This window comes from Gopherus flavomarginatus, chromosome 2 (genome assembly GCF_025201925.1).
Source record: "Gopherus flavomarginatus isolate rGopFla2 chromosome 2, rGopFla2.mat.asm, whole genome shotgun sequence".
Taxonomy (NCBI): Eukaryota; Metazoa; Chordata; order Testudines; family Testudinidae; genus Gopherus; species Gopherus flavomarginatus.
Window position 1 is genome coordinate 166,026,194 of NC_066618.1, and position 121,609 is coordinate 166,147,802.

At 51.9% G+C, this 121,609-nt stretch overlaps 3 protein-coding genes across 12 annotated transcripts; 1 reads left to right on the top strand and 2 right to left on the bottom strand.

The window, feature by feature from the left end:
* Positions 1 to 5,883: 5,883 nt before the first annotated feature.
* Positions 5,884 to 23,164, top strand: ASH2L (ASH2 like, histone lysine methyltransferase complex subunit). 2 transcript variants are annotated; one of them, XM_050940009.1, is made up of 17 exons: positions 5,884 to 7,215; positions 7,836 to 7,905; positions 10,216 to 10,361; positions 12,091 to 12,179; positions 12,640 to 12,734; positions 12,973 to 13,068; positions 13,293 to 13,388; positions 14,555 to 14,630; positions 15,711 to 15,728; positions 17,274 to 17,367; positions 17,893 to 18,110; positions 18,300 to 18,467; positions 19,080 to 19,273; positions 19,917 to 20,009; positions 20,521 to 20,619; positions 21,131 to 21,190; positions 22,503 to 23,164. In XM_050940009.1, the coding sequence occupies exons 1-17, from the start codon at positions 6,998 to 7,000 to the stop codon at positions 22,608 to 22,610; spliced, it is 1,938 nt and encodes a 645-aa protein (XP_050795966.1). In that variant the 5' UTR covers positions 5,884 to 6,997; the 3' UTR covers positions 22,611 to 23,164. The 2 variants fall into 2 exon arrangements, with proteins under 2 accessions (XP_050795966.1, XP_050795965.1); XM_050940008.1 differs by lacking the exon at positions 15,711 to 15,728 and having other exon boundaries at positions 7,024 to 7,215.
* A 927-nt stretch (positions 23,165 to 24,091) lies between these two features.
* On the bottom strand, positions 24,092 to 34,246 carry STAR (steroidogenic acute regulatory protein). Its single transcript, XM_050940258.1, has 8 exons — positions 34,153 to 34,246; positions 30,496 to 30,684; positions 29,044 to 29,157; positions 28,532 to 28,659; positions 28,281 to 28,439; positions 27,323 to 27,507; positions 25,657 to 25,750; positions 24,092 to 25,297 (listed from the first exon to the last, which is right to left on the bottom strand). The coding sequence occupies exons 2-8, from the start codon at positions 30,557 to 30,559 to the stop codon at positions 25,181 to 25,183; spliced, it is 861 nt and encodes a 286-aa protein (XP_050796215.1). The 5' UTR covers positions 30,560 to 30,684; positions 34,153 to 34,246; the 3' UTR covers positions 24,092 to 25,180.
* Positions 34,247 to 43,586: 9,340 nt separating this feature from the next.
* LOC127044810 (G protein-coupled receptor kinase 5-like) lies at positions 43,587 to 119,312 on the bottom strand. 9 transcript variants are annotated; one of them, XR_007772547.1, is made up of 17 exons: positions 94,683 to 94,784; positions 69,449 to 69,544; positions 64,172 to 64,284; positions 54,506 to 54,583; positions 54,002 to 54,102; positions 53,777 to 53,869; positions 53,609 to 53,672; positions 52,793 to 52,933; positions 52,224 to 52,414; positions 51,489 to 51,580; positions 50,649 to 50,738; positions 50,215 to 50,423; positions 49,412 to 49,549; positions 49,023 to 49,160; positions 48,136 to 48,267; positions 46,501 to 47,599; positions 43,587 to 46,433 (listed from the first exon to the last, which is right to left on the bottom strand). XR_007772547.1 is itself a non-coding variant. In XM_050939995.1 (17 exons), the coding sequence occupies exons 1-17, from the start codon at positions 117,809 to 117,811 to the stop codon at positions 45,808 to 45,810; spliced, it is 1,881 nt and encodes a 626-aa protein (XP_050795952.1). In that variant the 5' UTR covers positions 117,812 to 119,311; the 3' UTR covers positions 43,587 to 45,807. The 9 variants fall into 9 exon arrangements, 8 of the variants coding, with proteins under 8 accessions (XP_050795952.1, XP_050795947.1, XP_050795950.1 ...); XM_050939995.1 differs by lacking the exon at positions 94,683 to 94,784 and adding an exon at positions 117,760 to 119,311 and having other exon boundaries at positions 43,587 to 45,852; positions 47,492 to 47,599; XM_050939990.1 differs by having other exon boundaries at positions 43,587 to 45,852; positions 47,492 to 47,599; positions 94,683 to 94,785.
* Between the last annotated feature and the right edge of the window lie 2,297 nt (positions 119,313 to 121,609).

A 121,609-nucleotide genomic window follows, 5' to 3' on the forward strand; every position in this document is an offset into this window, starting at 1 on the left:
AACCCTAAAATCGATATTACTATATCAATTTAGGGTTAGTGTGGACGGAAATTGAAGTTATTGGTCTCATTCTTTTACTGAGCTACCCAGAGTGCACTGCTCCGGAAATCGATGGTAGCCTAGGACCATGGATGCACACCACCAAATTAATGTGCCCTAGTGTGGACGCATAAAATCGATTTTATAAAACCAGTTTTATAAAACCGGTTTTAATAATTTCGATTTTATGTTGTAGTGTAGACGTGGCCTAAGGAGTTGTAGAAAGATGTCTGTCTGCTAGACATTTTAAGCTTGGATGTTTTGTGGCAGTATTGTTTGCATGTTTCCCTTTACTTAAGCAGAGTTGTTATTCAGGGATTCATTTTCCCTAATGCAAATGCAGGGCTGTTATTTCTGGGAACGTTTTGTATTACATTGCTTTCTAGCATTCATCTTTCTCCTTCCAGGCATGTCCCCGTGAGCTAGCCTCTGACATGGGTTCCTACTGCCACCCAGCGGCCAGAGAAGTAAATCTTCTCTTTCCCTTACTGTCTTTTTCCCAGAGAAAGGTCTCTTAGGACTATTTTCCATTTCTCCCCAGCATGAAGTTAACATACAAGATTCCAGCTCTCTCCACTGCTGTTAACTTTTCACCAGCATGCATTATCTGGGATGAAGTGGAGCTATATTTTTCCCCATCTTGTGAAACACACTGTCCATATTCTCACCGTAGTTATTCCCATCTACCAAGATGAACCAGGTAAACTATAGGTCAATTAACATGACGTTGATCTTGGGCAAAATCATGGAAAGGCTGATACAAGACTCAATCAGTAAAGAATTAAAAGGTGGTAGCATAATTAATACGAACCAGCACAGCTGTATGGAAAATAGGTCTGGTCATCTAAACTCAATATCATTTTTATGCAATTACAAGTTTAACTGATAAAGGTAATTGGGTTGACATGGAAAAACTTCTATAAAGCATTTGATTTAGATCTGCCCAGTATGAGCACTATATACAATCAGTATAGCTCAGATTACATAAAGTAAAATCCAGCTAACTGGTTGATTTTATAAAACAATTGTGAGTGAGGAATCATCATCCAAAGGAGGTGTTTGCAGTGCAGCCCCACAGGGATCTGTTCTTAGTGCAATGCTATTCAATACCTTTATCAATGATCTGGAAGGAAATATAAAATCTTTGCTGGTAAAGTTTTCAGATGACACACAAATTGGTAGAGTGGCAACTAATGATGAGGCTAGGTCAGCAGTACAGACTGACTTGGATTACTTTGTATACTGGGCTCATTTGCACAGCAGTGAATTAATACAAGCAAATGCAAAGTCACATATCAAGGAACAAAGAATGTAGGTCTCAATTAAAGAATGGGGTGGAAAAGTACCCTGGAAAGCAGTAACTCTGAAAAGGATTTTGGGGGTCATGGTACCTGATCTCCCAGTGTCATGCTGTTGCTAACAATGCTAATGCAACATAAGATGGGGAATATCAAATAGGAGTAGGGAAGGAGTATTAGCTTTGTATACCGCATTGGCGAGACCATTACTGGAATGTTTGGATTCTTTATCACTTAAAAATCTTTAAGTCAAGACTGGATGTCTTTCTGAAAAATATGCTGTAGTTCAGGGGTAAGCAACCTATGGCATGCGTGCCAAAGGTGGCACGCGAGCTGATTTTCAGTGGCACTCACACTGCCTACGTCCTGGCCACCGGTCTGAGGAGCTCTGCATTTTAACTTAATTTTAAAAAAAGCTTCTTAAACATTTTAAAAACCTTATTTACTTTACATACAACAATAGTTTAGTTATATATTATAGACTTATAGACAGAGACTTTCTAAAAACATTAAAATGTATGACCGGCATGCGAAACCTTAAATTAGAGTGAATAAATGAAGACTCGGCACAGCACTTCTGAAAGGTTGCCGACCCCTGCTGTAGTTTAACCACAAGTTATGGGCTTGATACTGGAATCACTGAAATTCTATGGCCTTTTATTGAGTAGACCTAAAATATATTCATCTATGTATAAAGCTCAGAATAATATAAGAACAGCCATACTGGACCAGAACAAAGGTCCATCTAGCCTAGTGTCCTGTCTTCCAACAGTGGCCAATGCCAGGTGCCCCAGAGGGAATAAACACAACAGGGAATCCTCAAGGGATCCATCCCCTGTCACCCATTCCCAGCTTCTGGCAAATAGAGGCTAGGGACACCATCCCTGCCCATCCTGGCTATAATAGCCATTGATGGACCTATTCTCCATGTTTTATCTAGTTCTTTTTTGAACCCTGTTATGGTCTTGGCCTTCACAACATCCTCTGGCAAGGAGTTCCACAGACTGACTGTGTGTTGTGTGAAGAAATATTTCATTTTGTTTGTTTTAAACCTGCTGCCTATTAAAATAGTAGTTTAACTAGAAGTTAGTATTAAAATAGAAGAAGTTTGGTCTATGTTAATGATAGTATACGGCTCATAGCACTGAATTCAGAGGAGCTGTAAGTTGCACACTAGTAAGTTCATGTGAATATGAATTTAATGTGAGGGTAAACTGTTGTAACTTACCCAGAAAAGGGGCAAAAGGGTAGGGTTATAGCAGGAAAAGCAACAAACAGGAGAGTACAGGGAGCTTTAAGATAAAGTAAAGGGGGAGATTGATATCTCTTAAACTCTCCTGTTAGTCTTGCTAGCAGGAGTTTGTTATAAATCAAGTTACTTCAAACAGATGATCCCTCTTGCCATTTTAGGATGAAAATGCGACTGATTCTTGATACATGATTTTTATTGGTATCTGACCCAGCACCAATTGAAATGGCTCTGGGTGGAGCTGGAAGCATAGCAGAATACCAAATGCACATACTCCTCCTCCCCACACAACTCTGCATATGCTCAGGACATCAAGGATCCGCTCTGTCTCTAGCTCAGGATCAAAAAGTCCAGTTACGGCCCCATAGCCACTTAAGAAAATGAAAAGAACATTTTTGTTTCTTCCTTCTGAAGTGTTCAAAATATCAATGGCCTTTGAAAGCACTTAAAGCCAAGAGAATTTGGACTTAGAACAGACTGATCTTGAAAGCCTGCTTTCATTCTGAGGAAAACAGACTCATTAAACTCAACTGGGGCAAAATGCTACACTCTAATGCAGGCAATGTACCTCGATTCCAAGCACATGTGTAGAACTCAGTCAGATCATAGGAATGGTCCTTTCAGTCTGGCATCTTGTCTCCAATACCACCAGTACCAAATACTTCAAAGGAAGGTGCAAGAAGCCCCATTCTGGACAATGATGGAATAATCCACCCAGATGGAGAGTTTTTGGTGTAAGCAGAGGTGTGAGTGAGAAGAATTGTGCATACTCCTGCAGTGCCGGAGCCAAAAGGACTTGGAGAGACTCAAGCCCACAAGATTGCCACATCTGAAACCAGCAACTTCAACTTCCCAGCCTCTTATGGGACAGAACTGATTCCCTGCGGATGAGGCAGAAGGATTTCCCTGCCTGAGTTCCACTCCTCTGCTGTAAGACTCCAGCTTGGCTATGTGGGATGTCCCCTTCCCAGGCTTGAGAGCCACCACTCCAGCCCGAGCCATAACATTTACACAAGCTCTGCTAGCAGGGGTCCAGGCCTCCCCAGGTGCAGTGTTTGACATACCTTGCATGACCAAGGGAGATGACTGGACTAGCAGTGAGCTCTCCTCAGTGTGGTGATGCAGGAGATGGATGGGAAGGAGATGGGGGAGCTGAGAGAAGATCAGGAAACTGGACAGGGGCCTGAGGAAGGGCGGGCGGGCAGGAGGGGGATGGAGTTGGTCAGTGTCTGGGGGCGCAAGAGATGGAAAGATGCCATTAGTGTAAATTAAGAGAGAGACTTTCAGCACCGACAGGCTGGACAGCAGCTCCCCAGGATGAGAACTCCACCGCAAGAAAGCAGCTCCAGGGCATTGTTACAATCCCTTTTATTTCTTCCCTGGCCAAGGAAGGCATTTGCTTTGTCTTCTGTTATTAGTTAATATTTATGTAGACCGCAGTGACTTCCCAAATTCATGATCATCTAGGCCTCCAACATAACTCCAGCTGTAGTATTTCACCCGGTGATTCCTACTGAGCCCAGCATTTTGTAGGAACTAGTGCACTCTGTTGAGAGAGACAAAGGGAAGGGTCCACCGGCATCCCGGCAAGGACTGCTCGCCACAACTCTGCCTTCACTTTATGACTTCTTACGACTCACATCATTGAAATACGTAGGTGTCATTGGACAACAAGTACAATTAGAGAAGGAGGCCAAGATTTGCAATAATGGATGCCCAAAGTAAAGTTCCGGAGTACATATCTAGGAACCCACAGAAATAACCTGATTATACAGGTCAGCTCCCACTAATTGAGTTTGGTACCTAAGTCTGGATTTAGGAGTCTAACTGGAGTGAACCATTTTTAAAAACCTTTCCCTAAATTTGGTTAAGAGTCCTCTAGATGATCCTTCCCTCCCCTTTTACTAAATGAGCATATTTGCCTCAACCTTTATCCAGATTGTGCCATTTCTATTTGTCAGTTACTATATGTGACAATCTTATCTTAGCTATCAGCGTTCAGATACCAAGATGATAAGTACCTTAATGTTACCATTAAATTGAGAAAGAGACCAAGAAAAGTAATAGAAGAGCTGATCTGAGCCTCTAAATAACAGAAAGTATATGGGATGATAACATGGCATTTGCTTCCGAACAAGCCTATTTCTTCCTGCTTTTTGTCTGTCTGAGCCCCAAACTATTATATAATCAAGGAGAGCAGATGGGTCCTAATACCAGGGAGACCTTGGTTTCTTTGGTAAATTGGACATTTGTCACTGTTTGTATTACAGTAGCACTCCAAGGCCCCTGTCATGATGAGGGGTGTCATTGTACAGAGGAAGATACAAACATAAACGAAAAGGACAGTCCAGGCCCCAAGTACTTTACAACCGGAAAAGGAACAAGAGGCATCAGGACAACATGGCATAGACAAGGCTGACAGAAACAAGAATGCAAGGTTGTATAGACAGTTAGCTCAGCATGACATTTGGAGGCTTAAATGTTTAACTAAGACAAATGCTGACGAGACGATGGTGATGGGTGCAGTGTAAGAACATGAATAGGATGGAATATTAATGAATCACTAATTGGCCACGCACCTAGCCAGGATCACTAGCCAGTGTACCTGGGTATAGAGATGGGTCATTCAAAGGCACTGGAAGTAGGACAGGGTCTGTTCATATTGAGTTGGGGAGGGCATTTGTCCAACTCTTGCCCATTTGGATGTGCAGTTAATGACAAGGTTGATGCTGTTATTTCTTCCTTTAATGTTCCATGTTTTAAACCAATCACATAGCACTTCAAAGGGCCTCATTGAATGGATGGGAACTTCTCCTTTGATGTCTCAGGCTCATTCAATCACAGGGCTCTTCCCTCTCTCTTGGAAAATATTGCAAACTTTTGAGGAAAGATTCATATTCCTTTTGGAGATGCCTGAGAGGCTATTCAAGGCTGGTGATCTGGGTACAAGACCAGGAGCCAAGAACAGCAGAGCTCTTCTCTTGGGCCTGTCAATGAATCATTATGTGACCCTGGGCAAGTCACTTTGCCTCGCCGTGTCTCAGTTTCTCCCCCTGTAAGACAGGGATAGCATTTCACAGGGATACTGTGATGTTAAAGGCCTTTGTCCCTCTCACATTAATGGGAGTATTGACACTGACTTCAGTGAGAGTCCCATTGTCTGTGAGTTAATGTTTGTGCAGTGCTTTGAAGATGAAAGTTACTTTAGAAGTAAAAGCAGCAAAGAGTCCTGTGGCACCTTATAGACTAACAGATGTATTGGAACATGAGCTTTCGTGGGTGAATAGTCTATAAGGTGCCACAGGACGCTTTGCTGCTTTTACAGATCCAGACTACCACGGCTACCCCTCTGATACTTTAGAAGTAGTAATTACACTGCCAGGGTCTGGCAAGTGCATCTGTGAACCATTTCCCTCTATTAGATTATTAGCTGAGAGAAATCTTACCTGTATTAAAGTAGTTTCTATAAGCCAGTGGTTGTCAACCAGGAGTCTGGGGCCCCCTGGGAGGCCATGAGCAGGTTGCAGGGAGGCCGCCAAGCAGGGCTAGCATGAAACTTGTTGAGGCCCAGAGCAGAAAGCTGAAGCCCCACCACATGGGGCTGAAGCCTGAGACCCTGAACCCTGCCACCTGGAGCTGAAGCCGAAGCCTGGGCAAGTTAGCTTTGCGGGGCCCCCTGTGGCGTGGGTCTCTGGGCAATTGTCCTGCTTGCTACCCTCTAACACCAGCCCAAGTTTTTATATGCAGAAAGCCCATTGTTGTGGCACACCTGGGCTGTGGAGCATTATAGCATGTTGTAGGGGCCTCATAAAGAAAAAGGTTGAGAACCCTGATATAGGTCTCAAATCAAGGATCAAAACCCCATTGTGGTAGGTATGGACAGACAGGCATATCCCTTTTTCAGAGTTTGAAAGCTTTAGGTTGAGGAAAGGTGCAACTGTGGCAGCTGGAGGGGAAGCAAACTAAGGGAGGACAAAGTAATAGTGATACTGATGAAATTTAATGGAGACAAAACAAACAGATGCGTTAGTTGGTCCTGCTTTGAGCAGGGGATTGGACTAGATGAGCACCTGAAGTCCCTTGCAACCCTTATATTCTATGAGTTGCAGCAATCTCAGGTCATCAGCTGCCCTTTTGGCAGAACCGCTTCTCTTCAGCGGCTAGATTCCTGGGAGCCGGGTGAGGTCATAGCCTAGCAGTATGACATCAGCATCGAGCTTGCACGATACCGAGGCGCAGTACGTTGAGTCGCTGCACAGCGGGGGGCATGCAGCCCAGCACACTGATGTCATGGCACGGCACATCACAGTGAGGTCACTACACCGCAGTGTGCTGATGTCATGGTGTGAGACGGTGAGCTCACGGCAAGGCCCGCTGATGTCACCGCGCTGCAGGACGCTGTCCCTCCGCGATGGGACCCAGCTCTGGCATCACCCCTTACGGAAGGGAAGGGAAGTCTCGCGAGAGCCCAGGCCAGAGTTTGGTGCGACTGCGCGAGAGGAAGATGGCGGCGGCGGCGGGAGCAACAGCGGCGCCGGCGCCGGAGGAGGGGGAGGTGGCGGCGCCGGAGGCCGCGGCCGGGGACCCCCCGGGACCCTCTGAGCAGGGCGCTGGGGACTCCGAGACCGGGTGAGGCCGGGGGAGTGGATGGGACCCCCCGGTTACCCCGGGCGCTGCCCCTGCAGAGCCCCCCCGGAGCGGGGCCCCCCCGGTACCCCAGGGTGGAGGAGGCGGGGCGCTGCCCCCCCGGAGCGAGACCCCCCCGGTACCCCAGGGTGGAGGAGGCGGGGCGCTGCCCCCCCGGAGCGAGACCCCCCCGGTACCCCAGGGTGGAGGAGGCGGGGCGCTGCCCCCCCCGGAGCGAGACCCCCCCGGTACCCCAGGGTGGAGGAGGCGGGGCGCTGCCCCCCCGGAGCGAGACCCCCCCGGTACCCCAGGGTGGAGGAGGCGGGGCGCTGCCCCCCCCCGGAGCGAGACCCCCCCGGTACCCCAGGGTGGAGGAGGCGGGGCGCTGCCCCCCCCCCGGAGCGAGACCCCCCCCGGTACCCCAGGGTGGAGGAGGCGGGGCGCTGCCCCCCCGGAGCGAGACCCCCCCCGGTACCCCAGGGTGGAGGAGGCGGGGCGCTGCCCCCCCGGAGCGAGACCCCCCCCCCGGTACCCCAGGGTGGAGGAGGCGGGGCGCTGCCTACCTGGAGCAGGGCCCCTGGTTCCCCTGGGGGCTTCTCACCCTCTCTTTCCTGTCCATGCAGGGGGGACACCACCCTGGTCGATGTCACCGCTGGCTTGGAGACCGAGTCCTCTAATGGGAAGGATCCCCTGGTATGTGAGTTCTGCAGGGCCGGGGAGGGGCAATTCCATGAGGTGCTGGCACCAAGTCGCTAGCGGGTTGGAGGAATCCCTGTGGGGCAGGGACCGTTTTTTCATGTGTTTGTGCAGCAGCTGGCACAAGGAGAGTCTGATCCCTGATGGGCGCCTTTAGGCATTGCCACGTTACAAAGGAGGCATAGCAGTGGGTTGCCTGTGGCATGTTGCTTGTGTGCATGTCCTGCAGTCTGGATCTGGCTCACTGCCCCAGGAAGCCTCTGTGTGTAACTTGTCAGACCATGCATGTGGGTCACCTGTGCGCTCATCCCTGAGATGTTTTCATTAACCCCAGAGGGGTTGCCCCATGAATGAACTGAATCATTTTGTACGTAAAGTACAAAATATTTCCATGGGCTGGACGCAGATCTGGCAGGTTGGGGAGTCATTAACTCCTATGCAAAGCAGGAATAAAATTATACAACTGGTGTAAGGTCTGGCCTACCAAAGGAAAATTTGCATGTATTTTTCTGCGTGCTTGCTCAGAATAAGAATAGAGAACTTAGTAGGTGCCTGTGCCTTGTCTATAGATGGGGCCCTACCAAATTCACGGTCCATTTTGGTCAATTTCATACTCATAGAATTTAAAAATCATAAATTTCATTATTTCAGCTATTTAAATCTGAAATTTCATGGTGGTATAATTGTAGGGGTCCTGACCCAAAAAGGAGTTCCGGCAGGCGTGGTTGTCACAGGTTATTGTGGGGGAGTAGGGGGGTTGCGGTTGGTACTGCTAACCTTCCTTCTGTGCTGCTGGTGGTAGCAGTGCTGCCTTCAGAGCTGGGCAGCCAGAGAGCAACGGCTGCTGGCTGGGAGCCAAGTCTGTAGGCACCTGCAGCAGTAAGGATGGCATGGTATGGTATTGCCACTTTACCTCTGCTCTGCTGCTTGCAGAGCTGGGCCTTCAGTCAGCAGCTGCCACTCTCCAGCCACCCTGCTCTGAAAGCAGCAGTGCAGAAGTACAGGTGGCATGGTATCGCCACCCTTACTTCTGAACTGCTGCTGGCAGGGCGCTGCCTTCAGAGCTGGGCACCCAGGCAGCGCAGAAGTAAAGGTGGCAATACCGCAAGCCCCCTAAAATAATCTTGCCACACCCCCACCCCCCCGCCCGCAACTCCCTTTTGGGTCAGGATCCCCAATTTGAGAAATGTTGGTCTTCCCTGTGAAATCTGTATAGTATAGGATAAAATCACACAAAAGACCAGATTTCACAGTCCGTGGCGCATTTTTCATGGCCGTGAATTTGGTAGGGCCCTATCTATAGAGTCCAATGTTGGCAGAGCCAGTGCAAAAAAAATTAAAAATGTGTGCAAACGTTTGTAGTGTAAATTTCCTCAGTGTGTGGCACATTTTTATTTGGTAGCATCTTACAGTCTCTACCCAGATGTAAATAGATACACAAAGCAGTCGGGTGGCAGAGAATATTGCCTAATATATTTTCTCTGGTGGTCAAACCTAAAGCTTGTTTTTTTTAAATCTTCTTTTGGTACTTAACAACAACAAAAGCTTAGTACACCTGGCCTGATTCACTTATTACTTTGGGAGGAAACTGTCATAAAGATGCTTGCAGAAAACTTTTTTTGTCTTTACTAGTGTGTTATTCACTGTTGATTAGCACAGAAGAAGGGGAAATATAATTAAAAATATAAAATACTTCCCCTGAGGCATCAGTAAAATGTTATTAGCTATCAACGGCCTGGCAAAGCATGAAATGTCAGAGGCCTTGAAAGACTAAAGTTACATATTGGCTCGGGTACAGCTGGACTCAGACTAATGATGGAATGAAAATGCTGGAACTGCGAACTATGTAAAGAAATTCAAACTGAAATTTCAAAAAGTTACTTTTTAAAAGCCATTGCTGTATATGAAAAATTAAATGTATTCCTTGAGTCCGGAGAGAGAAATTTTTCTCATTTTGGCTTTTATTCACCTCTAAATCGCCTCTCCCTTAACTTACCATGCTATATTGGTCACCTATGCAAAAGGCAATTCTTGATTCAGCAGCTAAAATTGTCACCTGTTTCCATGGAGATGCTTGTGTGGCTGTCTCTGCTGTCTGACACCATCCAGTAGTTAAACCCATTCACAGCAGAATTGTACCTCAACTATTGGCATTTTGAAGAAATGAGGAGAAATCTTTTGATCCTTTTAACTTTAGCAATCACTACAGGGGACTGTAATGGACAAAATATGACTTGATTGACATGGGATTGTTCTTGGCGCTCTGTTTAATCAAGTCCAGACCTGTTAATGCTGCTGTGATTGCAGGAAGGTGCTGGGGACAGTTCTGAAGTCTTGGACACTCAGACGGGTTCAGTGGATGAAGAGAATGGGCGACAGCTTGGAGAGATAGAGCTGCAGTGCGGGATTTGTACAAAGTGGTTCACAGCGGACACCTTTGGCATTGATACTACGTATGTAATAACTCTCTTCAGTACTCTGCAGATAATCTGTTCTGTTCTTTTCATATATCAGTGCTTATGGCCCCTCAGCACCATAGTATTTTTGTATCTTCCAGAATTTACTCTAAAGTCTATTGAACTTCTCTGTAAAATAGTGGTTTGTTTTTTAAGAACAAATTCCAACCCAGGAACGGTATACTTGCTTGTGAAGTGCTTTTGATTCCAGCTGAGGGAGGTCTCCAAAAAGCACAGTTAATTTAGAGCTAGGGTTGCTCAGGGCTAATTTTTGTATCAGTGCACTCACTAAAAATCAAGGAAATTCCCAGTTAAGGCAAACATAACAACCATATGCACTCTCAGATTTCAAAAAGTTAAAAAGCTTAGTGAAGCAGAGCTAAGGAAAGTAACACATAAAGTAGAACCTCAGAGTTACAAACTGACCAGTCAACCACACGCCTCAATTTGGAACCAGAAGTACGCAATTAGGCAGCAGAGATCAGAAAGAAAAAGCAAATATTGTACAGTATGGTGTTAAATTATTCCTTTTTAAGTAGTTTTTTTTTGTTTTTTGGAGGTTTTTCTTGTTTTTTAAAAGGACATGGCAAGGAAACTGTTTCTGTACTTTTAAATTTAAGATAGTTAAAAGCAGCATTTTTCTTCAGCAGTTAAGTTTAAAAGTTGTATTTAGTCAATGTTCAGTTGTAAACTTTTGAAAGAGCAACCATAACGTTTTGTTAAGAGTTGTGAACATTTCAGATTTATGAACAATCACTATTCTCGAGGTGTTCATAACTCTGGGGTTCTGCTGTATGTCATTACAAGAGATTCCGAACATTTTTTTACATCACAAAGGTGATGGAGTGAAGAATTTTGTTTATTAAAAGATTCAGATCCTAAACTCAGTCAAATCAGTACATTTTGAAAAGATGCTGCCAGGTAGAGGAAGTGGTAAATCTAAGTTTTTTGTTTTGTTTTAAACAAAAATGGAAATATTTAGAATGTAAATTCCCTGGGGGAAAAGACCTTGTCTTCCTATTTTGTTTGTGTAGAGTCTAGCACACTGAGAGTTATGTAAACAATAATAAAACAGTTTTACATAACACAAAGTGTTTATATTTTTCTTTCAGTTCAGTGAAAAATCTTTGTTTGCATTTAGATGTTTCCCTGAAGTATTTGCAGCCTTGGGCTATTGCATGAGACAAATGTGAAACTGACTTAAAAAGGGGTTGGGGGGGAGGGAAGAGAGAGTTAGCTAGTTTTATATTTGCTGACTGAAGAGCAAAAAAGTAAAGACACACTGTAAATGGAAAGTAAGTTCAATTTAATATTTGAGATGTCTAAGGAATCTTCTTCTTAAAGGTAACTTCAATGTGTGTGAAATAAAAATTTAGTTTTAAAATGGACTTGGTTAGTGTCTTATGGGGAAGTTTTTTATAGCTGTAGATGTACCTTGACTAATCCATGGTTCATTGTTAAAGGCCCCTGGGTTGCTTTCAGCTTACCTTGGTGGCCGAATTTCAGGACTGCTTCTTAAAGACAGAAAAATGACAATTAGTCCATATTCACATTTTCCAGAATTTAATAGTTTTCATTGTTGTTGACACTGAGTTACCAGATCTGATGAAGACATCAGTGAATGTGCATGGGGGAATTTTTTAATGAAGAAAGAGAATAATCATTTTCTTTTTCTGATGTAATGGAAAAGCTGTGGATAGTGTCAAATGATTCTGCTGTTTCACAGGTCATGTCTGCCTTTCATGACCAACTACAGTTTCCATTGCAATGTCTGTCATCACAGCGGGAACACATACTTTCTAAGAAAACAAGCAAGTAAGTAAAAACAAACACTAACTGCAAAAGCTTGATTTTCTTTCCCTCTTTGAATCTTTGCTGGGGATGGAATGGTCCTGTGTGACCTTTGTCCTGTAGCTGGTTAAAGTCTGTCTGTGGGTCTGGTGAAGATTTGCGGTGCTGATTGCAACACAGCCTGCTGGAGAGCTGACTTCTCTAGACCTGGAGGATGCCACCATTGCAAATGAATTTCTTAGGTTGGTAGAGTTCTTGCCTTCAGCCAAGGTTCCTCTTTTTATGAGCACATAACTCACTCTAGCATCCTCATTTCCAAAACTCAGGATATTGTAGATGCAAAGCCAACTAATGGAAGTTAATCTAAGCTTAGATCTGCTGTGTTCTTAGTATTTACCAGCCTTATTGTTATATATAAATACACTTGACCTTCATCATCTAGGATGTAACTGTAGTTTTGGTGTATTTTTGTTTTGTTTTTAAGATCTGAAGGAAATGTGCCTTAGTGCTCTGGCCAACTTGACGTGGCAGTCAAGGACACAAGATGAGCACCCAAAAACTATGTTCTCAAAAGACAAGGTACAGATATAATTAGACAGTTCCATCTGAACGTGAGTTATGACTTGACAAAAAGGGAATTGCCTAGATCCACAAGTTCAGACAAAAATTGACAGTATGAGCTGTCAGTTTCACCAGCTCTGATAGGTCCATTGTGTATATGCTCTGGAGCTGAAAGATATGTTGGCTTAATAAAGTAATTTTAACTCTTATCATATAACTGTTTTAAGGCCTCATTTTATTAACGTTTTTTTAATAGGATATTATACCATTTATTGACAAGTACTGGGAGTGTATGACAACTAGACAGAGACCTGGAAAAATGACGTGGCCAAATAACATTGTAAAAACAATGGTAAGTAATGAAAAGTTTAAATTTGCAGAGGATCTTTGTTAACATTTGAGCTGCTTTCTGATAGTCTTATTTGATAATAATTAGAATTGAACTAGAAAAATAGTTCAGACATTAATACTGTCCCTGTGACTTCTTACTTTGTGGTGTGTATTTACTGTAAATTTTACAGTTATTCTTGGGCATGACTTGGTCTTCTGAAGGTGTTTCTAACTCCTATATTTCAGTGTAAAGAAAGGGATGTGTTCTTGGTGAAAGAGCATCCAGACCCAGGTAGTAAAGATCCTGAGGACGATTATCCAAAGTTTGGGCTACTAGATCAGGTACGTGATTAAGGCGCAGGAAAGTTCTCCCTTCTGCTCCATGGTTCTCATGACTCGATGTAACTAATATTAAGAGCATTTGAGCATTAGGACTTCATATTGCATTGCCAAAGATTGTGGTACATGAATGTGCATTGAATGAAAGGTGTGTTTATAAACATAACAATGCATATTTAAGTACACATTTGGAATGTACGCATGTTGCCTGCTGTTTGACAAAGTATTTACAGTAAGAAACTGGAGACCCCCAGGAATTTAATTCCAGAGACCTAGTTAACTTTTCTGATACAAATTCCAATTGTTTGTCCTCTTTAGCACATTCTGTGCAGTTGTGCTGTGCTGCTGTTCCAACTCTGCTGGAGAAACATTCAAGTTGAAAGAATATGGGAATGTTGGGAATTCTACCCACCAGCTGCCTTGCTAAACTCAGTTGCATGATTTGGCAATAATTCTGGAAAGGATGCGTGATAGTCTACTGTTGTTGGGTGCTAATCCTTTATTTTCTGGTATGTGCAAGGGCTTTTAAAAGGTATCTCTATTTTTATGGCCCTTGTTGCACTCTCTGATGGCATCAGAAATACTCATTCTTAATGCTTTTCTGGTAACGTTATGGTGTAATTGAAACAGAGTCCTGCCTTTAGCAATGGAGACTATCCTGTTGTTCTCCTCATCCTTTTTGTTGTGACTCACTCAAAATTTCTGCAGGAATCTTGCCTCCATTTTTAAAAGGCATGTCCCTCAGCCAGCATGGTCTAGCATATAGGAAGGCTTAAAATCTCTACTGACTTATTCCTAGCTGTTTATATGACAAGTATGGTGCATAATCCCAGAGATTGGTAACTTCTGATGCTATATGACTGTTTCTTAGCACAAATAAAAATGGTAAGAGCTTGACCCACAGGGGACTATGGCTGTGTAGTTTGGGTCCTTTTTTTAGAACTGGAAAAAACATCATCCCAGGGTATTAGATGTAAGACTTCTACCCTGAACTTGTTGTTTTATGCTGTGCTGCTAAAGTTTCAATAGCACTTCAATTCTTGGAAATCCTCAAGACCAAAAACTTCTTGCTCAGACTTTGAACTAGACACATGCTCTCAGAACAAGTGGTAAATACTTACCTGCCCATAAATCTGTAATATTGTTAAACTGAAGTTTTTCTTTTTCAGGACCTTGCTACTATTGGTCCAGCGTACGATAACCAGAAGCAGAGCAATGCTGTATCTACTAGTGGAAGCTTAAATGGCAAGTTCTTTAATTTTACTAAAAGAAAATGTGCTGAATATTTGGAAATATTTCACGTTTTCTCGAAGTCCTACAGCTGAGCACATCCTCTGTTATATTAACTTTAATGTTTACAGCTTAATAAAAATTAAACACCGATTAGCCTGTATGTAAATAGTCTCATAACTGTTATTTCCAGAATTTATTGAGCCAAAATTTAAATCTGTCTTGTTTTTCTGTAGTGATATAAATTAGGCTTTACCCTATCACAGATGCATAAGATGATCACACTTTTAGACAGCTGATCATATCGTAGTACACATGTGCTTGCAAGACAGCTGTTTTAAAAACTGATACCTTCACTGAAAACAGAGTTTGCCTTCTGCTTTCCCTGTCCAACCCCAAAATGTTGATTTTTAATTGTGACAGAACATTATCACGCAAACTTCCCTTTCCTCATTCTGAGATTTCAGGAGCACTTGGGAAACTTTATTCAATTATACATTTCCATGTAATGCTCACTTGCAGCTTAGTGCTCTCCCCCTTAGAGGAATGACTGTGCGGATAGAGTAATCTCTTCGGCTCTGCCCATACTATGAGCTAGAGAAGTGATCGCCCACTTGCCAACATGTACTCGTGGCTGCAGCAGCATGGCTCAGCTGTCCACCGGGTTCAGGTGGGTTTGTATTCCACTGCTGCGTCCCATGTTGCCATGGCTACACAACTATTTATACCCATGCTAGCTCTCCTTCAGCTAGCGTGAGAATGTCTGTGCAAGCTGGGAGTCACTTCCCTTGCTCAAAGTGCGCACACAGCGTTCATGTGTGAGGCAAACTTTTTACTGGTACCTAATATAAACTAGCCACAAAAAAGGGCTGGTTGTGCATGGTGGTAAGCCATTTCTCAGTAACCCCACGACCCTGCATTATCTAGTGTGCCTAACCTGAAGTGGTTCTCGTTTTAAATAAATAAATAAATATGTGCACCTGTCCATCATTGCAGATCTCTGAAATGTATATTGTCTCCATTTCATGCACTGGTTATGTTTTCCTTTAGTTATTAAAATTTGACAAATACATGGTGCAACTTCTGTCCTTACAGGTGGAGCCTCTTTGGGAGGTGAATATTTACCTTTCAGCTTCTAAAACTTAAGTATTATTGTGGTTTGGAAAAGCTTTTTTGCTCAATTGTCTTAGAAGCTAAAGTGAATTAAAAATCTAAAGCGTGTCCTGAAAATGATTGCAGTAATATTTAATATGAAACAGTAATTCCAGTTTTTAATGTTTAGCAGTTAGAAGCTTTTAAATTGTCATATTCTGCCTCACATGACTGATACAAAGTGTCCCTTTCACTTTAATTTGTTCTCTTTTGTAGGATTCAATTTCAGTTACATTCTGAACTTTGGTTTAGTATCAAATAACTGGCTTCTGAAGAATTGGTGTATTAAACACAAGCACAAAATTTACACTGTGCTATTGATCAAGTAAAATTCAGACATGATGGGGTAGCTTTAGTTTTGTGATTTATAAACCTACTATGACAAACTACAGTGTTAGTAATCTGCAGTGTAGATACAAACAAGTACAGTTTAGATCAGTTCATGTTTGTGCAGAATATGATATCCCTCCAAGGTCTCAATCCCTTACACTGCAAAAGGTATGCTGATAATTTAAAAGCTTGCTACCTTTTTAGTTACAGTACACTATGCAGTTGTTAAAAGTGTTTCACTGCAGTATAGCAAAATCGTGTATTCTTTCATTTTTAGGTTGGTACTGTAAGTAAGCTATATTTTTCCCCAAGGGCTATGTGATGTATTTTGTCACTTTAGCTAATAGTATATTCAATACAGGTTCGAAGTAATTTGGTTTATCAAATACATTAAAGGAATTGGACACTAATTTGGCATAATTCTGGTGTTAGATGTTCTGTTTTGTCTTACCCTGCAGTTTGATGAACCTAGTGTTGAAGACATTAATATTAACATGAAATGTCTTGCTCTTAATTTTTACATTGCAAAAAATAACAATTTTGGAAACACTGCAGAGAAACACCTTTTATTGCTTTTTATTTTTCCCATTTTGGTGTATTTCATTTTATATATCGAACTTAATGTTAAGTGCTTACTGCTGAAGCAGATATTGTGTGTTAGTGTATCGCAAGCATATTGTAAATCATTGAGGCAACTGACAGTCTGCTTAAAATGGGAAAAAGTTGCCTTTGGGAGTGGGGGTTACTTCTGCAAAAACAAATTAAATCCTTTGTTGTCCTCGTGTGTTTGGAACTTCCATGAAAGTGTGTCAACATTTGCTCTCAAACTAAATATACAAATACCACCAAAGAAAACTATGAGCAAGCAAAGGTTTATAATTCACATAATAAAATTGTTGAGTTTCCTCCTGTTAAGTGAGTTTTGATAAACTTACTTTATTATCCACACATTTCTCTTAAAACTGATTAGAGACTACAGATAAATTTTATCTTTTGCTAGATTAGTTTTCTCTGAATGGTGTCAATGTCAAACTTCTATATAAGTTTGTTTTTTGTTTAGTGAAGCCATTTGATAGTGACACACATGGAGTTTCTGCTCTCACAGATTCCCTGTATCACCAACTGTTGCATATAAAGCACTAGCTGATGTGGATTTGTGGTAATTTCTCTCCAAAGGAGGCATTCCAGCAGGAGGTAGTGGGAAAGGAAGAGGAGCAAAACGCAAACAGCAGGATGGAGGGACCACAGGAACAGCCAAGAAAACCAGAAGGTAAATAGAAAGACACAGGCTAAGTGAAGTAACTTAACAGTGGCAGATGGACAAAGTACAGAAAAATATAGGGAACAGTCTTGTATTGGCCAAGGTTATGAGGCTGGTCTTTCTTAACAACAGAATAAGTGCCTCCCATCTTTGATGCAGTTCTGCACATGCTATTTGGAAATTAAGAGGATGCAGCCTTGTTATAAATGTTAATCTCCCACAATTCAAGCTAACATTTTGATATAATCTGTCCTCACAGTAAGCTGTAGACTATCATATAATATAAACTTCCTATATGTGACTATATGCCCAGCTGTTTTAGAAACTGTCACTTTGAGCACCACTTAAGCTCGTCAGCTGTGGGATGCTGTAGTCATCTACATGTCTTTATAAAAGGCGGGGAAGTATTTGAAGGGTGGCTTTGCTTAAGGAAATGGTTAGAATGTTGTTGGTGTCTCTAGCGGTTTATGGGTGTGTGGTTCCTGGCAATTATGCTGAAGTCAATGCTAACATTTTTCCTTGTGCTTTTTCCAGTGACCCTTTGTTTTCTGCTCAGCGCTTGCCACCTCATGGTTACCCTCTGGAGCACCCCTTTAATAAAGATGGATATCGTTACATTCTGGCTGAGCCTGACCCCCATGCGCCTGACCCAGAGAAACTGGAGCTAGACTGCTGGGCAGGAAAACCTATTCCTGGAGATCTCTACAGAGCATGTCTATATGAACGAGTCCTCCTAGCATTGCATGATCGAGGTAAGCTGGATAGCCAGCTCCCTGTATGAGGGATCTTCTCTATAACCTCACTGTCTCAGTTAGTAAAGCTTCAAAACATAATTGTGCTGGGAAACAGACATGGATGTTAAATTGAGCATCGCAACCTTTGATCTGTTCACTCACCTGCTTGTTAATTACAAATCGCATCTGTCTTTCTAACTTCTGTAGCACCTCAGCTAAAGATCTCTGATGACAGACTGACGGTTATCGGAGAGAAAGGATACTCCATGGTACGAGCCTCGCATGGGGTGCGGAAAGGAGACTGGTACTTTGAGATATCTGTAGATGAGATGCCTCCAGACACAGCTGCCAGACTTGGCTGGTCACAGCCACTAGGTAAAGTAATTGCTGAAGACCCCTTAGGAAAGCAAGGCTGCTTGCTCCCGTTTTCATTCCCTGCATTTTGAGTAGCTCAGACCCCTGAACAATAAGCCTCAGTACTAACTTTAGAGAGGAAATTGATGTTGATTGGTTCTGTAAGTGCTAGAACCCTTAAGTATATTTTTCTGAGAATGTGATTGGAGCAGGACTGCTGCAAACCCTTTGGAGTATTGTGTAATGAGTCATAGTGCCTCAGTGCATAGTTTCCTGCTTGAGTACAGATTAGTCCTGCAGACTCTTGGCCTTACTGGTGCTGGCTGGGCCTCGCTAATCACTTTAGGGTTTATTAACTCTTTTTCTAGTCCAGTTCAGCAGTCCATGCCATAGTTTTAAGAGCTAACAGTAGGTGAGTCATGAATATTTATGAAGTAAATATTTTCAGTATTTAGTGAAAAACTTTGCACTGAAACACACAGAAATATCTAGCTGGATGGAAAAATCCATGTTTCATGTAGGATTAGATGTTAGTGCCTGGTAAACCTAGCTGCTTTTAGAAACAGTACATTCATGCAAGATCCTGAAGAAAAGGATCTCATGCTTCCAGGTCTGACATCTGGTTTTCTACAGGGAACCTGCAGGCTCCCCTAGGCTATGACAAGTTCAGTTATTCCTGGCGCAGCAAGAAGGGAACAAAGTTTCATCAGTCCATAGGCAAACACTATTCAGCTGGCTATGGGCAAGGAGATGTACTGGGGTTTTATATCAGTCTTCCTGAAGATACAGAGACAGCAAAGTCACTGCCTGATACCTATAAAGATAAGGTAAGCTGGATTCCTCTAGGCTGTGCCTAGCTGGTCTGATTGTTTAACTATACCAGACCTTGGCTATGATAAACAGGGCCCAGCACTTGAATGTGTAGTAACACACAGTGGAAACTGGGCTTGTCCAAACCTCAGTCTTGCAGTAGCCCAGGCTCTATGATGAACTGGAGTCCCTCTAACTGAATGAGAGGCAAATAATGATGTGTTAACTCTTACCACTGACTAAGGAAGTAGCATGGTGTGAAGGTCTAGAGGACTAGTCTTATAAGCCCCAATTGCCTTACATAAACAAAAGACCTTACCTGAATTCCAGACACTACAAGCGAGGGTCAGATGAGCAAGAGACGGGGAGAGGAAGAGCTTGACTACCCTCCCAGTTATTCAGTAAGGCACATCCATGTCTTGGTTCCATGAATGTGCCAATCTACAGCAATGCTGCAGATGGGACTAGTTCAGAATTCTGATTCCATACTTAATGGAGCCTCATTTGTCATTGGTGACCAGACATTGATATATCTGGGTCTCCAGTTGTGAGGGGCTTGTGTACTAACCAGTCCTATCACATCTGGTTACCATTAACTATATTACAAAAAGTAATGGTGTGAATGTCTTGCAGCCTGGCTCTGTTGCTTACCTTTTTTAGGCTTTGATCAAGTTCAAAAGTTACTTGTATTTTGAAGAGAAGGACTTTGTGGATAAAGCAGAGAAGAGCCTAAAGCAAACTCCTGGAAGCCAAGTAAGTTGGGTGTTGGGAGCAGGTGGAAACTTGAGACCAGACACTTTAGAAATCCCTAGAGAACGACAGAGCACCACAAATGTATTGAACAGGTTCACTGTACATTCCCTTATAGATTTTCACTTAAGATTCTTGGTGTTCATTTATTTGAATCTTATCACACACTTTTACAAGGATGTCAAGTTGGATGGTCTCTGTTAGGCTTATACAGACTTGAATAAGCAAGTAATGCAGCTTGGCTTACACCTTCTTTGACTTGTAATAAAACACTGCAGCTAGTTACATTTTGTGGAATGCAAGATTTTAAAGACTGACTCATTTTTCAGTTACAAATGCACGAGGCATCTTGCAAAATGAAGCAAAGAGATTGTTGCTATCAGAGCATAAAGCCTGAATCCATAAGCCAACAAATTGGGGGATGGGGGATGAGAGGAGGGTGACTACAAATAATGTAGGGCTAGTCAGTAAAGCATGAGTGCCTCTTGATTCAGTTACTGTTTCTATTTTGCAGATAATCTTCTATAAAAATGGTGTCAGCCAAGGAGTTGCCTTTAAAGAAATTTTTGAAGGTGTTTATTTCCCTGCCATTTCTTTGTATAAGGGCTGCACGGTAGGTACATACTGAGGCAAACGTACAGCTGGTGGTGCTTGGGGGATAGGGTGTGTATTATTTGTGTTGGGAGAGTGCAGAGGTGGCCCCCCAATGCACTGGGCAATGTGCAATCACAAAACAAAGGGTCCCTGCCAGTGTACCATCTAAATGTTCATTGGGCGGGGGGAGTCGAACAGAACTAAGCTTTTTCCAATGATGTGGGCCTAGTGCTTTCAGAGTACTCTTGCAATAGCTCATCTGCCTACTGTGAGCTGCAAACAGATGTATAAAGAGACTCCACTTGAAGCTACTCTTAACTTTAGTTCGGTTGTTATCACTAGTCTCCATAAAGCTGAGGCAAAGCACTTACCTGTGGTGGATGAGATCATACCTTTCCATGTCACCTAAAACCACCTAGCCTGTTAAATGCTGAGTGAGCAATTTCCCTTGCTACCTGGTTTTTAGTATTACTTTGCTTTGTGTTGTGCATGTCCATCTGATGCTAAATAGATCTAACTCCCTGTCACAGGTTTCAGTAAACTTTGGACCGTACTTCAAATACCCTCCAAGAAACATCACTTACCGCCCTGTAAGTACTTGTTCATAACTACATCTGCTTTTTCTTGTGCAGTTAACATGGTATAGGTTTTAAATTCAATTCTTGTATCTCCATTCTATCAACAAAAGGAAGTTCAAGATTGAGTGGACCCCTCAGTTGTTACCTTGTTCTCTTTTGGAGGGTGGCAAGGAGAACCTAATTTGACTGTATGAACAGGCATTAATAGTAACTTTCTGCTGACTTTGTTAGGACAGCTACCTTGCCAAGGTGTGTATTTGAGCAACATTTTATTGAGGGGAAAAATAGACTGGGTTTTAAAAGTCCAAAAGCACCATCTTAGCTTGAGGTACTTGATGGATCCTGCCAACTATTTCTCTGTAGTTTACATGTGCAACCTTAGACTATGTTTTTATCCCATGAAGTGCAGTTCCTAAAACAAGGCCCTCTTCACCTGCAATATATTTACTAGAAGTAAAATTAGGGGAAAAAGTCTAAAATCAAGTGGCAGACTTCATCTTTCCCATTACCCTGTATTGCAGACTCTTGCTTCTGGCTCTACTGAGAGCAAGTTAGAAAAATTCAAAGAGGGATTGGACATTTACTTGGCTAATATGAATTACTTGCTGTTTGAACTGGAGTATATCTTTCAAAACACATGCTTAGGGGTCACATTATCCCACATGTGCCTCCAGTCCCTTATATTGAAGCATCTAGCCTAGGAATTGCCAGACTGGATCAGGCCTGTGTCTTCAAATATTGGAGGGTAAAAAGAAGCATTTTGCCTCTGAAGCATTGCCTTAGACTGCTCTAGAGATTCTGTCAACTCCAGTGTTCCATCTGTGAACATATGACCCCACTCACAAATGGAAGGTAATTGCATCATGTATTCCTTGAACTTTCCTTTGCCCACCAGCTCTCTACTTTGAAAAGAGTGTAGGCTTGCCAAGCGTATTGTGTGGTGGGGGATTTGTGTTTTTTCCACTAAATCTTCTTAATTGTCCTTAACCAACTTCCTTAACAGGTATTAAAATAGAGGAATGAGCTAGATTGGAGTGAGTGAAAGCCCTGTATGTGCATTTTATTACTTAGTGCAAGACTCTGGTAGTTTGAGTATTGCCTTTTCCATAGGGTGTATTCTAGCAGAAAACATTCCTTGAAGGCAGTTTTGCCCATTGCTATATACACGAAGACATATGTGACAGAAGTAAGGGGACTTTATACTGAAGCTAACCCATTTCCCATCAGAGAAGTGATAGAATGCAGCACAGTGCAAAGCTGTGTTCTGCACCCCAAGTAATTAAAGCAGGGCTGCTGTAATCTCTTCTCTTCCCCTTCCCAACAGATGAGCGACATGGGTTGGGGTGCTGTTGTAGAGCACACATTGGCAGATGTCCTGTATCATGTGGAGACAGAAGTTGATGGAAGACGAAGCCCACCGTGGGAGCCCTAGAGGAGATGCTGTATATACTGATTTCTTAAACACTGGACAAACATGGTTTATTTCTAGAGAATTGCAACATCAGTTTCTGAACCGTCACTACTTTGTAAAGGATGAACCAGGCTCAGCTGCTACCTAACTGGCAGGTATTTATAGAGGGTTTGGGTTATTGGGGGTGTACACTATATTTTGAAAACCCAGCCTCTGCCACCTGGTGAGTGACTTGTTACATGTATTGTGCTACTCATTGGTGTCTTCTGGAGTGAGTATTTGATCATATCACAACTTCATTTAATATCCAGATTAGTTACTGCACCAGGAGTAGGCAATAGCCACACAGCCCTGCTTCATCATACATTTCAATTGAGCAGTTGTAGCCAAATACCTTAACACAGGTTAGTAGAAGCAGCTGTGTTGAAGGATTTTTAAAACTGTAAACAGCTTCCATACAAAGGGATCTTGCTGTACCAAAAGTACTATGTAAAACTGAAGTTATGGGGGAGAGATTGCGATTTTTATATTAACTGGCAACCAGTTTAAAATAAAACCTTTCCCCAAGCTTGTTACAGCTTGTGTCTGTTTTATGGGTAAAGACTTGAGAGCTTTGATCTGGCACACCACCTATGCTATGGAGGTTTGTGTTATGCTCTTAGCTTGAACCCCTTTGCTCCAGGCTGCAGGCATTGTAGGAAACAGCGCAGAATCCTTACCTTAAGGCTATGTGTAGGAGTCAGTGTACATGTCCACTTAGTCCCAAGAACTGGGCAGTGAGTTTAAATGCAGGGGCTATTCACTAGAACTGTGCCCACCTGATGTAAGTTAAGGTTTGACTTGCAGAGACCAACAGCTGTAAGCTACTTTTCAGGTCTTATGGCCCTAAAAGGTTTATTTTGTTGTGGGTAGGTGTAGAGAGCACAAGCTGAGTTATGCTTGAAAGCCTGGCCCCTGGAATTTAATCTTACGTTGTACAGCCTCACCAATTTATCTAAATTAGTTAATCTAGTGCCTGTAAAACACTAGACACACACTCCTCCAGAATAAGGTAAGTGTTGATATAAATCGCAGTGGCTTGTCTCAATATATATTCTGCTACAAGTCTCCTCTTCCCACTCTCAGGTTTCTTACAGATAACACTACTAATAGAGAGTAAGGATTTTTATGAAGCTGTTACATTTGCACTCTGTAGTCTAGATAAAGAGAGCCAGTCAAGACTTTTAATCTTTTTCAGCTATATATTTTAAAAGTATCTTACATCACATTGGATTATTTAAACTAAGTCAGTACATTAGGCTACTGCAGAATTACATTGCAAATATTTTAGTGTTCTGCATAGCAACAGTCCTATCAGCAGGGCCCAGGAATTGGTTGGTTCTAGGGAAGTCAAGCATTGCTTTATACTACAAGGTCAGACAAGCATTGTTTAAGATTTCCCTAGTGGATAAGGAACCCCCACCCCCAAAATAAACTTGCTTAGAGCTCCCTGGTCACTGAGAATAAATATTAAATAGTCCATTATGCATGTCTATACAAGAAAAATAAATACCTGCAAACTGACTTTATAAATTCACTTTCTACAGCTGAGTGCAAACCTAATGCTGGCGTATTGGGTTCTTAAGTAGAAGTGTAAGCTTACAAAGCTGCACTGTCCTACTCTGACTTGATTTCTCATAAGACACTTTATACAGTTAGACACTATCCAGCCTATTAAAACCCAAGACAAGTTACAGAGCCCGCTCTGAAAGGGGGTGGGGGGAATAAGTACATGCTTACTGCCTCAGATACTGTGATCCAGTTGTACCCAACAGACCAGGCTACTTAGTTACATCCTTCGCTGACTGAAAAGAGCAACAACCTAACTTAACGTTAGCACATTTAAATGAAACCGAAAGCTAGCTTGGTATAAATTGGCAAATCTCCCTTTGCGCTAACACTTCAATAATAGGATCTGCCCAAGGATGGATTTTTGGATATTGCAAGATGCCTCGAGCTATATATTAAACCTGTAACTCACTTCTGATCTTAAGGCTAAAGAGTGTGTTCCTGTACAGCACATTATTGTAAGTACCTAGGAGGGAGATAGAAGTGGAAGCTGAGGGTTAAGCTGGAGCTCTCGCTGAGTGTCCTACTCTTTGCCTTGAAGTCAAGGCCCCTGTTTGACCAGAAGTAGTTTCGCTGTGAAACTATCAAAAGCTGTTGCAGAGCACACAGCCAGCAACACTGAATCCTACTACATGTAATTACACAGAGCACTAGTCTTTTCAGTCAGTCACTTAAACATACTTTCTGGGGGATTTTGAAGGGGTTGCCTACACCAACAGATCTGATATGTTCAGCTAAGAAGGGAGCCCAGCTGGGTGGTGGTTGGAGGCCTAAGTGCCCATTGTTGAACTCATTGTAGCATTAAAAACCTGAACCCATTCATTTACCCAAAAAAAAAGCTCCAAAGCATCTCTCAGATAACACACTACACAGGATAATCAGCTCCAAGGCAAAATCTAAACATCAGGTAGGCTTCTGGCTGTCCCTGAAGCTGCAAATGCCACTGAAGGTTAATAGTTCTTTAGGGTGCAGCAGCAACTGCTTCAGCAGCTGACAGCAATTGGAGTGGTGGTGGTAGCCAAACGCTTGCGGAGGTGGTTGGCAAAGTCTACCTGGGTCTGGGAGAGTACTTGGTTGATGATTGTCTTAGGCAGCCAGCCCTGAAAAAGAAGAGAGCAGGAGTGTGTTAAAGTGGAGGTACTTCCTGGGCCTAAGGAGTAGGGGGTTGGAGGGAGTCAATCTTGCACTTTAGGTTGCAATGAGATTGGCAAGTGCGTTTGGATAAAACATGAACCACTCCTTTCTGGTTGGAAAGAGCTGGAATTTCCAATGAAGATGAAATGGTTTTCACCTGACCCACAGTGGGAATTACTTGAGTCAGGAGAATTTCATTTCAAGTAGTTAAACTGCTCCTCATAATTTCTTAAGCTTAGACAATGTTCAACTACCCCCTTCCTAAGGAGTCTGCCTGAGAGGACTCATTTATACTGTTTGAATGCAGTTCACCATGTGCACTTACCTTTAGGTCAATGCTGAGTAGCCAAGTTAACTTGGTCTGTGAAGGATTTTCAGCCAGTGGACGGAGAACCATACAGGTAGGACCATTCTCAGCTCTGGAGAAGGGCAGGAAGACATTGCATTAGGAAACCAGGGACAATGATTTACCATCCAAATGTGTGTGTGACAGTCAGTTTTAAAGGCAGGAGGGTGGCAATACCTCACCTCTCAGGCCAACAGGTGCAGCAGACACTATTCTCAGGCTGGAGTTTGGTACAGAGCACCAGAAGATGTTTCTGGGGAAAGGCTGCAGCATGCTCCCAGCAGCCAGAAATTTCCCCTGGCACAGTCACTGCTATCCAGGTACTGTCTTTGTTCCGGTGGGACTTAGCCAGTAGTCCTTCTGCTGATTTAAGTCTCTCTAGCCCTTGATCCCAATTTTTTTTTTAAATTCAGGTTAAATAAAGGATTTTGAAGAATAAATCTGCTTAACGGAGGTGTAAAATCAGTCTTGCAATGAGTGCATGTGCCAAGCCTGGTTGCTAGGCTGAGAGGGAAGGGACTAGTTGTTACTAGTGAATAGCATGGTGGTAGCAAGCAGGGGGTGTGGGGGGCGGGAGGTGCAGTCCATGCTCCTTCATGGAGTTAGTAGAGTGTAGAAATAAGGGTGCATTTACTAGACACCTGATGGGAGAGGAAGGAGGGACAGTACCAGTCAAAAGAGGGGAGGGGAAGTTTAGAGTCCTGCCTATTTTACACATTTGAGTCTTTCTTGGTAATGGGAATGAGATACCAGATCAATTCCCTGCCATGGTGGCACCTCTATTTCTGCTGCTGAAGACTGAAATGCTGTAGGGCTTTGAGCTTAGTAAAGGGACAGCTAGGTGAAATTTAATGGCATGTACTATGCAGGAGGTCAGACTAGATGATCTAAGAGTCTCTTCTGGCTTTAAACTCTACAAAGTGAAGAGCCTCCTGTTCCATGGCATTTAAGACTAGGAGGTCCCAGGAGATGGTCTATGGTACATAGGAGAGCGGGCTAGAGCACCATCCAGATACCAGTACAGTAGAACCCCCTTTAGCTGGCCTAAGTGGGATTAACCAGAGAATGGGAAATGCAGGGCTGGCTAGTGGCCATAGGAGAGATGGCCAGCTTTTCACCCTTGAGTCCTGGTTGTTAGGTGAATGCCACGAGCCAGTTAAGGGAGAAATGGGCTATTAGAGACTACAGGCTTTCAGTTCCTGGGGAGAAACTGAGGTGTGATCACTGCCTGAGCCCCAGCGATGGCAGGGAATTTCTAATGATACAAGGTAACAGCTCAGGCAAATTTGAAGTGTATAAAATAGGCAGGACTCCAAACTTTAACATACTCACCACTGTTACAGCCCTCCTCCCACACCAGGGTGGTAAGAGGAGGCTCTGTGTGTTGGTAGCTCCCAGAGCTGGCAGACATACATGTGCTAGCTCCATTTGAGCTGTTACTTCCAAATAGCAGCAAGGCCTTGGCCTCTTGGGTTAGCCACCCCCCTACAATCCCACTCGACCCCCAGCTCTGGACTCAGGCAGCTGCAACCACACTGCTGTGTGCACCCGAGCTGGGAATGGCACTTCCCTTTCCTGGCTGTCCAACTACCGCTGCTCTAGCTCAAGGGTTGTAAAGCAAGATAACAGCTGGAGGGCTCCCTACCTTATAAATCCCTTCTGTTCTGGCATCGCGCCGTAGCTTGTGGCCATCCCTGCCAGGACACACGTAGAGCCCCGTCTTCTAGAACACCGCACGCTGACAAAGTCCCGTGGTCCCACCACATTGCCAGGCGTGGCCGCAGCAGTCTCATGAGTGATCACAGTGTCTTTCCCAATCTTCTGGAGAATCTGGACAGTGACAGTTATGCAACGTTAAGCAAAGCCAGCATAACATGGCTGGTTACGCAACCATTCCATTTACTAGCCCGTGGGTTGTGGTGTATCTCTCTCAGTTACTGTGTCTGTGACACACTTACCTCTGGGGCTCCCTGTACTAGGAATCTTGCAAGGCATTTAATAAAGTTCTGTACCTTCCTCCCCCCAGCCCCAGACTGCTGTGGCTACCTCGTTGGCTGCGTAGTCCCACGACTCTGAGGGAGGCTGTGTTACAGATAGGGAAATGGATTTCAGTACTCTAGGAGCAGGTTGTGCTGTGTGGGAGAATGTTTAACCTAGTGTGAGATATGGCTGTCAGTCAGGCAGTAGGCCAGCACTGTTACCACTTCAGTGTATAAACCACACCCACCCACTTGCAATAGGATTCCATAACCTCCACCTGGAAACACAGGCTGCAGAGATAAAGAAATGGACTTCTGCCATTTGCTGACACCTTGTGGCGATTGCCAAACAAGCTCCATATCAGCTGCAAAGCAGGGCCAAGATAACAGCCGAAGCTTGGAGCTGGCATTCAAAGGCTGGAACGCCCTTCAGCCTAGCTGTATTTACCCCTTTGGGCACATTAGATGTTTCTCTCTAAAATATATAGTAGAAAAACCCTTTATTTTACTGCTTAATCATAAAGGCCCCTCTTCAGCAAACCATGTGCTTAAGTCCTTGGCTGAATTGAGGCCAAAGCAAGCAGTCCTCCCTCTTTGGAGGATGAATGCAGTTGAGTCTCTCACCTTGATTTCCTTGATGGTTGGATTCCAATCTCCCATCTGCTCCATTCTTTCCACCAGCTCATCATACACAGAGTTCAAGGGCTGGTCCACAACCACCTCTAGCCGGAATACCTTCCCAACGTCTGGGAGCATCTTGCTCAGCACTTTGTCCCCATTTCCCTAAAGAAGTCAAAGCCCTGAAGAGTTAGTATTCCCAGTAGGTTCAGTTAAGAAAGGACAAGTTAGAAACCACCATAAGTCAGAAATCCTACCACTACGGTCTCAGTTTTCCAGCCATCCTGGTCCCCGAGGATGCTGAGCGATTTCTGAAGGGCTTCCTCTCCCTGTTTAATGTAGGACATCTCCACTTCACTGAAGGGCTTCTCCTCCAACCTGGAGCCTGAAAGGGGTTGGAGTAGAGGGTTTTACTGGGGCATTTATGCAGTGCTGTTTGCAGCTCTATCCTCTCAATGAATCACCATTGCATTGCATAGGACAGAATAACTTAGCTGAAGTAAGTAATCTTTCCAGTCCAGCACCAGTGTGGGTGGGCTTAGGAGTGATGCTGGTTTCCTGCTATCTTTCTGTATTTATATTTTGCAGAATAGGCTGTGCATTTCTATATGCATCAACAGGTCTGAGTCTGTATCACAGCTGCAGCCTCTTAAAGGACTTGGGCCCCAGTCCTGCTCCACTGGAGGCAGGTGCAAGACTATCAGGCTTGAATGGTGCAGGATCACCCACTTTGCTTGTCACTGGACATTTGGCAGACTGTGGTACTTACTGAGTAAGGAGCTCCTCCTGCGAACTTGGTTGATCCATTTACTGGGACCAGGGCCAGCAAAGGCGAGTTTATTCAGTTCCTGGCTGATGGCAACAAGCGCCTGCCTTCTCAAGCCTTGAAATGAGAGGGTAAGATTGAAATGAAAAGAGCTATGAACTTCACAGTTTACTTTTCATGCTTCACTATTTGTGACCCTGCCTGAAGATAAAGCTGTTCCTGTTCAATTGCCTCCTATCAGGCCCACGCTGATTTTTCTTTTAATTTTATTTACCTTCCATCATCACCGGCTGTGTCAGTACATCTACAGAAACAGGATTTATCATCATCCACACACGGCTGAAGCAGCGGCATGTGTATACAGCAGCTACCTTTGATTTGCTTTGGATTTCTGAAGAGTGGTGCTCTTTAAAAAAAATTCATTTAGGCCCTTCCTCAATAGAGTAACAATTGTATTTGGAGACCATACGTGGAGCCTAGGATGTGCAAAACACAGGGAATGAGGACTAGCCACATCCCAGGGGCAGCTTAGAATCTAGCAGTTCACAACATCGGAAAATTCACCTTACACTGGGACTTGAAGCTGTTTTAGAAACTCTGCCTATGCTCCTACTTTTCCAGTTATACAGCATGCTGGGATTGGAGAGCTGTGCACGCCACTATGTGCAACACCACACCAAGCAGAAGAGTGGCAGACTTCTTCCAAACCTGCAGAATGACTTTTGCCAAAGAAATGGTCTTTGGCATAAACCTGGTGCGATGTGTAATCTAGACCTCAGCCTGGTCCCTAGTCCAGCGGAAACCAAGTATGTAAGAAGAGTATGTTGGAAGTTTCTCTTGCTCTCTCTCTCTCCACAGTTTGGAAAAGAGGGCAGATTATCCACTCCAATTGCTGGGAATCTAAGTCCTTTTCATGTGAGCTCTTCAAGGCAGGAAGCATGTTTTATTTGTACATAGGTACATTTATGGCATTATAGACAACCTCCCTGGAAACACAGACTGTTTTGCATTCAGAAACAGGCATACTCTTCCCCCTGTCGAGCTAGAAAGAGTCTTCTGACAGCAAAAGGGAGAGACAAATAGATTTTAAGGCCAGCTGAGACCACTGGGGACATGGGACAGGCTTTTAGCTCCAAGGGAAGGGTGACAATTTACACCAGCTAAGGGTCTGAGCTGCGTAACACACAGCAGAGAATTCCCCCAGTGATCCCTGCTGGCAAGCAGGGCATAAAGCAGGGGTGCCTCTGGTTGCCCAGTGCTTGGGGCAAACAGGGGTCGCAGACAGAGTACCCGTACTAGCAATAAACATCACTGCTAAGGAGCAGGAAATGAGGCACTTTGAATCTGACAGTCAAATCCACAGCAATGGGGCCTTCAAGCCAGCCAGTCCCTCCCCTCCCTAGCCCAGCTCCTGAGGCAGCTGCTGCCCCAGTGACAGCTGCACATCCCCCTCACCGGTCATGTTGCGCAGATGCCTGTAGGAGATCCCGGCGCACAGTTTGAAAGTTGCTGGCAGCATTTTTCCTTTTCTGGTCTCAGCTCAGGCTACCAGCGTCAGAGTCTCCGGGGCTGCCTCTGCTGGACTAGTGTTTCTCTGCTGCAGCTCTCCCCACTCGCAGCCTTAAATACTCCAGCTGAAGGATGCTGGTTAGTCAGCAGAGAGATAAGAAAAGACATCACTTACCCAGGCCTGCTGGGGGCCAAGGCCAAACCCTTTTCATGCATCTGTCATGTGGGCAGCGTTACAAGAGGCAAAGCTGATTAAGGGAACAAGCCTATCCTCTCTTGGCTACATTAACCCTCTGCAGCCAACCAGATGCTCTCTCTCCAGAGCAACGTGTGAGCACAGTTAGCCGGACCTAGTCCCAAACCAAAGGCTGCCAGCAGGCCAGTGCTTGGAGTTCTTGTTGAACCATAACACCAATTCCCAGGCGCGTAGCCTAGCGCCACCCGAATGCAGGCATCCAGCACACGCTGAGAGCGGCCATCTCCTATGGAGGGATCAGACAGTGCAGTGATAATTAGACATGGTCACCACGGCTTAGACACTGCCGTTCACCCCAGGCAGGGGTCCTCCCCCCAATGATTGGACAGCCAGGCCCCAGAGAGTGCTGTCCATTGCCCTGGATCAGTGCAGCAGGTTGCAGGGAAGGCACAGGATGGCTCACGGGGTCGGCAAGGGAAGCTGCCTTCACCTAGGACAGGGTTCCCATTTGGAGAGTTGCTCACAGGCACTGGCTGGCTATTGTAGAGGGGCTTGGGAGTGCCAGGCTAGGGTAACTGAATGGAGCACCAGCGCTTTAAGGAACGAATTGCATGGATTTGCAAACAAAGACCGAGTTGTAACAGGCAGGGCTGGTGGACATGTCCTTTAACTTAGAAAACATGATCTTTAAAAAGGAGGGGGTGAGGGGGGTAGAGATGCAGCCTCAGGAAGCCAGTGGAGTCACTAGCCTTGGGCAGAGCATTAGGAAAATAGAGACCCTGTGTGCTGCTCATCCCCGGGCCAGCCGCGTGCACCCCTTACAAGGGGCATATCCCATGATGAGGGCTGTTCTGGCAGGACAGCCGCTGGGGATTCAGTCTGGATGCTGGGCGTGAAAGAATCCAACCCCTGGAGCGTTAGCAGGAGCAGACCTGGCTGAGGAAAGATGCCACTGGGGGGCTGTATAGGCAGCAGTCCCACCTGTGTGAGCGAGGATGGGGGAAAGTAGGTTGGAACTATTCGTAGGGCTACACAGCCATCTCTGAGCATGGGGCCACCCCATTACGTACATCCCTGCACTCTCAGAAGCCCCTCACCCCCCCCCCCCCAGTGCCTTGAGTGGTCTTCTGAACTCAGCCGCCCCCAGAGCCTCCTGGGAGTGAACAGAACCATTGGCTTTAGGGGAGGGGAACCCATTGCTTCCTCCATCCCTTAGGTGTGTCACTGACCAAACCTGGCCCTGGGGTATCAGCATGCCCCCATCTGAAGCTGGTCAGGGTGGAAGACAGGAATCTACACAGCTACCTAATACAGCTTCCTTACACAGCGAGTGTTAGGGACAGCGCTCTTCCCCCTCCCCCTCCCTCACCCCAACCCCAGGAGCCTGGGCCCATGCTGGCTAGCTGCTGGAACCTCCAAGCATGTGCTTCGCCTGGCAGAGCAATGGGCATTCTCCCGGCACATTGGTGGGGTGGGAGGAGAGGGGGACACAGTCTGCCCCTCGAGATGGAGAAGGCTGTCTGGCTCCCAGCTCATCCACTCCCCAGGGCGCAGTGCAGGATTCGAACCCTACAGGACATGTACTAACTGAAGCAGTCTTAATGAACAGCAGCAGCATTTGGCTTTGATGTGCCCTTTCGTCCATAGAGCTCAAAGAGAGGTGGTCAGTACCATCATCCTATTTTACAGAGGAGGAAAGTGAGGCACACAGGGGGACGTGCTCAATAATCCAATTGCTGGGAGATGAATCACTGAGGGTGATTAACCAGGGGAACAGTTTGCCAAGGGACGTGGTGGATTCTCCATTCCTGACCATAGAGATTTGCTCTAGGAATGATTTTGGGGAGGGTCTCCAGCCTGTGTTACACTGGAGGCCTGACTAGTTGATCCCAGCAGTCCCTTCCGGCCTGGAAATCTCTGAATGTACCAGGTTACCTGGCAGGGCAGGGGACAGAGCCCAGGTCTCCCCAGAGGCACTGCTCTGCAGTGCAGTACAGATGCAGTCATTCGAGGCAAGGGGAAGTCCCGCTACACTGAGGTTTTCAAAAAGCCTGTGTTCGCCGGGCCAATATCTCCTTCAGAGGTTGGATTATCTCCCAGCAGAGTGGGCAAACTGACAGCGAAACGATAACACTCAAGGATGGGATGACATTTCCCAGATGAGTTACAGCCAGAGAGACAAAGGCTCAGAAGAGCCAGTGAATCACCAGCTGCTTCCTTTGACGTCAGCGTTCGTACCCTTGTGCGGGGAGCCTGACCTTCCACTTGATGTTGCAAGAATGGAGGAGGCACGAAGGCAGCCCCCTCTGTACCATTAACCCCACAGTCCGGCCTCAAAGCCAACACAGAGGGGCTGGGAAAAGGGGGCAGGGGAGGGGTGTGGCCAGGGCACTGGGCTGGGACTCAGGAAAATAGGGCTCTGTTCCCCAGACCTGCTGGGCAACTCCCCCATTTTCCCTCTGACCCTTTGTCTTGTGAGCTCTTTGAGGCAGGGACTGTCCCCAATTATGACCCCGAGCAGCACCCAACATGGGGTTCCAGCCTCTCCATGCTACCACAATACAAACAACTGCTACTACTGAGAGCAAGAACATGTGCGTCATCTGCCAGCAGCCTCCAGTTCCTCGACCTGACACAGCTCGAGCTGCTGGGCCGTAATAGGTTCCAGCCAGGGCAGCATCCCAGCTCAGAAGCCTGCAGCTGGCCCAGGCGTGAGCGTAGGCCTCGGGCAAGGGTAAAGTCAGGTGCCAGTTCCACACGTGGGAAACGTTTCTCTCTGGCAGATCAATTTAAAAACCAAGCCGCTGCTGTGGGACACTGCTCGGGCCGTGGAATGGGCTCAGGGGAGATGGGCAAGCAGGCAGGTGAATTTCAGACACAGCCATGGGGCTATCATGTCACCGATTCACCCACCCCTCCCAGCAGGGTGTGTGACTAGCTATTTTACCTCCACCCCCGTCCTCACCCTGGCTAGCGCATGCTAAATCGTGCTGTGATTGTGTGCCTGAAGGCCAATGCATAGAAACAAACAAACAGCCTTTTCTGTCATGCTAGATAAGAGATATCGAGCATTTAAGTGAGTAATAAAATCAATTAGCTAGAGCTGCCTGGTAGGATTAGGATAAAGTGTTTTAATACAGACAGATAAACTATCAGTCCTGGCTGCAAATTACACAACAGGCAACAACTGAAGCACAGCCTGGAGCTGGCTTTCCTCACAACACGGGTTGATTACAGGCCCCCGCCATGCTCGGCTCCAATCAAACATCTCTGAGCAAAAAGGTTTGGGGTGAAAAGTGGCTTTTCAAACAATAGGGAGATTTGTGTATGTTTTCCAATCCCCCTCTCCTGCATACAGAGAAAAGGGTCTTTTTCTCTTTCAAAGTATTTGCACAGAAAAGACTCACCATGTTGTGATGCAACCACAGAGCAGAAAGGTTCCAGGTCTGAGCACGACAGAGATCTATACGTACAGTGACCAGATAAAGTCAGCAACAGTCCCTGGAAGGAAAAACCAGTATGTAAGAAGGTCACATTTCACTCAGGAAGATTTTTTTCCCCCCATTCCAAATATCGAAGACTCACCTCAGACGTATTGCTTGTCTGGTTCTTTGTTTTGTTTAGAGCGGGTAGAAACATGCAGGGGGAAAAGTGCAATTTTTTGGTGAAAATTAAGAATTTTTTCAAATTAAAAAAAGTTTCCAGCCAGCTCTTTTAGTGCCAGCTCTTTGCTGGAATTCACAGCTCAGCTGACAACACAGGCACAGGAGCAAAAGCTGGAATGACGGGATGAATCCCTTGATAAATTGCTCTGTTCTGTTCAGTCCCTCTAATACATCTGGCACCTGCCACTGTCAGAAGACAGGACCCTGGGCTAGATGGACCTTTGGTCTGACCCAGTAGGGCCACTCTTATGTTCTCTGCCATTTGCAGGAGTTTGAAAGATTTTCCAACAGAACCAGGATGACAAAGCCCATGCCAGGCATCTATCTGGCATGGTGGTAGGCACCCACCACCGTGCCAGACACCTCCCAAGCAGCCCTGAGTTCAGCCTGGCAGCCCCTGGCAGGCAGGGCAGCATCGCCCCAGTTGACCTAGGAGGAATGGACACACACTCTATTCCCAAGCTGGACTAGAGACGGGCACTCGGCTTAGACCAGCTTTCCCAACGCCTCCCCCTACGGGGATCAAGCCCGTCCCTGGTGGTGGCCACAACAGAGGCTAGTCTAGCCTGAGAGAAGCTGAACCAGACCCGAGTGCAGCTCTGCATGCTGACCAGCACTGGCTGGCAGCACCCCCTCTCCAGAGTTAGCTTGCAGGTGGACAATGCTGCTACTGACCCTGCCTCAGCTCCTCCCAGAGCAGACAGATCATATTCGGTTACTTTAACTCTGGCAAAAGCCATCCAACACCCAGCTCCAGCTGTACTGGGGAAAGCCAGTGTGTGAGAGCATGCCTCCAGACACAGGGCTGCCCACCACTGCCCCTGGAAATAGATGCCAGTAGAGAACACCCCCACCCCCAGAGCACGGTTCTCTTAGCATGGCTGGTCTATGGTTAGTCGGTTGATAACAGGGTTTGTTTTGCAGCCACACATTGGTCCCAGTACTGTACTCTGCCCCACCCCAGCCACTGGCTGTTGTGCACCTGGACAGCTCTATCTGCAAACCCGAAGGACAGTGCCGTAGGCTCTGTATTAGTGGGACAGCCAGCTGGCCGCCCGCATTGCAGCTGGTAGATAAAAAGAGTCTAAATGCGATTGTTCGCGTCACATCTTTCACAAGAACCACGTCCCCAGAACTCCAGAGCTGGATGCAGAGCTGCAGATAAACAGCAGTGGGACAGAAAGTCTAGGCATGGCCAGGAGAACAGCAGTGTTTGCAGGGGACAGTCTCTCCATGTGCCCAGGCACAGGGAGCAGACCACTGTGCCAATGGGTAATGAGGAACCATCCCAGATAGGGGAACCCTGAACCCTTCAAGCTCCATTTTCCCCAGAGGTGGTGGTCGGACTAGGTAGCCCAGAGCCCCTGTGGTTGTGCAGCCTATATTTATCCACACAAAGCAGTCGCTCCTGAAGGCAAGGCCTCGGTCCAAGGACATGGTTTTGTTTTGAAAAGTGTCCAAAACCAAACCCACCCCCAAGAGCTCAGGATAGAGCCACCTCTGCAGTTCCTGGTCCCAGACGCTAGTGTCAGTTGTAAGACCAGAAGGGATGATGGGCTGGCCCCACATGTGACATGCCGGAGAGTGCCTGCAGCAGAGGGATTGCGAGACAGAGGTGCTGTCTGAATGGGACAGGCCGTCTCACTGCACCAACAGCCACCGATTTCAAATCCATGCTCTCGCCTCCCAAAGCGGAGTGCGCCTGGGTCTCGGAGGGGCAGTGTTTGGATTCCCGGAGCCTGAGGCTTCAGCCAGACCTTCCGGGTAGAACAGTTGAGCCCTGGGAAGCTGACCATAGTGACAGGTTCCATTTTACAAAAAGCAGCTCCAGTGTGAACAATCCCACCATGGCACCCCAGAGACCCTTGCTGCAGCGTGACCCGCTCGGCAAGGTCCTTTGTTTCTCCCAAGACTCTCTCAGGACAGGGGCAATTACAGCTGGAGGGGTTAAATGTGCTGGCTGGCTTCTCACACAAAGGCAGACTAGCCCTAGATGCTGGGGCAAAGTGCCACAGCCTGACTGGCAGGCACTGGGAGAAATGCCACCCTAGAGACTAATTCAGAGCCAGGATGGAAAAGGCTGCCTGCAGCACAGCACCGAGCTGCCAGGTTTGTCTGGAGCCAGGATGTCAGGCTCTGAATCGGGAGAGCCTGGGGAAGGACCAGGGGCACCGATGTTAGAGGCCTGCACGTTCCTGGGCAGGGAAAAAGGAGTGACCCAGGACAGGTTATTCACTCAGTATCATAACAATGCCTGGCTCTGACACAGCTTTCTCCTCGCACCCCCTCACATGGATGGGAGAGCTCAGTGACTTGCCCAGGATCACACAGGAAACCTGTGGCAGAGAAGGATCAATAGACCTGGGTTACTCTAGGGGCAGTAATCACTTACCCCTTCTATTAGCCACCGGGACCAAGAGGGGAGAGCGGGTTCTCCTAAAACTGAGCCGAGACCCTACAGGACTGAAGTAATCAGGGGTTTCAATCAGCTCCTGACAGCAGACGCACTGGTAAAGGCAGGATGCGAACTGGCAAAGTGCTGAGGATCCAGCATCGGCCCCATGGAGCAGAGCAGGGGCTCGCATGCTCGGCTCACAGCTGCTGGGGGATGCTTGAAACCCAGCCCGAGCCCACCCTCACACAGAGCCGAGGGTTCTTTGGCTCGTTTGGTTTCCAGAGCAACAGGAACGGAGGCGATTTTCCCTGCTCTCCTCACCATTTGCAGGGAGCCTCTGAGCAGCCGGACCTTGGAGAGAGGGAGACGCAGGAGGCAGGGCTGGCTTGCCAGAAGGTACTTATGGCTGGAAGCACCAGATGCTCAACTGCTGCACCAGAGAGAGAGAGGTAGGTGCTGGTGCCTAGAGCGGTCACACTGCCGTTGGGTCTAGGGGATGCAGCTGGTTTCCTCGGGACTCGCTCGGGGATGGGCAGGCGGACACCCAGTCTGGCTGTTATGCAGGGAAGGGGAGGCTGACATTTTCGTTACCGGGATTGTCTAGCGGAGGCTGGCAGTTTGCTTTTGGCATGGAAAGTCTGAGATGTGCTAGTCGGGCCCCAGGCTCCCAGCATGAAAGGCTCAGAAAGGACTGTCTGGAACAGACTATTTCCCATCTCCCCTCCGGCCATAGCTGTCAGCATGACTTTGCTTGCAGGCTCTGAGCTCTTTGGGGCCAGGCCGGTCTTTACTTCATATCTGCCCCAGGCCAGCATGATGGTGCCCAGCCTGGTGACCTCTACATGCTACTGCACAGAGAGATGAAACTGCAGCAGCAACGTCCCAGAGGTTCCTGGCCTTCTCTCCTGCAGCTGGGAGCAGGAAGCTCAACAAGCTGCTGGGGTTGAGAAAAGGCCCATTTCCTATTAGAGACACTTACAAGTCTCTCATGAACCTTGCTGACATCCCCTTTCCCACACATCCCAGGCTCAGCTGCGCCCCAGGGCAGGGGCATGTGCAGGAGTCAAAACCAACAGCTTTTGGAGGGGCATGCTCTGTGCCCCCACCGGGGCCCACAGAGCTGGTCACTAGCACTCTGGCTGTTTCCAAAGGAAGCCTCTCCACCCCCAAGCATTTTACAATGCAGCTCACCCTCTGTCCTCACCACAGTGATGGACAATAGGGTCCCAGCAGGGCATTGGGATCAAGCTGGAGCACTGCATGCTGGGACCTGTAGTCTCCATAGGGCAGATGCAAGACTTTGCCCTGTTACACGGTACGTAGGCGCTCCAGTCATGGACCTCCTGTGCCAAGCGCTGTACGAACAACAAAGAACCAGTCCCTGCCCCAAAGAGCTCACAGTTTGGGCTGGTCCAAACAGGGTGGATATGGCGACACATAGAAGTTAGGGGGGTTGTTCCAATTGGAAGAACACCCGCCTTTCACTGCACTCTTCAAATAGTTGGTTTTGGACAATTTTGCCTTGGAAACTTTTCAAAATGAAATATCCTATTTTTTCTGTCTAAAATAAACAAAAAAACGTTTCAAAACGTTCCTTTTTGTGGGAGATTTCATTCACGTTGATACTGTTTTGCAAAAACAACTGGTTTACTTGAAACTGCATTTTCAACCAGCCTCATTTAGAATCTTGCCTCTTAGACACAGGCCTCAAAAACGTATTTCAATAGTGTGTTCTGTGCCCTCAGCCATTACTAAACACAGACCATAAACAGCACCCCCTGCTGCCCAGACACTGGCAACACCAGCAAAGATTAGGCCCTTCTCTTAGAGAAGGACGTGCTGTCTAGCTGCCCATGGGGGTCTGCAGCCCATGGGCAGCCCTGATTTAAGGGCTCTATACTTTGGCTCCCAAGTGAGCCCGGTGTCTGCAATCTATATCCCCTCCACACCCACAGCACACAATGCACTTTGGGCTTCTGTGGCTAGTCTCACTGCTCAGCAGCCAGCAATGGCCCCGCAGGGAAAGACGTCTGGCACCCAAACAAAACCCAGGTACCCCACGGCAAAGCTCTGCCGCAGCCCGTACTGCTCCTGGGGCTCAGGTGGCAAGCAGCCATCTCAGGGAAATACAGGGCACTCTTCCCCAGGAACGGGGGGCCCGGCAGGGGGGGAGGTTGAATCCAGCCAGGTGGGGCTGCAAACACAGGCTCTCTTATACAGGGTGGAGGAAGGAATTTGGAAACAATGGATCCCTGATTCCCACGTACACTGAGGCCACCTCACCCCACTCTCACCCTGGCAAGGGGCGGAGACAATCTGCTCCCATGTTAAAGCCCCTTTCCCATGCCAGAGGGGCTGTGGTGAGCCTGCGAACCAGGCCTGGCACCTCTGAGCTTCCCAGGGCAGGGAAGGCAACTCAGGCCTGTAATCCCCACGCCCCATGCTGGGATGGTGGTGGAGGGATCCCAGCCCCGGCTCCCTCCCAAGGCAGATATATCAAGCATCCAGGGCCTTTTGCCATGCGTGCAGCCCTCGAATCCCAAGGTCCTGCCTGCTCCGCACACACCGAGGATCATGGGTCACTTCCCAAGGAGTCAGGGCTCCCCAGGGTCCTTGGCCAAGCTGTCCTCTCCTCAGCCGGCTGTGCAGCATTCGCTCTGGACATCTGGCTGCTACCTCCACACTGGCTGCATGTCAAGAGGGCTCTTGCAGGAGATCCACTGAGAGAACGGGATCCTGGGCAGGGCTGGCTCCTCTCAGCTCAGCCTGGCACGGTGCAACCAGCCCGTGCTCTCAGACTCGGAGGTAGGGCCAGGCTAGTCACGGGGAGCCCAGAGTTGCTGCATTCTCTCTTTGCAGGTGCCTGGAAGTCCCTGCCCATGAGACCATGCTACCAACCAGACAGTGTTGAGAAGATGCCAGAATCCATTCCCCTAGGAAAGGCCTGGGTTACCATGAACCACACAGAGGGGCTGGGGAGCGGTCCCCAGCCCAATGAGAACACGACGTGGTCTCCTTTGGCCCCGGAGCCGTTCCCGTGGGAGTTCCACACCATCATTGTGGTGGCTATCTTCTGCTGTGTGTGCCTGCTGCACTTATCCGCCTTCCTGTACACCATCTGCTTCCAAATCCAGGGCCACTCCAGGCCAGCCCCTCGCCTTGCCAGCCCTGGTGTCTATGAGGAGAATGAGATTGCCACCTTTCAGCCATCCCCTTCTGCCACCGACACGCCAGCCAGGGCCAACCCTTCCTGAAAGCAGCAAGAGGATGAAGCCAACACACCTCTGAGGCCAGCACTGCGGCTGGTGTAAGTCAGGGAAGCTGCTGATTTCAATGGAGCAAAATCCGTTTGCATCCGCGAGGGATCCAGCCTGAGTGGTTTACCGGCTGGAGCACATGGTTTAAGGGCCCAGCCACTGTTTGCACCAGTGTGACACAGAGGGGGTTAAATTGTGACATCTAGCAGCCTACTGTGTCTTTGCTAGGGGACTGCAGCACCAGTCCTGGATGCCGATGGCTGGTGACGCTGAAAGCTGGCAGCCCCAGACAGGCCAGCCCCGAGGGAGCTCTCCCCAGGCCCAGCGAGGTCTCAGCACGGCACAACGGGCCGAGGTCATTCAGCAGCCCAAACAGGGAGACTGTTCCGCCTGCCCCCCGCCCTGTACCTGGTAACTGTTGGGGGCCCCCCTCCATAGGAGGCAGCACAAAAGCTGTGTCACCCCACAGACAGCATGGGGTGGAGTGGGCAGTCTGTGAAATCCCAGGGGAAAGCCATCCTGCAACCTTTGGGGAGCGAGTGCTGTTTAGCCTGTGGGCACAGTGCAGGGCCCAGCCAGTACAGGACCTGGCTCGTGGGGCTGGCATCAGGCCTCTTCCCTGGAGAGCTCCAGTGCACAACATTCCCCTCCATGAACACGGCACATGTGGTGAGGACGATGGGCTTGTGCATGGGGCACTGGGAGAGGACTCCAGAGACCCAGGTTCAGGTCCCAGCTCTGCCACATGCTGCCTGGGTTACTCTCTGGGCCCCTTCAAGCAGCTGTGGATGGGAAGAAGGACCCTCCCTTGGTCTGGCTTGGTTGCTCAGGCTGTGAGCTCTTGTGCAAGGACGGTCCTTGTTACATATAGCACCAAGGGGTCTTGAGTGCCTCCAAAATGTAGCTTGTAGGATGCACACCCGCTCCCTGCAGCAGCCTCCATCCCAGACCCAGCTGCAAGTAAAGGAAGCTTTTTAAGTTGCAGTCACTACAGTGTTTTACCTTGTTCTCCAGGAGCTGGGGATCGAGTCTTCTCTCACACAAGCAGCTCTCTCTTCCCCTGGGCTCCAGGCAGGGGCTTTTAGCCAGAGGGCAAAGGCAGGCAGCCTGCAGGAAAAGCCCTCTTGCAAGTGGGTCTGGGAGCTTCCCCTTCCCACAGGAGCAAACAGAAGAGACCAGTCCTCTCTGCCCCAGGGCCCCATTGGTGGCATCTGTGGGAGGAGGCTGGTGCTAATTGATCGTTAGAGGGAAGGCAGGAACTTGCAGGTGTGAGAGGCTTTAGCAGACAGGGCTTTGGCTTCAGTCTGAAACCTGTGCCAGGCTCCGATACAGGTTGAGCCATGGACTAGCTCTCTGCAGGCCTTCCCCACCCACTCACCAAGGGTGGTCGGGGGCTTGGGCACTGCCATCTGGTTTCCCTCCCCACACAGGCGCTGCCCAGGAGCCATGTGGTAATAGTGCATAGGGCGAGAGCGCCTGGAGGGAACAGACAGCCCCCAAGGGTGGGACAGCAAGGACCGGCCACCAGCCTACGCTGCAGCACAAAGCGGGGAGCTGCCAATGGCCCTGCAATTGGGGAGGGGTGTGGAGATGCTAGAATCCAGCTCCCCTACCCCTCCAGGCAGCTGGGCCCCTTTGTCAGCTCCCCCTCCCCACCACAGAGCCTGCCACTGCCAGGAACAGACCTGCTGCCCCACGCAGCACCCCATCAGCCTGCTCCCATGGCAAGGGTGGAAACACTCCCTGGGGGCACTTCCCTCGACTCCGCAGGCTGCAGGACTGGCCCCAAGGGGATGTAGGCAAGGGGTCTGCACTATGGGACGCTTTCCTTTCCCTGGCTGGGCAAGCAGTAAGAAGAGTAACCCTCTACCTGCGCTTGCCAACAAGGGGGGAATGGCACAGTGCTCGAGGATGTCCCAGCTGGCCTGCCATGGCTGCAATGGGCACTGCTACCAAGGAGGGTGCTTGCCCTGCCGTTGCTGGTGCTGCTCCTGTCCAGTCGAGGGGGACCTGTCTTCAGCGTGGTCAGTTTGGGGGCCTCAAGAGCTGGGGGAAGTAGCACCAGTTCTGCAGAGGGCAACTGGCTATCGAGCTAGCCCACCACAGAGAGCATCGGCAGAGCAAGGGGGTGAAAGGGCCAGAGGAGAACCCAGGCCTGGTGCCTTGTTTCCCGCAGACCCAGTTGGGCTACAGCAGCAACCCCTGTGCATTGCAGACACCTGGGTCCCCTGGCATTGGCCATGTTCACCAGAGCCCATCTCCCTGCCAGGGTCCACCCCTGCTCTCCCAAGGCCTCGGGCCAGACTCTGAGGAGATCCTGGCTTGCGGCGTGCACCCCCCACATTGGGTGCTGAGCTGAAAATCTGACCCTGAGCGCACAGCCCTGCACTGCTTCCCTCTAGGGCCACCCAGTGGCCAAGACAGCTCCCTGCAGCTCAGGGGTCTGTGACAATTCATTGAAAAAACAAAGCGTAAAGCTGAGAGGGTTATTTCAACGAGGATTTTATCTCTAATGGGCTACAGGGGATGCACTCAGGAACCGCAGGAAGGATGAAGAGGCTCAGGGATTATGGGACTGATCTTATTTGGTGGGGAGTGACAGGTTTCTAGGGCACATAGGGCCTGGCAGAAAACCAACAGCTTCTGCTTCTAGAGCGACAGCATGGGCCGGTGCTTAGAGCACAGCAGCGGATTTGGTCACTGTGTCCCCAAGACACCTTAAGGAACATTCCCGCTCTGTGCCTCAGTTTCCCCACATCTATGAGATAGATGATGGCACATACCTCTGTTAAATGCTTTGGGAGCCATTAAGGAGTATTATCACTGAAGAAAAACATCCCTGGGAAGGAGTGCTCCCATTATTCAGAAGATTCTCATGTGTTGGTTAGCTCAGCACTAGGTTGGAAGCCTGCAGTCTCCCTTCCATGGAGTAGCACAGGACAGCCAGCTGGAGAGGTGCAGCTGCTGCAGGTTATGGCCTCAATCCTGCAATTGTACCTGCCTGGGCTGGCCCCAGCCCTCACATGGGGCCCGAAGAGTCCAGCTGCATGGGATCTGGTTGCAGGACCCGGCCCTGTCTTTGCACTCCCTATGGAATGGCTTTGACAACCCTGCGTGGCTGATCAGTGAAATGGAAAGTATCACATGCACACACAGTGCTCATGTTTCTAAGGGAAGGTGTGTATATTGTTACTGGTGGGGGGCAGGAAAACCAAAAATACCTGTATATCCAGAATTTACAAGGGCACACTCCAAAAAACAAAAATGACCGTGCATGTAATTTCAGTGCTTTACAAAATGGAAGAGGAAAAAAAGAAAACCAACCTAAAACATAGTCCTGTAATTAAATTACAAATTAGAAAGTTGTAAAAGCTTACTACAAAAATACAGCGGAGTAAGAGGGCTTCTCCTCGACTGGGGAAAAGTGACATCCACTTCTTCCTCTGAGAGGTTGGGTTTGTTTTGTTTTAAATTCCCCATAAAAATATCCCTGAAACATAGATGTGTACAAGTCACCACATGGCTTGCTTTGCTGCTTTTAGCTTTAAAATGTACATCCAGGCACTCACCATATAAGGATTTACACATGTTTACAAATGTACAAAAACCAAACTGAATACTCCAGAACCAGGAATTTACAGTGTAAAAAACCAGTCCAAAGCCCATGGATGCTGAGAGAAAGGAAAATACAAAAATACACGTGTCTTTTTGCAAGGGGGAAACTCCGTCTTGTTTGGAATCCCCAGAGCATCCCGCTGGAGAAACTGGCATGAGACAGCACCCTATCCTTGCATAGAAACAGACACTGTCCATGTGGCGCACAGTCTCTTTCTGGACAAGCTCAGTGGGTCACAGAGCATCTTTCAGCAAAAGGCAGGTCTCAGTATGCTTAACAAACACACTCATTTTCTCTCTCACACCCCCCGTTTTCAATGGTATCAGAAGACATTTTCCTCTCCGATGAGATGGAGCAGGATACAATCATATTCAAGAAACTTTCTCTGCCCATCCCCCCACATAGAATTGTAAGTTCTTCAAAAACCAAGCAGAGTTTATTTCAGGATCTCTGCTGAGGCTCCAGGGATAAGAGGCGTGGCATCTGAAACAATCTTTCCCGGTTCATTTACACCAAAGCCATCAGTTTGTATTTTTCAGCGGGACAGTCTTGTCATCTAGGCCCAAGAGCTACTTTTTCCTAAATGAAGTGTTTCACAGAATTTAACAATTGGATCAACCTGAAAGTGTCAATGAACACCACCTAGTCTGGTTTTACACCTCCTCCTGCAGTGTTTGCAACTCGCTCTCTGCAACCTTGGGCTGGTTCTGGAGAACTAGGAAGTGAAACCCACTGACACCAACCTGCCTAATTTCTCCTTTCAGGCTGAGCAAAATGCATGAAGGGAACAAGAACACAACTTTTTGCAACCACTTTCTGTTTCAGTTACTGTTGGTAACATGAGTGCAGCGGGATCAGTGTTTTTTTAAATTTGGGTTGAGGCTGTCAAGCAGTCTAGAGGATTTAGACACATCTTCCATTGATGCATCTAAATTTCCTGCAACATTGCACTGTTTTCCCCCTGACCTGTTTGCGCTTCTAGCCAAGCAGGTTGCCAAGACCAGGGCAAAGCAAGGTCCATGCCAATCCAGCCAAGCCAATGGCTGGGACACAGGCACTTCCAGAGACCAAATCCAGACCCCAACTGCTCAGCTCCAGCAGTGCTCCCGGGGGGTAGCCTCCCCCATGCGCCATCACCCAACATTTCACCAGCACTGTCTTTTCCTTACTTTACAACCCAGCATGACCCCCAGACAGCCCTGTCTGCACTGGCAAGGATGGGACCCACCAGTCACCAGTGCCGCAGCCCACTGGCGAGAGCTGTCATGCAGGCCAGGCTCAAAGCTGGGTGAGAGACGGTCCCCAGCCCAGCCTGCACTGCAGCTGCCACCAGCAGGAACTCAGCTCCCAGTTCCACCAGCGCAAACCAAACTGGGGAGGTGAAGATTCTTCCCACACAACCACCAAGCAATCAGGAGTCCAGCCAGGCCTGGAACCCCATCACCCCACTGTGCTCCCAGAGATTCCCACTCCCCAGAGGAGACATGCTCACGCTGGAAGTAATTTGAATGCAGGACCTGCTGAGGTCATCACAGGCATGGCTCATGCTCCAGCTGAGAGAGGGGAGGGGCATAAGGCTGTAATACCCTTTCTTACCACAGGGGGCGGGTGTCAGTCAGACAGAAATGGCTAATCTTTGGACCACCACTCACAAGGTTTGCTCTGGTCAGGCCTAGAAGACCATGGCAGGGGCCAGCTTTACCTGCTGCTCTAGGCATGAAGAGAAGGAGAGCTCGAGTGGGACTGCACAGCACAGCCTGCCTTTAACCTTGGTTCCCCCCATCAGAGAGCCCCTTCCTTGGGACATGAGTCCCCTGCAGCAGATTGTCCCCATGAAGCGTCTTGTTTGGATTCCGATGAGCCGAGTGGCCGGGAAGAACGCGCAGCTTCCTCGAGAGCCAGCGGCTGGGGCTGGAAGAGCCGGCTACGTGCCCCACCGGACCCCATGGCCCACTCCGCCATCGAGCTCCCCGAGGAGCGGTGAGGCTGGAGAACAGAAGGGGGTTTGTGCATTGGACTTGGAATCGGGCGAAACCACAAAGTGCAGCGAGTCTGCCACTCTCGGCCTGGCAGATCTGATATGGCTCAGGAGTCTTATTGCCACCCCCGGCTCCTGGGACAACACAGCCTCAAGGGCCAGTCTCGAGAGAGGAGTCCCTTTGGCAACTACTGACCTGGGGGGGGTGAGAGGAAGGAATTGTTTCACATAAAGAGGAATTGAAAGGTGTTTCCCCTGCCGCAACTCATGACGTCGCTAGCATCAGGCAGAGCTAGGAGCTTCCTTCCCGACCCAGCCCTAGGGGGTCAGGACACCAGCCACTGGGCCAAGAGAGAGGGTCTTTACTCTGCCCTCACTGGGGAGCAAAGAGGCACCCAGGGCTGTATAAGACATCGGAGTCACGCCGAAGTCTGAGCGAATGCAGTGTGTGCACTCAGCAGCTCAGCTTGGGGGTGGTTCCTTGGAAATCTCTTCCCTCCCCTGCTCAGAGACCGAGTTTGGTCATTGCTCCCTTCACCAATTCTCTCCAACAAGGGGGAGTGGGTGCAACTGACTGATGGCCTTCATGACCCCAAATTAAAGGACCCCTGGGTCCTACCCCACTCAGACAGAGTCTCCTTGCTCCCCTGGCCTGGGCTCCCCCAACCCTGCTCGTGCCCTTCAATCCTGACCCACAGCCCCTCTGCTATCCCAGCCCTGGGACCCCCCAGGTCAGAGCTTCACTGGCACCCCTCAATCCTGACCCACAAGCCCCCGCTATCCCAGCCCTGGGACTCCCCCAGCCCAGAGCTCCACTGGTGCCTCTCAATCCCAACCCATACACCCCATCCCAGCCCTGGGACCCCCCAGCCCAGAGCTCTACTGGTGCCCCTCAATCCTGACTCGCATCCCCACCAGAGGTGAGCAGCAAGGTGGAGAGTTCAGTCACATGATCTCCACCTTCAGTTCAGACAATTTTGCCCTTCTTTACAAACCATAACTCCAGATTCCTCTGCGCTGGCAGGACATGGCTGGCTGAGCCCCTCTATTGGTGCTCTTGGTGGGGGCGGGGCGGTGCTAGAAAAGGAAAGATCCTGCCTGGACTGAAAGGGGCCAAGCAGCTACAAAACACACTGCACACTTGTCCCCTGGTCTCTGCAGGCAGCTGGCTATGGCTGGCCCCTGTTCAGCCTGAGCAGCTAGGGGCTCCCACCTGGGCTGTGAGCCCCACTTCTCCTCTCTCCCAAACCCTGCAGACAGGGGAGACACACAAGCAGGGAGCACCCTTCTCCTGACAGATGCAGGGTGGGCACAATGCCGACAGTACCTCCCAGGGCAGGGTTCGCAGCAGGAACCGCGGGGGCAGAGTGGGAGGCCACCCCACTGAGCACGGCAAGGAAGCTATTGGTGCCAATGAACGCCAATTCCACCCTCTCTCGCGCGTGCAGAGCGATCCAGGCTCCCTTGTGCAGTCTGTGTTTGGCATGTGGCTGTGCCAGCGCGATGCGCCTCTGGGAGCAGGACTGAGCCAGCTCTGGAGGCGGTACCCAGAGGCAAGCGGATGGAATGAGGTGCAGCGAGAGTATCTGGCACGCAGTCCTGCGGGGGGGTGGGGCTGCATCTTCCCACCCAGCCTCCATGAGTGACTCAGCCCAGCAGGACAGGGTGATGGAACAGCCCCTTCACCCCAGCTCTGGCTCCAACAGCCTCAGCTTCACATCCACGGTAACCCTGAGAAGGCAAGGATGGCAGCTCCACGAGCGAGCTCCGGGCCTGCCTGTGCTGGCTCTAACGGAGCAGGGTCTCCATGGTAGAAGGGAGGATCAGGAAGGCACCTGTGCCATGGCCCGGCCTTGGCAGACGGAGTTGGCCGTGGGAGGATGTGAGTTCACGCCCGCAGTGAGGTTGGAGTGTGTGTTGGTGCTGATGGTGTAGTCAGCTGGCTGTGGGGGAGACAGATGGGGACAGCACATTAGACAGGGGCTCAGTCACTCCCGCCTGCAAGCCGCAGGCTCCCCAACTATAGACCTGGCCAGGAAGGCAAGGGACAGAGGAAGGGCTACTGGAGAGACACCTGGCAGCGAGACCCACCCAAGGAGCAAGGTCTCAGGGCTGGCCACGCGCCTGAGCCCTTCATACTAACAGCACAGAAACCAGGCAGAGCCGGTGTGGGCCAAAGGCATCCACACAGCCAATACAGGGTGTTACTGGGCCAGTCTCAGCCATGAGATGCCTTCTTCCAGAGCCTGGCCAGCTCACCCCAGGCTGGTCTGAGGGGGTGTTCGCTTCCCCTGGGCCGGAGCGGGTCAGAGCGAGCCAGCCTTGGCTGTAAGCGCTGGCTGAAGGCAGGCGTGGAACTGGGCGGTCTCTAGCACCTGCTGAAGAGCATGTGGGGCGGGGGGAAACTCCAGCATGGCCAGGGTCCCAAACCAGGGCAAATATCTCAGGGAATGTGGGCAGGACAGACAACAGGCCTTACGTGCCGCCGGAAGAGCCGCTGAAGCAGGCTGCGCTTGGGCGGCTCGGGGAGCTGCTTCCAGTCCAGATCTGGGGAGCGCATCCCATTTGGTCCAAACACATTCAGGTCTTTAAAGCACTCGGTCTCTATCATCTGGGGAGAGGTGCACAGGGGAAAGCTCAGCAGGAGGCACCCGGGGCCACAGGGAGCCAAAGATGGGACTGTCTCCCAGGCAATCAGAGGCAGGCTCCTGGGGAGGACATTCTCCCTGCGTCTCTGAGAGCAGGGGGCTGGCCAGGCCGGATGCATAGGGGTGCCAGCACACTGGCGCTACCATCCCTGGGAGCCAGCAAAAGAAGGGACAGCCCCATGCCCTGGGGCTAGGGCAGGATCGGGCTCTTCTTTGTATTCCTCAGTTTAAGCCATGGGGCTTCTGCCCCTCCTTCTGGGGCAACTCCCTCCTGCTGAGTCACCCTGGGCTCCATTCCCACGCACCCTCCTCAGGGATTGCAGCTGCAGGGCAGAGGCCTGCATCCCAGCTGCCCCAGGCTCTGCCCCAGCATAGTTTCTGGTGGGATGGGGCAGAGGTCCTCCCAGACCCTGCCACGGGGCCCAGCTGCCCAAGAGGGAAGCCCACCACCTGTCCTGCCTGAGAGGAGTTTGCACACCCTGGCATGCCCCACAGCCCTGGCACGGAGGCAGAGGGCTCAGTCATCAGGGCACCAATCTTCCTCTGGGAAAAGGAGACAGGCCAGAGCCCCCCGACCAGTGACATGGACTCAGCCTCCCTCCTTGCCAGCTGCTGTGTCAGAGAGAGGCGTGGGGGGCACTATCTGTGGGCACACACAATGAGTTGAGGGAGGAGTTCAGCCATTATGGCTGCAGAGTCCCCTTCCCCCTCCCCTTACCTCATTCTGCCAGGGGATGGAGACGCTGCCCGTGGCGAATTTGGCATAGAAATCACTGTCCGTTTGGTCCAGGTTGACGCCCTTGACGGTGGAGAACTGCTCGATGTCCAGCACGTCCTTGCAGTACACGGCACGAGGCTGCAGGGCCCACGGAGAGGCTCAGCGGGGGGCAGGGGATTGATCGTCCCCAGCATGCTCCAAGGCCCACTCCCCTGGTACTAGTGGCCCCTGGGCTGGGGAGGCAGCCCCCTCACACCCAATATGCACCCACTGGAGCATCAGCCCCTCGCCACTGACTCAGCACTGACTCGTGGTCCTCCCCGCTAGTGCTTGGCCTGTGCCATGTTGCCCGCCCTTCCGCCCCCACCCTGCCTCTCCCGGGCTCTTACATCTGGCACAAACGATGGCTTTATGACCCCGGCCTCCAGGCGCTTGAAGTTGATGGTCCTGAAGAACGGATGCTGCTTCACCTGGGCGGCCCCATCCTCCTCGCAGCCCAGTCGCTGCTTCGGGTCCTTGGTCAGGAGCTGGGGACACAGGGACCAAGGCCCAGTGGTCACATGGGGGGTGGTGACACGGACTGAATGCAGCGCAGAGGGCTAGAAAGAGCGGGCAGGCTCTGCCCCCACAGCTGGGTGCACAGGAGAGCACTGGGGATGGCACCCGGCCTGGCAGAGAGCTGGGGAGGACAGTGGCAGCCCCAGACCCCAATGAGCCCAGAGCCCCATTGTGCCAGGCACTGTCCTCCGTGAGATGGTCCCTGCCTGGTGAGCTCACTTTGCACTGACAAGAGACTCATCACCCTTCATTCACAGAGGGGCTGGGGCTGTGGCCACATGTTGAACGCAGCAGCAACGTCCTCCCACAGCTGTAGCCAACCCACCTCCCGGTCGAGGGAAGAATTCGACCTAGAGCTGTTTATCCTGGGGGGTGAGTCAGCAGAGCCGTGGGATTTCCTCTCAGTGCTTCCCCTGTTCCCCAGAGCTGGAAGCTGGGTAGTGTCTGCAGCCGGCTCTAGACTGTGGGCCTGTGGGGTCGGGGAGGAATCACATACCCACAAACCTGGCCCTGCCAGCAGGGCCCCCAGTGGAGCAGGCCTGGGCACCCCTGCTGCAGGGCGCCGGCCCCCGCTGCGGACAGACAGGCCTTACGGGATGAGCACAGGGCACGGTGGCTCCAGCTGCCAACTCACCATCTTGCAGATGGCCTTGGTGTCCTCGGTGAACTTGTCAGAATACAGCTCCTGCTCCTCCTGCACCCGCTTCTCCACCTCCTCCCGCTTCACCCTCTCCTTGCGGGCACGGAACGGCGACTGCCCCTCGATCATCTCGTAGATCAGGCAGCCCAGCCCCCACCAGTCTGGGCTGAAGGTGTAGCGCTCGTTGTTAATCACCTCTGGAGCTGGCAGGGTGAGAGCAGGGGCAGCCCTCAAACAAACCCCATTCGGCATCACTCACCAGCTCCCAGCCAGGCCCTGAGGCCAGGCTGCCCACAGGTGGGAGAAGGGCCCTGCCACAGAGCACAGCCATCCTGCCTAGCGGCTTTCCCCTTGAAACCAGCACCTGGCCCAGTGCTCTGGGTTCCAGTCACCCCCACAATCCCGTCAATGGCAGCCCCAACACCTACCCATGTAGCCGACAGTCCCGACACGGCCACGGATCATCTCGCCCTCTGGAATTTTAATGGCCAACCCGAGGTCCGAGATCCGGATATGTCCTGCCACGGGAGGGAAATCAGAAGGCTCAGCAGTGGGACTGCCCACCACTGCCACTCCATCTGGTGTTCCCAGCTCCATGGGCCTGCTGCGACCCTTTAGCAGGCAGCCCTTCGGGGACTGAGGCATCAGCTGCGTGGGCTATTCTAAGGAGATGGGTTTAGGGAAAATCATCCCAGAGGGGAACAAAGGGAGCCACTGACCTCAGGTGCAAGGCAAAGGGGGCAGATCGTCCCCTCCCATGCTAGACCATGGCACCACGTCCGCCCCCAGCAACAATGAAATGCAGCCACCTCTGGGGTGAGAGCAGCAGCCCAGGGCTGGGTGGGGAATTCCAGCTCAGCAGCCCCTAGTATGGCGCAGACAGATCCTCCACTTTTAGTCTCACCTGGGAGGCACTGTCCCCCACCCATGTGGTCCCAGACACTGTTCTCAGTGGGGCATTTCAGGCCTGATGCCTAGAGTCTGAAGCCGTCCCCACCACGGCAGGAGTCTGCCCCCTTCACCTTGACATGAATGTGGATTCCTGGGCTGCTCTGTCTTGGGCGCCCTCTCCAGCTGGTCTCTGCTGAGCCCAGCTCATGGGGTGAGTCATACCAGCTGGGGCAGAAGGAAGCCCGGCCCCTGCCCTGGGAGGTGGCTCAGGGCTGGGGCCAGTCTGGGTGGAATATGCAGTGCAAGCTGACGCAGTAAAGAGAGTCAGAGCCAAGCAGCAGCCAGGAAGGGCCAGCTGGGCTCCTGCGCCCACCAACCTGGGAAGGGGCCATGTAGACACTGGCAGCTCCCCCCGGGTGTTCCCCACTCACCGTCATCATCCAGCAGGATGTTCTCCGGCTTCAGATCCCTGGGGAGGAGAGACAGGCCCAGCTCAGAATGAGACAACCGAGGCAGTCCAGGCTCGGGTACGTCTGCACGTGCTCCCTGGTTCTCCCGTGCAGTGCATGCCAGCTGAGGCTTGCTAGTGCAGCGGAGTGCACTAGGGGAGGGCTAGGGGACCCAGTGAGCCACTCGGACACTGCTGGTCAGCGTGGTGTGGGAGCTGGGTCACATGGCCCAGGCCATGAGGATGGGCTAGATCCTAGTCAGTGAAGAGGGAGGGCATGGCCAAGCATCTTGTGCCAGGAGCACAGCCCCGAGGCCTGGGGAAAGCCGTGGTCGGCAGCGTGCAGAGCCTGAAAGGACAGGCACAAAAACAGCACAGGGAAGGGGAGAGGCCCGGGGCCGGCACACAGAACTCCCCGAGTGCCTGGCCGATCAGGAGGGACCCTACAGGGAGCGATCCTGCCAAGCCCCTGGCATGTGGAGAGAGGGAGGAACTCACTTGGGGACCATCTCCTCCCTGGGTGAGCAAGTGCACAGCAGTGGGACAAGGCATGGTCCCGACCCCACAGCCCGGCACTGCCAGTCTGCTGCCTGGAGGCGGGCACCGCCGCTGCGCAGCTCTCACGGCGCAGCTCTCATGGATGGCCTGAGTCAGGCCCACTTACCTGTAGACAATGCCCTCCTGGTGCAGGTGCTGCAGCCCGCAGCAGATCTCGGCGGCGTAGAAGATGACACGTTCATCCTCGAAGCCGGGGTTGCCCATGTTGTAGATGTGGAACTTGAGGTCGCCCCCGTTCATGATGGTCAGCACCAGGCAGAGTGCATCCTTCGTCTCGTAGGCGTAGGCCAGGCTGACCTGCGAGAGCGCCCCGCCCCCGCCAGGCAGCGTCAGAGCCAGCACCCTCGGCACAGCCAGGCCTCAAACAGCTGCCTGTCGCCGTGGCTGCATCAGATTGTACAGACCAGAGGGCACAGGGGAGCAAGCCAGATGGGTCCCCCAGCACCCTCCTTCTGCTTGCATCACTTCAAACCCAGCCACTCCTTTACAAACACCGCCAGTCCCAACCCACATGAGGAATAGTGGGGTGATTCCATCCCGCTAACACCTAGTGGGGTCTCCCCAATGGCCAGCTCCAGGGAGAAGGGCTCCCCAACCGTCCCGGAGCCAGAGGAGGGACCAAGCAGCAGCACCAGGCAGGGCTGGGAACCCAGCACTCAGGAGAGTGACACTCACCACAAACCTGCTGTTGACTTTCTCCAGGATCTGCTTCTCATTCAGGGCCATGGCCTCCCCTTTCCGCTTCTTGATCCGCTTCTTCTCCAGTTTCTTGCAGGCGTACATCTTGCCTGTCGCTCGTACCTGGCAGGCACAGACCTGGAGGCACAGACACAGTGCGGCGTGAGGTTGCTGGGAAGGGTGGTGCCTGGTGCTTGGGAGATGGAACTGGACTAGCTGGAGGAGATCCCTGGACCAAGGCCTGGCATTATCCTTCCAGGCATGACCAAAGCCATGTCTCTGTCCAGAGCTATCAGGAGAACAGTCTCGGGCAATGACCCGGCTTCCTGATCCCGTCTGTGCAAGAGGCAAGGGGGCTTCCCCCAGGGGATCATGGGGTTTCTGGGCCAGCAGCAAACTGACTTATCTGCTCCTCTGTGTCTGGCCTCTCAACTCAGCCAGCCCCCCTGCCACACAAAACCAGCCCAGAGGCCAACCAGCAGGGCCCAGCTGCACGTCCCCATCGGCTAGCCCCAGGCTCCTCCATGGAGGGTGGGGACAGACAATGCCTTTGTGCCCATCCCTCACGACGGTTGTGCTCACATACTGGCCTCTCAGAGCCTGAATCACCTCATTTCTGGCAGACAGACCCCTTCCCGGTGCTCCTGGGGCTAGCAGTGCTTAGAGACCAGGGCCTCACCAGCTGGCAGCTAGCCCGGACTGGTGCTGCCATCAAAGGGGATTATTTTACACAGAGGCTAGAGACGCTATGCCACGCACCAGGGAAAGCGGCCCTTTCCCAGCCCTGAGCGCCCCCCGGCGGCACAGCCCTACCTCTCCAAAGCCCCCCTTGCCCAGGATTCGGTACTGCCGGAAAGTGTCCTTGGTCACCGACTGCCTGAAACGACAAAGCCGCAAGGAGTGTTTAAGGCCCATGAGACCCTAGCTCAGCTGAGTTGAATGCAGCCCGGAGACAGGCTCAGCTGGGCAGCCATCACTCACCTTTCCAAGTACTTCCACTGCAGGAACCGGTCGAAATACATGCTGTCCCGATAGTCGGCGAAGGGCGCGCCGCTCAGGTACTCATGCATAGGGCTGGGGGAGAGAAGAGGGGGACGTTAGCTCTGCTCTCCTGGCTGTCCCACTGGAGGACCCCTCTCCAGCCCCAAGGATCATGGCCACGCAGTATCATGCATAGCATCGCTAAAGGCCAGGCCCAATACTCACTGCAGACAGCTGCTGAAGAGGTCTTTACAGGCACTTTTCTGCAGGTTCTCCATGCACTGGTTCATGAGGGCCTGACTGATTTCCGGCATATAGTCTGAAGACTGAGGCAAAAGGAGAACACGGCAAGTCTGAGTCCTGGCTGACGTCCCCAAGCCCAGCCAGCTCCCCACCTGGGTATTTTCCGCCTACCTGATTGATTCTTGGGCAGGAATCCTGGGAGATCCCAAGCTGCCTTGCCCAGCCCTAGGCAGTCCAGGGCCTTACTAGGCTCCTAGTACCTTGTCTAGCCCAGCAAGAGCAGTGTGAGAGAAAATGCAGCCGAAACCCCGCTCTCCGGCAGGGACACAGACCTGCATCTTCTCCATGCTGCCAGCAAGGGGCACCCTCCCCTCACAGAGCGAGCATGCAGCTCAGTGGACACACTTCCCTCTGGCCGGCCTCTGCGTGTCTCCTTCCCTAGTGCTCATGCTCTGAGGGCATGCGGGGGACCAGGCACAGACTCACCTCGCTTTTAAAGAACCTTCGGATGATCTCGTCGCCCATCTCCTTGCGCCGCTCATCCGGGGAGAGCTCATAATCGATCTGGGCGGAGCAGAAAGGGGCATCAGATTGAGCTGGGCTGGATTCCAGCTCCAGTGGTCATTGCTCTGCAAGGCCTGGTGCATTTCAGCACCACTCCAGCCTTGGCGATGAGAGGCACATCCCTCTGCCGGCCCAAGCGGCCCCTCGGCACCTCTGGGTTCGCCAGACAGGCACAGCCTAGAGCGGTGAAGCCAGACCCAAGTCCCCACGTGCCCATCCCCAGCAATGGGCAAAGCAGGGCTCAGCGTATGGCAGGGCTCTGCCTTTTCACCATGGCACCAACTCCAAGGAGTGAAGGAGCCGTCAAGGCAAACACTGTGTGGTTCCACACCTCTGCCTCCCATTGCCTGGCACTACTGGGGAGCCTCTCGACAAAGGAAATGCCACCGAGTGCCCAGAGGCACCATGCTTCCCCCTCCAGTCCTTACATAAGGACCTAGCCTTGGAGACCAGACTGGATGGCCTGCGACTCCCCCTCAGCACAGACATGCCAGCCCTCGCCTCTCTCCACCCTGTAGGCCACATGCTGCCCTTGATCCCAGGAGAGCCTGCACCAAGCAGGGTCGCTCGGGGGGGGCTAGTGGGGCAATTTGCCCCAGGCCCCGGACCCCGCAGGGCCCCCATGAGAATATGGTATTCTATAGTATTGCAACTTTTTTTTATGGAAGGGGCCCCCAAAATTGCTTTGCCTCAGGCCCCTTGAATCCTCTGGGTGGCCCTGGCACCAAGCAGGGTCTCTGCGGCTGAAGCGGCCAGCAGCATTACAGAACCGGGCTGCAAAGGGATTTCAGCATCAGGCCCGGTGCTGCCCTGCCCCAGCTATCCCAAGGCCGGCAGGCCTGGCCTGTCCTTTCTCGCCCTTTATGCTGGAGCTCTGCTGAGACGCTCTCCCCCATGCCTGGCCAAGAGACCCCTTGCCAGCTCAGGCCTGCCTGCCACAGTCTTGGGATAGGCTTTGTGCAGTGCTCACACTCCCCAGGTACAGACCCTGCCCCTGTGCTGGGCACCACGGAAGCTGAGGCTGCAGCTCACGGGATCAGCAACTATTTGCTTGCCATGGCATCATGGCTGGTGCCCCGGATGGCTCCCAGGCGACCTGGGCACCCCTACAGGGCCTGACTGTATTTACCTGCGTGACGTTATTGTCAGTCAGTGTCGACGCCTGTGGGATTCTGCCCCAGGCAGAGCTGGGCTAACCCTCCCATCCCTTCAGTACAGCTCCTTGGACAGGCAGGAAGCCAGCATGATGGGGTGGGGGGGGTGTATAGCCAAATGTTCCCACCCACCAGCCAAACAAAAGGAACAGCTGTGCGGACAGTGGGAGCCATTTATAACCAAACAACGAGCAACAGCCTGCGAAGGCGGGGGAGCCACTGGCCAGAACAGCCTGGACCCGCACACTGCCTTGGGGAGAGCTAACATGACACATTGCTCGGGGGGCCTCACCCACGCTGCATTGACCCCAGGGCTCTGCTAAGCACTCGCTGCTAGGCCTGCCAGACACAGCTCCAGGCGGAGCAACAGAGGAGAGCTGGCTTTGCTCGTCTTCCCCCTGGGCTAGAACAGCTGCAAAGCAATGGGGCACAGATCCTGCCTGGGCTCAAACACCAGTGCCTGTAAGGCAGTGTGACGAACTGGGAATGTTCTTAATGTTTGCTCTGAATACTGTGTTGGTGCCTCAGTGTCCCCTATGCAGTTCTTAAGTATCTAGGTGGTGGAATAAGGGTGTGTGATTGCTGCAAAGGGGCCAGTGCACCTAAATGCTTGACACTCTGTCTCCGAACAACCGATGGCCTGGGCCCCTTCTCTGCAAAGGTGCCAGCTGAAGGTGTTGGAGACAAAGAGGTCAGGTGACCTCCTGGCTCGGGAAAGGGGCTGAGCAGAGAGGAGGGGCTGGAGGGGGTTGTTAGTCTGGAGCTGGCTGGGGACGAGGAGTGAAGTGCAGATGTGGGGGTCTGGCTCACTGCCCCCCAGAATGGACCCGGCTGAGGAGTCCTGTTCACTGTATCTACAAGCTCTCTTTTAGACCCTGTTCCTGTCATCGAATAAACCTCTGTTTTACTGGCTGGCTGAGAGTCACATCTGACTGTGAAGTGGGGGTGCAGGAGCCTGTGTCTTCCCCAGGACCCCGCTGGGGCGGGCTCACTGTGGGAAGTGCCCGGAGGGGCAGAAGATGCTGAATGCTCCAAGGAGAGACCCAGGAGGTGAAGACGCGCAAGTTTCTTGCCCTGAACAAGTCTGCTCCAAGGGAGAGGAGGCTCACCAAAGATCTGACTGGCTTGGTGGGGAGCAGTTCCAGAGCATCGCCCGGTGATTCCGTGACAGGCAGCAACGGACTCTGCCAACGCCATCCGAGAGACCCCTGTTCTTCCGGTGGCCCACCCTGGTGCTAACACCGACACTAACAGGCCTGCAGGGCCTGAACTGGCAGAGAGCAGGGGACACAGGAGCAGCCAGACTTTTTGGCCAAACCCTCATTAAAAAGCCAACCACACCAGGAAAAACCTATCCTGGGCCAAGCGCCCGGACAACCTCCCCGACGTCTCCTTCCCACTTTGTTCCTGTTGGCACGGGACCCCTGCAAGCCCCTCCTGGCATTCATCCCCGATTTCCACCTCCCTGCCCACTCTTTCCCATTGGGTGTCGGCGGTTTGCCTTCCTCCAAGAGCCACGCTCTGCTGCTATTAAAATCTGACCTGCTGCTTCCTCGGCCAGTGTTTTGGGAACTCAGCCGGGCGCTAGGAGACGCAGGAACGACCCCCAGCGGCAGGGATGAGCAACGGGCAAAGGGTTTGTTCAGAACTCATCTCTCCCATAGGGCAGCAGAGTCAGGTATGAAGCTGGCTAATCACCCGGTCCCCTAATAAAGAGGGGCTGGGAAGAGAGCCAATCAGGGGAATAAACGGAGCAGGTGCTCTCAAAACCATCCCAGGCTTCGGCTGCCTTGAACAGGAAGGACGGAAATAGGCTCTGGAAGGCCGGCATAGCGGGGATGGCTCACGGGTCGCCCTCATTCTCAAGGCTCAAGTGACATCTGTGTTTTCCTTAATAAAAAGGCCACTGGATGACAGCCATGAGAAACAAACAGGCTGGAATGTCCCATGAGGAGCTGCGTAAGCCTCTCCAAGCCAGCCCTGAACAAGAGCGCTGGCTGGGGGCTCTCCTTCCAGGGCAGCTCCTGAAGGACCACTGAGGCCCCGAGAAGCTAGGGAATGGGAGGGGGCCGTAAAGTGACCAGGGACCAAGCTGTTACTAGTCCACTTGCCGAGACAGGGTACAGTGAGAGCAGGTGGCAGGGACAGCTCCCACTGTCCCCATGACCCAGGGTGTTGTCCATAGCCCCACTTTACAGATCGGGAACTGAGGCACTGATCGGTTAAGTGACAGGACCCAAGATCACACAGTGATTGAGTGGCAGAGTCTGAAATAAAACCCTGTGGCTGCACACCTGCGCTAGCCACTGGGCCACATTTCCTCCCAGAGCAGGAAACAGAATCCAGGAGTCTGGACTCCCTGCCCTCTGCTCTAACCTACTAGACCTCAATTCTGCTCCTATAGCTGGGGACAGCATCCAGCCCTCCTCCTCTCCGCTCGAACTCACTAGACCCCACTCCTCTCCCAGAGCTAGGCACAGAAACCAGGAGTCCTGACTCCCAGCCCCCACTGCTTTAATCCACTAGACCCCACCTCCCTAGGGAGGACAACCTGCGAGAGATCAGCGATTCATCCATGGACACAAGGCGAGTTCAGCAACTCTCAGAGCCACATGTGGCCCCAGGCCATTTCCCTCCCACCTTTGACATTTCCTGCCAGCAGCCAGCCTCGTAAAGAGAGCAGCCTGCAACAAACCCCAGCACCAACAAGCCAGCACAACCTGCAAGGGCCCCCGGGCACGCAGCCTCAGAGCCAACGCGCCAAGAAAAACACACTCCATGAAGAGACACCAGCCCAAGGATGTGCACAGAGATGGCTAGAAATCACAGAGCAAGTCCCCAGGGCCCGTGCTGCAAGGTGGATCCCACATGCCCTCAGTAATGCCACAACACAACAAGAGCAGAGCCGTGCACAGGGGCTGTGGGGATCGGTCACAATTGGAGCTGGATGGCAGCACGCTGCAGGGGGGGGCCAGATGAGACCCAAGCACCGCAATTTATCTTTCCTTCAGAATAAAGCGAAGCCTGCGCCTGGGATCGGGGCCTCACAGCACCAGGTAGGCACAGGCCCTGTCCTGCAGCAGTTCCACAGCCGGGGCGGCTCCAGGTACCAGCGCTCCAAGCGCGTGCCTGGGGCGGTAAGCTGCGGGGGGCGCTCTGCCAGTCGCCGCTAGGGCGGCAGGCAGGGTGCCTTCAGCGGCTTATCTGCAGAGGGTCCACTGGTCCCGCTGCTTTGGCGGACCTCCCGCAGGACCAGTGGACCCTCCATGCTTGGGGCGGCAAAATGTCTAGAGCCACCCCTGTCCACAGCACAGCCTCATACACACTGCAGCGTTATACATTGCACACCTTTCCCCCTTTGCAATATGCCAAACTAGATTAGTGGAGCATACTGTAGTGCCCAATCACTGATGCCTTCCAAGGCCAGTGAAACCTCACCCCTCCACCTGTGCTAGCAGCGAGCTGGGAGTGAAAATGCTTTCCTGATCCCCACAGCCCCCTGGGATCTGACAGGCAAGCTGGACTCCTTCCATCCCACTCAACACCACCAGCAACAGAGACTCTGCAGGCCAGGCTAGGTCAGGCCCTCAGCAACTGCCGTGGAACCAATTTGCAAACTGGGGGTGCCTGGTCTTTGACAATGGGGTTGCAGAGGCCCAGCGGGGGCAGAATATGGGCTACAGAGCCTGTATTCCAGCCGGACCATCAGGGCCAAGAGGGGAGTGTGTGGATGGACAGCTAGAAGAGCCGTTTCATGACTAGACTGAATCCATTTCATCAGGGCTCCCAAGCACATTTTAGAGAATAGCCTCACATTAAACTTTCCTCAGCAAGTAACCCAACTGCACTAGCTCAACTGCTGCTACAGGAAAGTCCAGCCCTGCCTTGGGGCCAGGAAGAGGGGCTCAGAAATCCAGCTCAGGCCTGGGCGACACACACAGCTGCTCAGGTTTACCTCACAGAACAATTTCAAGCAAAGCAAGTGAAACCAGTGCCAAACCACGTGTGGACAAAAATGTCAATTTAATCTTGTTTCTAACAATTTAGCCTGAAGTGGTAAATTTCCAGGTACCAGCTAAACTGAAATACCCAGTTTTAAGCTAGTATCAGTGTGTGCACACTGGGACTTGCCCAGGTTTGATTAAAACTGTTTTTTAAACAGACTTGAGTTTACCCCAGTGCGCCGTATGTGTTTTGACAGCCCCCACAACTGTAAATCCACCAGTAGAGCAAGCAAACGACACACACCAGGCATTAAAACCCCCTCAGTGCTGCTCCACATCCCCACCTCCTCCGTGCTGGGTTGGATTTTGGGGTTGCAATTTTTCCGCCCACCCGTCTCCTCCACCCACTAGGCGCAACGCATTGGCAGAGTTACTCTCTTCTACCTGACAGAGACGTTATAAGCCAGGCGGGACTTTACACCACCCCCAACTGTCTTGGGGTAACTTGAAACCCACCAGCAAGGACTCAAAACAAATAATAATTTTTTTTCTTGAACCACTGGAAAGAGAAACCACAAGGCAGGTAGGTGTGAGCAGGAGGCAGCCTAACCAGTGCCTTTCTCACCTGGCTTCTCTGGAGCCATCGCTGCTGGCCCAATCCCACCTTACAGCTTGCCTCTGCCGTGAGGCCTACACCACACTCAACAATGGCTAGGCAACTGCTGTGCTGGGTCTGCTGCCCGTGACACCAAGAGCAACCACCTCCATGTCACCTTGTGCTCCCCCCGTGTCACCTCGTCACCTGGTTAGATGGTACGGGCTATAGGGCAGGAACTGCCTGCGTAAGCGTCGCTCCCCGGCACAACGCCCCCCGCCCCAATCAAAAACACTACTCTAAAGAACTAGTTTCTTTATTGGGACCATCTGCATGGAGATGGTGCTTTGAGCGCGCTCCCCGAGCTCACAACAGAACTCCAAGAATGCAGAGCCACACAGCCCCCCGGTGTGATGCCAGGCTGCATGGCTTGGGAGGTATGCAACAATAGCACAGACCCGGAGCCCCGCCAGGAAGAGAAATCTCATTGCTGTGCAGAGAGGTTAGCCCCTGTTCGCAGGCTTCTTACAGACAAGCAGGTCATTGGGGAGGCTTTCCAGAGCTGTTAGCAGTTGCCGCGGTCATTAGCTTCTCTGTAATTTCCAACATGCCTAGAGGGCCCTGAGCACGCTCTGAACAATGACATGCAGACCGCAAAGGGCTGTGGTGCCCGTAATCCCAACCAGGAAGCCACACGCCCTTTGCATAATCGCTGCCAGGGCCAGGCAGGGACATTTCCAAGTGAAATGAGACCAGCGTACGCACTGACACTCAGGCCGATGGAGAGAGGCTGCCCCCACCCGGCCCTAGACACTGCTCTGGCAGCACACAGGGCCCAGAAAGTGGCCAGAAGAGAATTTTCTCAAGTGCAGAAGCATAGTGGGGGGCATCTCTATGATGCTGTGCTCAAAATCGCCTTCCCTCCAGGCCATGCCAAACCAAATCTGACCTCATGACTGCACCAAACAGCAGCTGAGAGAGAGCACACAGGACTCAGAACCCATCCGATGCCAGAGAACTGTAGCCCACCCACCAACACCTGCTAGACCAGGGTCAGAGAGAGAGAGACCAGGGGCATCCAGATGCAGCCCTTCCAAGGCAGAGCTCTCAAGTTCAGGAGGGGATTCCAGAGCCAGGATTGGAGCACAGGGACTGTCTCTCCCAATCCATAGAGAATGGATGGGGCGGGCCAGAGTCTGTGTAGCTTCTCCAGTTCAGTTTCTGCAGCATGCCCAGACTCCGTGACCCCACATGAGCCTCAAAGGGACTCTGCCTGCTAACTGAGCCAAGCATTCCCCACTCAGCCAGCTCAGACAACAGCATAAAGCAATATACGAGCTGCCTACAGGGCCCTACCGGACAAAAAGATACCCATTCTATCAGCTGGGTGGGAGATGGATTCCCCAAGCAGAGGGCCCTTCTCTGTCTATAGCTAACCACATGCATTAGAACCAGCGCAGAGGCTCGTGTCTTAACCAAGAGGCCTAGTTCTCCTCTCCAGGCATGCAAGAGAACTGTCTGATAATGTGGCCATCACCCTGGAACATCGTGATGCTTAAACATGGTCAGCCGCTAGTGCTGGAATGCAGGGACTGCTCATGGTGTGAAAGAGAAGAGACTGCTTCTAAAGCAGCCCAGACTCAAACAATCTGGAGCTTTAGAGACTGAAATCACAGCTGAGTCAAGAACAGGGACAAATTTCACCAAGACTTAAGTAAAAATGTTCTCTTCTCCATTTTTACTGGTGAAATTTGGACGTGAAATTTCATTGAAACATCAGAAGTTACATGCTTCAAGTCACAAAAGCTAAATCACATCCTTGAATCACAATGAATGAGGGAGGGGCCAGGACAGACTCTGGGTATGGAAGGCAGTGCACATACATGTGATGTTTGTCAGGAGAAAACGGCTCTTTCAGCCCACAAGAGAGGCAGGAGAAAAGGAGAGGATTAAAGGAAAGGACAGTGGTGGGAGGAGGAGCTGGAACATCCTGCAGAATTTTACTAGCTGGAGACAAAAGGGTTTGTATCTGGAGACATGGAAGAGTCCCAGTAGGTAAAGGCAGCCTGTGGCTTTGTTACATACCTGTACTTACCAGCAACCACCAGATCAACTTTGGTTAGAGGAGTTTTATTTAATTGACTTAGATGGGCAAGAAAAAATATTTTTTTTTAAATCTTCCATAAGCTCAAAAAGCCTCACACAAACCCAGGACTGTTTTTCAGGCATGTGTTTCCCATTAAACACCCATATGACTGGATTGGCCTTTCTGCCATTCAGATGCATCAAGACTATGCAAAAAAAGAAAAATGCTTAAGTTTTCGTACACCAGCTTGAATTGCTGGCAGGACTGGCTGCTTCCTTCGACACAGAGAGAGATTTTCCCCTGACCCAAACCAAATGGAACTAAGCAAACTCCTCTCAGTCTGAAGGGCAAAAGCTCCCTCAGTTACATAAACAATTTGGTAATGGGAAACACAGATCATTCTGGGAGGCTTACGTTTTCTATTAAACAGCATCTAAAATTGCCTCCTGGCATCAGAAGAGTCTAACAGCAGATGCACATGGATTTCAGATCAGAACTTCAAGTTAGCTAATGAAAAAAGCCCAAATCTTCTGGTGTGACCCAGAGTGAAACCAAGCCCTGCTGGGCAGACCATGCTTCCAGAACCAGGAAACCTTCGAGGGGAAAAACAAAAAGCCCTTGAGAACACCAAGATATGATTTCACTAGGAGGCCTGACTGAAGTTACAAGTTATCTGGATGGAATTCTTGCACGGTTGCCTTAGAAGGGGCTGTGAAACGCACTGCCCCCATAGCACTGGTGCAAAGGGTGCACTTTAGCAATTTCATTTTCTCCTGCGTCTAAGAAGCACCAGTCCATCGCCAACACCTAACAAGCCAATAACGGGGAAAAAACATAGATGGAAGGCAAGTGACCTTTTCTCCCTCATGGAAACATCCTAGTGAATGCCATAGGAAATCACCACCTCTGTGGAGGCTGGTATTTACAAAGCCATTTGAACAGCAAGAGAAGCTTGGAACACTCCTACAGAATTCAATGGCAGAGATATTCTCTATGGCCCCGTTTAACCATAGGCGTCTAATTGAAGCACATGAGTCGTCCCAAAGCCCTGCACAACTGGGACCCCACAGCTCTGCTGTAGAATTCAGTAGGATGGTTCAAAAGATCCTCATTCAATCTTACATCCTATGAGGCATTAAGAGCAATTTCCAGTCCCTGTGAAGCTGTGCGGGACATTTCCATAGGACTGTTCTGATCAGGAGCTATAGGCACGGTGCAGGGTGGGTTTTCTGTCTTCCTGCACATGTTCCTGAGAGACTTCCAGCTCCCAGAGAGATCAGTTATTGGCAGAGCCAATGCTACATGGGAATTCCCACAGCCCGTACCACACACCCCTAACATCCACTTTCCCCTTCCCTTTGGAATCTCATTGCTTTCCATTTGCTGCATCCCTTCTCACCCCTCCGACAGAGCAAACACGGGGCTCCCAACACTCCATATATTGCAGTGTCAGCCCACCTACCAGTGCCGGCTCCAGCTTTTTTGCTACCCCAAGAGGCGATGGGGAAAAAAAAAGAGGCCGATTGAGCTGCCGCCAAAGAGGAAGACAGGGAGTGAAGGAACCGCCACCGAAGACCCGAATGCGTCACTCCAATAATGGACGGAGTGCCATCCCTTTCTGTTGGCCACCTCAGGCACCTGCTTCCTTCGCTGGTGCCTGCAGCCGGCCCTGCCACCTGCAATCGTACAAGACAGACATCCCTCCTGCCACGATCCTCCCAAAACCAGCAGGTTACTCTGGCTTCAAACTGCACCCGACCCCAGGAGCACCAGAGTCCCCGGGCTGTTGGTGACTAGGGGGGCTCTTACCACAGCATCCAGGAAGTGGATGCAGCGCTGCAGCTCTGGCCGCCTCTCGCAGAACTGACGGAAGAGGAGCCGGCCGATGGGCTGCTTGTCACACAGGCTGCTGTATTCCCTTTCTGGAAAAGAAAACCAAGGAGGAGATGGGACAGAAGCATAGCTCAGGACCGTCCACATCCATACCGGGCCATTCTGCAGAAACTGCCTTGTGCTGCGCCCCAGAGATCATCTTGCGGACAGACGAGCACCAGGGCCACCCAGAGGATTCAGGGGGCCTGGGACAGGGCTGGGTCTTCGGCAGCAATTCAGCGGTGGATCCCTCTCGGAGGGAAGGACCCGCCGTCAAATTGCCGCCGAAGAATGAAGCAGCGGCGGTAGAGCAGCCTAAGTGCCGCTGATCGCGGCTTCCCCTCCGCCACTTGCGTGCTTGTACTCACTGGGCGGCGCTCCGAGGCTTCGGCAGCACTTCAGCGATGGGTCTTTCACTCCCTCCGAGTCTTCCGCTGCACTGAAGGACCCACTGCCGAAGAGCCGGAGCGAGTGAAGTGCCCGCCGCTGAAGTGCCGCCGAAAACCCAGAGTGGCTCGCAAGGGCCCCTGCGGGGCCCAGGGCAAATAGCCCAACTTCTCCCCACCTCTGGGCGGCCCTGATGAGCCCTCCCAGCCCATAACCCTCCACAGCTCTGTTCCCAAACGACTGGGTTCTGCAGAGCACTGATGAAGGAGGCACACAGCTCTGCAGAGAAGAGCTTCTTTAGAGCACTGCTGCATCAGGTAACAGTGCAACCAGGCCATGGGATGAGAGCCACTGCCTGCTTTAAAGTACCACTGGCCACTTCCCTGCGCACACCTGGATCGCTGTTCCAGCTGGTGGACACTGGGTGGTGAAGTGGTAGACGGGGAGCATTGCTGCTGGGTCACAGAGCAGCTGTGATTACAGCCCAGATCCAGCCGGTAACTGTGCAAGTGAGCCCCTGAGCTGAGGCAGAGCCATAGGGATGTCCATGGGGCTCTCCCCAGGCCCGAAGAGCCACCCACACAGAGTCACTGGACTCAGCTCATGAACAATATTTGTCTGTTGGCCACTGCGCAGCCTCCCGCTGCAAAGGCTCTGAAAGCAGCCCCTGAAACAGGAGGCTGCTCCCCCAGCCAGCAGGGTTCAGAGCACCTGCATGTCGCTGCCTTGGTTAAAGGAACAGATGGGCAAGAGTTAAATGCTGGTTTGCAAAAACCACACCTGTTGCCTTAGCTGAAGTCACTGGAGTGTCCACTGCATAGCATGGCTGGGATTTCTAGGGGACCAGCTCCTCAAGACAGTGTGTGCCCCCCTCAGAAAGCCTCCTCCACAATCCCCTTTGCCCCAAACACCTCAGTGGCCCATGATCGTGGCCTCTGACCTCACAGAGGCTCAGGTGCATCTGGACGCTAGGCCAGGCCTTGCTGCAGCTGTCTCCAGAGACTTCCCAGGGCAGAGGGTTCTCATGCATCCATCTTGCATAGCGTGACAGGGGCCCAGCTCCATGCTGGGTCCAGCTGCACACAATGAATTCCAGGCCAAAGCCCCCAGCAGCTGCAAGTTGTGAGTTCTAGCAAGACTAAAACATTGCAAATGTCTTTCCCTCCACTCTTCTCCTTTCTCTGAGCTGGAAACCACCCCCCTGGCCTCTGCCTAACCACATTCCCAGGCCATATAAACACACCCGCTCCTTGGTGTTGCATCCCAAGTCCCAGTGGAAGAAACAGCCAAGCATGCATTAGGGGAAGAGTCACTGACATCTCCTAGGGAGCATGGGAGAAAGACACACTTATCTTGGATTCTGAGAGCGCCTGCGCCAGCACCCTCCCACTCAGCGCGGGCTTCCCAAGAACCCTGGTTCCACCAAACTCCGCTGGGTGCTCAAGGGACAATGTTCCTACACTCACCCTCACAGAGTCAGCAGCAGATCTGCCCTGGGTTCAACAGCTCTGCAAGATGTGAAGTGCCCTCCAGAGGCTGGAGGGGGCCGGGGCTAGTTTTCTCCTCTTGGGCTCAGTCCAGCTTTTGGGGGAGCGAGGAAAGCACCAAGCGGGCACTGCTGATGTCACCCCCCCATCATATCCCCATTAATGGAGGGTGTGGCCTGAGTAAGGGACAGTGCCCCCTCTACACACACTCCCGCCAATGTGGATACTCACCATTTACCTCCTCCAGTCACTCCTTCTGCGTTGGGGGAAGGTCCCAGAGGAGCTGGGGCCAGGCTTTCTGAGTCCTGCCCAGACACCATTCAGACCTGAGCTAGGGGCAGAAAGGGCACTGGTGCCGTGTGTGGATTGTCCCAGCCAGGGATGAGGACCAGATCTGCCCTGACTGTATTACATCCCATTGGATGCCTTGGATACTGCTGACCACAAGGTTTCACTGGGGACCCAGAGGTTGCTAATGGAGTGAAATTCCCCACCCCCTCTGTTCTAACCATTAGACCCCGCTCCTCTTCCAGTGCTGCAGACAGAACCCAGGTGCCCTAGCACCCAGTTACCAAGGCTGGGCTTGCAATTGGGGGGCAGGCCAGGAAGGGAAGATTCACTAGCACAGCAAGGCTGCGCATTCCCTGGAGCAAATGGCTCCAGAACAGAGCTGACTCAGAGCCAGCAGCCCTCTCAGAGACAAAGAGGCAAAGCCCTTCCATCAAGGGCTTATTGCCCCGCTGCCCCCTTGGACTACCAGCAGGTACCATACCCGGGGCCATGTGGCGTGGGATGGGGCGATGCCAGACACACAGGGCCGTGCGATGGTGGTCGGGTGTACGGGGGCGATGTCGGCGCACAGCGCGATGTGACGAGCCAACAGAGGAATGTGCAGGGGGAACCAATGCTGGACACACAGGGCCGTGGGACAGTAGGGGAGTGTACAGGGCGGGGTGGGGGCGATTGCAGAAACATGGGGCCATGCAATGGCGGTGGGATGTGCGATGCAGGGGGGCAATGCCGGGCCATGCAATGGCAGGGGAGTGTGTGGGAGGGTGGTGGCGATGCCGGGAATGCAGGGCCATGCAATGGCAGTGGGGCATGCAATGGCAGTGGGGCGATGCTGGGAATGCCGGGCCATGCGATGGCAGGGGAGCGTGCACGTGTGCGCGGATGCCAGGAACTTGGGGCCATGCAATGGCAGGGGAGTGTGTATGTGTGTGTGTGGGAGGGGGCAATGCCAGGAATGCGGGGCAGTGCAATGGCTGTGGGGGGTGATACCAGGCATGCAGGATTACCTGCAGATTGCACGTTTGCAAAAAACTGAAGGGGTGAATAATTCCTTCAGCAGCAAACACAGGACTAGCTTCTGCTTCCCATCTCCAACCTGCACGTCCTCTCCTGGCCCCTTCAGTGCTCCACCCTCCCGGCTCCCAGTGGAGCATTGAGCACCAGGCTCTGGGCAGCTTTAGCATGCGCCAGGCCAACTCTCCCGAGAAAGCTGCAGCCTGGCTGTGGGCATTGAGCCTTTGGGACTCCGTCATCCCCAGCCCTGAACACCCCCTGCTCATTGTCCCTGTCGAGGCCCTGCATATGGCCCTCGCTCCCACCCTCCCTCACAGCCCTGCTCCCTCCTGCTTAGCGCCCTACCAAATTCACCGTCCATTTTGGTCAATTTCACAGTCATAGGAATTTAAAAATCGTTAATTTCATGATTTCAGCTATTTAAATCTGAAATTTCAGGGTGTTGTAATTGTAAGGGTCCTGACCCAAAAAAGGTCACAAGGCTATTCCTGGGGGGGGGGGGGGGGGGGACACGGGACAGGTGTCACTGTACTACTATCCTTACTTCTGTGCTGCCGTTGGCGGTAGGCTGCTGCCTTCAGAGCATGGTGCCTGGCCAACAGCCACCGCTTTCCTACAGCCCCGCTCTGAAGACAGCGCAGAAGTAAAGGTGACAACACTGCAACCCCTTAAAATAACCTAGTGACCCCCCTGAAACTCCCTTTTGGGTCAGGACCCCCCATGTGAGAAACACTGGTCTCTCTCGTGAAATCTGGTCTTTTGTGTGCTTTTATACAGATTTCACGGTCCGTGACACGTTTTTCATGGCCATGAAGCTTCTGTCGCCTTGGTCCTGGAGCACGCCCCCCGGAACGTGCCCCTTCTCGCACCAACCATTCCCCCTCCACAGCAAGAGCCACACCCCAGCCCCTTCTGAGCTGCCCTGCTCAGGTCCCTCCGGTGCCCCAGGGGTGCCAGCTCCTTGGTGCAGGGGACACGTCTCTCTGGGCAGATACGGTGCCCTAGTATATGACACTGTACACCGTTACGCTGACGCCCGCCGGCCTGCTGCTGCCACGGGTGGCTGGATGAGCTCTGTGCAGCTAATGGCTCCCCGAGACCCCAAGTCCCGTGGGACCCTGAGGCCAGCAGCAGACACAAGGGAAAGGCCTAAACCCCGCTGCAGACACAGGAAGGGAGCTCTAGGGAGGTGGCACCCCGCTGAGACTGGCTGTACCCAGGGGGTTGAGTCTCCATGCTCAAGTGCAGCTCACTCTAAGTCCATGCATGTCACTGGCAGAGGGCGCCCCAACCCCTGTCAGGGAAGGGCCAGGTTAGTCACTGACACTGGTCAGGGACGTTTGTGCACCAGCATGCCCAAGCGGAGAGTCGGATCTGGGACAAGGTGGGGGTGACGCAGAGTCAGGGAGTGCTGCAGCTGTATCTCCAGATACGTAGCCCCCCGGGCCTGCCCTGTGGGAGGTGCTGCTTTCCTCCCACCTGCACTTCTGCCACACACGCCGCCCCTCCCCATCCGGGCACGAGCGGGTGCATGGGGGTAGTGCCTAGCTGTTCGCAGGCAGCGCAGGTGTCCTCAGTTGTATGCATGGAGCACACCCTCTCTCCAGCAACAGTTAACAGCCCCAGCCTTGACCCTCTTCCTGCCTCTCTGCCCCACCCTCCTTGGGCTCCTGATAAGCATCTCTCCTCTGCGCTGGCAGGAAATGATCACAGGCTTTGTTGTCAAGTGCAAAAGCTGTAGCATGGAGCTCCCCATGGGCCCCTGGCATTTCCCACTGCTCTCTCTGTATCCATTACTGCGCCACACTGGCTCTCTCAGCCTCTCTGCTGAGCGCAGCTCGGTGTGCCAGCCTGCTCTCCCCGCACGCTGCCCTCCTTCCCCGCCGGCTTGTACCTGCTTATTCGCAGCAGGCACCCAGGCTCTGCAGCAAGCAGGTTTTGCCAGTTCTTGCAACACAATCCCCGCACGCCCCTGCACGAGGCTCGTCTTGCTGGCCGGCTCCGGGGAGCAGCCGGGTTGAGGCTTGCCGCTTACCCAGGCCTTTCCGAAGGTCATCACACTGGCTGATGTGTGGGAATCTGAGGATCTCTTTCCATTTCTTACTCCTCCCTTTCCGCTTCCCTCCACCTCCTGCAAGGGACAGAGAAGGGGGCAGGAGAAGGAGAAATTAATCCAGAGACAACAGTCGTTGTCATTAGAGCCTGGACACTGAAGGGAGGGACAGACCCTGAGTGCTCATGCAGAAGGAACAGCACTCATGGCATCAGGACAGTGATGCTTCACCCGCCAGCCAAGGACTTCAACGCACCCTTAACCCAGTCCTCACAACCCTCCTGGAGATGTGGGGGAGAATACTTCTCCCCAGGAGAAACTGAGGTGCAGAGAGGAGAATGGACTTGTGTGATGCAGTAGGGACTGTCTGTGTGGGGAGTGGGAGAGCAGGGGAGGACTTTAGGGGATGGACAATGCCAGGGCCTGTAACCTGAGCTAGGTAAGGGAGGGGAAAGGTCAACACCTTTGCCCAGAAAGGGGACAAAGGAGGGGAGTGGCAGGAGGGGAGCAGTTTGAGTTTGGGCTTGGGGCTGTGTGGGCGGAATTCAGGGTATCCTAGTTAGGATCCAAGCACCCTGAAAGCCCAGAAGGACTCGGTGGAGGGGTTCTGATTGTGCCTGCAAGCTCTGCTGTAACCTTTGTTCCTGTTGTCCAATAAACCTTCTGTTTTACTGGCTGGCTAAGAGTCACTGTGGGTCCCAGGAAGAGGGGTGCAGGACCGGACTCCCCCACACTCCATGACAACTGGTGGCAGCGGTGGGATATACTGCACCCCGTGGACGGCGCTTCCTGCAGTAAGTGACTGGGGAGCAGTAAAACGAAGGGGTGGTTAACCCCTGGGAGTGCGTGCCCTGTGAGAAGAACTTTGCAGTAACAGGGTCCCCCGGGGGATTGCAGCGAGCGGTCCCAGGGGCGGAGGAGTCTGCAGCTCGACCCTGGCAGAGAGGTGGTGACCTCAAGAAGGGCTGGTGCACTAGGGGTCCCCCTGGAAACCGTGGGGAGCGGCGAGCACCCCGGCCTGTGAGTGGCCAGCAGGAAAATGTATGCCAAGCGGCGCAAGTGGGACCTGCTGGAGCTGTGCAAGCAGAGGGGGCTGCGCCCGGGGAGACGCACCAATGACCAGCTGATTGCCCAGCTGGAGCAGGGAGACCGCATAAATGAACGGAGCCCTGTCTCTGAGGGAAGCAGCCGGGCAGATGCAGCGCAGGCACCAGTGTCTGTCCCCGCTGGGAGTGGTCAGCCGGCGGACGAGGGCTTCCCGAGACCCCCCCTTCCTGTGCCTAGAAGAAAGGCGGGGAGGAGCCCAGTGTATACCGAGGGCACCGTGACACCCCCGGCCAGCAGGGAATCCTCCCGGCGAAGCTCACCCCCCAGCAGGGGATCCTCCCGGCAACACTCGGCATCCGTGGAGCGGATGCGGCTGGAATATGAAAGGGAGCTGAAATGGAAGGAGCTCGAGTTAAAGAGGCAAGAGCTGAAGGAGAAGGAGAAACAGCGTAAACATGAGCGAAAGAAGAAGAAGAAACAGCGTAAACATAAGCTGAACCTGGCCCGGCTGAGAAGAAGTGAGGCCCCGGCTGCGGTGAGTGAGGGGGGACCCAAGCCTACAAAGAGCTTTAATAAGCACTTGCTGCCCCGGCGTAAGGAGGGGAAGAACATAAATATCTTCCTGACGGCCTTTGAGAATGCCTGCGAGCTGCACAGGGTTGACCCTGCAGACAGGATCGCAGTTCTCACCCCCTTACTGGACTCCACAGCCATGGAGGTGTACAGCCGACTGAAAGGGGCGGAGGCAGGGGACTACAAACTGTTCAAACAGGCCCTGCTCTGCGAGTTTGGGCTGACTCCTGAGATGTACCGGAAAAAGTTCCGGAGCCAGCATAAAACCCGTGAGGTCACATACCTACAACTGGTCAACCGGGCGCAGGGATATGCCCGCAAGTGGACAGCTGGGGCCCAAACTAAAGAGGGCCTGCTTGACCTATTCATACTGGAGCACCTGTACGAGCCGTGCCCGTCCGACTTGAGGCTGTGGTTGATGAACCAGAAGCCGGAGAACCCACAGCATGCAGGCCAGCTGGCCGACCAATTTGTGGACAGTCGGGCAGGGGATGGCAGGGAGGAGTCTCGAAGGAGCAGGCCTGCCTCAACGCAGAGAGAGAGTCACCATGGGACCTCCCAAAGGGGGCCTATGAAGAACCCCCCAAAAGGGGAACATCCAGTGTCAGGTCCCTCCGACTCACTCAAGGGGACCCACAAGACATGGGTTGCTATCGCTGTGGCCAACGAGGTCACATACGGGCCCAGTGCCCCAAGCTCAGGAACAGACCAAGCAGACCCAACCCGCAGAGGGTGGACTGGGTAAAAACCCAATCGGAGGAGGGGCTACATTCCCAGGAAAGGGGGGCTGGCAACATACCACCTGTGAATGCTCCAGGCTCCGGGTTTTTGGTTTACCTGGTGGGCACGGGGCTGCCCCTCTGGAAAGAGTGCATTGTTTCCCTAAAGGTAGATGGAAGGAAGGTCACTGGGTACTGGGACACGGGCGCAGAGGTGACGCTGGCCCGGCCCGAGGTGGTGGCCTCAGATCGGATGGTGCCCGACACCTACCTAACCCTAATGGGCGTGGGCTGAACCCCATTCAAGGTGCCCGTGGCAAGGGTACACCTAAAATGGGGGGCCAAGGAGGGCCCAAGAATGTGGGGGTACACCAATATTTGCCCACTAATGTGTTAATGGAAGGGAACCTCAAGAACTGGCCTAGTAACACCCAAAGTGCCCTGGTCGTGACTCGTAGTCAGAGTCGGCAAAGGGCACTGCAACCCGACAACGGGAAAGGTACTCGACCCGAGGTGCAGGACTCTAACCCAGGGAGCGGGGAACGCCCAGGGGCACGGTTCAGAAAGGCTGCAGCCTCAGACCCAGCCAGCAAAAGAGAGCCGGTCCCCATCCCTGTCCCAGCTGCGGAGTTCCAGGCCGAGTTGCAGAAAGATCCCTCCTTGCGAAAGCACAGGGACCGGGCTGACCTTAGTGCGGTACAAACCATAAGGAAAGGTTGCAAGGAGAGGTTCCTGTGGGAAAAGGGGTTCCTGTACCGAAAATGGGCTCCCCCGGGGAAATAGAGTCATGGGGGATCAGGAGGCAGCTGGTGGTTCCCCAAAAGTTTCGTCACAAGCTGTTGTACCTGGCCCATGACATCCCTCTCGCAGGGCACCAGGGAATCCGGCGCACCAGGCAAAGGCTGCTACAGAACTTTTACTGGCTTGGGGTCTTTACCCATGTCCAACAGTACTGCCAATCCTGTGACCCCTGCCAGAGGGTGGGAAAGGCCTGGAACAAGGGAAAAGCGGCTTTAAGGCCTTTACCCATCACAGAAAAACCTTTCCAGAAGGTGGCCATAAACATAGTGGAACCCCTCAGCAAAACAACCCGGTCAAAAAAAAAAATACATCCTGGTGGTGGTGAATTTTGCCACTCGCTACCCCAAGGCGGTGGCCTTGTCCTCTATCAAAGCAAACACAGTGGCAAATGCGCTGCTAACAATTTTCAGCCAGGTGGGGTTCCCCAAAAAGGTCTTAACGAACCAGGGGTCCAACTTCATGTTGGCCCTGCTCCAGTCCTTATGGCAGAAATGTGGGGTCCAGCACAACTGGGCCTCAGCGTATCACCCCCAGTCCAACGGGCTGGTAAAAAGGTTCAACGGAACGCTAAAAATAATGCTAAAAACATTTATAAACCAGCACCCGCAAAATTGGAACAAGTACTTACCTCACCTGCTGTTCGCGTACAGGAAGGTACCGCAAAAATCTACCGGGTTTTCACCTTTTAAACTGTTGTATGAAAGGCGGGTAAGGGGGCCCCTAAACCTAATAAGGAACAAATAAAAAAAAAAAGGCCGCTCCCAAAAAAAAGTCAGTGGTAAGGTATGTCCTAACCTTCCAAAAAAGACTGGCCAAGCTCATGGGCCTGGCCAGGGAAAATCTAACCCAAGCCCAAAAAAGGCAAAAGGTCTGGTATAACCGCACGGCACGGGCCCGTGCCTTCGCCACCAAAAATCAGGTAATGGTTCTCATCCCCGTAAAAAAAAACAAACTCCAGGCCGCCTAAAAAGGGCCCTTCAAGGTTATCAAGCAACTAGATAAGGTAAACTATGTGGTAAAGCTGTCAAACCGGGCACATCACCGTCGGGTGTACCATGTAAACATAATAAAACCATACTATAACAGGGGAAATGTGGTGTTGGCCGTGTGTGGACATTGGAAGGGGCAGAAAAATAACCCCTTAGTAAATCTATTCCCTAAAACAAAAGCTGGTTCCCCCCTAAAGGCAATTCCCCTCTCTAATCAACTAACCCCGGGCCAGCACGCTAAAATCAGGGGGGTGCTGCATCTATACCAACAGCTGTTTTCCAACCAGCCTGGACGCACTAATTTAACTATCCACCGGGTAAAAACCGGGTCACATCCCCCTATAAAATGCTCCCCTTTTCGGGTCACTGGTAAAACTGCCCAAAATCTTAAAAAAAAGGTCAAAAACATGCTGGCTTTGGGGGTAATCCAGCCGTATTCCAGCCCTTGGGCCTCGCCAATGGTGCTGGTCCCCCAAAAAAATGGGTCAATCCGGTTCTGTATGAACTATCAAAAGCTCAATGCCATCACTGTATCTGATGCCTACCCTATGCCCAGGCCTAACAAGCTCCTAAACAAGCTAAAAGGTGCTCGGTACCTCACCACTATAAATCTTACCAAAGGCTACTGGCAAGTGCCGCTGGACGCAGATGCCAGGCTAAAATCGGCCTTTATCACCCCTCTGGGGCTCTATAAGTTTCTAACCCTGCCCTTCGGCCTCAAAAAAGCACCGGCCACCTTCCAGTGCCTAATAAATCAGCTACTAAGAAAAATAAAAAGTTTTGCCGTGGCGTATATTAACAACATCTGCGTCTTCAGCCAAACCTAAAAAAACCACATGTCCCAGGTTAAACAAGTCCTAAACCAACTCCAAAAGGCTGGGTTAACAGTAAAGGCTAAAAAGTGCAAGGTGGAAATGGCTAAAGTATCTGACCTGGGCCATCGGGTAAAAAGCGGCTGCCTAAGCCGAAACCAGCCAAGGTGGAGGTAATCAAAAACTGCCCTGCTCCCCAAACCAAAAAGCAGGTCCAGGCCTTTATTAAAATGGCGGGGTACTATCAAAGGTTCGTGCCTCACTTTAGTGCCATAGCCGGCTCCATCACTAAACTGTGCAAAAAGGGAAAGCCAAACAAGGTAATCTAAACTAAGCAGTGCCAGAAGGCTTTCCGGGCGCTAAAGAAGACTCTGGTTAGTGGTCCAGTTCTGGCAAACCCAAATTTTAACAAACTCTTTATGGTGTTCACCAATGCCTCAAACACAAAACTGGGAGCGGTGTTAATGCAAAAAAAAAAACAAAACAAAACAAAACAAAACACCCCATCGTGTACCTAAGTAAGAAGCTGCTACCCCAAAAACAAAGCTAAGCGGCCATCAAAAAAAAATGCCTGGCCATGGTGTGGGCCCTTAAAAAGCTAAAGCCATATCTCTTTGGGCAACACTTCACCGTGTACACCAACCACTCTCCCCTAACCTGGCTGCACCAAATAAAAAAAGCCAACACCAAGCTCCTAAGGTAAAGCCTGCTCCTGCAGGACTATAACATGAACGTGGTCCATGTAAAAAAAAGTGCCAACCTAACAGCAAATGCGTTGTCCCGAAAAGGGGGCCCTAAACTTCCCCAGGTCACTAGGCAAAGTAACCCTGCTCAGTTCAGTCTCAAAAAAAAAAAAAGAGATGTGATGCAGTAGGGACTGTCTGTGTGGGGAGTGGAAGAGCAGGGGAGGACTTTAGGGGATGGACGATGCCAGGGTCTGTAACCTGAGCTAGGTAAGGGAGGGGAAAGGTCAACATCTTTGCCCTGGAAGGGGACAAAGGAGGGGAGTGGCAGGAGGGGAGCAGTTTGAGTTTGGGCTTGGGGCTGTGTGGGCGGAATTCAGGGTATCCTAGCTAGGATCCAAGCACCCTGAAAGCCCAGAAGGACTCGGTGGAGGGGTCCTGACTGTGCCTGCAAGCTCTGCTGTAACCTGTGTTCCTGTTGTCCAATAAACCTTCTGTTTTACTGGCTGGCTAAGAGTCACTGTGGGTCCCAGGAAGAGGGGTGCAGGACCGGACTCCCCCACACTCCGTGACAACTTGGCCAAGGTGAGGCTCAGAACTGGGCCCTGAATCCACTTCAGACACCAGGGGAGAAAGAGAGAGAGTGCAGATGATGCCCCTTCTCAGTAGTTTCTACAGGACTTTTCCCTCCATTAGATCTGCAGTTTTCCCTCCCCGCCATTGCTGGAGCATCAGAATTCGGGAGAACAGGATCAACTTTACTCCAAAAGGCCCCAGCTCACACTGGGCACCCAGGACAAGGCAGGGGTGACGCAGAATCAGGAAGCACACGGCCTCCTTTTCACACTGCAGAACGGGGATGATCCAAAGCCAAAAAGGGAAAGAGACTCCCTGTGACTTCTATGGGGCTTTGGAGCAGGCCTTCGACGTGGAGAGGAGCTTCCTGCTCCCAAGCACAGGGGAGAGCCTGACGGGGCCCTGCAAGGAGCAGCTCTCAGGCCCCATGCCAGTCAACAGGAGACGCGCCCACTCCTGTGCATGGGCTGGCCTCAGGATGCTTCGCAAGCTGTTAACAGTTATTCCCCGCCCCATCCAGGCAGGCAGCTACTGTTACCCCATGCTACAGGCGGGGCAGAGGAGGATTCAGCCCAAGAAGTCACCCCCCCCCCCACCATGTCTGGAAGGGAAAGGGCCACACGTCTGTGTGTTAAAGCACAAGCAGTTGCACTCCCGGCTCCCAGCCTTATGCTGGCCTGACCCAAGACACCAGCCCCGCCAGGGTCCATTCGTGCATGGTGCTGAGCGCACCCAGGAGCGGCTGAGCATCGTGGGGAGCACACCACCTCTCCCAGGGGCTCGGCACCTTGCAGGATTCGGCAGGAAAGAGCCCCGGTTTCCAAGCGCCCTGCAGCCCCATGGTGCCACTTATGGCTGAAGTTGCGGCGGAGCCAAGTCTGCACAGCCTGGCCTCCCGCGACTGAACACACTGTCCCTCTCCGCTCTGCTGTGTCTGAATGCACTGATCAGTGACTTGCTTTCCCCCCACAGCTAGCTGCAGCACGGTAATACACACGTTTGGCTCTTCCCCTCCCAGCAGCACTAATATCACAGTGCAAACCGTACCCTGACTGCAGGTCCGGGCAGGAGAGGGGCAGCCCCACTGCCAGTTCTGACGGCGGCGACCTGGCAGGCAGGCTGCAACACGGGTTTTCTCCACAGGAGCTGAGCCTAGAAGCCAGAGGGGGTTTGCGCTTCCTTCAAGAACAATGCCCCGTCCTCCGCGCTAGCTTGCTAATAACCATCTGGTTTCCTTATCTCTCAGGCTGGTTTATTGTTCCACACGCCATTCTCTGCTGGCCGGACTTGCTGGCAGCTATCTGCTCTCATCTGCGTGCAGAGGATGCAGGCCTGACTCTGAAGGAATGAGCTCATGGCCTGGCACGCTTCCCCAGGGGACAGACAACCTGCCCAGACTCCCTGACAGCTGCCTGCCCACCACAAGCCATGCATTCCTCACCCCACTGGCATCCCCTCTCTGTCCAAGTCCTGCAGGTCAAGCAGTGGCTGTGGAGAGGAGTACCCGGACCCTGAGAGTATATTCAGTGGGGAGGGGTGGTCTTTTCATTCTACAAATGTACAGCCCCTAGTACAGTAGGACAGAGACTCCCTGGTGCAAATAAATAGTAAGTCTCCAAGATCCAGAGCAGAGCTCTCAACCTGCCAGGGAGCGACATGCACAAATGATCCATCCAGGGAGAGTAAAGGGCTGGGAGATCCCTTCCTACACCGTCAAGGCAATGGCACTGCAACATCTGTTGTTGCAAATTCCTGGCATTTAAAATAACAGAAGGGAGGGGGAGTGTCGGGGGGTGGGGGGACATGGCAGGGAACGCTGCAGGATCACCCCAGGGTGAGGGAGAACCCTGCAGAGACATCCCTAAGAGATGTTCCCAGCCCAACGCAGCACCCACCATGCCCTGGAAGAGTGCATCCACATTCATCATGGGGCCCTCCTCAGCAGGGAGAAGCAGCATTTTGGATTTGTTCATTATGGAGTGACTGGACGGCGTGCCAAGGGCAGTGGCCCAGTCCCATCCTCTCATGGGGTTCCCACAGCTACGGCAGCAGGGACAGGTGCTGCACACACCAGGCTGCTTCAACTACAGCCTGTGGCACCGGCCTGGACCTCCCACTCCGACACCAAGAGGAAGGGAGGCCAGGGCTGCAGAACAGCACAGATGAGCTGGCCGAGGCAAACACCTGCAGCAGGTGGGTTTAACCCAGACAGGCATCTTACCAGCAGCTCCAGGGCTTTCCCGGGGTAGCTGCCCAGCCACAGGGCAGCCACAGCCCACGTGGGTGTCCTGTTCACTCCACACCTGGCTTTCCGACACATATGAAGGCTGGAGAGCGGAGCCTCGCAGTAGCAGGCAAAGAGCTATCATGGCCCCACCTCACTTTGCTCCTACTGCGCCCATGATACTGCATCCTCCTCTGCTCCCACCAGCAGCACAGCCATGAAAATGGGCCTGCTGGGTGCTCCCTCTCAGGAGGGCAGCCGAACCCGGCCTCACCCCTGCCTCCAGGGAGGGAGAGCGAGGAGCAGCTGTTGGGAGTTCCCAACCCACAGTGCTCCTTGCAGGACTGAGACGCCTGCCCCAGACAGAGCAGCCACGCGCAGAGCTGTGCCTGTGAGACTCCAATGCTATCGCCCAGCAGCTCCCAGGCCCAACTACTGGTTGCAGACACAGAGCAAGTACCGTGGAACTTGCCTTCGGAGCCTGAGAGCATGAGAGACTGGCGACCCGAACGGCATTGCATACCATTACCCAGAAAGGGCTTGCTCTCCCACTCTGCCCTGCACAGGGCTGGCACATCCAATGTCTAGAGCACCAGATGGCATGTGGCCTTGGAGGGGGGGGGTGTCCTTTGTACAGGTACGGCATGGCTCGGCTCTGCCCCACCAGCAGGCCTCATCCTGCCCTCAAGAGCCCCAAGGGGGCTCAAACACCATGGCCCAGTCAGTTCTTGGCCTTGGCACTGAGTCCGCAAACCAGGGGCGAGTCAATGCCAGCTGTGACATCAACAGGAAGGACTAGGCCAAGAACCCATCTCGCCACCCTCACTTCACACCTAGGCCCTGCACAGCTGGGAGAGGATAGCTCCCAGCCACACACACCCCCACCTGCCCCAGGAACAGAGCTGGGTGGGAAAACATGGAAAATTTTCAACCCAAAAAAACCCTGCAAGTTTTCCAGAAATTTTGCAAAAAAGATTCCCACCCCATTCTGCTCACAAGCCACTTCATGGTTACAACCGACAAAAGCCGGGAACCAAGGCAAACTCCGAGAAGCGAGGAAAGGGAATGAGCTATGGAGAGCCTTCAGGATCACTGCAGGGTTTCTATGGACTCTTTCTTTCCATAGGCACGCACACATGCCCTTCACTTATGAAGTAATTCCAGTGGGGATCTGACATCAGCATTCATTCCGGCTGCTTAGGGCTGGGTGTCAGCCAATAACAATCTCCACCGTTGACCAGCTGCCATCTAAAGGTCCAGTTATGTCAAGCTGAGCCAACAGGAAGCCAGGACCCCGCTACAATGCTGCTTGACAGAATTCCGGGGTCTTGTCTGCAGACTCCTGGCCAAAGGCCCCAGAGGGCCCATATTTCACCAAGTCCTCTAGGGATTTGGTCCAACAGAACTTCCTGCCGTAATCAATTCACTTCCTCATGCATGAATAGGCCAAACGTCAGAGAGCTGGAACTGGGCAGCAGAGCAGTCCCAGGCCCAGCAGTAAATATGATGCAGGAATTACACCAGCTTCTGCTGCTACGCTAATTCGCCTCTCTCTGTTCCCAGCCAACAGGGTTGTACCTGGTAGACACACCGTTTGGAAAGAGTCCCTATCTCTCTGCTCCAGTGTGGTTTCAGGAGCTGGGGAAAACAGTGGACTCCACAGCTTCCCAGTTAGCATTTGTGGTGTGCTGAAGAGTTCATCCTTGAGCTCTGGGATATTGAGGGAACTCATCTGTTTTCCACCAAAGAGGGAAATCAAAAGGAGCAAAGCCATCTGCGATAGGAAGTGCAGGGCGGCTGCTAGGGGCAGTTTTATCCCACTCAGCTTTTAATGCAGCATATCGGGACATTATTCCTCTCGCGGATACACACAGCAGCTTGGTTATTATTAGAGGTAAACCAAGAGATAGCCAGGCAGCAAACCAGGGCAAGAGGGATAGCTCAAAGTGACAGAGGGTGACACTGGAGCAGGACTTTGCTGTTCCACCAAATAGGGACAGGAACAAAGTAGCTTTGCTGAACCAACCAAACCAAAAACAACAATAAATACCCCCAGCCTTTCCTGGGCAGTCATCTGGACCATTATTTCTAAAGCCTCTTTCTACAGCCTCCGGAAAAGCGAACCCAGCTGCTCCGATGGAGCTGACCTCATGCCAGGGCAGTGCCATACTCTGCAACAGGTGTTGAGCAGCATGCAGACTACGGATGGTTTGCAAGAGTCCTGGTCCCATCTTGGGCACCAAGGGTCGGGGATGGAGAGGAGGGATAAGGCCCCGCTTGCTGTCTGGTGACGCTCACTCACGCTCTGCTTCTGGGATCAGCTGTCGGGTGCTGGCTGCCAGGAGGATGGTCTCTAATTTGGAAGGGGCGAGGAGCCTGCAGGTGGCTTCTGTTGAGTGTTTAGCACTGGGGGTGGGGGTGTCAGCTGGAGACAGATTCCCTGGCAGCTGCATTCCAAGGACGACTGTGACTAGCTGGGCCGGAACTCTCCCATGAGCAGGAGAAGCTGCTTTCAGATCAGTAACATCCTTGTTGGCTTGATCAAGGGCTTCCCCGAGGAGCCCTTCTGAGTGCGCCACATCAGCGTGCTCCAAGGAGCGGCGTGATGCAGGGCGGATCACCTCCCTGCTGCAGCAGACACACAGCCAGACCAGCTGCCCGGTGGATTCCAGGCAGAGAATTTTGGCCCAGGGAGCCTAGTGCCAGGGCAGAGACTTCATACCTCAGTTCATGCTGCCGGGGGCCAGCCACCCTGGGCACAGGACTCACTCGCAGCAGCAGGACGCTGCATCTCCCCTCAGTCCTGCTTAAAGGGACAGCATCACTCAGTGCTATTGCTACTTGCACCCTTCTGGTGACAGCCCCAAGGGAGCCACTAGCAGACCAGATCCAGATCAGCTTCCATGATCCTCACCAGCACAGACCTGGCACCAGCTTGGCCAGCCAGCTCCTTCGGCAAAGGAGAGCTTCCTGCTGGGACTTGCTGTTGGTACCAGCATCCCTAAGGGAAAGCCTAGTAAGTCCTGCACATGGAGAGAGCGCGACAAGCATGGGGGCTTTTTGCAGAAGCACCCACATGCTCTGTCCCCAGCTGGTACAGGCAGCTGCCCCACTGCAGTCCAAGGAGCTGGATCCTACACCCAGCCATCAGTTCTTTGAATTGCAACCATGCTGTGCAAAGCCTGGGTGGGCGGCAGGGGGGAGATGTGCTGTAAGGGCACAGGACACTGTTAGCAATGGCCTTGCGCTAGCCTTTGCCAGCATTGCCAGTTATTAGGCTGCTGCTAAAATTCAGACAGAGAAGGACTCCGCTGTCCAGGCCAGAGACCCAAGGAAGAGAGAAGTTGCCTTTTGCTTTACCCCTGCAGGGTTCTTAGAAACCGCCTTGCGGCCAGGGGGCTCCTGCTCCCTCTGCCCCTCTCTGCTGCCCTTCGGATATCTGGCTAAGGAGAAGACACGCTATGCTAGGCTAGCCTGCTGCTTTCAGGCAAGGTCTCAGCCAGCTGCTGAGAGCTTCCCAGGGCCAGGGACCCCGTCAGCCAGCACTGGGACCCCAGCCCTGTCTGTCACGGACACAGGTGCCACGAGCCTTCTGAGGCCTGATGAGACCCATGGTGGAATTCCAAGGGCCTGCAAATGCCACTGCTCCAATGTTGTTGTGTACATGATGGTTGCCAGGGCAAAGAGCAGCTGATTTGCTGTCAAGTGGTCGCATGGCAATTAGTGCTCCTTAATGTGGAATCCCTTGATCACGCAGTCCATGTGACCCAGCAACTGGCTTCCTGCTCCCCATAGAGCTCTAACCACTGGCCTCTGGAGCGCCTGAGGCCACAACGCATTTCCCCAGCAGCCCGGGTGTCTGAACTCTGCTCAGCCAAGGCAGGGAGCCTCGGGGCCACACAAGTGTGCGTAACACTGTGCAGCCAGGTGGGGACAGACCCAGAGGTGCAGCCCAGAGACTGCCAGGCCCCACTTTACCAGCAGGGGTTTTCCAAAGCACCCAGAACTCCCCCTGGAGCCAATGGGAGATATGCCTACTCACCTGGGAGCACGAGGCCCAGGCCGCTCCTCCAGTGCCTGCTAACAGCAAGGCTACACTTCTCTACCATGTCCGTTCCACTGATGCTCCAGGGAAGGAGGGAAGGACTGCAGCACACCCACCTGAAACCAAAGGAGGGATTTTCCTGCCCGGCCCCTCTTTGGATTGCACAACACCACTGAAGAAGCTGTTTAATATGGATTATTAAAGTGATGAGGCCTTGGATGACCTGGGCTGACTGCCTACTTTCCCGTGTGGATTTATTTCTTTATCTTCTTTTATTGACTTCTGTGAGCTAATAATTCTCTAGCCAGGCTGCCTCAGAAATACAAACTCAGCAGGAAAGGGCCAGGGTTCCCCTCCAAACAAGACAAGGCATTCTCTTCTTCATTACTATTATGGTTGCGCCCAACAGCCCCAGCTGCGATAGGGGTCCCATTGTGTTAGGGGCTGTACAGACACACTGTAAGAGAAGCAGAAGAAATTTGCTGCTAGTTTCAGGTTATTGTACGTCACTAGAAATGCAGGCGTTGTGTGTGCGCACCAAGATGTGTTATATCAGCAGGATTCTGATCCCAAAGAGCTTTTTGGTGGCGTGTCAGCAGCTGCTTAAGAAAATGGGAATCACTGTCCAGAGGAAACCAGACAGACAACGCGAACAGAGCACATTTTTTACTATATGACCACGTGTCCAAAGAACAAAGACACTATTCCCATGACCAGGCCAGGCCAGGTGAAGTAACATAGATGGCAAGGAGACTTAAGAAGAGCAGGTACATGACAACCAAGCACGACCCTCGAGCACAACCCGGGCGTGGCTCTTAAGAGGAGCCTATAAGCTAAACAAGAACTCTGTGCAGAGTTCCAGGAATCAAAGGAGGGACAAGGCAGTGCCCTTCTCAACTGTACCGGCAGAGAGGGCATCAACCCCAAATTCTCCCCCTTACTCCTAACCCCCTTGGAGTTAAGAAGTTACAGGTCAATACATCAAAGCACTGCCTGTTTTGTTCCCAGTTCCTAGGCCAATGGGATCAAATTTTGTCCAGCCACGAGGTCATGTTGGCAGCCCGAGGACCACCCTTAATTAGCACAAAGGAGACTCACGCAAAAGTCACAGTCTTCAATGCCACTCCCCTGCTGAAGCAGTGCAAGCTGGGACTTGTAGGCTGCTCCACTGCATTACAGACCAGGGCAGATGCAGGCCAGGTTGCATAGCTCCATGGCCGCTATTTGCCTAGGAGGCGGAGGCTACTCTCAAAGGAATGAGACGCTGAAAGGGGCCTGGGACTCCTGGAGGCCGCTGGCAAATGCCATGTAACATAAGCCAGGGAAGCAAGTTGCTGGCGCCACTGAGGACTGAAGCCCCTTTCCACTCACTGGCTCACGAGACCAGTAAACCCCACACTGTGTCACACAGAAGAGTGGGACAAATGCTGTTCCAGCTCCTATCCAGCAGCTTGTCCCATCTGTCACGGAGCAGCTCCTAGAGCCAAAGGCCTGCCCCATCCCCAAACCTGAACTTCCCTGCTGCCAGGGCAGCCTCTGATGCATTGTTCTGCCCTCGTTAAGAAAAGCAATGGATCCCTGTCCTGCCAAAGGCCAAGCTCTACACCTGCCCTGCACCCAACTCCCCACGAGGACTCTGCCTGTTCCACGTCACCCTGCAGATGTTTGGGTACGCAGCGATAAAGCCTGTGCCATTAGCTGAGCTGGCTCTAAACACCACAGGCAGCCCCCCACTTGCTGGAATTTCTGCTTGGAATGGCTGAGCACAGCTCAAAGTCCTGTACAGGGTTTGTTCCCTCATAAGCTCAGCCCCCACCCATATTCACACTGTGCCCCCCATAAAAACGCAAGCTGCTGAGGGGGTGCCAAGCAGAACCAAGAGCCGGCAGGCACTACTCAGGCAGCATGGACGCCTGCCTCAGTTTCCCTGTACTCCGTGGGGGCAGTTATCCAAGTTCCTGAGGGACTGGGACCCCAGCCTCCTTTTCTGAAGCCACAGCCAAAGCTGGGGTCCCAAGCTCTTGGGGACATAGGTAACTGCCCCCACAGAATGCACATGTGCAAATGCACACTTCAGCCTTGCAGCTTGAGAAGGTGGCCCTGGGTCTCTGTTCCGTGGGAGTTTCTCACACCGGGAAAGGTGTTAGAGAAAGAGGCCCAAGGGCCATGGCCCTTCTCTGCCCCCCTTATGAACAGGAGCTGGCTCCCGCTCCCCCATACAACAGCAGCCCATCACAAGGCGTGTCCCCAGAGCAGCTCTCCTGATTTCTCACTTAGCACATGGCATGGGAACGGCTCATGTGTTGGCACAGAGCTCCCCAACTCGGACGCCTGAGGATACACAACACTGTGTCATGTCCTGCAGGATCTCAGCCCAGTTCCTAAAGCAACAGGCACCACATCTCACAGACAAGCCTGTTGTGGTGACCCCCATCGCTGTAGGCTCAGCAGACACACCGAGGACCCAATGGCCCATAGGGACACTCTCCTCCCCGGAGGGCTCTCTAGCAGAGAGGTGTGGACGCAACCTGTGGGAGGGAGGCTCCCCTCCCTAGAGCAGCCAGCCTGTTGCCACTTGCTCACATCCATCACTTAGCCCACCAGGATCCTTCCACTCCATAGGAAAGGTCTCCGCAGCTCCCCTCCTCCTCAGCTCCACCCTTCTCCCCCTGCACAGCCTGGTAGCGCTAGCTCTGCGTACAGCCTCCCACTCAGCATGAATAATCCACTACTAGTTTAGCATGCCAGACTGGGGGGGGAAGAGGGGGTAGGCGTCCCAGCTCCAGGCCCCTGCAAGTTACTCACCAGAGCTTCCATTTCCTCCTTCACGTCCTCTCCCCTCCCAGCTCCCTCCTTCTGCAGCGGAGGGGCAGCCCTGGCAGAAGGCAGCAGCTCCCCACTTGCTGAGACAGATGAAAAGCAAAACTAACAGTCCCTCCTGGCCTTAGAGTGCAGGAAATCTGCACAGCAAGGATTGGTGGGGGGGTGTGTGCAGCCTCTAGTCCCTTCATCATCATGGGGTCACAGAGGCCAGAGATGGGGGAACTGGCCTCCTAGGCATCCACTTTGGCTCCAATACCTATTGGCCCACGAGTTTGTTTCTTTACTGCACTTAGCTTTACCCAGCAGCTCTGGACAGAGGTGCTAAGTGGAGATCCCAACTCGCCTGGAGTCATGCGGAAGCCCAGCTCCGCTGTTGCTCCTCAGCAGAGAGACTCCATGGACTGAGTTTCCCAGGGCGATGGGACACTGTGGGCATGAATGGGATCACTGGTCCCAGGCCCAGGCTCCCGGTAGCCTTGGGTCACCTTGGACAGGGAGGCAGAGCGAATCACACCCTGCAAGGGGGAAACACAGACAGCCCAAAACTCCAAATCTGAGCAGCAACCAGGGCGTGCCTGCAGAAGGGAGACCTGGCGGGAGAGAATCCCCCACCACATTTATTAAAATCTCATAGTATTGGGGCCCAGAATCATGGTTTTTTAACAGTCACGGTTGCCGATATTGAACCACTCTCTCAGCCTTGTACAGAGATTCAGAATTTTAGTCCCAGGGTAGGATGACACTAGAAAGACTCGGCTGTAGCATCGACACTTCCTCCATCCACAGGAGGGGGGTTCCCATCTGCGTAGTTAACCCACCTCTCCAAGAGGCAGTTACGAGGTGGATGGAATAATTCTTCCATGGACCTTGCTGTGCTACACTGGGAGTTAGGTTGGCTTAACTACATCACTCCTGGCACACATTACTTCACAGCCCCGCGCGACATAGCTAGGCCCATCTCATTTTTGAGGGCAGACCAGGCCTAAAGTGGAGGGATTGCTCAGACAAGAGGTTTCCGATTCAGGCAATAATCAGGAGAGGAAAATGATCCCTAAAGCATTTGTGTCTGAAATTCATTAATGATGGGAAAGAGCTTTGACTTGAGACCCCCAACTGGTCTCTCTACTCCCAACAGGACTGGAACAGCCCCAAGCCAACGGCAGAGTTGACCAGTAGCTAGTTTGATGTCCAGAGGTGAGTGCCCAATACAGAGGCTGGGAGTGGAGTCGTTGTTGGTTAATAGGTTCTTTAGCTCCAAGTGGCTTTTATGGAGTAAGTCCCTGTTTTATTTATTCCAGATCACTCAGCAGCACCTGAGCAGGACTCGGCCTGAAGCAGAGAGACTCCAAAATTCAGCAAGTCAAGACTAGCTCCTATCACACAGGGCAATATTAACAAGCAGCACCCAGGCTGTGAATTCTGACCTGTGGCTTTCAGCTCTGGTTATCTACCCCCTGGGCGCAGAGGTGGCTTTTCTTTAATTCGAGACAAAGAGCTTTGCATTTGCTGGTTCTTGGAGAGAGATTTCTCCCTCTTTCACTCCGCACAGGAACTGAAACCCCCAGCCTGTTCCTCCCGTGTTTTAATCAAGCTCGATAACAATCTTATTAAGTGCTAGTTGTACTTCATTTCGGTCATCAGCACTAAGCCACGATAAGAATGTAGACGTCTGGCATTCTAATAAAATTACATTCTTCCATGTGTTTTACATTGATTTTAAATAGAAAGGGCGTCCAGTGCCAGGCTTTGCCAAGCTGTCGCTGTTTCCTCCTCTTTCTCTTCACTTTTATTTGAGTTTGAATTCTGCGTGGTTGTTGAAAGGTGCCAGGCTGACCTTCCCCTCTGGCCCATTCAGCCCTCAGCCACCTCCAAGGCCTTGTCATCACTGCTAAACAAGAGTGTTTTTACCAGAGATAGTAAAACAAGGTGAGGTCAGCACTATCCTCACCGGGATTGGCCTCACCTAGTTTGCCTCTCAGTAAAACCAAAGTGCCTTGTCATCCCTGTGTTCGGACCTCGGGATACCGTGCGCAGTAGTTAGCTACCCTGATGTCAAAGACACTTTTTTTTTTTTAAGCAAGGAAGACACGGCTTTAGACTGAGGGCCCCACTTAGTGCTACTATTGAACGGAGTGAGACTCTGCCACATTTCACCAGGGATCCACTGAGCGGCTCAGCAGCTAGTTAAAAACAAAAACACCCCACACGCCACATTTCAGCCACCGCTGCTCCATGCTGGGTTCAGACTGCCAGCCAGAGGGGACAGTCTTATCCTCTCCTCTTATCAACAGGACGTTCTGATCGAGCTGGGCAGTGACCCAGGCAGCGACAGTCAGCTGTGCCTGCTGCAAGAGGAGGCAGCAGCAAACCAAGACAATGGAGACCCTTCCATTTTTAAACTTCATAAAGAAAACCCCCACAAATTTGGCAAGAAATAATATGAAGTAACATCAAATGCTCATTTAGGAGAATAAAACTGAAACTTACCATCACAATCAGAGAAATCGGTCAACGTCATGCTGTGCCATGCCCAGGAAGGAATGAACTCCTCCCCTCTCCGGCTGCAAAGTCCAGCTTCATCCCTGCTGTGCAGCGGCGATGCACCGTCCATTCACTGCTGCACTGGCCACCCCTCTTTCCAAGTCCACCCGTGATTGACAGCTCCTCGCCTGGAGCGCCACCCTGTATCCCAGACAGCACCCTCCCCACCCCCTCCATCCACATCCCAAAAGTCAACCTCACAAGCCATATGCTCTGTGCCCGTCATGGTCCAGCTCCCTCAGCAAATCCTCTCCACTGCAGTGCCAACTCTTTCCACCTCCTTCTTCACAAACCACCTACCAATGGCTTCCTTCGGGCAGATCCTGAGGCCCCTGCCCAGCTCCCGCTGGCCTCTCTCCCCTCAGCACAGCTGCAGGCCCCACCATTCTCTCTCTAGGTGCTACGGCCACAACCCTGGACCAGAACAAGACTCAGCTCAAGAGTGTCTGATCACTAGGGCCAGCAAGGGTCACACCAAAATAGCCCTGGAGATCAGGGCCCTGTTGTGCTGGGCCCTGCACAGACAGTCAGAGACAGACCCTGGCCCAAAAAGCTCACAACCAAAACAGACAGGGCAGACGCAGGCTGGGCGGACAGTTATTATTACCCCTTATTTCAGATGGGAATGAGGCACAGAGACATTAAGTGACTTGCCCAAGGTCAAGCAGGGAGTCTGTGGCAGCGGGAGGGCTTGACCCGAGTTCTCCCAAGCCCCAGCCCAGTGAGTTGGCCACCTGGCCACCCTCTCACCTTGGAAGCAAGTGGAGGGTCAGTCTCTCTGCTTGATTCCAATACAAAGACCTGGAAGCGAGCCGCTGAGAGGGGATTGGAAGGTTTGTGTAAGAGTGAAACACCATCCCCCTGACCAGCTATGGAAGAGGGGCAGTGCAGAGGAGCAAGTACCCCACTCAGCCAAGCGCAAGGGAGGGGGGACCATACCCAGCACTTACATGCAGCCCCGGGGGCCCTGGAAAGCTGCTAGGGAGCGCCTTGAGGGAGTCCCCCCAGCTTCAGTCTCACACTAGAGAAGGCTGCATTTCCCCAGTGAGCAAAACAGCAAGGCATGGGCAGCAATGATGTCTCTCTCGCCCTTCCTGCACAGAGGGGCCGGGGGCTCGGTTACACCTGTGAAGCACTAGGAAATGCTTGGACAAGGTCCACTGGGCCATCATGAAGCAGAATGGAGCTTGCAGCTACCTTGCCAAAGGTTAAAAGCAGCCTCCCCATTCTCCTGCACTGTTCATTCCAGTTCCCTCGAAATATTTACATAAGCATTAGCGAATGGATGCAAGCCAATAACCCCCTTGTTTTAACTCTGGCATTTCTCCCCGCACTCTACGGCTGCTCACCTCTCTGGGTAGGAGCAAGCAGAGGCGCCTTTCTCAGAGACATGCTCTGGCTGCTGGGCAGGAATCACTGGGTGAAACTCTCTGGCTGTGTGCTGCAGGAAGGCAGCCTGGATGATCCCAACACTCCCTCCTGGCCTTAGAGCCTATGCAGTGTGAACATACACACGCCCCTCTTCCCAAGTGACAGGTCTCAGTGCTTCCCAGGTCCCTTGCACGCTAAGCCTGCAAACTCAGAGCCCTGGAAACTTTGAGGGGAGCACAGAGCCGCTCTCTGCCACTGCTGGCCAGCGAGGAACCCTTTGCACGGCCCAGCCCCTCTGCAGGGGAACCAGCAGTCAGCCACACAGAAGGCGCTGTTATAGGACAATATTTGGAAGCCGCTTTCTGGATATAAAATAGATGGCAATGGGGATTGCATGCCAGCCCCTCCCTGAGGTCTGACACACCGAACCCCAGACCCAGCCCAGGTCACACACACCAAACTCCGGCATCACCTGCAAAGGCAGGGAACCTTACGCAAGCCAGGCTGGGGAAGGCAAGCGAAACAAATCCAGACACACCTCAGAGCTCCTGCGCTCCCAGCCCACCCTGCAGTACTCAGGGGCTCTGTCTGGGCCCCCGGTATTTCACTGCCTGAGGGCTGGCTCTCCATACGGGTCATCCATGCCCCATATGTGGCAGGCTGGGCTAGTTAGGACAGTGCCTGCCGTTAACCACCCTCTATCAGCTGGAAGGCAGCCAGGATTCTTGCTGGGTCCTTTGGCCCATGAAAGGGAAACATACTAAAGTCAGCCTGATGTGCCAGCATACAATCAACCCAGGTTGTTAACCCATCACACCCTACAGCAGTGAGAGCGATGCCCAGATGGGGTCACGTGCCCTGCCTGCTCTGAAAACATGCCTCCTGGAAATACAGCTCCACTCCCAGAGCAGTAGCCTGCCCTGAATCACAGCCTGCGCAAACTGATAGTCACATACCCAGGGCCCTGGGCAACCCCTTTCACTTACCCTCAGCTCAGACGTGAGGGGACGGCTTCGGGGCAAACTAATGTCTCGGGGGAAGGGGGGGTCAAGGAATCTACTGGGCCAGCATGCCCCAGTCAGACCCAGCAGGCAAGTCAGCTCTGCTCCTGGGCCAGCAGCTCCATAAGCCAGGATAAGGCATCTCATGTTGTCAGCCCCAGAGATGGTTCCGTGCTCCTGGATACCAACCGTGGAAGACCCAGGGTGGGTCAGGCCCGAGAGACCCCTGTGACGAACTGGGAATGTTCTTAATGTTTGCTCTGAATACTGTGTTGGTGCCTCAGTGTCCCCCATGCAGTTCTTCAGTATCTAGGTGGTGGAATAAGGGTGTGTGATTGCTACAGAGCAAAGGGCCAGTGCACCTAAATGCCTGGCACTCTGTCTCCTAGCAACTGATGGCCTGGGCCCCTCCTCTGCAAAGGTGCCAGCTGAAGGTGTTGGAGACAAAGAGGTCAGGTGACCTCCTGGCCCGGGAAAGGGGCTGAGCAGAGAGGAGGGGAGGGGTTGTTAGTCTGGAGCTGGCTGGGGACGAGGAGGGAAGTGCAGATGTGGGGGGTCTGGCTCACTGCCCCCCAGAATGGACCCGGGCGAGGGGTCCGGTTCGCTGTATATACAAGCTCTGTTTTAGACCCTGTTCCTGTCATCGAATAAACCTCTGTTTTACTGGCTGGCTGAGAGTCACGTCTGACTGCGAAGTGGGGGTGCAGGACCCTGTGGCTTTCCCAGGACCCCGCTGGGGCAGGCTCGCTGTGGGAAGCGCATGGAGGGGCAGAGGATGCTGAATGCTCCAAGGAGAGACCCAGGAGGTGAAGACGTGTGAGCGTCTTGCCCTGAACAAGTCTGCTCCAAGGGAGAGGAGGCTCCCCAAAGTCCTGACTGGCTTGGTGGGGAGCAGTTCCAGAGCATCGCCCAGTGACTCCGTGACAACTGGTGGCAGCTGTGGGATGTACTGCACCTGTGAATGGCACTGCTTGCAGTAAGTGACTGGGGAGCAGTAAAACAAAGGAGGGATAATGAGGACCAGGCAAGCTGAAGGCTCAGAGAGGGACGGTTTCAGGGGGCAGTTAACCTCTGGGAGTGTGTGACCAGCGAGAAGGACTGTTGGAGTAACGGGGTCCCCCTGAGGACTGCAGCGAGCAGTTTCAGGGGCGGAGGAGCTTGCCGCTCGACCCTGGGAGAGAGAAGGATTTTTGCAGTAGCAGGGTTCCCCTGGGGATTGCAGGAGCAGTCCCAGGGGTGGAGGAGTCAGCACCTCGACCCTGGCAAAGAGGTAGTGACCACGAGAAGGGCTGGCACACCAGGGGTCCTTCCTGGAAACCATGGGGGAGCCAAGAGCACGCAGGGCTGTGAGTCCAGAGCAACTTGGGAACGGTGAAGTAATGGCCTATCACCATCCCCTTAAGAAGGACATTTTGATCCTGTGCACAAAGAGAGGGTTACTCATGGGGAAGTTCACCAAGGCACAGTTAATTGTGCAGCTGGAGGAGAAGGACTGATCTGAGAAGCAGATTCCTGATCCAGATGGGGCTACAAGAGGATCTGGGAGCAGCTGGAGCAGCAGCCAGGCATCCCCGAGAGTCTGGTCCCCAACCAGACGAGGGTCTTCATGATCGGGTTCCCCATCAGGGGATCGGAGACGGATGGGATGGGAGCAAGAGCCCAAGGAAAAGCTGCAGGAGAAGGAGCAGCAGCATGGACTGGCGATGGTGGAGCAGAGAGACATAGGGGCTGCCCAGGGGTCAGTGGGAAAACATGCCTGGGGTGGCGAGACCCTGGGACAGAGAGAACTGTGGTGGTGCAGCCGCAGATGCTGAGGGGCTGTGGGACCTGGGTGAAGGTCCCTTGGGTGAAGGCCCTGGCCCTGCCTATGGCCCAGATCCCTATGCAGACACAGGAGGGGTCGGGCTGGCTGGTCGTTGGGGCTCTCCAGGATATCGGCTGGAAGGCCCTGTTGGGGGGTGACTGTGTGTCTTTGGGACAGGATCCAGGCCCTGCTCCTCTAACGGCTGAGGGTTTGAATTCAAATCCAGGGAACCAATTGGCTAGGATGGAAATGGTCAGTGAAAATGCAAATGACCTGGCTGGTAGGGGGGAGGGACTGCTGGGCTCAGGATACCTGCCTACCTGTAACCAGCCTTCTGGGGCTGAGTGGGAGCGAGAGATGCTCCCCGCCCCCCTGCACACCAGAGAGGGGGCTCACGCTGGCTCTGATGCTGTGACCAAAGCAAGGAGCTCGCTGCCTGCCCCCACTGGGACAGCAAGGGCAGCGCTGAGCACGGGGGGAGCTGAGACCCCAGCTGAGTGGGGGGACACCCAGGCAGGGCAGGTCAGCTGCCAAACAGGTTTGCCTGGTCCAGACGTGCTGCTGGGAAGTGATTACACAGCAGGGAGGGAGCTACCAGGGACAGGGCTCAGGGGAGCTATGACCCCAGGCCCAGCCAGCGAGAGGGAGCGGGTCCCACTCCCTGCCCCAGCAGTTGAATCCCAGACCGAGCTGCAGAGAGATCCTTCCTTGGAGAAGCTGAAGGAACTTGCTGGCCACAATGCTGCAAACCCCCTTGGGGAAGGCTGCAGGGACAGAGTCCTGCGGGAGAAGGGATACCTGTACCGGGAATGGGCTCCCCAAGGGGAAGTAGAACTGGAGGGGAATCGGGAGGCAGCTGGTGGTGCCTCAGGAATCCACAGGGTTCTTCCCTTTCGAGCTGCTGTATGGGAGGAGAGTGAGGGGACCCCTGGACCTGAAAGGGGAGGATTGGGAGGAGAAGGGGGAAGACCCCCTGGTAGATCTCTTCCCTGAGGTGGGAGCCAATCTCCCCATCAGGTGTTCCCCGTTCAGAGTCACTGGGAAAGCAGCCCAGAACCTGGAGAGAGAGGTCAGGGACATGCTGGCTTTAGATGTGATACAGCTGTTTTACAGCCCATGGGCCTCACCCGTGGGGCTGATCCCCAAGGGAGACAAGATGATCTGGTTTTGTGGGGGGCTATCGGAAGCTTAAAGCCATCACAGTGTCCGATGCCGACCCCATGCCTAGGCCTGGGGAGATTCTAGACAAGCAGAGGGCAATGGAGAACTTGGCCCTGGCAAACAGAGATAACATGTGCATCTTTAGCCAGACCTGGGAGGAACAGGTGTCCCAGGTGAAGAGGGGGCTAGGCTGCCTCAAGGAGGTGGGACTGACAGTAAAAGCTGGAAAGTGTAAGGTGAGGACGGCAGAGGTGTTGTATCTGGGCCACAAGGTGGGAGCGGCTGCCCAAGCCCAGAGCTGGCCAAGGCCAAAATGGAGGCTCTCAACCAAGAGAGCCCAAATGGTAAACCAGGGTGCTGGGAGAAGACCCTGTCCCAGTTTAAACCCCAGGGGTATTGGGGTGGCAAAAGGGTACAGGCCGCATAAACCTTTCCACATGCGGCCTGTAAGTGCCATCAAGCACACTCAAGCAAAGGGAGGGCGTGAGACTGGACTGTCCTGGTGTAACTCACATCAAGGAATGGGAGAGATGCTGGGGCATCCATGGGAACATTGGTGGGTTCGAACTTCCCCAGGTCACTGGCTGGAATGATCTGGCTCAGTTCAGTCTCGAAGGGGGGAGAGATGTGACGACTGGGAATGTTCTTAATGTTTGCTCTGAATACTGTGTTGGTGCCTCAGTGTCCCCCATGCAGTTCTTAAGTATCTAGGTGGTGGAATAAGGGTGTGTGATTGCTGCAGAAAAAGGGGCCAGTGCACCTAAATACCTGGCACTCTGTCTCCTAGTAACTGATGGCCTGGGCCCCTCCTATGCAAAGGTGCCAGCTGAAGGTGTTGGAGACAAAGAGGTAGGTGACCTCCTGGCCCGGGAAAGGGGCTGAGCAGAGAGGAGGGGAGGGGGTTGTTAGTCTGGAGCTGGCTGGGGACGAGGAGGGAAGTGCAGATGTGGAGCTCTAGCTCACTGCCCCCCAGAATGGACCCGGGCGAGGGGTCCGGTTCTCTGTACCTACAAGCTCTGTTTTAGACCCTGTTCCTGTCATCGAATAAACCTCTGTTTTACTGGCTGGCTGAGAGTCATGTCTGATTGCAAAGTGGGGGTGCAGGACCCTGTGGCTTTCCCAGGACCCCGCTGGGGCGGGCTCGCTGTGGGAAGCGCCCGGAGGGGCAGAGGATGCTGAATGCTCCAAGGAGAGACCCAGGAGGTGAAGACGTGTGAGCGTCTTGCCCTGAACAAGTCTGCTCCAAGGGAGAGGAGGCTCCCCAAAGTCCTGACTGGCTTGTGGGGAGCAGTTCCAGAGCATCGCCCAGTGACTCCGTGACAACCCCACCCTGCAGAGCATTGCTAATGGGCTGTGGTCATGGCAAATGTACGCACTTAGCACAGGACACTGAGCAGGGGCACCAAGCCAAGTCTCCCCCACTCCCACAGCACCAGCCCGCATCTCCCCTCTGCACACAACCCCACAGCACCTGGCCGAGTCCCCCACCCAGCCAAGCCATGGCATCAGGCAGGGACACCCTCCCTCCCTCCCCCCCCACACACACGCACACACAGCCCCACCACGGTACTGGCCTAGATCCCACCCACGCACCAGTCACTGGGACAGCTTTTCCCAAACCCCTTGGCATCAGACCCCACACCCAACCCAGTGCCTCCAGCCCCTGAGCTGACCCTCCTGACTCACACAGAGCAGGTCCTGCTCCACCCTGAGTGGCAGACAGCGCACTGGGGCAGGCTGCGCTCCTTGGCGTTATTTTTAGCACCTGCAGGCAGGGTGTACGTTTACAAACACAAATGCACTATTACCTACCGAATACAGCGCTGGCCATGCGCCAAGCCGGCCGGGACACAGTCAGAGGGTGGCAGAGTTTGGGGACAGGGTTTAACTGCATTCCAGAGTCGTTCAGGCAATGATCTCACACTTTCCATTCATCTCAACCGCCTTCCAGATTGCAGTGAGATCTCCCCACCCACCCCAAGTTCCACATCTGCCCTCGCCATGTCTCTCCCGCCCCCTCAGCGCTCCCAGGGGAGAAAGACTCACTCGCTCTTTCCTTCAGGCTGCTCCGCATCAGCATTGGGCCTGTGTCCCGGTGCAGAGCAAGAATCCCCAGTGTGCGTGCATGAGAGAAGGCAGCAAAGTTTAGGGAGTGCAGGCCACAAAGCCACATTACTCATCTTCTCCCACCCCGGCCCCTAGCTGTTAGCCCGAGGGAAGCCAACATCTCCTTAGAAGGCCTGCACTGGAAGGGGGACTCCGGGATACAGCAACAAGAGCTAGAAGAAGGAATCAATCCGCGCCCTGGCCACAGCCTGTGCCTGTGCCTGACAAGCTTCTCCAGTGAGTCAACCCTCCAGCCGCCAGAGTCTGTAACCCATTAGCAAGCCCATGTCGACTAATTGGTTTGCCACAAAACAGGAGGACAAGCCCAGTCACTTTCGCACAACATCGGCCGGGATCCCCGTTCTCCTTTCCCGAGGAGGACCCAGCACACAGACAGCAACCAGGTTCAGGGCTGCCTGACACACTCCCTACACAGAGAGCTGGGAACCTCACCTCCCAGCAGCTGGCCAGATGTGTACTGCATGGGAGCCCAACAAGAGCAGGGTTTCTGGAGAGAATCCCAACATGCAGCCTGGTTTAAATCAGGTCAGAAGTACTAAGGCAGCTCTGCTGTGGGTCCTAGCTGAGCCTGTACAATGAGTGGTGCAAACAAAAAGCCCAGGGTGATGAGCAGAACCTTCCCAGGCCGCATTATTTGACCTGAACCAGGTCTACTAAAACACGCGCCTGCCTGGAGCGTCCCCGCCTGCTGCCCACATCCCCCACTGAGAACTGCGGAGCCCGGGGGGGACACAGGTGGGAATTGTTTGTGTCTCAATGTAGGCATAACAGGCCCAGCTACTATGCCGTACAAGAGACTGTAATAAATCAATCCAACCCAGTGTGGCTCCCGAAGGCTTTCTGGAGCCCTCCTTAAACATGTGAGTCCCTACATACACTCTGACTTCCCAGCCCCCCATGTCCAGCCCTCCTCGTAACCCCACAGTGCGGCACCCTCATGCACAGCCTCTCGCGAGCTAGCTCAGCTGCAAACCCCTCACACGGCCCAAAGGGAGAATCTACCCAACCTAGAAAGAATGAGTTCCTGCAGCACCACAGGTGCTGCTTGGCATGGCCAGCTTGCACGAGCCTATCACAAGTCTCACAATATTTTGGGTTTCTCTTGAAGCCCCTGTTCCTGTAGTCATGGGAGGAGGCCAGAATCTCAGCTGTCACTAACGCATGTGAGTTTCCCACCCTCCTGGTGTGGAGATCCACAAATCTGGAGCACCTGGGTTGGCAAAGCATGCTGCTTTCCCTCAGGCACGCTGGGGACCAGAGGAGCCCAGGCTTGGCGACGCTGGGGGACAGCAAAGGTGGTCAGGCCCCACTGCGGCATTGTCATTTGGGAGTGGGGTGAAGTTTGGATTAAAAGCATTGAAGAGAGAACTACAATCCTCTGAGGAAGGGGCCTCGCTGTGCTGCCTACGGGAGGTGGGAGGAATTCGGAGTCGTGCTCAAATATCAGACAGACTGGAGGGATGGGGTAGGGGGCAGATTCATGCCAGTCTCTGGACAGGTCACTAGTACAGCTAAATACAATTACAGAGGAGCCCAGGTTTCACTTGGCCATAGAGAAACTGCCGAGGGCTCACCCCCCTCACTCCAGGTGATACAGCAGGTCAGAGAAAGACACAGGAATTGAACCCAGGAGTCCTGACCCACAAGGTTGTTCTCCATCTTCTGCGCAGGAACATCACCACACGGGTCTCCGGCACCTTCACACCTCAACGCACTTTACAGGCTGCCTGTCTGCAGAGAGAGCAATAAGTAGCTGCCTCTCTCCGCTTCCCCAGGGGCACTGGAATGCAGCAGACACCCCAAAGCCAGAGGCTCCCAGACCACCAAGGCACCGCAGTGGGTGGAAGCTGGGTTTGCACTGGTGCTTTAATCCCTAATCTAGAACAAACCCTGGGACACTGGCCATTCCCTGGTCTGGGATCTCCCGGGACACTTTTACAGCCCTTATCACTGTCGTCACTGAGTATCTCACACTCATTCCTGCAGCTGAGGCTCCTGGCCCAGGAGGCAGGGAAGGGTTATCATCTGTTTTCCAGATAAGAAGCTGAGTCATAGGAGAGATTAAGGGTCACACAGCAGAGCCGGAAATAGCACCCAGCTCTCTGGGGAGTGCAATAATCCCTAGCCCATCCTACCTAGCCCTTGGCTATGGGGCATGAGAGGCCAGGAGAGACAGGCAGTTCAGTCTCAGGGTCTGCCCTGGTCTTCCTTGCCTTAAAAAGGAATTGCATTCCCCGTTAGAGAGACACACCAGCTACATGTAGCCAGGAGACACAGCGCGACCTGAGCTTCAGATTGATTTTATTTTGGGGCAGGGAGAGGAAGACTAGAGCAGAGAGATGGCCAGACACGCTGGGGCTTTCCCTGCTGCTTAGGCTGGCTGCCCTCTGCAGCTAGTTTCGCCTGGCCACCCATTAGGTTTGTGCCACTGTTGCCCAGTTTCTAAAGCATTAACTAGTTTGTAGCTCACTTCGGGCTTACAGCAGCTCCATGCTTTGGAACAGGTCTGTCCTCACCGAGACTGCGCAGAATCAGGCAAGGCTGAGAGAAAGCCAGAGACGCACAGAGCCTCAGAATCAGAGCCAAGGGCTGGCAACGTGCAGCCCCAACATCTACCCTGCCTCCGACAGAACCGCTAGTGCTGCTTCTTCCCCGTCCGAGAGGGGAACATCTCCCCTCCACACAGGGAGCTGGATTGAGTATAGATCTGGCCTCTTTGTTCGCTACCCACAAAGAGCAGGTGCATATCTGGAACCCTGCAGGCTGGAGACTGTCTCTCCTCAAAGATTTCTTCCCCCAGAATCTTTGCCCAGTTGCTGTGCATGGCTAGCAGCGGACCAAGCCTTCAGACAACATCACACTGTGCATTTGACATCTCCTGTCCTGGCGCAGAGGAGGGCCACCACCCCAGGGGAAAGGGCTGTACTGAATGGCTTGTAACCTAGGACATTGAAAGGTAGTGCATTCATTCAGGACTGATCAAAGCAAAACACTGCACCCTCAGCCTGTGGAATTCATTGCCACAAGACACTGAAGCCAAGAGCACAGTAGGATTAGAGAGAGAGCTGGACACTGACATAGGGGATCTGACTATGAAACAATCTTTGAGAGAAGATCAGGTGAAGCCAGAGTCTGATCATCTTTAGGAAACATTGCAAGGCCTTCCTTTAGAGAAAGACTTTCCAGCACAACAATAAACACCTAGCTCTTATATAGCTTTCCATCAGTACAGCAGAATGTGCTCCACAATCTTGTGTATTTATTCTCACAACCGCCTGAGTTAGAGAAGTGCAGGTGGGGAAACTGAGGCACAGACTTGCCCAGGATCACCCAATAGGCCAGTGCAGAGCTGGGAATGGAACCCAGGGCTCCTTGCCCAGAGGCCAGATCCCTACATCCTGTACCACATGGTCTCTTCTCTTTGCAAACTCCCCTCTCCTCCATATAGCCCATCTGACATGAGGGTCTGGAGCAAGCACCCAGTGCCACGATGGCTCTGGAGATGGCTGCCTTTGCTGGTAGGATCTACTCATGGCAGCAGAGCACAAGGCTAGAGGGGATGAGGAGAGGGAGGATGATTCAGTCACTGAGGCCCAAGGAGAACTGCAGGCAGGAGATACACATCTTGGTGGAAAGGTATAAGCTAGGATGGAGGAGAGAGACCCACTTCCCTGCATGTTAGCAGCTGGCTTCAGCTCCTCTGTGCTCTGTAAACACAGCCAGGCACGTGAGAGCCCTCCACTAGCTAGCACACACCTCACAGGCACACAATAAAACACAGCCCAGACGGCAACGATGGGACCTACTGGGGAGGGGCGGGGGGGGGGGGGGAGGAAGCCAGCCCCACACGTAAATAAGTGTTCCTTACATGAAGTTTTATTTCTTTCCTGTTAGGGGAAGGACGTGGTTATGACAGAATCTTGGAGGAGGAGGGCGAAGTAATGGCCCAAAGTAAATTATGCACATTCAGAGCTTGGAATTAGCTTTCCCAGCCAAGACTAAGTCCAGCTGTGCCAAGGCAATACCCTGGGGGCCAAGGAAGCCGGAGCTGTGGCAGCCTGATCCCACTGCCACTCTTTATGCCAGATCAGGGGAAAGATCATTTGGGTCCCACCAGAGGGAGTCTGGTGCCCAGGTTGCAATGCGAAAGAAAGATCCTGTTTGCAGTGCGAGGGGGCTGCAGATAAGCCGAGTCCTCCCCGCACAGGTCTGCAGATCACTTGGGAAGGTCTGTTCTCAACCACAGGGAAGCGTGTCATCAGTCACAGAGCTGGGTAGCACCACGGAGCACATTCCCTTTAGCCGCTGTAAACTCAGTGAGCAATTTTGCTGCTTTGACATCACACATGACAGGCGAGACGTGCTCTCCCCTAGAGCAGTTAGCGCTGGGCATTTTCCTTTAGGCTGTTCTGAAGCTCAGTTGCTGCTTTATCTGGGCAGGTGTAGCAGTTCCCAGCAGCAGAGGGCTGCTCAGTCTGACATGCCACCCCTTGAAGCAGCTGACAACAAAGGCTCCCCTTCACTAGAAACCGCTATAGCACTTGGATGACGCCCGCTCCAGAGGGCTGGAGGAAGAGTTCCTCTATCCACACTGGGCAGGGGGAGGGAGGAAGGAATCCCCGGATATGCCCCCTTAGAACTTGCTTACCCCAGAATGTGGGATGTGTGACTCTGCCACACAATGCTGCTCGCACGCCAGGCCCTGTGTTACCACGAGCACTGCCAAAGCCTCTGCGCAGAGGGGTTGCTTGTGCATGCACAACGCTTGCTGGCTGTGCAGCATGCCACCATTTGCTAGAAACCCCACACTAAGATCTCACTGTGGGTGCTGGTGAAACAGAGAGGCGAGTTCAACCAGGTTTCCTTAGCTTGCCCCATTGGCCTGTCTGTGCCGTAGCCTATATGGCTTTCCAGTGACACCCCCTCACTTATTGCCACTCCCTGCACCCCAGAGCCACAGCAGCAGCCCCACAGGGGTGACTTCAGGACATTGTTCTCCACTCCGAGCTCCCAGCCGCCCACCAGGAGCCTGCAAGGGCCTGGATGACAGATGTGCATTACCCAGCTCAGAAAACGCGCTCTGCTCTCGGAAAGGACTCCGCTGAGTGATCTTGGCCCAGCCTCAGAGCCACCAGAGTAAAACAGACAGGGAGGACCCCAAATGACTCTCCGTGTCCCACAGCACATGCCCTCGTGTGGCGCACTACCCCAACCATTGGCAGGGTGCGTCACTTTGTTGTTGCGCCGGCTAAAAATCAGAAGAGGCCCCGTCTGTTCTGCATGGATATTAAAGGTACCACAAAAACAATACTGGTTTTATTATTGCAGTAACCCCAGCCAGGATCAGAGATCCGTTGCACTGGGCGCTGCCTCCAACAAGAAAGATGGGGAGAGGGAAAGCCTGTGTGCAGATGTAATATCTCCTTGGGTGCGTGCACACGCGGAGCTAGCTGCGTTTCAGCAGAGCGTTGTGTAAAATGCTTTGGGATCCTTGGGACAGGAGAGGGGCTATAGAAGGGCTGCAGTATTACTGACAGCAACGACTGTCGTCAGCAAAGGTTTGTAAGTCACCGCAGGTCTCTTTTCCTTCCAGTCCCACAAAGCCCCACTTCTCAGCTTCTCCTGTAAGAACAGCCTACATGGAGCAAACGCCCCACAGGATGGGGGGGCTCAGCCCCTCCCTGTTTTACACAGAGGTTAAGTGAGCTGCCCAAGGCCCACAGTGGCAGCACTGGCACTAGAACTCAGGAGCTCTTGGCGTTGCCTGCCCAGTGCACTAGGCCAAGCTGTGTCCTTTGGAAGTGAAGAAGAATCAGCAGCCCCAGAAGAGGCTGCAAGTCACAGGGGCACAGTGGTGGTGCACTGGGAGGTGCTGGCTAGAGAGATCATTCAGGCCTTGTTGCATGGCACACTGTCTGTTCTAGGGTTTTCTGGCCTAGGGCAACGTCTCCTGAGTAACATGGCAACCTGCTTCTGTGCCATCAAGGATCGGCTCAAATGACATCTCAAAACAAGGCGAGGAGCCTCGTTAAACAGGTCCGCGTAAACACTGCCATCAAGCCTTTAGAATGTTTGCACAACACCAGGGGCAAGGCCAAGGGACTCCTGACAGCTCTGCGCATTTGCAAAAGGGAATCCAATGCTCCGCTTGCAAGCCCCTGGGGCAGGATTCAGCTGCCAGCCCCCAACATCCCCGCCACCTGGGGCAAGTAGCATTTGAGGCTACCCAGGAGCCTGTGAAGGCAGGGAGCCAGTCTGGCGGCATGAGAATTGAGCTACGCATTCTGAATGGAGAAGAGAGCTCCCAAGTGAGGCTGCATGCCCTAGTGGCTAGAGCATAGGGCTGGTGGGGGGAAGATCACCATTCCCAGTCCAGCTCACAGGGTGCCATTGGGCAAGTCACTGGACGAGGTCTCATTTCTACCGCTGCAAAATAGGAAGACACTCCAGCAGAACCCCAGGGAGCTGGCAAGGATTAACCTGAGTGCTCCAAAGCCCTCGGATGAGAGTAGCTACAGAGGGGGAAGCATTCCCAACCCCTAAAATCCACTTGACAGCCAGCTGGGGAGGGGCCATGCAGTCCACAGCAGGAGACGGGTCCCACTCATGACCAGCACAGCTGCACAGAGGTGCTAACAAGCGGTGCACTGCCAGATAGGACCTGCAGCTGTGGGCAGCCCATGGCAACTATTGGCCCTGGCATACACCATGCTTCGATGGGCCCCGCTGCACTGCACACTGGGACCTGCAGTCTGTGGGGCCTCAGCCCATAACAAAGTGTAGGGTAGCTGCAATGCGGTCCTTTCTGTGTAACAGTAAGGTCATCCCACGCATCCCCCAGGAAAGATGTCATCCCTCCTGGGACCCCACAGCGAGCATGTTGTGTGCAGCTAGTCTCTATAAGACCCAATATCTCAGATGGGCTCAGTGATTCCAGCCCCCTAATGCCTGAAGTTCTCAGCCCCACATTCTTCCCCCAGAACCCTGGCCCTCACTCCGGTACTGGCCTCTCCCAACTCCCAGTGGGTTTCCAGCCCCTCTCCTGCATGGGAAACACCGAAGAGCTGGGCAGGTTACGCTCAGCAATGCCTCTCCCCCAACGGGAAGGTAAACAGCCGCAGGTGCCTCTGCCCAGCCGGCCCATCAGCAGTGTTTGCCTTTCGGATGTTTTCCCAAGGCAGGTTTAGGGGCCTGACGCACTTGCTGAGCTTCTATTCGACTCCACTTCCAGCCCAGCCCCAGCACCCTCAGGGACCAGGACAAGCGAACAGAGCCCCTCACCAAAAGGCCCATGCTGGATCTGGCTCAGTGTCAATGGAGCCTCCCACGGCAAGGGACGAGGCTGGGGCTCGGTGCCAGCCGAGAAGGGGAGATGAGCTTAAATCAAATGGAATTTCCAACAAAGTTGCTGCAGCCAGATCTCCTTCCTGAGCAGAGCACACACCTCAGTTAGAGAGGGCCAGGCAACGCTCTGGCGCCCGAGGAGAGGGGAGCTGCTGAAACAGCCGTTTGTAATTGCCTTGCAAGAGTAAATAAGGAATGTCCTGGTGGAGTTAACACACAGGCGCAGCAGCACTGGCCTAGAGCAGCCAACGTCCTTGGGGCTGAGCCCGGAGGGTTCGGCCACAGGACGCTCGTATGGCACCGGGCAGCAGGATAGGTAGAGAATGTGCCAGGCTCCTGGAGACAGTACAAACGCTTCAGAACTTGGGGCAGATTTGGATCCGGATTGGATCTGCGATGGGGCCTCTCATTAGCAAATCCACCCGGCCTGGCCAATGATGCCAGCCTGTCCCCATCTCCCATAACTGCCTCTGCATCTGCTTCCTCCCCACACAGGGCACCCTCTTGGGCTCGGCAACAAGGCAACACCCCCGTCAGCACTGAAATTCCTTCCCAAGACCTACTTGTGACAGGCACTTGCAAGGAACTAGCTCCCAGCAATGAGAGGAAGCTGGGAACACTTACAAACGTGTTATGGCATCAAACGGAGGCCAGTTCTCTGGCCTCTTGCACCACCTCTTCTTGCCTGTGTGGTCTCCTGATGGGGAGAGCTCGCAGCCTAGGCCTCCCTTCTGTCTGTGCAGCACGTAGCATGTTGCGGGCACTAGGAGGAGTAGGCAGCACCATCTGCATAGGCTCTCACCAGCTGTTTGGATGCTGCCGCAGCCTGGCAAAGCCGGTGCAGCACAGCGCAGCTTTCAGCTTCCTGGCACACAGCGAGTCCTCCCGGGCACTGGGTCTCGCTCCTGTCCAAGCTGAGCCATCCCCACCCCCCACGGCTGCCAACTCTTTGTCTTTCTGGGGAATGGTGCAATAGGGGAAGTTTTCTTAAAGCCCGATGCTTATGCGACTATTTCAGCTTTCATTACACAGAAGAAAAGTAAGTGTCTAGACCCGGTTTTTGGCAATACAATCGGGAAATAAAACCAACACAACTCAAGCATGACCTGAAGACTTGAAAAAAAAAAAAAAGCCCCCAAAATGGACCAGAAAATTGATTCATACAGTATTTAAAATTCTGTGATTTTTGGGGCCTGACTCCTGAACATTTGCAACTGGTAATGCTGCCGCATCCAGCCAGGAGCTCCCTTGCTTTGAGCAATAGAGGTCGGGGGGAGGAGTTGTGTTCCCCCAACACCCTTTTGTAACCTTCTGGGGTGGGAAGCCCGGCCCCAGAGTGACCCAGTTAAAATCCTGGCAGCATCACACACACACACACAGCTCCGGCTCGCTTATGCAAACCCTCCAAACGGAACTCCCTGCTCTCCCATAACAGGATCCCAGTCCACAACCACTACGAATGTCGCTAGGAATTCCCACAATCGGTCCCTGTCCCCCGCGACACTGCGGTAATCCAGGGTGCATGCACATCCACCCCAGCAGCCCTTTCTCGCCGCAGAGGTCACTACACAACCTGACCAAACAACTCGCTCCTAGCTCCTCCCTGCCCAGGCGACTTCTCCAACAGGAAGCCCATTCAGTCCCACGACGTCCATAAGAATGTTCCTGGCACGCAGCGCACGGTGATCCCGCCACGCAGACACGAAGTGAGTGTGGGACAGCTGGCTCTCTTTATTTTCCCTTCTTGCAGTTATAATGAAACCCAGCACCAGGAAGCTCAATGTGCTGGAAACCACCGTGCAGGGGCAAAGGGGGCTTTTATTTGCCTTCGATAGTATATATTTTTAATGATTTTTTTTAAGAGCCCTTAAGCTAAAATTCCTTGGCCTCCATTAAGCTTGTTCACTCTCTCCAAACACCACATCCACGTGTGAGCTCACGCCTGGGAGGTGAGAAGGGAACAAGAGCCATTGTCCTTGCAGGGCAGCTACATCTCTCGGTACCTCTGCTGCATCAGGCATTTGGGGGTGGGCAGGAGAAATTCCTCCTTGGAATGAGAGCCTCCCGGAAAGCATGCTTGGAGCATTATTGGAAAGTGGAGCGGACTGCAGCCAGGAGCCAGGGCTCTGACAGCTAGTATGCTCCAGGACACAGGACACTCGATGTCAGGCAGCCAGGTTGCTGTGACTGATAACATTCGGCCAAGGGAGTTAGCTGTGGGGACATAGGCAAGATCTCTAGCTCGGAGTTAGCACAAGCAGCCCTTGTTGCCAACTACACTGCATTGGGCCCAGATTCAAGAAAGCTTTTAGCTTCTTCTCGTTGCAGGCCCGTTTTTAATCGAGCCTAACCCAGTGCTGGCAGCCCCGGCACCTGAGCCAAGGGCATAGGCACCTTCTAATCTCCAAGCAGCTGTTTGACAGCACATGGACTTCTGCACTTGGTAAGGCTATCACCGCACAACTCCTGGGGTGCTTCCTGTCCCTCTCTGTCAACAGTACACATCGTCTTCCCGTCTCCTGGAGGCTGGAATACTTTGGAGTCAATCTGGCTGTTGGGTTTAGCACAGGGGGGCTGGTGGCCTGCGATGTCCAGAAGGTCAGACTTCATGATCTTGTGGTCCCTTCTGGCCTTAAACTCTCTGATGGTTAGAACACAGGACTGAGGGGTCAGGACTCCTGGGTTCTATTCTAGCTCTGCCCCTGACGGGTTCAGTGAGGACCATGGGCAAATCACTTGGGGTCCCACATTTCAGACCAGTGTAGCAAAGCTCGACACCTAACCCCACACTGAGGTTCCACAGCAAGTGGGCAGGTTTCCAGACAGGGAAAACCCTAGCTCCTGTTGAAATCAATATGGATTTGGGGGGCTCCTTGTACCCACCCAAGCTGAGCTCCCCATCTGTACAATGTAAACAATTCACCCTACGCTCATGAGGGTTTGTTAACCTCAGCCCCATACTCAGAGGGGAGCAGCCTGTTCTTACCGCTCTACGTTTGGGGCTTCCTATGCCCTTGCCTGCAGTACGAAAGGCCTTGAATGTACCCCTCCTCCCCCTAACTTGTCAGTGCAGGCCAGAAGCCCTCAAAGGCTGACCGAAGGAGGCAGGCCTGGCTAAAGAACTGCCCGGTACGAAATCCATGGTAACAGGGAATATCCTTGACGAGAAAGCAGGGGCTGGGACAAAGGGGAGACGGGGGGCACATTGATCGGCTCTTTGGGCTGATCTGAATTCAGAGTTGGAGAAAGAGCTGGGAGGATGAAGTCCTTCATTTAGCTGCAGGGTGAGGACTGGGGTCACCAATTCCACTCCTCTGGCACAAAAGCACTCTCCATGACGCTCACCTGGGCAGGAGATAGAACTTGCTCCAGGGCTGGCCTGAGACTGTGGAATGAATGTCTGCAAGACCTAATGAGCATCCCAAACCTCCCCCCTTCGGCGTCAAGTAGCAAGCACATTTCTTTGACCTGCCTTCGGCAGACAGCACCATCTGTGTGTGTATACCATACAAGACTCCAGAACCAGAGGCTCCCCAGCACACACCTCTCCCCTGGGGCAGGGGAGAAACATGCACCACCAGAGCGGGCTCAGATACTACAGTGAGGCAGGGGGAGAAGAACCTGTGTACAACAGATTAGAATCTGCAGGGCCGATGCAGCAGCTAGCAGTGGTATGAGATTTCCCCACGCTGGTGACCATGTCTCAACCCTATCCCTATGGGCCACCCTCCGTCTGTCTGGCAAGGAGAGAGAACAGGGTTCCTCACTCTTCCATCCAACCAAGCCCTGGCCTCTTTGCTGGGTCAGCCAACAAGAGGCCAGCTGTGACTTTTTTGTAACGTGGCGGGGACCTGTGGCATGTATTTCACACCAGACACAGGGCAGAGACAACAGCTTTTAGCCTCTGTCCCCCTGGCCCACTTCAGAGCCAGCTGCCTAGCAGTGAAGGGCAATGGAAACCAGAAATGGTCCCCCATTCCTTGTGTCGTGCAACCCACAGAATTCAGCACAAGTGCACTGAGTGATTTGCACACTACGCAGTTGTCACGGAGTGTGGGGGAGTCCGGTCCTGCACCCCTCTTCCTGGGACCCACAGTGACTCGCAGCCAGCCAGTAAAACAGAAGGTTTATTGGACAACAGGAACACAGGTTACAGCAGAGCTTGCAGGCACAGTCAGGACCCCTCCACCGAGTCCTTCTGGGCTTTCAGGGTGCTTGGATCCTAGCTAGGATACCCTGAATTCCGCCCACACAGCCCCAAGCCCAAACTCAAACTGCTTCCCTCTTGCCACTCCCTTCCTTTGTCCCCTTCCCGGGCAAAGGTGTTGACCTTTCCCCTCCCTTACCTAGCTCAGGTTACAGGCCCTGGCATCGTCCATCCCCTAAAGTCCTCCCCTGCTCTCCCACTCCCCACACAGACAGTCCCTACTGCATCACACCAGTTTGTTTAAAGGTCTCAAACCAGGAGCCAGCATCCAATCAAAACCTGAAACCGAGCTCCTCCTGCTCTAGGCAGCGCTCAATGGCTCAGAAAGTGAGGCAGTATTTCCTTGATGCAGGCCCCCAGCAAACGCCTTCTCACCTTAAGCATGTGCCTGCCCTCACTCAGGCTGCTGGCTACACAGGGAGGGACTCTGAAAGGTCTGAGATCATATGGAAGTCGGGCTGCTCCACCATCATTCTCATCCAAGACACCAGCCCACAGCCAGCAGGCAGTTTGTCAGAGCAGGAGCTCTGCTTGGCTGCAGCAAGGCATTTCATTCTGCCCCTCTCTTCTGTCTGTGGCAGAGAGACAGAACGGGAGCTGAACAAGAAGCCTGGGATTGCAGCACCTGGGGCCAGTCAGGGATGGAGCTTGTATGCAATACTATAACGTAAACAACACCACAGCCACTGTGTCAGTCACTCCAACCTCGAAAGCCATTCCAACACCCGACTGGCCTGAGAGTGCCCAGCACAGGAGGACTCTCCCCTTCTCCTAAAGGTAGAAATAATTCCTTCCCAAATGGCAGCACGGCTACATGTTAACAGAGTGTCCCACATTAGTGCCTCCTCCATTCTCTGCAGCCTCCAGACTTAGGTGACTGGCAGCTTTCTGCAATCAGTAGCCCTTCTACAAAAAGCCCATAACCAAGCCAAGTGCTAATGGCTACAAACAGGCAGTTTTGCTTTCGTAGCCACCTTGCTCAGGTCAGCCACACCAGCTAAACCCAGAAGGACCATAAAGAAGGGAAGTGCATGAACATGGTAGCACTCTCCCTGGCTATCTGACATGCAGCATGGGACCATGTAATGTTGGAACCAGGTTCTGCAGGAGAAGAGAAAGGCAAACACCTTGCAAAGCCTTTGAAATCTTAGGGCATCCCAACTCGGAGTGATACGTTATGTGCCACAGACCACTGTGCATCTTTAGACCAGAGCGTCCTACAAGGGGAGAAGGGATCCTTTCTTTCAATGGATCCAGTAAGACCAAGCCAAGGACCAAGCTACAAAACATTAAGGGAACTTACTCCAAGGAACATTCTCATGGACGTGCTTCCATTAAAGCCAGTTGAGGGGAGAGGGCCTGGGTCAGAGGAGGCAGCGGGGCAGGGTTTGTTGCGGCAAATGGCAGCAAAACAGCCAGAAAATGTACTGCTCCCTAACGATGATGTTTTCATTTAAGCTAATCCCAGAGCAATGGCCTCTTCTGAAAGCAGCACTGATCCAGCGCTCACACAGTTCTAAAGGGCACGACTAGTTGAAAACGAACCAAAAAACCAACCAAACCCATGCAGCCCCCATTTGTTCTCTCTCAGCAAGTCCAAGCCAGGCCAGCTCACACAAGTCAGACACCTCCTCGGATGGGAACATTAAAGCAGTGCTCCTGCTGCTCCTTACAGCACCAGGGATCAAGCATCGCCACTGGAAATGAGCTGACAAGTCGGTGACTCATGATACAGAAGAGAATCCAATTCACTGCCCACTCCCAAAGCTTGAGTGATTTCTCCAGGGCTAAGGGGGCAAGAACATGTTTGCGTGGATGCAGTCGCTGATAGGACTGAGTGTACCCACAGAGCAGATGGGAGCAGAGGTGGCACTTTCCTGATTGCGGTGCACGGAGTCTATGTTCGCTCTCTAATTGGAACATGCGGTGACTGTGCAAGCAACATCTGATAACCCTTTATTCAATGGCAGCTGCTAGGCATGCAACCCATTCAAAGCTGGCAGCCACAGGACCAAGAGGAGCAGGGGCAGGGCCAGGGCTGGCATAGAGCAGAGAAGGACCGTTGGCTTCCATCAGCCCAGGAGCTGGCCCTAGATTTCACTTACTAAAAATAAATTACTTCATTTAAAGGGTCTAAGAAAACCTGTGAAATCAGACCTGTGAAATCAGAAAAGCTGTTGAATGTAACATAAAACTGTTCTCCTCGGAAAGAAGCCCACGTACCAAATGGCAAGACATAAGCATTCGGGTATCCGTTACATCAACAAACCTGTTCAGAGATAAACCCCCCGCCCATCTGTGTTACCCTGCGCTGTCTCAGCCCTGCATGCAGGGAGCTGCCACTCCAGTGTCTGCCCTACAGGATCTTTACACGGCCACAAGCCAGGAAGCTTTTCAGAGACAGACCCACCCACCCCTTCCCTCTCCAGTAATGCCAGTTGTTTTAGACTGTGATTTCCAACAGGAGCCCAAGGGAATTAGGCACCAAATGCCACTGAAAACTCTTATTTTCAAATGACGTGTAAGAGTCACAGGCTGAAGTAGTGCACACGTTGAAATGGTGCTTTTCATCTCACAATAGCACAAAACTCTCCACCAGCTTGCGCTCTCCTCAGTGACCACTCAACCACTGCTGAAATGAAGCCACTTGTGGAACAAAATGCAGCTGCTGCTTACCAACACCTGCAACTGATTAAGTAGCAATAATGACCCCTCGTGCCATGCAGGGATCGATAAGTCCCTTCCAAAGCTAGGTAAAGGAAGGATCGTTATCCCCACTGTGGGGAAGTTACCATTTGAATACCACGAATACCACATGCAGTCCAACTGCAGTCGGAATTTAGGTCGTCGGATGCACGGCTGCTGATTCCAGCTGAGAAGGGCTACTCACCTGGAGCTTTCCAAACAGTCAGAGTGCTGCACCCACTTGGAAACCTCACCCCCTTCTAACTGCCTGGATGCCAGCCGTGACTCCTGACTAGGGCCAAACAAGCCCAGTGGACCTCTTGTGCAGTGGGCCACGTGTGATGGAGTAGGGGCTGTCTGTGTGGGGAATGGGAGAGCGGGGAGGACTTTAGGGGATGGACGATACCGGAGCCTGTAAAACCTGAGCTAGGTAAGGGAGGGGAAAGGTCAACACCTTTGCCTGGGAAAGAGGACAAAGGAAGGGAGTGGCAGGAGGGGAGCAGTTTTGAGTTTGGGTTTGGGGCTGTGTGGGCGGAATTCAGGGTATCCTAGCTAGGATCCAAGCACCCTGAAAGCCCAGAAGGACTCGATGGAGGGGTCCTGACTGTGCCTGCAAGCTCTGCTGTAACCTGTGTTCCTGTTGTCCAATAAACCTTCTGTTTTACTGGCTGGCTAAAAGTCACTGTGGGTCCCAGGAAGAGGGGTGCAGGGCCGGACTCCCCCACACTCTGTGACACCAGGCATGGACTGGAACACAGGGGAGCTGGGCTCTCTCTCCAGCTCTGCCACTGAGCTGCTGGGTGACCTTGGGTGAGACACTTCCCCTCTCTGGGCCACTGTCTTCCCTCCCACCCTTGGCCTGTTTTGATTCTAAGATTTTTGGGGCAGGGACTCTTACTCCAGGTTTGCATCCGCATCAGACGCAATGGGACCTTGTCTCCGCTGGGGTCACCTGGCACAGTCATAGCACAAAGTGTTAGAAGAAAACAATAATTTGGAGATGATTGAGAATGCCACAGAATTGTATGGGACTGAGCTGGTAATTGATCCAAGATCACCCTAGTATCTGATCTCCAATCAGAGCTCCTCTTCCCATCCTAAGACTCCCTGAATTTCTGCGTTGCATGCAGCCTAGCTCTCAAAACTCCACCAATGAACAGTCGCAGAGGAGTTCTGATGTATGGAGATTGTATGTTAACTTTTCCTGGTAGTTCCAATCCCACATAATTACAGGATGGGCAGAGGCCTGGAGCCAGGCAGTTCCGGATCTGTCACACTGTTGTAAATCCAGAGTGACTTCACAGAAGTTGGTGAAGTTCCTCCCGGGGAAGCAGTGATTACAACCTGGCCCTTATCCTTGTAATGTTTTCTGTGGTGAGCAGGTGTTACTCCCTTCATCTCCATGAGGTCAAACAGAAAGAAAAAAAGAACTGCCTAGTTATTCATGGGGCTATCAAAACTAAGCTCCAGGCCTGATCCCAGTGTGACACTGAGTGACCATCTGGGTAAAATATACTGCCCCAGTCACTCTAAAACACTCTCACAAATATCGGCTTTGCTTGGCTTCACACAGGCTTGTAGTTGCTTCTTCAACCACTTTCTTAGACCCAGAAAGAACGTCGCTGTTAGTTACAATAGCTCCTTTGAATCAAGCAGAGTAACACCCTGAAATGCTCTTTGCTCATTTAAATAAGGTGCAGGTTCCTACTGAGAAGCTGTTTGCAGCAATTATTACCCTCTTCCCTGCCTGAATTGGTCAGCAAACCATGCAGCTAGTCCATGGTCACCTATCAGCCCAGATGGCATCACTCTGACAGGAGTCTGGCAAAGATTTTTTTCACCCTCTTTTAAATTGGGATTGTACCTTTTTTCCTTCTTTATGTGGGAGGAAAGAAGTCTGAAAGAGTGATTGGCTTTAAAGTGTTTTTCTTTTCCTGTTTGGTTTTTAATCTTTAAAATATCAGGACTGATAAAGAAAACATCACCTAGCTCTGACAGCACATTTAGTCAGTAGATCTCAAAAGCAGTTTACAAAAGAAGATCAGTTTCATTATCCCCATTTTACAGATGTGGAAACAGAGAGTGTGGCAGAGGCACTCTAGTCTCTTGAGTCACAGTTTAGGGCTCTCTCTGTTAGACCATACTGCTTGGCTCACTGGGGGGTTTGTTGTGGGTTTCAGAGGATGTATGTTATGAGCTCTCACACTAACTGAAGGCCAGCAGTGTTAAATCTTAGCAAAGAGTTCCTTTCTCCAATGTGTTGATAAGTCATTGAAGTTAAATATGCACTAAAATACTTCTGAAGCAAGCCAACAAATCCTTTCCTCTCCTCATTGCTCAATTTCCACACGTGGCTCTTGCATTGGTCTCCTTTAACTAATTCTCACCACCATAGTCTTCCCATTTGGATGGGACCTGAATTTCTAAGGATATATAGATATAGATATCAATATAGAGCAATCTATATAGATATATATAAACAAACAAAAAAATAAAAAACAGCACCCATGCAAAGCAAAAACACAAACCCATCTTCCAGCCTTCCTTCTCCACCCTAAAGCAGCTAAAAAAGGCACAAAGCCCATTTTTAAATCCCTAGTTTGTAACTCGTCTTTAAAAAGGTCCCTAAAATGACCACATTTCCCTTTCAGTACCAGCTCCCTACAAATCTCTCCCCCTCCTGTTATGAACCAAGATCTGTTGGGGGACAGTGGGACCTTAATTCATTTCCCCACCCCCTACAAACCACACACAACAGGGAAAGTACCTTTCACTTTCCACTTGGAAAACACACACACACACACACACACACACAAATCATTAACTCAGCAATCGCTTACCAAGTTTGTCTATTTTTGTCCATTTTACAAAGTGTAAAATTAGCAACTTCTTTGTCACCTGACCTACCTGTCACCACTTCAGCTATTCACCCCCAGCAGCAGTGTACATTAAGCTGCAGGCAGCAGAGGAGAGAGAGAAGCTAGCTGTAAAGCAGTAAGATTTGGGGGGAAGGGAGTTAGCCAACAGGCCCTCTCTGCCCACAGGTCCCCAGGACTGCCCTTGTGGATACAGTAAACTGGCGACAAAGGTGTTCTTCCCCCCAGATGTGAAACTTTGAGTTATGCCAGAGAAATCACCTGTGAACAGTTGTTTTGTAACAATGGCTTAGTCTGAGGAACTGGTAGATTGGAGCTGAAGTGGCGTATCTAATTAACAGCTTCTAACACTCTAGTCAAGCTAAAGCCAGGGTACTTTAGTCACAGTCAGATTGGCACATGCTAACACTGGGGTATGTGAAGGGGGGGGGGGTGTTCAGGCCACATCTACCTGGGAGGTACACCAGTGTACTTAGCTTTTTCCAGCAGAAGCTGCCCTGAGCCCATCCACAAATTGTCTTGTTTGTGGTTTATCTTGTGCCTTGTACCAGAATCGTTAAACCACTTTGGAAGCAACTTTGCTGTTTCAGTAGGTGTCCTATTGTTGGGAGGTTTGCATGGATACATCCTCATGCCAATTTCACCACACTACTTCAGTGAGTCCTCCCACCGCTATCCCACACTGCACTGGTTCACATCTGGACTGGCCTCTCTAGTGACCCTGGGTCAGATGTTCCCACTGTTTAAATGCTGCAGGTACACCCCTTAGGAGCATCGATTTGCAAATGAAGCTCATGGCAAGTACATAGATTCATAGTCTATTACATCACCCATGCTCCACATTTCCTCATGGCACAGTCTCCTAAGCCATCCCTCATTTAGGGGCCAGTTGAAGGCACAAAGACACAGACCTTGCCCATGCTGGGATTAGCCCAGATTTCAGCCGCTAGTGCAGACAGGCAAAGCGCCACTATGCTGCAATTACTGGCACAGTTTACCCTAGCTCCCAGCAGGGGTGCGCACCAGGGTAGCTACAACGGTGGTTGGAATATGGACAGCTGCCCAGTGCAATCTCAGGATTTTAAGAAGGGCCGGGCTCATGGTTTGTGAACACTTGAGGTTGGGAATACCGCTGACAGCGCAAAGGGCCCTGAAAGTGCAGTGAAGCCCCAGCAGCCTGTCAGAGCGGTGTAAAGGGGCCCTAGCGAATGAGGATCCTGCCTGAACGGATTCACTCAAGGTGGCTGGGGGGACCCGCTTTGGGGAGGGAAGTCAGGAAATTCTGGCTCCTGAATCCATAGCCTCTAAAGACTCCATCCAGAACACCAACGGCCCCAGGAAAGCTGTCCCAGATCCCTAAACCCTCCAGAGTTTAGCACTGGTCACTGTTGATCAGGAACCGTTTGGCAGACAGACGTCCGTTCCAGCTGCACTCCAACCAGCTTGAGACACACACAGCTCTATCTGCCTTGGGCAAGGGCGAGGCCTTGCCCACAGACTGGCCTGGCTATGCACCTTCAAGTGCCATGGGCCCTGTGAGGAGGAGTGCACGAGTTAAATCAGAGGCCCTGCATGCCAGAATAGGCAGGGGGCAGTCAGGTCACTGCGGACTCACCCCCAGCGATGCTGGCAAGCCATTCACAGCAAACCACATGTAGCCAGCTCCACAGAAGGAACCCAAGGCACTAATCTGGTTTTTACAGGCAACAGGACTAGTTATCCCACCACGGCAAGTAGCTTAAACAGAAAAAGGATCAGGTACTGCATGTCCACAGAGCGCAATCCCTTTGACCAACACTGGGGCAGAAGGCAGCAGCTGCTTTCTCTCCTAGCGCCCAGCACAGCAGCTCCAGACCAGACTCCTATCCCCAGCTGGAACAGCAGGAGTGGGGACTGGACATATAGGGAGGCAGAATATCCTTGCCTAATTGGCCAGGACTCTAGGGTTATCACCGCTGCATGATCTCTAATGGCTGCACGCAGGGAGGGCCTTGACTCTGCCACGCACTCATGTTTCGGTCCCCCCTCAGCACATACAAAAGTGTTTTTCTGGCCCTGAGACAAGGCTCCCCCAGTGCTGCCCTTGGGGCGGTCAATTGCCACTGAGGCAGAGAGGTTTTCCCACAATTGCCATTTTACAGTGTTGGCTGTGAAGACACCAGCTGCTGCTTTATAGTCCTAGAACCAGCAGCTCAGCCTGGAACCAGGATTCCATCTGAGCCCGTAGCTAATGCACAATGGAAAAAAGCCCTGCAACAAGAGCACCTAACACCTTGCTAAATACGCTGCCAGGCCTTTTCCATGGGATATTGATTAAGTCACAGCACTTAAAGGAGACTCAGGACTCCAGAAACATAGGCATGTATTTCAGTGTTGTAGCGTTAAACTCTAGTGCATTTTATGGAGGCAGGGATATTTCTACAATGACATTTGGATCAAGTATTTCCAGATGTCATGCTGGCCGGCATGCAGAAGGGACAGGTGAAGTCAGAGCCCTAAACCATCTCTGCCAAGCTTACACTAGCCCAAAGCCGTAGGACCAGTTATTCAGCCCTAGGCTCACCTCAACCTCAAATGCACAGGAGTCACAAGCAGGAATTCAGGTTACATTGGGTGTTGAGACAGCCCACCCTCTCCAGTAGCATTTCAGACACTCCACTTCATGACCAAACACACAAAAGGTTGTACCCAAGTGACCAGAGAAGAGACAATCCAGCTGCCCAAGGAACAATGATTAGAATCATCACTTTGTCTGATGGTAGCAGCAGAACAATGCCCAAGAAAAATAAATCCTCCTGGACCCTTTTCGTGCCTCGGATCCACCTCTGACTTGAGCTTGGATCCACCTCTGAAGACTTTCAAAGCTGCATTTGGACCCCCAGCACCTGTTTAAATTAAATGGGAACTTGGCATCTGAATCGCCTAGGCATCTTTGAAAGACCGAGTCCAAATACCTTTATCCACAATAAGCCCATTGGAATAGATCATGACCTAAGGTGTGCAGGGGATTTGAACATTACAATGGCCCCGATCTCCTTGGCACCTGAGACACTCTTGCCATGAGCTAGCTACTGTACATTGGTGCTGCTCCTTAGTGGCACGAATTGTTTGCTGCTCTGAGGTGCAGCAGCAGCAGCATCTCATTCATGCAAATCATTCCTGAAGGATTCCAGTAGCTCAGGTTTCCAGCCTTGTAAGACTGGGAATTGGAAAAAGTAGACTCTGGATCTGTCCAAGGTCAGAATGCACAAGGGGACCTCCCACCCACCCCATCCAGGATGACAAGTCAGGGAAAGTAACCGTTATCAAGCCTGAAAGGAAATAGCCTCACTGCACTTGAATAGCAGGACAGGCCGTTGAGTTACTTTTCTGCCTCCATCAGAGAGCAGCTTGTGGTCATCTTGTGTTGAAATTAACACTATTTCTGTCTCACCTTTTATAGTTTCTCTGCCTCCTATTAAAACTGTCTCTGTTTCTGATACTAGTAATTTACAAGTGATGCATTCCTGCCTGGTGTTCCCCTGCCTAACAATGAGCTTCCTTGGAAGAAAGAACTAAGCCAGGGGTTGGCAACCTTTCAGAAGTGCTGTGCCGAGTCTTCATTTATTCACTCTAATTTAAAGTTTTGCGTGCCAGTAATACATTTTAATGTTTTTAGAAGGTCTTTGTCTATAAGTCTATAATATATAACTAAACTATTGTTGTATGTAAAGTAAATAAGGTTTTTAAAATGCTTAAGAAGCTTAATTTAAAATTAAATTAAAATGTAGAGCCCCCCCGGACCGGTGGCCAGGACCCGGGCAGTGTGAGTGCCGCTGAAAATCAGCTCGCGTGCCGCCTTCGGCACACGTGCCATAGGTTGCCTACCCCTGAACTAAGCAGATGGTCTGCGCTACAGTGCTCTGGTGAAGCCAACTCACGCCAGCTCAACTTTGACTTGAGTTACCATGGGCCAAAAGGAGCTTTCATTTGACATCCGATGGCTTAAGTGAAAAGAGCTGAGGAGCTTAGTTCAGGAGACAGATGCCCATATACTATACGAGTAGCAAGGCAGCTCACAAAACACACACCACCATGAATGCGGGTCTTGGCTGGAAGACAAAGGGCTGAATGAGCCACAGAGTCTGAACTCTCTTCTGTAGAGATTGTTCTCCCAAGCTACAGGCTGAGGCATAATTAGCAAGAAAGCTTCCCCACCACTTGGCATGTACAAATATACGAGTGTGTGGCAAGTAGTGTCCATGGGACACTGTTCTCCCACACTGCGTTCACTGATAAGAGAAGGGGCCCTTCAGAAGAACGTGCCTTCCAATAAATGCTGGCTTGCTGTGGGATCATCCTTAAAGCAAGACATTTCCCCACTGTCACTTTAAGGGATTTCCTTATTTCACATCACTCTACGCTGCAGTCTGCTTTTCAGTTATGAAAGTTTAGGAACATAGAGTAAAATTTTCAAGTGATTTAGGAACATAAGTCCCATTTTTAAAAGTGATGTAGGCACTTAGGAGCCTGAGGCCAGGTCTATACTACAGATTGTTGCTGGCATAGGGGTGTGATTTGTGACTGGCATACCTGAACTAGGGGCATTTTCCAGCACAGATGTAGTTACATTAGCAAAAGTGTGGTTTTGCTAGAACACTGTATTTCACTCAAGGAGTCTGGAATAAGCTATGCTGGCAAAGTACGAAATGTCATTGGTATAACCATGTTCTCACTAGCTGCACTTTGCCAGTATAGCTGAGGTAGCTACACCAGCAAAGCCTTCAAAGTGTAGAACTGGCCTAAGTATCAGTGAAAGGCAACAGGACTGGCTACTAACTCCCTGTTTGCCTTCTGGAAATGGGACTTTGATGCCTTTGAAAATTTCACCTCCAACATAAAAAAAAAAAAAAGTACATGAGTTTAGCATTACTGGTATCCCTCCGTAATTCCTGCATATTTACCACACTCGAACAATCAGTAGCCACTTTACATTAAGGGTTTAAAGATAAGGAAGGTAAAACAATCTTTGTGGTGCAATGAGTGAAAATAAAGAGATGCCATCTTCCAGGACACCACACCTGGTTAAAATGTACCACGACCAGAATTTCTGTTGTGATGTCTACAGCACAGTCACACAAAATATACCACACATCAGGTCAGCAGCATGACCACTGTTCTCTAGCATAATAAATTAGATCAAATCTCATGAAACAGACCATCTGTAGAATATCAATGAAAGGTCAAGTATAACACAATCTTGGGATTCTCCTGCAACACATCTTTAGCTTTCTGTGGTAATTAAAAGTCACAACATGCTTTCAATATTTTTCCTTGTCTGCTTGTCAGAGTTTTGCATCCAGACAGAGCCACAAACATGCATTTTATGCTTCCTGTTCAAAAACAGAGCCAGAGTCCAAAGCTTAGCTCACACATGTAAATCACATTGCAGTTCTGAGGTGCAGGGAATATGTAAAGTTTCCATCCCTAGGTCATAGTCATTACAGAGAAAACTTTAAACAAAAAACAAAAGCCTGGGTTTCAAATGTTTGCTCTGTATTTGGAAGGTGAAAACACCAGAGGATGTTTTGTAAATGAAGCTATAAATGGTAAATAGCGCAATTATAAAGCATCTTGTGGAACTACTGAGGAAACCCACTAAATCCCAGTTTCCAGGTCTGTTTCCTACAGCTGCAATTCAGGTTACAAAATATCCTGTTCTCACCCCTCCTCCTCTCCGGGCACAGTTTGCTTTCACTCAGTAAAATCAAACGAGCAGCAATATAGCAGCAGATGCTTCAATCCCTGTTCCCAATTTCCTTCTGTTAGTCACGGTGTCAAGGCACGTTCAGAGACACCCAAATCATACACTCAAAATGACCCAAGTCCCAAGTTATTCTCTTACCTTCTCTAGCTTTCAGCAGGACTGTGTTGGCCACAATATTCTCCAGCTCCATAGCGATCCAGATTTTGAATATGTTGCAGGAGGAAGAAGAGGAAAGAGATGGAAAAAGGAAGGAGCAGCTGTGTCCTCGAGAGCAGCCTACGAGGTGGCTAGCCCCCCGCCCCAAAAATGAATGTAGCAAACACACACCCCAAAAACCAAACAATCAGTCAAAATCCTCCTGTCTTCTTGTAGAAGAGTCACAGAGGCCAGGATCCGGAGCCTTTTGTGGTAAAGAGGCAGCAGCACAAACCCCAAAGGAGGAAAGGACCTTTCCTAGAACGATTGCAATCCAGGATACAGGACTCCCCGCGACTCCTTCCCCTCCACCTCCTCCCCAGCCCGTCCACACCCCGGGAACGGGATCTTCGGCTCGTGAGAACAGCCCCCTGAACGGAGTTTGGGGGCACGGAGGTCATCAACACTGGGGGAAAAAAAAACACCCCCCACCCCCAAGGGAGGATGCTGGGGTCCAGTCCCTTGAATCCAGGGCAGGTTAGGGGCTCAGGATTTCCCCCACTCCCCCAGTGTAAATCCAGCTCCCCATGAAGGGGAAGAAGACTGGGATCCTTTATCCCCCAGCAGCAGCAGGAAATAGCATGGAATAGAACAGACTATAGCAATCTGAAACTGACTGGCTACAAAACGTTCCATGGGGGCGGGGCTTAGCACATCTGACGTTTCATAGGGCGGGGCTAGATGACAAACGCACTAGGATTTATATAATTCCCCCCTCCCCCCCAGAAAAAAAAAGCCTGGTATCACAAATGCACCCTGGGTAACGTAGTTCAACCAGCTCTCTCTCCTCCCCCCCTTTTCACTTTTGCATCCCCAGTGCTGTGGTTTATTATGGGGACAAGAAAGCCAGAAACCTCTCCCCCACACACAGCCTGCACAGGCTGGCTCTATGTAGCTAACGACCCCAGGCAGGGAATGGCTTTTCCCCTCGCCTACATTTGTCTGTGGTTTGCATACAGGATGACCCCATTTCAGCTAGGACTGGCTGGCCCAGTGTGGCGGGTGAGGGGAGGTCCCAGCTGTACTGGACACAGTATTGGAGTGTGGGTGGGGGCTGGTGGTGCACACCCAGCCCATTGTCACCTGCCAATGTACCCAGCCAGGCCCAAAATCTTCTCACCCAGTCTTGCCAGGGCACAAGGGAAAGAAATACCCAACTGCCAGATCAGTTCCTCACGTCTAAGGCAGACCATTTTGAAAGGGTGCTTTAGGCTGTGTGCTGTGCAGGGCCAGGAACTCCCATTTGTACCAACAGGGCCAGCCTGTAGCATCCCCTCACAGCAAGAGAACTGACAGCACTCCTCTGTAATCAATACTATGGGGAAGTTTCTATCTGTTTTAACGAAGGCAGCTGGACACACAGACAGACCTAGTGGCTTTGCCACGTTCCCTAGCTCTCAGCCTAACCCAGCTGATACTGCCTATGAACCCAAAACTGGCTCCTCCTAAGTGGGGGAGTTTAGGAGGCACGGAAAAGGCTGCACACCTACCCATGACACACTGTTCACCTCCACAGGCAGCTCTAAGGTCTTTGCTTGTCCTCTGGAGGCATGATAGCCAACCAGGACCACTGAGACAGAACTGCTTAGGATGGCACAAGAGGATGTAAACAGGGCTGACAAGAGGAAGGGAAGTCATGCTGAATAGGAAGCTTTTGTATGGGTGAAATATATAGAGTGCCATGAAGAAATAGAGGCAGCAGCGAAAACAGAGTTACCTGGGATAGCTGATTTACTTGGTCTTCTCCACCTTCATTGCCTATGACCCTAGGAATCTCTCAGACAAGATTTGGCATGTAGCACACAGTGTAGAAGGGGGTTTGATATGCTCATAAGAGCTCATTTCAAAACCTGCCTATTAAAGAGCCCATGTCATTTTTCCACAAGACTCGAGATGTCAAATCCTGGCATCTTGGCCAAATTGTAATAGCAACTCTTTGCACCTCAGAAGGATGGTGTTAGCCACAATTATAGAGCTAAATTTATTTTATTCCCAAAGTGCACCTGAACTGTAGAGGCTCCTGCTATGTGATATCTGCCATAAACAAATTATATGTAAAGTGAATTCAATAAGAACCAAACTTAATTTAAGCACATTGTTAATCTGTTCTCATGGAACTGGAAAGGACACTTGCAACTTAAAAAGATACATCATCTAAAGCTTTGTGCACTTGGGGAAGTGGTTCGGGTATAACATCAGGTATGAATCTAAACCAATATAGTTGTACCAGTCTGGACACTCCTAATTTTGAAATAAGAGTGCCTCTTTTCAGTTTAGCTTGTCTTGTTTAGGAAGAGGTTTAATCTACACAGAAAAAGCCACTCTTCTACCACAATAAGTGGGGTGTTATATCCATATAATCCATGTAGATGAAACATAAATCCTCAGAAATATTTCCATACTATATTCCAAATAAAACAGCTATTTATTTGAAAACATTGCCCTGCAGCCTTTGAGACCTAAGCCCAGCAACACTATGGAACATGCAAATAAAACCTACTTCATGGATTTTTCCTCAGCCAAGATGACAGTATTGCAATAAAATAACTCCCAGTGGGTGCGACAACCATGTGATTTTTTGAATTCTCACTGTTCACTATGCAGGTGGATTAATAAACACACATAAAATAATGTATCAAATGCCATAATTTGCCTCATCCTTTCTTAAATTTTCTTCGGCCTCAGTGCATGAAGGCCTGGAGTGCCACAGAATAATTGAGCATCTACAAAACAGGAGGAAAATGATCCTTAGCACTCTCCAAAGCAGGAGCTGTGTTATGCCCATGGAAAGCAATGGTTAGGCCCTACTGGGGGAGGAAAAAGAGGCTACTTCCTCTTTGTAGAATTGTTTCCAGTTACAGTAACTTCACAGGCTGGGGAATTCACTGAAAGTCTCCAAAGCTGGAAGAACTTTTCCCGCACTGGTTAAGCATAGTTTATAATTGATGCAGTCCCTGCTCAGTTTGTGCGTGGTGCATAGCTTATGGTACAGGGCGGCCTCAGTAGTGCTGCCCAAACTCTGAGATGTAGATAAAGAAAATGTTTATTTTTTAAAAGAAATTGCATTTGCTTAAGTAATTTATACCTTTAATATCTCCCATACCTATTTTTTTCCCCTAGAGTATTTTCACAGGTTGGACAGTAGCCACAGAGAGTAGCTCAGGTGTTATCTATACAGGCTGATAAGTCACCTGGCTGAACACCTGATGCTGCTGGATTGTTCTAGCACAAGCACTAGGAGAGGGGTACAAAGCAGCAATTACAGTAACTCTCACGGCCAGACTGATTTTAAACACAATACCATGAAGTCCTCTCATGGGAAGCTCTGTGCATAGTGCCTATACAGTTCCCAGTGAAGGGGATGAGAATCAGTTTGCATCACACATTTACCTCCATGAATAAAATAAGTCTTCCGGCTCTAACGCCCCTCCAGAGGAAGAGCACATAAGCCTCTGAGAAGCAGCTCAAGGGAGAGGTAATAACTGATCATTTCACTGCACCAGAAGCCGTTTTACCTTTGTGGAGATCACAGTGAAGAGCCTTACAAGCTTCCCCCAGCAAAACCTTACTCTTGCTGACAAATTACCATTCGCTGCAGGCTGGATGAGGTCTTGTAACATCACTGACTTGCTGAGTGATACAGCCTGAGATATCTAAGAGCATTCTGGCCAATTCAGCATCAAGACAGGTGTCCTCTCTGCCACTGCAAGCCCATTCTAGTGCCTGCTCTGGGCACACCTGAGCAGTTCAGCACAGGAACAGTAGGTGCGCACCACAGAGCAAATCCTGTTCC

What these genes read in the sequence shown, in the direction of transcription:
- LOC127044810 (XM_050939991.1), bottom strand. Translation starts at nt 87,369, where the DNA reads ATGGACGGTGCATCGCCGCTGCACAGCAGGGATGAAGCTGGACTTTGC. An exon ending in GCAAGGGGGGCTTTGGAGAG is followed by an intron (nt 52,934 to 53,608) that starts GTAGGGCTGTGC and finishes CTGTGCCTCCAG; the next exon opens with GTCTGTGCCTGCCAGGTACG. An exon ending in AGCGGCTCTTCCGGCGGCAC is followed by an intron (nt 47,600 to 48,135) that starts GTAAGGCCTGTT and finishes TCTCCCCCACAG; the next exon opens with CCAGCTGACTACACCATCAG.
- ASH2L (XM_050940009.1), top strand. Translation starts at nt 6,998, where the DNA reads ATGGGACCCAGCTCTGGCATCACCCCTTACGGAAGGGAAGGGAAGTCT. An exon ending in ACCTTTGGCATTGATACTAC is followed by an intron (nt 10,362 to 12,090) that starts GTATGTAATAAC and finishes GCTGTTTCACAG; the next exon opens with GTCATGTCTGCCTTTCATGA. An exon ending in CTTTGTATAAGGGCTGCACG is followed by an intron (nt 20,620 to 21,130) that starts GTAGGTACATAC and finishes TCCCTGTCACAG; the next exon opens with GTTTCAGTAAACTTTGGACC.
- STAR (XM_050940258.1), bottom strand. Translation starts at nt 30,559, where the DNA reads ATGCTGCCAGCAACTTTCAAACTGTGCGCCGGGATCTCCTACAGGCAT. An exon ending in GCATCTGCGCAACATGACCG is followed by an intron (nt 29,158 to 30,495) that starts GTGAGGGGGATG and finishes TCTCATTTCAAG; the next exon opens with GCTTGAGAAGGCAGGCGCTT. An exon ending in GAACAGAAGGGATTTATAAG is followed by an intron (nt 25,751 to 27,322) that starts GTAGGGAGCCCT and finishes GCCCTTCTCCAG; the next exon opens with AGCTGAGAATGGTCCTACCT.